The 141,257-nt window shown below is 35.9% G+C and overlaps 5 protein-coding genes across 10 annotated transcripts; 2 read left to right on the top strand and 3 right to left on the bottom strand.

Moving 5' to 3' along the window:
- Window positions 1-5,386: 5,386 nt before the first annotated feature.
- On the bottom strand, window positions 5,387-78,100 carry LOC101901673 (cartilage oligomeric matrix protein). Of its 3 annotated transcripts, none has more exons than XM_005177372.4 (16): window positions 77,963-78,100; window positions 76,618-76,816; window positions 47,491-47,809; window positions 47,066-47,132; window positions 46,491-46,806; window positions 43,912-44,041; window positions 43,592-43,729; window positions 39,880-40,065; window positions 35,191-35,308; window positions 17,475-17,599; window positions 8,429-8,635; window positions 8,246-8,361; window positions 7,414-8,186; window positions 6,694-6,791; window positions 5,890-6,627; window positions 5,387-5,820 (listed from the first exon to the last, which is right to left on the bottom strand). In XM_005177372.4, the coding sequence occupies exons 3-16, from the start codon at window positions 47,564-47,566 to the stop codon at window positions 5,750-5,752; spliced, it is 3,159 nt and encodes a 1,052-aa protein (XP_005177429.1). In that variant the 5' UTR covers window positions 47,567-47,809; window positions 76,618-76,816; window positions 77,963-78,100; the 3' UTR covers window positions 5,387-5,749. The 3 variants fall into 3 exon arrangements, with proteins under 3 accessions (XP_005177429.1, XP_011296506.1, XP_005177430.1); XM_011298204.3 differs by having other exon boundaries at window positions 77,944-78,084; XM_005177373.4 differs by lacking the exons at window positions 5,387-5,820; window positions 5,890-6,627; window positions 6,694-6,791; ... (1 more) ...; window positions 8,246-8,361; window positions 8,429-8,635 and adding an exon at window positions 13,682-14,042 and having other exon boundaries at window positions 77,963-78,098.
- A 21,087-nt stretch (window positions 78,101-99,187) lies between these two features.
- Window positions 99,188-114,922, bottom strand: LOC101901292 (gonadotropin-releasing hormone receptor). Of its 2 annotated transcripts, none has more exons than XM_005177370.4 (8): window positions 114,532-114,922; window positions 109,993-110,384; window positions 105,796-106,068; window positions 105,535-105,634; window positions 105,232-105,445; window positions 104,783-105,048; window positions 102,733-102,977; window positions 99,188-99,959 (listed from the first exon to the last, which is right to left on the bottom strand). In XM_005177370.4, exons 2-8 carry the CDS (start codon window positions 110,139-110,141, stop codon window positions 99,917-99,919), a joined length of 1,290 nt encoding a protein of 429 aa, XP_005177427.1. In that variant the 5' UTR covers window positions 110,142-110,384; window positions 114,532-114,922; the 3' UTR covers window positions 99,188-99,916. The 2 variants fall into 2 exon arrangements, with proteins under 2 accessions (XP_005177427.1, XP_005177426.1); XM_005177369.4 differs by having other exon boundaries at window positions 114,516-114,922.
- A 6,792-nt stretch (window positions 114,923-121,714) lies between these two features.
- On the top strand, window positions 121,715-123,392 carry LOC101901127 (protein Aatf). Its single transcript, XM_005177368.4, has 2 exons — window positions 121,715-123,137; window positions 123,208-123,392. The coding sequence occupies exons 1-2, from the start codon at window positions 121,813-121,815 to the stop codon at window positions 123,308-123,310; spliced, it is 1,428 nt and encodes a 475-aa protein (XP_005177425.1). The 5' UTR covers window positions 121,715-121,812; the 3' UTR covers window positions 123,311-123,392.
- A 1,146-nt stretch (window positions 123,393-124,538) lies between these two features.
- Window positions 124,539-129,196, bottom strand: LOC101900948 (homer protein homolog 2). Of its 2 annotated transcripts, none has more exons than XM_005177367.4 (8): window positions 129,015-129,196; window positions 128,219-128,507; window positions 128,096-128,156; window positions 127,670-128,039; window positions 127,531-127,609; window positions 127,188-127,466; window positions 126,978-127,118; window positions 124,539-126,811 (listed from the first exon to the last, which is right to left on the bottom strand). In XM_005177367.4, the coding sequence occupies exons 1-7, from the start codon at window positions 129,017-129,019 to the stop codon at window positions 127,011-127,013; spliced, it is 1,191 nt and encodes a 396-aa protein (XP_005177424.1). In that variant the 5' UTR covers window positions 129,020-129,196; the 3' UTR covers window positions 124,539-126,811; window positions 126,978-127,010. The 2 variants fall into 2 exon arrangements, with proteins under 2 accessions (XP_005177424.1, XP_058981146.1); XM_059125163.1 differs by lacking the exon at window positions 129,015-129,196 and adding an exon at window positions 128,676-128,846.
- A 1,082-nt stretch (window positions 129,197-130,278) lies between these two features.
- LOC101900772 (liprin-alpha-1) lies at window positions 130,279-137,276 on the top strand. Of its 2 annotated transcripts, none has more exons than XM_011298199.3 (17): window positions 130,279-130,445; window positions 130,986-131,262; window positions 131,317-131,418; window positions 131,478-131,717; window positions 131,782-131,844; window positions 132,086-132,187; window positions 132,254-132,421; window positions 132,501-132,620; window positions 132,705-132,845; window positions 133,290-134,026; window positions 134,086-134,266; window positions 134,335-134,954; window positions 135,017-135,219; window positions 135,291-135,398; window positions 135,465-135,784; window positions 135,851-135,967; window positions 136,032-137,276. In XM_011298199.3, exons 2-17 carry the CDS (start codon window positions 131,014-131,016, stop codon window positions 136,119-136,121), a joined length of 3,561 nt encoding a protein of 1,186 aa, XP_011296501.1. In that variant the 5' UTR covers window positions 130,279-130,445; window positions 130,986-131,013; the 3' UTR covers window positions 136,122-137,276. The 2 variants fall into 2 exon arrangements, with proteins under 2 accessions (XP_011296501.1, XP_011296503.1); XM_011298201.3 differs by having other exon boundaries at window positions 132,705-132,833.
- Window positions 137,277-141,257: the final 3,981 nt, after the last annotated feature.

A 141,257-nucleotide genomic window follows, 5' to 3' on the forward strand; every position in this document is an offset into this window, starting at 1 on the left:
GATTTCTGTTAATTTTTGAACCAGATAGTTACCTACTACTTTATTCTGGGCGCCTAGTACTTTTGTGAGTTCGGCAACTCACACCCAAGCCATCAAAAATAACAGATTCCGTTATTTTTTGAAATTTCACTTATTTTTGAAATAAAACGGATTTCTGTTAATTTTTGAACCAGATAGTTACCTACTACTTTATTCTGGGCGCCTAGTACTTTTGTGAGTTCGGCAATTCACACCCAAGCCAATCAAAAAACAGATTTCCGTTATTTTTTGAAATTTCACTTATTTTTGAAATAAAACGGATTTCTGTTAATTTTTGAACCAGATAGTTACCTACTACTTTATTCTGGGCGCCTAGTACTTTTGTGAGTTCGGCAACTCACACCCAAGCCATCAAAAATAACAGATTCCGTTATTTTTTGAAATTTCACTTATTTTTGAAATAAAACGGATTTCTGTTAATTTTTGAACCAGATAGTTACCTACTACTTTATTCTGGGCGTCTAGTACTTTTGTGAGTTCGGCAACTCACACCCAAGCCAATCAAAAAACAGATTTCCGTTATTTTTTGAAATTTCACTTATTTTTGAAATAAAACGGATTTCTGTTAATTTTTGAACCAGATAGTTACCTACTACTTTCTTCTGGGCGCCTGGTACTTTTGTGAGTTCAGCAACTCACATCCAAGCCATCAAAAATAACAGATTTCCGTTATTTTTTGAAATTTCACTTATTTTTGAAATAAAACGGATTTCTGTTAATTTTTGAACCAGATAGTTACCTACTACTTTATTCTGGGCGCCTGGTACTTTTGTGAGTTCAGCAACTCACATCCAAGCCATCAAAAATAACAGATTTCCGTTATTTTTTGAAATTTCACTTATTTTTGAAATAAAACGGATTTCTGTTAATTTTTGAACCAGATAGTTACCTACTACTTTATTCTGGGCGCCTGGTACTTTTGTGAGTTCAGCAACTCACATCCAAGCCATCAAAAATAACAGATTTCCGTTATTTTTTGAAATTTCACTTATTTTTGAAATAAAACGGATTTCTGTTAATTTTTGAACCAGATAGTTACCTACTACTTTATTCTGGGCGCCTGGTACTTTTGTGAGTTCAGCAACTCACATCCAAGCCATCAAAAATAACAGATTTCCGTTATTTTTTGAAATTTCACTTATTTTTGAAATAAAACGGATTTCTGTTAATTTTTGAACCAGATAGTTACCTACTACTTTATTCTGGGCGCCTGGTACTTTTGTGAGTTCAGCAACTCACATCCAAGCCATCAAAAATAACAGATTTCCGTTATTTTTTGAAATTTCTGTTATTTTTGAAATAAAACGGATTTCTGTTAATTTTTGAACCAGATAGTTACCTACTACTTTATTCTGGGCGCCTGGTACTTTTGTGAGTTCAGTAACTCACATCCAAGCCATCAAAAATAACAGATTTACGTTATGTTTTGAAATTTCACTTATTTTTGAAATAAAACGGATTTCTGTTAATTTTTGAACCAGATAGTTACCTACTTTATTCTGGGCGCCTGGTACTTTTGTGAGTTCAGCAACACACATCCAAGCCATCAAAAATAACAGATTTCCGTTATTTTTTGAAATTTCACTTATTTTTGAAATAAAACAGATTTCTGTTAATTTTTGAACCAGATAGTTACCTACTACTTTATTCTGGGCGCCTGGTACTTTTGTGAGTTCAGCAACAAAAATAACAGATTTCCGTTATTTTTTGAAATTTCACTTATATTTGAAATAAAACGGATTTCTGTTAATTTTTGAACCAGATAGTTACCTACTACTTTATTCTGGGCGCCTGGTACTTTTGTGAGTTCGGCAACTCACACCCAAGCCGTCAAAAATTTCCGTTATTTTTAAAAATTTCTCTTATTTTTGAAATAACGGATTTCTGTTGAATTTTGCACCAGATAGTTACCTACTACTTCATTCTGGGCGCCTGGTATTTTTATGAGTTCAGCAATTCACATCCAAAGCATCAAAAATAACAGATTTCCGTTATTGGGCGCCTAGTACTTTTGTGAGTTCAGCAACTCGCATCCAAGCCATCAAAAATAACAGATTTCCGTTATTTTTTGAAATTTCACTTATTTTTGAAGTAAAACGGATTTCTGTTAATTTTTGAACCAGATAGTTACCTACTACTTTATTCTGGGCGCCTAGTACTTTTGTGAGTTCGGCAATTCACACCCAAGCCAATCAAAAAACAGATTTCCGTTATTTTTTGAAATTTCACTTATTTTTGAAATAAAACGGATTTCTGTTAATTTTTGAACCAGATAGTTACCTACTACTTTATTCTGGGCGCCTAGTACTTTTGTGAGTTCGGCAACTCACACCCAAGCCATCAAAAATAACAGATTCCGTTATTTTTTGAAATTTCACTTATTTTTGAAATAAAACGGATTTCTGTTAATTTTTGAACCAGATAGTTACCTACTACTTTATTCTGGGCGCCTAGTACTTTTGTGAGTTCGGCAACTCACACCCAAGCCAATCAAAAAACAGATTTCCGTTATTTTTTGAAATTTCACTTATTTTTGAAATAAAACGGATTTCTGTTAATTTTTGAACCAGATAGTTACCTACTACTTTATTCTGGGCGCCTGGTACTTTTGTGAGTTCAGCAACTCACATCCAAGCCATCAAAAATAACAGATTTCCGTTATTTTTTGAAATTTCACTTATTTTTGAAATAAAACGGATTTCTGTTAATTTTTGAACCAGATAGTTACCTACTACTTTATTCTGGGCGCCTAGTACTTTTGTGAGTTCGGCAACTCACACCCAAGCCATCAAAAATAACAGATTCCGTTATTTTTTGAAATTTCACTTATTTTTGAAATAAAACGGATTTCTGTTAATTTTTGAACCAGATAGTTACCTACTACTTTATTCTGGGCGCCTAGTACTTTTGTGAGTTCGGCAACTCACACCCAAGCCAATCAAAAAACAGATTTCCGTTATTTTTGAAATTTCACTTATTTTTGAAATAAAACGGATTTCTGTTAATTTTTGAACCAGATAGTTACCTACTACTTTATTCTGGGCGCCTGGTACTTTTGTGAGTTCAGCAACTCACATCCAAGCCATCAAAAATAACAGATTTCCGTTATTTTTTGAAATTTCACTTATTTTTGAAATAAAACGGATTTCTGTTAATTTTTGAACCAGATAGTTACCTACTACTTCATTCTGGGTGCCTGGTACTTTTTGTGAGTTCAGCAACTCATCAAAAATAACAGATTTCCTTTTGAAATTTCTCTTATTATTGAAATAAAACTGATTTCTGTTAATTTTTGAACCAGATAGTTACCTACTACTTAATTCTGGGCGCCTGGTACTTTTGTGAGTTCAGCAACTCATATCCAAGCCGTCAAAAGTAACAGATTTCCGTTATTTTTAAAAATTTCTCTTATTTTTGAAATAAAACGGATTTCTGTTAATTTTTGAACCAGATAGTTACCTACTACTTCATTCTGGGCGCCTAGTACTTTTGTGAGTTCAGCACCTCACATCCAAGCCATCAAAAATAACAGATTTCCGTTATTTTTTGAATTTTCTGTTATTTTTGAAATAAAACGGATTTCTGTTAATTTTTGAACCAGATAGTTACCTACTACTTCATTCTGGGCGCCTGGTACTTTTGTGAGTTCGGCAACTCACACCCAAGCCATCAAAAAACAGATTTCCGTTATTTTTTGAAATTTCTCTTATTTTTGAAATAAAACGGATTTCTGTTAATTTTTGAACCAGATAGTTACCTACTACTTTATTCTGGGCGCCTGGTACTTTTGTGAGTTCAGCAATTCACGTCCAAGCCATCAAAAATAACAACAGATTTCCGTTATTTTTTTTTTTAAATTTCCCTTATTTTTGAAATAACGGATTTCTGTTAATTTTTGAACCAGATAGTTACCTACTACTTCATTCTGGGCGCCTGGTACTTTTGTGAGTGACTTCCGTTATTTTTTGAAATTTCTCTTATTTTTGAAATAAAACGGAATTCTGTTAATTTTTGAACCAGATAGTTACCTACTACTTTATTCTGGGCGCCTGGTAAAAAATAACAGATTTCTCTTATTTTTGAAATAACGAATTTCTGTTAATTTTGGAACCAGATAGTTACCTACTACTTCATTCTGGGCGCCTGGTACTTTCGTGAGTTCAGCAACTCACATCCAAGCCATCAAAAATAACAGATTTCCGATATTTTTTGAAATTTCTGTTATTTTTGAAATAACTGAGTTCTGTTAATTTTTGAACCAGATAGTTACCTACTACTTTATTCTGGGCGCCTGGTACTTTTGTGAGTTCGGCAACTCTCATCCAAGCCATCAAAAATAACAGATTTCCGTTATTTTTTGAATTTTCTGTTATATTAGGAATAAGGGATTTCTATTGATTTTTGAACCAGATAAGTTACTTTTTACTTAATTCTGGGCGCCTGGTACGTATGTGAGTTCGGCAACTCCATATAATTATAAGGCGATTTAAGTCCGTATCTGTCTGTGGAAATTACGATATCTTTTGAACGAATTGAGATGGAAGGCTAAAAGGCATCCGTATGTATTTTGCCATTTAAGTTCGTGAATTGGCTATTTAGGTCTTTGTATATAACGATACCTTCCGATGTTCTGTATTTTGACGATTTTAGCTACATTATTAACCTGAATAGTTTAAAATTTCTCATTTGAAGTTCATAATGAGCACTACAGCATACGATAACAATTTTTCGTATGCAGTTCCACATCTTCGTAAAGCCCCTCTGTAACGATACCTTCCAATATTCGGTATTTTGATGATTTAGCGACATTATTTACCGGAATAGTGTCAAATTTCTTACTTGAAGTTCGGAATTAGATTTTCCTGTGAATTTAGAAATTTCTTTTAATTTTTTAAGTTTTTAAATGATTTTTCTTTTAGCCGCATAGCCTCTTTGTATAACAGTTTAGAAAAAAATGTCTCTATTATTAGTTAGTTTAGGCAATAACCACACATTTTATATAAATATCAGTTGATCGTAACTGTTATAAAATAAATGTCTACTAAAAACGAATATTGAAATGTGTTCGAATACGTGACATTTCTAAACTGTTATATTAGGGTATGTTTTGTCATACTGGTATCGTAATAATTAGTAATGGTTTGTGTCAATGCTTAAGGTTTCTCTGTTTTTTGGCTCTGGTGTTGTACACCAGATGGCATTATTAATTTTGAGTGAGTATATTGTGATCAATTTCCTTAAATATTCTTCTTAATTCATTTCAAATATTTACAAACAAAACTTTTACAAATTGCATACAAACCCAGGTTCTTTCACATCAAAGCAATTATTATACATTTCATTGTTGTTACAAAAATCTCGTTAATATCGATCAATTTTATTGGATTCGTATTTGTTCGTTTTATAAAATCTATTAATTACTTACAACAATTAATTATGGCAATATGTGCTTTGCTTAATTAGTTTCATTAATCTAGTTGCTTATTTAAATAACAGTGACAAGGAGTTGCAGCACCACTCTAACCTAAAAAAAATCTCAAAATACAAAATCTATAAAAAATAATTGCTTGCGAGAGTTCGTCGCAATATAACAGTTGAAACCGTCGCCTCCAGCAGAATAAAGGATTTATTTAAACTTGAATTTCCCATTGAACTGTTATATCGGGAACATGAAGCATTTATTCGTTGTTTCCCTTAAGAGATATCAAAATTATCTATCGATTTCCACTTTTTGTTTTAAATGGCCGGGTAATTCATTGTAAACTAAGGCTGGAACTCGAGCTGAAAGTAATCAAATTAATTGATTTAAATATAAATCCCTCAAAATATTGAAAAATATTTTTAACTTACTGTTACACTTGTATATAAGATCCGACCATATGATCATTTGCTGTGAGAAACAGAATGCACCCAGGCGGCCACCCTTCAGAGTGGAATCATAAACATTGCCCGAATCCAAGACCATGCGATCTCCCTCAAACATTCGCAAACGTATGAGGCCAATGGCTGGACGATGTAGCAATGACCAACGATACGATGTCTTTTCCTTCCAACCCATATTTTTAGGATCTTTCCACAGCAGACGCACTTGGTCCTTGGTATCTCCGGTATGCCATAAACTATTACGTAGCATTGATCCAGGTCCTGTTATACTATCGACCAGTTTAATTTGTATACCCGGTTCGCCGGAGGCACGGAATGGTGTTGAGTGCCAATAGGTTTGGGTATTCTTCTTCCACATGACAATATAGAATTTACGATTACTTTGATAACTGAATATGAAACCGACATAATCATCATCGGTGTCATCGTTAACATAGAAGGTTCCCTCGAAATCCACACCACCAAAGGCATCATGACCCACAACCAAACCGGGATCACTGTTAAGGGTTTGTATAATTTCCGAACCATTGGCATGTACCTCCCAATTGGGATCCAGCTGAGCTTCACCTTCGGGATCCAAAATGACCGAGCGAATAGCTCTGAAATCAGTGGAGTATATCATGGAATTATTTGGACAATTATCGATTATGTTCGGGGTGCCATCATCATCCTCATCATATTCACAAAGGTCACCCTTGCCATTGTCTGTAAGGAAAAGAAGATTAAATTGGAGATTTTGAAAAAGTAGCGGAATGTGTCGTAGGTACTTACTATTCAAATCCAATTGATTAGGATTTTTGGCCAATGGACAGTTGTCCCGATAATTGGGTATGCCATCACCATCCATATCGTCGTCGCAAGCATCACCCCTAAAAAAAGAAAATATATTAAAAATTAAATTTTGAAGGATGTAAAGCAAAAATCAATGGTTTATTAAAAGAGTGGCAGGCGGAATCCTATTTATTTGGAAGATTTTCAACGGAATTGTCTGAAATTCTACAGAAGAAGTTCCTTGCGAGTACTTTATTCCCTGAAAGAGAATGGTCTATATAGGTCCACTATGTCGTATAGCCCCCATTTTCTAACGGAGTTGTCTGAAATTCAGCATAAGGAGTTCTTTGTGAGTACTTTGCCCCCAGAAATAGATTTGTCTTTTTAGGTCCACAATATCGTATATCCCCCATATATCGGCTCCTTCCGATATTCGGTATTTTTAAGATTTTAACAAAATTTGCCATGGATTTTATTATTTTTTTTTTTTCGAAAATTTTCTAATTCCTTGTAAATGGTGGAGGGTATTCAAAGTTTGGCTCGGCCGAACTTACTTCTTTTGTACTTGTTTGATATCATAAAGGTATAATCCGTTATCGTAGCAAAAAAAAATTAATATCCTTGCAGTTCCGGAACTGACTAAGTTTGCTATGTAAATTCGGCATAACATTTCTATGAACACCTTTTTCAAAATGTCCTCCTCAGGATCTTTGTACTTACTTTCCATCACTATCCGTATCCAGTTGATCGGCATTGCTAACCATTGGACAATTATCCTCACTGTCCTGTACACCATCATTGTCCCCATCAATTTCACTATCACAGGCATCTCCCAGCAAATCATTATCACGATCTTCTTGCGATGGGTTCGAAATACTGGGACAATTATCACAGACATCACCAATACCATCACCATCAAAGTCCAATTGATTTGTGTTCGCAACCAAAATACAATTATCATAGGTATTGATCACGGTGTCATTGTCAATATCCTCATCACAGTCATTGCCCAGGCCATCATTGTCCGTATCCAATTGCTTGCGATTCGGCACAAATGGACAATTGTCACAGGCATCTCCCACTCCATCATGATCCGAGTCCAGCTGATCGGCGTTGTAGACGAAAGGACAATTATCCTTATCGTTGGTCAACAAATCTCCGTCAGCATCATCGTCACAACCATCACCAATGCCATCATGATCGGAATCTTCTTGCCCCGAATTGGGCAAATGGGGGCAGTTGTCTTGATTGCAGTGTAAATCCGAGCAAGGCAATTGATTATCAGGCCAGCTATCCAGATCTTGATCTCGACCACAAATAAAGCCATTGCCGGCCCAGCCAACATTACATCTGCAGCGATATTTAAAGTTGTCGGAAAGCAAACACATGGCATTGCTATCGCAAATGGTGCCATCGGGGCACAAGCCAGCCACAGGAGTACAGTGGGTGCCATTGTGTTTATAACCCTCGCGGCAGTGGCACTGATACGAACCCTGGAAACATAAAACACTTTTAAGAAAATAGCCTTATAGGTTTTCAAATTAAAACTCACAATGGTATTAACGCACACCGAGTTCTCCTCACATCGGGCCATACCTGTTTGACATTCATTGATGTCCACACAGGTTTGTCGCTGATAGGAATTGGTCCAATATTCGGCATAGTAACCTAGAAGACAAAAAAAATTTAAAAATTAATTTTTTTTCTTGTAAAACTTTCAAGGTTTCACACTCACCATAAGAATGCATTCCTTCATAGCCCAAGGGGCATGGCTCACAACGGAAGCCCGGACTTTGATTAACACAAGTTGACAATATGTCACATGGCCGATATTGCTCACATTCATTGACATCTACACATGTTGTGCCATTCAGCTGTTCTCCACGACCACATGAAACACAACGATAGTAGGGAGCAATCACCGATTCGGTACATTTGGTGCCTGGAAGAGAGAAATTCAAGTGTTTAAATTGTTATCCTGCAAAAATATTTCCTAATGGAACTACAAATACCAATTTTTAAACAAATCCGTGGAAAAATGTATCAAAAATAATCAAAATACCGAATATCGGGATGTACCGTTGTATGGGGGCCTATACATACAATGTTTCGGCACCGGAGCTAGAACCCATTATAACCTAAAAATACCAATTTTTTTTTTTTTAAATCCGGGGAAAAATGTGGCAAATATCATCAAAATACCCAATATCGGGAAGTACCATTATATGGAGACTATACCAAAACGTGGACCTATATATACTATGTTCCGTCACCGGAGCTAGAACCTATTGCGAACTACAAATACCAATTTTTATACAAATCCGTGGAAAAATGTGGCTAAAATTATCAAAATGTCGAATATCGAGAGGTATTGTTTTGCACCCGAACCCCTCCGAAATATTTACTAATTTTGACTCGTTTGTATTTTTTCCATGGAAGATTTAATTTTTTCCTATTAAAGGTTCTCCGAAATGGTTTCGAATAGCAATTCTGCTTACGTCCCAGCATGTGGACCTATGGCAGACGAGTGGACAAACATCTTCTAATATATAGATTTAAGCTTTTCTTAATAAGCAGAAGGCACCAGATACAACCCAAAATTACGTTTTTCAAATTCTGTCGCAATCGGTTTTAATTTAGGTATAGCTATCATATATAATTTCCTCTCATTTGATTTTTGACTAATTTGTTTGAATAATAAAATCAAGTTCCGTCAAGAATAAGGTCTGAAAAGCTCTCAAATACATGTTTTATCCGATTTTATGTTAAAGACTTCTGAAAGTCATAAACGCACTCTAATATTTTGTACGATACGTCACATGAAGCAGAAAAATATATTCGTCAAATTTAGTAGAACTCGATACGAAATTTATGAACCGGCTCTAAAGCAGTACTGATCATTATTGGTATTTTTACTTTACAAAAATTCCTTATAGGAACGTACACTTCCTATAGAGACGTATATTTCCTACGTGTAGCTCTGCTATATATATATATATATATATATATATATATATATATATATATATATATATATATATATATATATATATATATATATATATATATATATATATATATATATAGATATATATATAGTGGTCTAGTATATCATAAAGTCGATCCCGCCAGACTATTTTCTATCCTTATCGGGTTATTAATGATCTCTTTAAAAAATATTATTATATGTTCACGTTTTCTTTTCTGAATTTTGAACTTCTTTAAACAATTTTGAGAAATTTGAATTGTTTGAAATTCACCTTCAGTTTTTCCTTGATTTTAATATTAAATATTTATTTAATATTAAACATAAAAAAACATGCACCTATAGTTATGAGTAAACATTCGGAACAACAAACCCACATAACGGTATCGCGTTCCACTCAATAAACTAATTGTAAACAAATATTTGTATATTTTTTTGTACAAAAACATAACCAATCATTGTCAAAATAATCTCAAGCGTGCTGGAAAAAAATTACAAAATTACAAATTTACAAACATATTTACACAAGTGTTTAACAAAACATGAAGATTTGTTACAAAAAACTGACTAAACAAATCGTTAGTAGAGTTAATGAAGCTGTAAACGTTACGGCATGTAACGTTACAAGTTATGTTATTTATTTAACATGTTTCAGAAGAATTAGTAAAAGACGAAGTTATGACTTGTGGCACAAGGTCGAAAAGTTGGTTAAAATTTAGTTTAGCTCTTTGCACTGTTATACTACAATATATTGGTGAAATGCTAGACAATATCATTGTCCAAGTTTAAAAAAATTATTGACATAAATTTTATATAGTGGAAGGACATATCGTTAGTTTTCCCTTTCGTTTGCCCTTTATTATTACTTTTACTTTAAGCTCCTAAGTCAGTCAAATTTTGAGGGAGTTCTAGCAGCAAATTCCTTCTAAACATAACATTTTTTATGTATATCAAATATCAAATTAATTATTATTATAACACTTCAAAACATTTTTCGGAATCCCGAAAAGTCTAGATCTTCATGATCAACATAAATTTCCATCGGCTAAAATCGTGATAAACTTGTACTATTAAGAAGGGAAATAGTATAAGTCGGTTTTGCTGACATATGTATACCCCCGACCAATAGTTATGATCATTCTAACTGTTGACCATTTATGGGGGAGGTTCCGAAGCAGTTGGCCAATATTGACCAATTCGTATCTGACCTAAAACTGATAAAAATATTACAACGTGCCATATATGGACTATATCGACTACTTCCTATACTTTATATGAGATATGTGCAAATTTTTGGAAAATGTGGAAATATGTGTGAGGTAAAATATATATACGTCATCTAATGCAGATAAAAATAATGGTATGAGCAACATTTGAAGGAAATCGAACATTTATATCAAATTTTATGCGAAACTAAAAATTTCGATAAATTACATATTCATATTAGATTTCTGGTTAAGAGAAATATTTAGATATAGCAAGTTGTAAAGAATCGCTTACTTGTTTCGCAAGCTATGATAGATATAAGTATTGGAAATTGTGATCCTTTGTGGGAGAGGTACCAGAAGGAATTGGCAGATGTATATCATCTTCACAACAGATCTTGCGTTAGCAAAAATATTTGTATGAGTGAAATTTTAAGAAAATTGAATGCTTATTTCGCTTTCTTTGAGCGTTTTGTTTTTCAAATTCTTGAATCCTATGTAAGGCAGGTATCTCCTTATGCTCGTTATTTTGATAACTTGTGTGAGATTTTTACCGGTTTTTTTGAAGGCCCCAGTTACATTTACTCAATTACAATTTGGTATTTTGGTAGGAACTATTCGGCCGGGCCGAACTTTTAAAACCCTCCACCTTTGGGTAAAGAAAACATTTTTATATAAAATTATCTGAATTCAAACGTGTTCCTTCAAACTTAAAATACCAGTGAGGCCGTTTGGATAATACTGTTAAACTCAAGAAACCATAAAGTTGGTGAAGCCGTTGTATGGGAGTCATACAAAAAACGGGACAATCCATAGACAAATTAAATATCAACTATTTGATTTTTAGATATTTAATTCGACTTTTATTATATATTGTTACAAATGTAAATTTAATAAAAAACGAGCTCGAGGCTGTCACTGACAAAACAGATGGCAACAACACAAGGTCGGCGTCGAAGCTTGGCGATATTTTGTAAAATTTTGTTATATGTTTAAACAGTATTGTTCCTGATGATGTGTGACTAGGATTATAAAAATACCGAGTATCGGTGGGTATCGTTATATGTGAACTGGACCTAGAACCCACAATACTCACAAATACCAATTTTTATACAAATCCGTGGAAAAATGTGGCAAACATCATCAAAACGCCGACTATAGGAAGGTATTTTTATATTGGGGCCCGTACCAAAACGTGGACCTATATATACAATGTCCCGCAACCGCAATTAGAACCCATTACGAACTACAATTCCCAATTTTTAGACATATCCACGGAAAAATGTGGCAAAAAATCATTTAAAAAAAAACCGAATATCGGGTGGTTCCGTTAAATGGGGGCTATACGAAAACGTGGATCTATACATACAATATTTCGGCACCGGAGCTAGAAACCATTATAACCTACAAATTCAATTTTTTAGACAAATCCGCGAAAAAAAATGTGGAAACAATTATCAAAACATCCGATATCGGGAGGTACCGTTATACGGCGGCTATTCCTAATCGTGGACCGATATATCTCATTTTCAATACCAATCATTCTAGACACAATACAAATTGTTTAGCCAAATTTTGAATCTCTACGTTAAATAATGTGGGCTGGATCGTGATTTTAATAGGCGGACAACGTTAAATCGACTTAGAATTTTATGCTGATTATGAAAATATACTTCATGGGGTCTACCACGAATATTTAGGGATTTTACAAAACGGAATGACAAAGTTAATATACCCTCCTTTTCAAGGTATAGGGTATAAAAATATTCAGTATTTACAGGTTTAAACTCATCCCCTTACTTCTATAAATTTTGAGGATAATCGATTTGGTCCTAAGATCTCAGGGTTATTAACTAAGAAGAACACTTACATATATCCACATTACTTGGTCCATTCATTTCCACCACATACAAATATTAATATCTACATCTACATATGTGTTAGTATTACAATTATGACGTTATTATGAGAAATTGTTAATATCATGCACTTATTTTGAGTTAGTTACAATTACATATTCTTTGCATTAGTGTTATTTACCAGAAAATGGAAACATATATATTTTTATTTGTAAAAATAAACACAGACACACATACAGAGACATAACACCAAAATATGATGATTTTTTAAGTCAGATGAAATGAGAAGTATTTGAAAATGAAATGGGTAAATATTTACCATTTCTTCTATTGGCCAACAATGGAACCGGTAGTGGCGTTGGTGTTGACTTCCTCTCGAAATAAAAAAAAAGAATAGATTTTTTTGTTGTTTGACCAATATATATTTTTTGTTCGCTTTTTATTGTTAATTTCTAAAACATATTTTTTTACATGACAATATAAAAATTAATTACAAAATATTTTTTTTCGACTTAGTTTTTATTTTGTTTTTAAGAAATATATAATCTCCACTTTCTGGTGTGGCTTAACGTTAAGAAAAAATAATAATTAAATAATTAAGCATTATTTGTTACAAAATTAAATATAATTTTTTGTGTTTTTGTTTTTTCTTTATTATTATTAATATTCGTTATGATTCGTTTTGCTCCTTCATCGTTTATTTTGGGATAAAATAATACTTTCTTTGTATAACGTTAAATAAGTGAGTTTGTGTGTGTGTGTGGGGAAGTGAACGAATTGTTTGGATATTGCAAATTAAAATTAAATAAGTTGTTCAATTGAAAATCAGATAAATAAACTTGAACAGAGAATTAAAAGTAGAGAAAAAATATAAAATACCTTAGATATATATTTTTTTATAAAAATATCCGATTTGAAGAAAATGCGATTTTTCTGTGAAAATTGTTTAAAAAGTTGGCAACTCTATTCAAGTTTATTTGCTGTTAACAATCGAACCCCAAGTACTATTTAAAAATTATTTTTTTTGTTCATTAAGCTTAATTTACAAAGGGTGGAAAAAACTATTTAAAATTCATATAGACCAGATGTAGAAGTAGAAAAAGAATATCATTGGAGGAAATATGTAAGTTTAGCCGAATTCCATTTAAGCTGCTCAGAGTGCAAAAGGGCAATTCGATTTTCAAGGGTTTCAAACCGATGAGTATTCTTCGCCTTATGATGTCACTACGGAATATTTACGCGACGAACTATAGTGCCTCTGATAATGTTGGACATTTTGGCTTGGCACTACAATGCTTCCTATAAAAATTCACAAAATTGCGTATTAGTAAATTATTAAGCCATTTGTAGTTGTAGCAGTTGTTGTTGTGGTTATGGTTAGTGTGAAGATAAATAAAATCCCAAATTATAGGGTCACGAGTGTTTTGTGTTTCCTTCACAAATCACTTTATAATAACTTTAAAAAGCCGACAAAAAAATTGCCAAAATTTATCATTTTGGCGAAACCCTTTTTTCTCTTTTTTGGACACTAATTGGTGGTTTTGAAAATCAATTTAACACCTCAGATTGTTAACACAGAAAAAGATAAGATTAAAAAAAAACTAAGCGCTCCTGGTTGAGTTGATAGAATTCGTGGTGGGGGGTATTTGTGAAATATTTAAAATGAAAAAAAAAAAAAAACGGTAGACGCTTTTTAACGAAACAAACTCAAAATTTTCATTGTAAGGATTTTTGGAATTTTGAAGACAAAATTTGTGGTATGTGTTCTATAATATTCTATGCACTATTGACAAACATTTAAATAGTCTCGATAAAAATGATAAATTTTATAACCAAATCTTATTAAATGCCAAAATTGAAAAAATTTCGTGGGTAAATGTGACTACATAAGATTATAAAAATACTGCATTTCGGTGGGTATCGTTTTGTGTGAGCTATAAAAAGAACGTTTACCTAAATATTCAATGTTCTGCCACCGGATCTAGAACCCATTATCAAATACCAATTTTTAGACAAATTCGTGGAAGATGTGGTAAAAATCAACAAAATACCGAATATCGGGAGGGGCTATACAAAAGCGTGAACCTGAATATACTATGTTCCGGTCTCGGAGCTAGAACCCGTTATGACCTACAAATACAAATTTTTAGACAAATCCATGGAACAATATTGCAAAAATCATCAAAATAACGAATGTCGGGTGGTACCGTTATATATATCGACTTAGAATTTTATGTAGAATATGAATATATATACTTTATGGGGTCTACGACGGATGTAACGTCTGTAACATCCCTATTACAGACGCAATGACAAAGTTAATATACCCTCCTTTTCAAGGTGTAGGTTATTAAAATGTACATTCGACGGTGTCTGAGAAGTTTAACCTTTAACTGAGTCCCAGCTTTGAAACTGTCAACTTATTTTAAACTATTTTAAAACAATTACAATAAGCCTGACGAGCTTTCTACGAGAATATCCTTCACTAGGTGGACGAACCTCAACATGAAGCGGAAGTTTGAAAAGAACAACTCCAGTAACATGATGGAAAGAGGGCTATCACTGTCTCACCAGCGACGGAATCAAGCGCTTTCCCCATAGAGTCAAAGGCCCCTGTTTTTTAACAGAAGTCGAAAGGCGATATAGTGTGTTTGGTGTTATGTCTCTTCTGTGGCTTTTGGTTATAAATGTCGTACTAGAAAATCTGGAAAGAGCCGCAACAAAAATCCTGACATACGCTGACGACGGAGGTCCGCTGATTTCAATAAAAATACCTGCAAACTATATTAGATCTAATGCAACTAGCTCTTGTTAAACTATCAAGGTTTACAACGTCACGGAAAATATCTTACAAGATAAACAGTGATAAAATTCGAAGAGCAGCATCTCTATTGATTAAAGGTGCATTTCGGAGCTGCACTAGACACCCTACATAACTTAAATTCCTTAAATCTATTTGTGGAAGAACAGGCTGCTAGGTGCGCACTGAGAACTTGAACAATAGCGCCTTTAGTAATGTGCACATTCTGTTATTTTAAGACATGTGGAGAAAATAGGAGGTGGGGTTAAAGGCGATGACAACATATCACCTCGGCTTAACTACGAATGACTAGACAACCTGCTGGTGACTTCTGGACCCGTAACCGCCCATATTTTGATTGGTATAGCCGTCTATACCGATGTTTCAAAGATGGAGTGTGGAAAGGGTGCGGGGCGTGAATATCAGAAACTCCTTCAAACTTAACAAGAACTGCAACGCATTCCAGGCAGAAATCTTTGCTATCAAAAATACCATAGAACTGCTGGCAAACAGAAACCGGTTCGGTGTTTATATATATCAATAGTCAAGCCGGCCTGAAAGCTCCAAATTCATTTACCATTAAATATATGGCAGTTTTGGAGTGCCCAGTTTTGGAGTGCCCATTAAGTTCATTAAGCTTTGTTGGGTTCCAGGACATTGAAACATCTCTGACAATAATCCAGCAGATGAATACGAAGACGTGGATCCACGTCAATCGATTTGGAGAACTCGTTGAAGCTACCCTTGTGGCATTTTTTCAGGTGATACATAAACATTACCCCGGGAGATTTTAACACAACTGGCTAAATGAAAGAGGATACAATGTCTCTCTAATCAGACCTAAATCTTGTGGTGGGAATTATCACGGGTCACTGTAACATAAAGACCATGACTTTTAAGTGGGTGACGACGGCTCCGATTACTGCTGGTTATGTCAAGGTGAGGAGGAAACTGAAACGGTAGAGCACTTATTCTGCCACTGTCCAACTCTTTTCGGTGTTGGACATAGGTTTGTGGGGAAGCAAATTTTGCACGATTTGTTATTGCATTCACCGAAACTATGCCAGTAGTCAATTTTTAGCGAGCCAGAAGACTAAAGTGACTAAAGACGATATGTTAAGCTCTTCGTGGATCACACACGAATAGAAAACCTTTTTGCGGATAGATAGCATTATAAATTATCTTCTTTTTTGAGAATTATCTTTAAGAAGTTCTGTGATATTCTTCAACACAATAATTGGCCAACTTGATCTCTTCGCGATCATTTTCACAATGGGAGATTTATCTGACCTGAGCCCAACATGAAATATTTGAAGGGGCGGCAATAAATATGAACATGATTGCACAAACATGTCAAAGGGTAAGTCCAGGTTCCATGATGGGCTTTCTTTACAAGGGTCCATACTGATTATTATTTATCATACTCCTTGACCTTTTGGGTGTTTTGCCTATTTCGATGAGGATAATTGTCAGAGACTTAACAGTTTCAAGCGATTTGGATCCCTCAATGCGTTATATATCGTGTTGGCTCAAAACGTATTTTTTTAGCATTATATTCACTCATTAATTATTATAATTGGGTTGACTAATTTTTGTTTTTTTTTTTTTAATTTGGAAAAAAGAAAATATTGGAAAATTCTACACTAGGAGACTGTGATTTGGACGATTCTCCTTTATTTTAACTTGCATAGCTCTGGTACCGTTCTTATCTTCAAATAACTATGGGCGACTAGTTTGTATACTATTGGAACTACATTAGAAAATTAATGGAAAGGAACTACATCTGAATGTCCTCTAACTCACTACAACTATAAATCATTTTTACAAAATTACATTGCGAATCTAAAATATGTATACACACATACTATATTTGCAATATGCACATAATACAAAAAATAATTGTATATAATTGTTTTTCATTCAAAACTCACCAGTTGGACAGGGTCCATCTAAGCAGGGACTACGCTGTTTGGTGCAAGAACGACCGTCTCCCTCAAAGCCCAGGGGGCATGGATCACATTGGGCGCCATTTACTGTGTCATGGCATTGAACGCCTCTGTGGAAGAGAAATAAAATAAATAAATTGAATTATTAATATGCAACTGTCGAAAATGGTTGCTGTTGTGATTGCAGTCAATTAAACAACAATAAATAAGAAAATAAAAAAAATCTGAGAATGAGCAAAAATCATTTACGAGAACGCCATATGATGGCGTCATGCGAATGACAAAAACAAAGTAATGAATTATATGCAACAAATGAATGATGAATGGTGTATTTTGAATAAATTAATGTCAAGGCTTGATCGGAACATTTGTAATGTAGAGTTTTTTCAACTTTATATTTACACGCATTGTCATTAGGTAGGTTACACTTCGTCCTTGAATAATGGATCTATTGTGTTTAATATATTAGACAATGTAGAACACATATATAATAGAGATGTTTTTTTTGAAACATAGAACATCTCAAAGGTCTTCAAATATAAACCAATTTCTATAACCCGTCATCATAAGAAGGAAGGTGTACCATTCGGAACCATTATATATTATGTTAAATTAATATTTTTATAGAGGTATTTTATGTAAACCTTTAACAATTTCACCAGAATTGAAATTTTCTCTCCCAAGATTGGTAATGAAATTGATTGTATTGGCCTCCATGTTTATTTATAGGCCACGCGTGCAGATATTTTCCTAATATTTAGTTTTATTTTTTAAATTTCAGCCAAATTAATTAATTTAAAAAAAATTCCTTTCTTGGAGTTCCCATAGAAATCTGTGTGTAGAACCTCCCCACTGAAAAGGCCTCGTATCTACTCCCAGATGTATAGCTTGAGATTCATTTGTCTAAAAATAACGTTCGGAATCCATATTCTACATAATTAACTCTCCACTTTGGTTAAGATATTATACAAGACTTTTTAAGTAAAGGAAGACATTAAAGATTTTTTGTTTTTCTAAGAATCGCCTTCTCTAGACAAAAACCCCCTGTAGAGGACATCTAGAAATGTAATTCTTCTTATAAGTAATTTACAGATGTTTAAATATGAATGGGTCAGAAACGTTCCATAGTCCGATAAAATGTATTCTTAATATACCTTGACGAAAGACCAATAGCTCATCTCAGAGAGGTAGCCTAAATAAAATATATATTCATAATCAGCATAAAATTCTAAGGCGATTTAAAGATGTCCGTATGTCTGTCAATCAAATCACGATACAGCCCACATTATTTGACGTAGAGCTTCAAAATTTGGCAAAGCAATTTGTATTGTGTCCATGATGATTGGCTTTGAGATTCACGGGTCCACGTTTTAATACACAGCCGCCATACAACGGTACCTCTCGATATTCGGTATTTTGATGAATCCCGCCACATTTTTTCACCGATTTGTCTAAAAATTGGATTTTTAGGTCATAGTGGGCTATAGCTCTGGTTGCGAAACATTGTATGTATAGGTCCACGTTTTTGTATAACTCCCATATAACGGTATCTCCCGATATTCAGCATTTTGATTATTTTTCCCATTTAAAATTGGTATTTGTAGTTCACAATGGGTTGTAGCTCCGGTGGCGCAACAAAGTATATAGAGGTTCACACTTTGGTATAGCTCCCATATAACGATACCTCTCGATATTCGGTAATTTGATGATTTTCGGCACATTTTTTTGCTGATTTGTCTAAAAATTGGTATTTGTAGGTGATAGAGGGTTATAGCTTCGGTGGCGGAACATTGTATGTAAAGGTACACTTTTTTGTATAGCTTCCATATAACGGTACATTTTGATAATTTTTGCCACATTTTTCCACGGATTTGTCCAAAAATTGAAATTTGAGGGTCATAATGGGCCCTACAAATAAGTCCACGTTTTTCTACAGCTCCCATATAACGGTATATCCCGATATTCGGTATTTTCATGATTTCCCACCACGTTTTTTTTACCGATTTGTCTAAAAATTGGCATTTGTAGGGTTCTAACTTGTGTGGCGAAACATTGTATGTATAGGTCCACATTTTTGTATAGCTCCCATGCAACGGTACCTCCCGATATTCGGTATTTTGACGAGTTTTGCCACAATTTTTTCCGAATTTGTCTAAAAATTGTTATTTGTAGGTCATAGTGGCTTACAGCTCTGGTAACGAAACATTGTATGTAGAGGTCCATATATTTGTATAGCTCCCTAATATTCAATATTTTGACGATTTTTGCAACATTATTTCACGAATTTGTCCAAAATTTGGTATTTGTAGGCCGTAATGGATTATAGTGTACATAGTGTACATGGTACTTCCAGGTATTCAGTATTTTGGTGATTTTCGCCACATTTTTCCAGAAATTTGCAAAAAAATTGGCATTTGTAGCTCATGATGGTTCTAGCTACGGTGGCAGAACATTGAATATGTAGGTCCACGTTTTCAAATAGCGCACATACATCGATACCCACCATGATATATAAAATTGTCTTTTTTATCCAAAGTGGAGGGTATAAAAAATTCGCCCCGCCCGAACTTATTTTTTTACTTGTTTTTATTTTTTTTTTCTTGATTTGGAATTTTTTTCCCTGCAATTCTGAACTTTTCTGTATTCTAAAAAAAAGAATTGTAATCTTTCTAACTTAGCTTTATTCCACTGTGACTTATCTTCAAAAGAACAAAGGAAATTCAAAGGTTTGTCAAATCGGCATACCTCTCTTTCTCTCTGAACTGCATTTGTATGCACATCGGCTTAAGCCGTTCTTTGAATAGGGCGAGAGAAAGAAAAATTTGTTTACAATAACATGTCACTGTCATTAAAGTTCCTTTGTTGTTGTTGTTGTTGCCATTCAATGTTTAACATGGTCACAGCAAACAACAATTACAAGAAAATCTTATTAAAAGGCCAATTTTCTTACAAGGCAAGACATGAATTCTTTTATTATCGGTAAATCCCCAGATCTGAGTGAGGATAGGTGTATGTGTGTGTAAGTGAGTGAGGATTGTGTAGGCAGAGGACAGCCACAAAAAATTCGGTTACACGAAGAGAAAAAAAAAACAGAATTAAAAGGAAGAAGAAGATAAATGCCTTTGAGCCCACCAAAACACACGCACTCACTCTCACACTCACAAAAGCCCACAATGACAGATCCCTGGCTAAAAGCATCTCAACAAAGATTAAAGGCTTTAAAACCGAATCACACGGAATGCCGCCAACAAACATCGGCATCAGCTTTACCCACAACAACTAAATTTGTCAATAATCTTAAATCAAATACACCACCCCAACAAACTTCCCAAAAGCAAACAAATCCAATATCGCCGCTATCTCGCCATAGATCAAAATCTCTCACAGAATCGGATATTGGAAATACATTGGGGCAAAGGAACGGATTTTCTTGTGAAAAATGTTACGCTTCAATAGGCATGCGCTCGCTCATGGTTATTAGCCAGAGATGACGGCGTTTATCAAGCGTGTCCACATTTCGTAGATGCCTTTGGATCGATCCAACACTACCCTGGCTTGATGGCTGCTGCTGTAGCTGCTGATGTGTGGCAGAGTGTGATGTGGTGTGGTTATCACATCAGAGATCGTTAACAGTTCGCCTGACTTTGTTGTTCACAACTTTCCCACACTTTAGCCAAATCGCCGCCACATGGACATGTTTCTTTTTTGAGAGCCCCAAGCCAATGCATCCACCACCACCACCAACACTAATCAAAATATCCCAAAGATGTTATGATCAATTGATCACAAAATCAAAAAAAAACGAAAAAGAAGTGATCCTAGCTCAGGCGCATGCATACATAAATAACTACTCCATGTAATCTGCATTGCTACATATGTATTTTCCTGGTAAGCAAAATCGACAGACTCACATGCAATTGCTCCGGCTGTGTGCTCCGCTGTTGATCGTGTTATTACATCTGTAACTTTTCTCCTCTCATTTTCCCCACACACACACACACACGCACAGCATATCAAGCGGCCAAAACTAACAGCCCACAGTCAGTCAGTCGTCGGTAAGACTTCCTAACCAGATATCTATCTATCTATTGTATCTGACTGTCTTTTAGCTAAGGTAACTGTCTCGAACGAGTTCGCCTACGCATTTTATGAATAGCCAAACAACTGACTGACAAACAACACAACACAACAGCGCTCAACCTGGTCGTAGTTGTTTTACTCCCATGTTGCAAGGCTCGCTGCAGCAGTACAATTTAAAAGCGGTTTCCCCATGTGCCATCAAACACACATCAGAGTGTGGTTTGACTGCTTGAATTTAAATTAATATCTAAGACGTTGACGGAGAGCGGAGACTGCGCGTGCTTATAACGCTAAAATACCTTGGGCGTATTCCAAGACAACAACAACAATTACAATAACAATCACCACCAGCACTATTCTCACTTGCCACCTTTTTTATGGATGCTTTACTCATACGTACTGCAGACTTGGATGCTGACTGACTGACTGCATATATTCCCAAATGCAAAAAGCCAAAGTGAAGAACTTTTAGAATTGAGGAACGTCTTTTTTTTTGCGAAGAGGTATTGTTTTATTATTACTTCAAATTATATAGATGGGAATTCAATAGGAGGGTTGGTATGATAATTAGGGGGAGGCTTTGTTTTATATTTAAAATTATTGGTTTTGAGATATTTTCACGCGATCTGAGTGACGAAGTTTTTCGGCAATTTTTGGCAAAACATTATACACTTACATTCTCCTCTGTTCTTATTTTGGTCGACTTGCTCTGGAGCACCCAAGTATGTCCAGTTTCGCGTTGGGCGTCAAATAAATTTTTCGACTTCTCATTTTAGTGATTCAGTGGCCTAGGCCTGCTAACGTAAGTACAGCGCAGTAGACAAATATTTAAACTTTCCAAAGGAATTGTGGCTTTAAAGCTGTCTGAGTAACAGTATCCGAACACATGGAAAATCTCTAGAAAAGCTGTGGATGAAGTATGTGGCGGCAGATTTTCATAGTAGAATTGTTTTTTGAAGTCCTCATTCAACTGGTGCCCAAACCGACTCTCTCGTATTCTTTTAAAATATTATATGAAGGACATATTCATTTGACCATTCTGAGATTTTTGAGGACTTTTTTCATTGCCCCGAAATGTTAACTCGAATTCGAGTAAAGAATAAAACTCGCTCGAATTCAAGTCGCTCAAAATTAAATCTTGAACTATATGATCCATATTCGAGCTTTTTTCAGAATTATTTCAGTTCAAAATCGTGGGGCCTTGTGTCATACTCTCATCTATGCCACTCAAATAAGAACGAGTAAGTTTTGCTTGTTTTCGAGTGAAATCCTCTCAAAATCGAGCAGATTCTACTCTTGTCGAGAACTTTTTCAGTTTTTGCCATACCCTTGTTATACCTTCAGTCATATGGCTAGAGAGGGTAATATCATTTGAAACCGCCAAAATGTGCCTCATCGAAATAACGGTTTTAGACCCTAGGTCTCTTTAGTTTTTAGACCCTAGGTATTTTTCAGGACATTTGAAATCGATCTATCGATGGCCGTCCCTCCGACCGTCCGTCCGTCTGTCTGGTTGGTTCGCACGATAATCCTCGAAGAAAATATCGTATTTGGTCCAAACTTGGTAAATCGTAATATTATTATCAAACTTAGATCGAGGTCGGAGATGGTCAATATCGGTCCAATCCTTCTGGTCGAAAGTATAATCCGATTTCATTTTGGGATTTGGGATAATCCGATTAACACATTTTGGGATTCCAGCCTTATTCCTTCGCCCAATACCTAATTTAGCATCATTTAGTAGTTTTCGAACAAATATAGGACACATTTCCAACACCACCTCCATATCTTAACCATAGACACCAAATACACCTAAATAAGAGATTTCCGGATTCCAGCCTCATTACTTCACACAATACCAAATTTAATATCATTTAGTATTTTTTGTACAAATATAGGACACATTTCCAAAACCACCTTTATATCTCAACCGGTGACACCAACAGAGACCTAAATAACAGATTTCCGGGAACTGGCCTTGTTACTTCACCCAATACCTCATTTAGTATTTTTTGTAAAAATATAGGACGCATCTCCAAAAACACCTTTATATCTCAGCCCGTGACACCAACAGAGACCTAAGTAACAAGTTTCGGGATTTTAGCCTTATTACTTCACCCAATACCTAGTTTAGCATCATTTAGTAGTTTTCGTACAAGTATAGGACGTATTTTCAAAACCACCTTCATATCACAACCCCAGACACCAACAGAGACCTAAATAACATATTTTGGGATTCCAGCCTTATTCCTTCACCCAATACCAAAATTGGTATCATTTAGTATTTTTTGTACAAATATAGGACGAATTTCCAAAACCACCTTCATATCTCAACCGCAGAAACCAACAGAGACCTAAGTAACAAGTTCCGGTATTTCAGGATAGTGTCATTTAGTATAATCACGCCAGAAAGTATAATCACGCCAGGTGCGAAAATGTACAATATTGGTCCACTTCATAAAGTACCTCACCCACAAAGGGTAAATATTTTAAATCTTCAAATCACACACATCACAATATTTGTATTAACCCTAGGTCTGGTTAGGTCGATCCACTCCTTCTGATATCTCCCTCACAAAAGGGTCTAAATGTTGAATATCCAAAACGATAATATAATCCGAAATAAGCATTCGGTTCTCTTCATATGTAGCATATCCCATTATTTCTACTAACAAAAAATCTGCTGTGAAGCTGGCACATATCGTCCATTCCCTTTGGTATCTCTCCCGCGAAGGGTCAACATTTTTAATACCGATTCCGTTCAGACTTGTTACATCTTAATACTTCCATCAACACAAGATCTGTAATAAAGTTGGTAGAGATAGCACCATTCCTTCTGGAATTTCCCTACAAGCGAACTTCTATGTCCAAAAAAGTTTTCAAATAGCAATATTTTAAAATCGAAATTCCGGCCAATCATTATATTTCTACTAAAAAATTTGGGAAATGGCCGGAGTAGTAGATTTTAGCCCCGTCTGAAACGGACCCTGTTTCGTAAGAAAACAACAAAATTAGTACCCCCTCTATGCTATGGTATATTTCTACTAAAAAATTTGGGAAATGGCTGAAGTACTAGATTTTAGCCCGTTCTGAAACGGACCACGTTTCGTAAGGAAACGACAAAATTAGTACCCCCTCTATACTTTGGTAGCAGGTATAGCAAATCTCTTATCCATTTCCCTTGATTTTTATGAGTGAAATTTCCCATAAATTGTTACACCACCACATTTTTGGTACGAACCCTCAGTCTCAGCACCAAAGTTCTAAATGAATTTCGTTTTTATTTTTTTTCGTACGCATTTAGATTTTGTTCACACATTATTTAGCCAAGCTTGAAGCGTAAAGAAAAATAGAAAAAAAAATTAAATCTTTCCAAGTGTAGGCACAACTTAGGCTGCAACCAAAAGACAAGCCAAGTTGGTTGCATCTTCTGGCCTAAAGCATTAGGTTGGAAAGCCTGGAACTGAGTCATTGGCAAACTCCAACACACTCTCACACACAGCACTTAAATAACCAAAAAGGCCCAACCCAAAAAACAAAACGACAAAACGACGGCTGGAAAAAATGGCATTGGCAAATTGGTATTATGAAATATGGATGTGTAAGGACAATAAAAGCAACAAAAAAGAACAAGGAATATGGAAGACTAAGTGACTTCGTATTTTCCTCCCCCCCAACCGTCACTTTATCATGGATTGGTTTGCGAAATTGCATGGCCAAATGCAAATGTTGAACGCCATTTAAGTACCACCAAACGTATTGCATGGGAACCACCAAACCCAGGTCTCTGACAATAATGTATGACCAAAGACAACGAGGACAACGACGGCGACGACGATCAAGGAAAGAAAAGGTTCTCCATTTGGTTAAGTTTATAAAATATTTGCACTCAACCAAAGAAAAGTAAACAATTAATACCCAGTTCCCAAGGCAATTGCCAAACGGAGCCGACTTCTAAGGTATATTTTTCTCCGCCGAAATGTTGGCAGACAAAAATGTTCCAACACCAGGAGTTTTTGTATTAGTGCCATTATTAGGCTCAATGGTTTCAAAGAAAAGAACTGGGTGCAAAATTTGCTCTCCATGAAGAGAGAAAAAAAAAATACAGAAGTCCCTTACACTATTTGTTAAGCTTTTAGCCTCATTGACTTTTAACAAGTGTTTTCTTGTATTTCTGAAGTAGTTATTCTGGCTTTTGACTGCTCCTCGAACCAAATGACAATGTCTGTCCAACCTTCCAAAAACATAAAAATAAAAACTCTTTGTCAAAGTCAATACAACAGATGTCTATGCGAGTAGTTCCCATCAATTAATTGCCATCTTGTCGGAATCAACAACCAAAAATCGAAGCATATTTCCCCACTTAATGGCTGGCTGGGATGACAATCAAATCCACCCCCATATTTGTTGTCTTTTTGTCAGGCATGTCAAGCAAATCTTTGGATTTGAATTGCCAGACCACCGCTTGAGTTGGATGATTATGAAATCATTTGAAATTCAATTTAGAAGGCTTTTTCCTATGATATTTATTGCCATGGCCTGAGGCACACAAAACTTTGGTGGGGTAATCACAGCTTTTTGACAGAAAAGAATAATACTCTGCAAAGAAAACGTATTATGACAATGTTCGCAAATCGTTTTTAATAGTGTCTTCGTTCATATCACTCATAACAATATCAGTATTATCTTGGTTATAATGTAAAACCCTCAAGCGAAACACCAAAGAGGTCCTTTTAGTCCTTTTTTTCAAAATATGGTCAAAAACTCCCTTTTAGACGGGATCGTAGCTTGTCAAAATATACCACAAAATTGTTGGTCATCAAATTCCATATACATGCCATAACACCTTACCGAACCTTACGGAAACGTAAGTAATTCATGAATATCAAAAACACATTTTAGGGTTAAAGCTGTACTCCGTGCGAGTTTATGCAAAATTCTCCTACAAAGAATCATTTTCGAGAAATGTCCTCATCAAATTTCAGTAGAAGTCTTCAAAGAAGGAAGAAGTCTTCCATTGTTATCCAGAAATTATATACATCAATTTTTCCAAAAACAAGTTAAAAAATATGTACAGGGTGAGATGAAAAAACTGCAACCAACTTCAGACTGCTGTCATTTCTAAGCCACTCATCCGACAGCTGTTAAAATTATTCCAGTGATAGGTCATTATATTGTTTACAAGCGTACAAAAGCATTTTGGTCAGAATTTTCCAGAAAAAAAGTTATTCACGACGGAATTCAAGCGTGATGGTGTGATTTCTTTATATTTGGCTGGAAAACCACAAGTGGCTATCCATAGAGCACTCCAGCATTTAAATGTGAATAAATCTTTTGTGTCTCATACCATCGCTCGTTACCGTGATACTGGTAGCGTAGCCCGACGTCAAGCAAGTGGACGGAAGAAAACAGCAACATCAGTAGAAATGGTTCGAAAAATAACCAGTGGCCGAAAAATGGTTCGTGAGCTGAACATATCGCAATATTCCACGCAGCAAATGTTCAAAAATGAGCTCGGGGTAAAGCCATTGAAATTCCAAAAAGTGCAAGAACTTACACCGAAACAGAAAGAAAATAGACTCAAAAGAGCTAAAGAGTGGCTTCACTTGGCCGAAAGTGGTGAACTGCCGAATTTGGTTTTCCCCGGTGAGAAAACATTCGTTGTCCAGCAGTTTATAAACAAACAAAATTATTGAAAGAGGTCAGTTGAAAATGTGCACCTTCGGTTGGCCATCAGAACTCAAGCGCCGGCCACGGTGATGGTATGGGCCTCCATAACAGCCGATGGTCGCCCTCCGCTCATATTAATCGACCGTGACATCAGAATAAATGCCGAATATTATTGCGAAAATATTCTGGAGGGTGTATTAAAGCCTTGGGCACGGAAAAATTTTGGCCGCAGACCTTGGATATTTCAGCAGGACTCAACACCATCGCACTCAGCACGCGCCACCCAAGAATGGTTACAAAATGAGGTTCCTCGCTTCATTTCCAGCGCACAATGGCCACCAAAATCTCCGGATACCAATCCGTTGGAGTATTTTGAAATGCAAGGTTGGCACTAAAAAGTACCAAAGTGTCGATCACCTCAAACAAGGACTTCGCCGGGAATGGGCCAAAATACCGCAGAACAACATTCGGGCAGCGTGTGACGGTTTCATTGCCCCCTTGAAGGCCATAATTCGAGCCAAAGGTGACCAATTCGAACAAATCTAAACTTATTCTAAAATTTGATGTTATTTCCGACATTTTTAGCTTTCATTCAATAAAATTAAAAACAATGTACAAATCTCACCCTGTAATGGGAAAAACGGGATAAATGTTAATTTCGCGTTTTATGAGCTTATTGAAATTTTGACCCTTTTGTGGAGGAAGTACCAAAAGGAGTGGACTAAAATATTCCATTTTCACACCACACACCATTTAAGACAATCGGACTCTTACATCACATTTTATAAGAGTTATCACACTGTTGTCCCTTTGTGGGAGAGGTACGGGATGGAGTGGACCGATATTGTTCATTTTTGCAGCTGATGCAAATATTAGGATTTTGAACAGAATCGGATTTTCCTATCTCTTTCTGTGCAGTAAATTATTACAGACGGACGAACATCGCTAGATGGACCCCAAATGTCCTGAAACGGATTTGGTCCAAGGAGACCTGGGGTCTAACACTGTTATTTCGATGAGGCACGTTTTGGCCGAATAAAATGATATATACCCTCTCTAGCCCCTCTATGACTGAGATTAAAAAAAAAACGAGAATATTTTTCCGATTTTATTTATCAATTTTTTGCGTTTGATGCATGAAAGTAGCATAAAATTTCGTGTTAGGTACAATGTGTTAAAGGAAGAAATATTCTATATTCTATATATAAATATTCAAAATGTCACTATAAACCTTAGGATAAACCATAAATAAATAGTTTTTAAAAAAATTCCACTGGAAATTTATATATTTCAAGTACATTTTTGCTGCTATTTTAACACTTTCCCATTCTAAGTCAAAATCTCCCTTATTACTCTATTTTTGGGCAAAGTGTCAAAGGAAGAAATACTCTACATGGAATTTCATTATAAGTCTCTGAACAAAAAAAAATTTGTATACCTTACGTGTTCCGTAAAAAATATAGTAGGAAAAAAGTAAATTCAATTTTGTTTACAAAATCCGCACTTTACAAACTCAGCACTTTTTCCAAATTCGCTGTAAATATTCTTATAATTTCACTGTTCAAGCCTACTTAGAATCTAGGTTTGCTATCCACATTCCAAGTAGGCTTGATAGCACTAGATTTGTAGTTCAAACTTCCAAAACAGTTTTCCGTCCAAACTTTTTAAAGGTCTTTATATAGCCTTAACCATACGTAAAGGGATCCCAATAGTTAGAGAGGCTGGAGATATAGATTACTTCAAGAATCGTTGTTATATTATTAGTCACTTTTTGGTATTGTCCCTATATAAGGATAAATCCCGATTTTAAGCTTATTTTACATTTCAATCATAATGTGCCTTTAATTTCGTAAAATGTTGGTATTCTAAGTTCGCTTTTGTGAAGGAAAGCTACTGGCAAAATCAATTATCAATATAGCGCCAGTTCAGTTTGGTACAGCTCTTTAATAAAGATACCCCTTGATTTTAGATATTTCAAAGGTTTTGCCCATATTTTGCCAATCGGAAAAATATGTGAGAAGGTATTTTCTAGATGCATCTTAAATCTACACAACCCTTCTTTAGAATCTTCTATTTATAGAAGACTTCATACCATGCTCAATTTAAGAAAATAAATTTCCCGTTTTTGTGCAACTTTCTTTTGATTTATAAATTCCCAAATTGTGTACAAACTTGCGCATGCGTAGCAATACCAAAAATTGGCGGCACTGATGTTTCAAAGCCAATAAATTAAATTGCTATTCATGCATTGAGAGAGAGAAAAAATAAATTAATTTTGTAACGGCATCAACTGCCCACAGATAAAACATAAATATTTCTTTTCTTTCCGTGAATTTCTCACCAAAGAAGAAATTCAAAATTTAATGAAACGAAAAAAACAGCCACACAACCCAAAATCAAAAACTCCCACACTCGGCTGGCTCACAGCATTTGCATCGCTTCGAAGAGAACAGAATGGGAAAATATTAAAACAAAAGAGCTTTCAAGCATTTTAGCATAAATTACAATTTGTCATACAAAAGAGGAAGAAGAAGAAGAAAACAGATTTTTAAACAAAATCAATGACAATGATATCGGAAAGATATGCCAAGGTAAATATTACGGCAATGATTTCGTAAAAACTAACCCCAAAGAGTTAAGGAGGCAACCATGCTTGGATTGCAATAAATAAAAAAAAACAACAAAATGCAGAAAGGTGTCTGTCTCGGGAATGGGGACATAAATCGTCCATAAAGATAATGCAAACTCATAAAAATGGCCATAACAATGGCTTGATGGTACATAAATGTCAAAAAGATGGTTCACACAAGAAAAAGCCCTACACACATCACTCTCTCCCATCACCCTTCTTCCAACTCAGTCCGGAACTTTATGTTGCCAGCTAATGGAATATAATAGCCAAATGTGGAATTCCAAAATAGCTTTTAGAGCCCATTCAATGCTGAAGGCCTAGCGTGTGCCTCTAGTTTGAATATCAAGTGCATTTCATTTCATTTTCTTTTGAAAATAAATAAAAAATCGATTTAAATTAACACTTTACTCGTATATCACTTCTTCTTTTCCTTTTTTCAATTTCCATTTCATCTCCATCTTTTGTTCACAATCATGTCCATTCACTTAGTTGGCCCGGATTGCCGGCCATTGAGCAAGCTCTTCAAATATTTACGCATAATAAAAATGTGAATGAAATTGATATGACATGGGCTTGGGCATGGGATTCGGCTTCGGCTTGGTGGAATCGAAGCATCTACCAAAACACCAGAGTTGGCTTGCACCACTTTAAGTAAGCGCTTGAGATGGCGTTGATAGTTGTAGGTGTTCTTTCTTGGCTGGCCCCATCATCAACGTTATGGCCTTTATTTTGGTGCCGGGAATGTTATGGATATCTCCCGTTTTTATTATGGCATGACACCAAGCCGATACAAGATATTGCTGGAGCATTATCAGCAGCGGCACTCCAATCCGACAGACAGACGTTGTCGAAGACAATGGGAACAGAATGTTTCACAAAATACTGCAACAAGGTGCGTTTTGTTGGCACTTGTTGTTTTCTACACCCTACAGTAGGGTTCATATTTATTTCAAATGTTTGGTACAGAATTATTGACAGGGTATAAAAACGAGATCGCTTGTAGGATTTCTGCAAATAATTATCCTGTTATAGACCTTAAGTATATATAAGACACATATTTATTGATATCACGTTTGTAGCAGAGCTATATTCTACAATACAAATAGTCTATCCATAGCAGATCCGTAGAGGCTTTTATTTCCACAGGAGGCCTTTTCTCCATAGAAGACCTATCTTCTTCTTATATATATATATATATATATATATATATATATATATATATATATATATATATATATATATATATATATATATATATATATATATAATACTAAAAAATTGACTGACTGACATATTCATCAAAGCCTAAGCTAGAATCTTGAAATTTTGCATTTGGTGGGGCTGGGCTAAGGCTGGATTTGGAAATTCGGACTAGAAGTGTACTAAAAGTACTAAAAAGCACAAAATTTCGTACCTTTTGTAAACAGATACAGCTAATATATTGACATTTGGTATAAAAATGTGGTTTTATACAGTTAGGTGCTTTTGTAAATGGGTATTAGGTGCTTTTGTAAATGGGTATTAGGTACAATTTGGTTTTGGTTGAACGGATTGATTTGGGAATTAAAAATTTTGGTACTTGGTCTTCTGCTGGTGGTTAGGGTTAAGATAAAGAGTTTGGTTAGGAAATGCGCTCAGCAATCATACGAAAGGTACTAAATGGTACTAAATTTGGTGTTGGGTGATCCAAATTTAAATATAGAGGTCTCTTTTTGTATCTGGATTTGAGCTATCAAGGTGGTTTTGGAAATGTGTACCATAATTGTAGAAAAAGTACTAAATGGTACTAAATTTGTTATTGAGTGAAGGAATAGAGTTCGAATTCTCAAATTTGATAATGAGGTCTCTGTTGGTATTTGGAATTGAGATATGAAGATGGTTTTGGAAATGTGTGTTATATTTGTAGGAAAAGTACAAAATAGTACTGAATTTGCTATTGGGTTAAGGGGTAGAGTGTACTACAATTTTACGACAATTGGTATCTGAGGTATCTGAGGTTGTGATTTGGCGGTGGTTTTGAAAATGTGTTCCATATCTGTACAAAAAGTACTAAATGGTACTAAATTTGGTATTGAATGAAGGGATAGGGCTGGAATTCTCAAATTTAATATTAAGGGGCCTGTTGGTATCAGGAACTGAGATATGAAGGTTTTTTTGGAAATAGTACGAAAAGTACCAAATAGTACTAAATTTTGCTATTGGGTTAAGGGGTATAGTGTACTACAATTGTACGACAATTGGTATCTGAGGTTGTGATTTGGCGGTGGTTTTGAAAATGTGTTCCATATTTGTACAAAAAGTACTAAATGGTACTAAATTTGGTATTGAATGAAGGGATAGGGCTGGAATTCTCAAATTTAATATTAAGGGGCCTGTTGGTATCAGGAACTGAGATATGAAGGTTGTTTTGGAAATAGTACGAAAAGTACCAAATAGTACTAAATTTTGCTATTGGGTGAATATAATAAATAAATTTTGGTATCTAAGGTTGAGAATTAGCGGCGGTTTTGAAAATGCGTCCTATATATTTTTACGAAAAGTACTAAATGGTACTAAATTTGATATTGAGTGAAGGGATAGGACTGGAATCCTCATATTTGGTCAAGAGGTCTCTGTTTGTATCTGGAATAGAGATTTGGCGGTGGTTTTGAAAATGTGTTCTATATCTGTTGGTATCTGGAGTCGAGATATAGAGGTGGTTTTGGAAATTGTACGAAAAGTACCAAATAGTACTAAATATGTAATTGGGTGAAGGGGTAGAGATAAAATCCTGAAATTTGATATTTAGATACATTTTGGTATCTGATGTTGAGATTTGGTGGTGGTTTTGGAAATGTGTCTGATATTTATACGAAAAGTACTAAGTGGTACTAAATTTGGTATTGGGTAAGGGGCAAGACTGGAATCCTTCAATTTTACATAGAGGTCTCTGTTGGTATCTGGAGTTGAAATACGAAGTGGTTTTGGAAATGTTTAATATAATTGTACGAAAAGTACTAAGTTTGGTATCGGGTGAAGAGATAGAATTGGAATCCTCAAATGTAATATATACGAAAATACTAAATGGTACTAAATTTGGTATTGGGTGAAAGGAAAGGGATAGAATTCACAAATTTGATTTTGAAGTCTCTATGAAATTGAGATATGGAAGTGGTTTCAGAATTCTGTACAATAATTATACGAAAAGTACTAAGTGCTATTAAATTGGGTATTGGAAAAAGGTATAGAGCTGGAACATCCAGAATTTTATATTGAGGTCACTGTTGATTTCTATGGTTTACATACGGAACGTTGAAACTGTTTTAGACAGACTAATTCGATGTGGGACCAGTGTGCCTCGGTAAAATTCAAATTGGAAGATTTTGTTGTAAAGGGTAAACATTTCCCGAATATATTTCCAAAAAAATGGAAAAATTGAATAATTTATAAAATTTTGAAAAACTGAAAATTTATGAAGTTTTGATTAAGAAATTTTTTCGAACTGAACAAATTGTGCATTTTCAGTATTTAAAAGGCCTAACACGAACTGTACTAAAACGTAAACTGTACACGAGCGTATCTAAAATTTTAAGGCCGACCTTCTCGTTGACATAGTTGCGGACACTTGCTAGTTGCATATAAGAAGAATTCCGATAAATGATGTTGTCTATGTGGTAGATCTGTGGAAGGTCTTCAATCTAAATAAGACTTTTATAAATTTTCCTCGTCAAGCGAGGCCTATTGAAGCTCTCCAATAAGAAGAAGTCTCTTGAAGGTCTTTGGAAGATCTGTAGAAATCTATTCCCATATATTCCCATAAAAGATGTTTTAACTGTAAAATGCCCGTAAGAAACTTATTTTCCTCAGCTAGACCCCTGAAATGCCTGCCATCAAGAGAATACCATGCAAATTCTTCATAAATATGAAGCTAGCCTATTTTAGGCTTGTAGGGAACATCCTACAACCTCTTATGCCCACATCCAACCAGCCCTTTCGTAGGCTTTGTTTGCAGTCTTCCACTGATCAGCTAAATGGTTGGGCATCTTTTTGTTTGTCGAGGTTTTTAGCTCTTAACATTGAATTGATTTGCATAAAATGTGAAATGAATGCTGTTAAGGCGGACAGACAGATGGACGGGTGAACCAACCGAACGATGTGAAGAGTTCTTTTGTTTATTCTGCTGCTCGACCCCAAGTTGTCAACATAATCGCTGGGCATGTTAAGGTATGGGAAGAGACTCCATGGTGTGTGTCGCTGTTCATTTGATTTTCTTTAGCCGGCCAACTGACTCTCTCATGGCCTGATTGCCCTATTCTGGTATGTTATTATTGTATCACCGGCATGTCGTTAATGTCATCTTTCATTATCGCATCAAAAATATTTAAAGACCTGCATAACACGAATTCTTTGCCCCCCACCCCCAATCACAACTGCAACATATTTAGTTTTCCTCCTCCTCCTGCACCACCTACTCCCATCGGGAAATAAAATAGATATTTATGTGTGCCACACCGCTGGGGGAAGCCCTTTGGAGAGAAATAATTTATATTTTTGGAAACAAAAACAACAACTGAAACCTGAACTGTGTCAAGAACTTGTGTTAAATATGTTTTAAGTGGACCATGACTGCTGCCAAGTGCCCAGCCATACAATTTACATAAAATAGAACACAAAAAAAAAACAAAGGTTCCGCTCCACAGGTCAGACGATGTTCCCTGGCTGCTTATCAAAATTTTTGAAATTGATTTAAGATTTGTAAAGGCGTCTTGAAAGACATTTTATTAGCCTCAATGACCATTAAATTATCAAAACACTTAAGAAAACAACAATGGGACATGATTTCCCATAAAAACAAACGCACACACGCACACACGCACGATCGCACACCCTTTTCACTAAAGAGGCCCAAATGTCATGTCAGGCAAACAATCGCCGCGCATCACCTGTTGGTCCTTTCATTATCTAAAACAACATTGTGGGGGCAACTCTTCAAGATTCGATTTCTTTTTATGGCCGCCAGCCGCCAGTTTCTTTCTTTTTGTTAATATTTTGACTTTTAAAGAATTTATGGGCCATTTAGAATTGGCCAAAACAATGGTTATTCATTAAAAGGTTCTTCCATTCAAAGGAAACCCCCGCAAAGACATTAAATCAACTCCTAACCACAAATACAAAGGCTGAGATCCTAGGCGGCTTCTTTTGGCCTTAGGGGCACTCAAACATTCTTTTGTTCATAAATTTTTAATTCAAAAATTTTTGAAAGAATCCTATGATTCTTTTAAAATCTGATAATCAAAATAAAACTAAAATGTGGGAATGAAAAAAAAAGCATGTACTTACATGTAACAGGGACGATCGGCACAGGTAACGCCGGGCTTGCAGATTTTACCATCTCCCACCATACCCAAGGGGCAACGACCGCATCTAGGCCCTGACAGATTGTCATAGCATTCAACACCTGAAAAAAAGAACAAATAAACAGAATTTAATTTAATCAAAAATATGCAGCAAAAATTAATTGTCTCAGAACTGAGTTTTTCGACCCTTTTTATATTAATGGGCTTTTTAGGTCTGAGTTTTTTTTATTAAAAAAAATTATTTCGAGCTAATCTTACTTCCACTCGGAAACAAGTAAGACATCTCTCGCTCTTATTTGTGTGGCATAGAAAAATAATTCGGGTATCCTATTGGGCCTCTTTTGTTGAAAACTTGAGCTGCAACCTAAAATGCCTAAAAATTGAAAACTCTTAAAAGAACTAAGCGCCCTTAAATGTTCCGTTAAAAATTCTGTTTAAATCTTAAAAATACCGAATATAGCCGTTATATTGGGGTATATACAAAGACGTGGACCTGCTTGTTATAAGCCATTACAATATTCAAATACGAAGCTTAAAAAAATCCGGTGAATAATGCTACATCTGGGCTATACGAAGACCAGCAACTGCATAAACAATTTTCTGTCACAGGCTGTAGTACCTTTTAGGAACTTCAATACGAAATTTCAAACAACTCCGGTGAATAGTGTAGAGAAAGTCATCAAAATACTGGGAGGTAGCGTTATATGGAGGCTCTACGAAGACGTGGGTCTGCATACGTAACTTTTTGTCATAGGCTGTAGTACCCTTACGAATTCTAAATGCAATATTTGAAGCAACTCCGGTGAATAATGCCTCTAAAATCGTTAAAATATAGAATATGGGGGAGGGCGGTACCGTTGTATGTGGGTTATACGATATCGTGGACCTATATAGCCAATACACTTCCAGGGGTAAAGTACTCAGAAGGAACTCCTTTTATGGATTTTCAGACAATTTCATTGAACAATTTGGCTACAATCATCAAAATACCGAATATCGAGGGGTACGGTTATATGGGGGCTATACGATATCGTGGACCGATATAGCCCACCTTCGAACTTGATATGTCTGTACACAAAAGACTGATTTGTGCAACATTTTAGCTTCGTATCTTTATTCGTTTTGACTCTAGTGTGATTACAACAGACAGGTCAGAGGGATAGACGGACGGACGGAAAGGGCAAAAACGTCTTAGAACTAAACGCTGATCAAGAATATATATACATACTTTGTCTAAAATTTATATTTCGATGTGTTACAAACGGAATGACGAACTTAGTATAACCTCCATACTATGTATGGTGGAGGGTATACAAAACCAAATTGGAGCTCTTCAGTTGGACGATGTAGCTGAGGCACTCACTTGTTTATCCTATTAAATTTCATCCACCTCGAAAGGAAAATGATAGGTAATGACCTTCAATGAACAAAAATTAGACGGAGTCCAATATGTTAGCTTTATCATATAGTGGATTAAACATGGCCTTTTATATCCTTCGTCATACAATGAAGGGTATATTAAATCTGCCATTCAGTTTGTAACGATTGCCTGTCTGTGTACACGATACGAGAAATTACCGCTCATTTGTTCTCAAATTATAGCTAAGGGGGTTATACCTAAGCGTGGTCTAAGGACGGAAGCTGGACGCCACCATGAACCGGTCCACGGAAATGGTAAGACAAAAATTTTGAAAATCATTTACCTCATAAAATAACATGAATTGGGTTCTGAATTTGGCCCAAGTATTCCACAAAAGTATTCGGTTGTACTTGAAAAAGCGATCATACAACTTTTGAGATTATGAAAGATTATAAACTAATTATAAAGGTTTTGGACTAAGTTGCCGCTTTGTCCCAAAAAAAAAAAAAAAAACATTAACCATGACAATAACAACGAATTTTTGCCATTAATATCTGTCATATTATTGTTCTTTTCATATTTTATTATTTTTTTTTTTTAGAGATACATTTTACAATTTTCTTTAATTACAATTTCTGGTCGAAATTGTTAATCTCTTCACGGAGATTAGTCATATTTTCTTTTTTTCGTTATTTTATTGGAAATACGTTTTTTATAACTGTTCCAAGGAGGGTTTATCTCCCTGTCCTCAAAAAACCGAATTTCAAGATAATCGCCGATAATGATCCATTTTGGGAGTGTAGATCATAAATCTTCTTTTAATTATGCATGATGATCTCCAACCTCACACAGACACACACCGAATGGGCCCCACGAAATTAATCTAAGCATAAATCATCACCTTGTGCAGTCGCGGTGACCAACGAACAATACCACAACAACATCTATGCTGGTGTAGACCGGCAATAAAATTTGGAAATTTTAAAAATTAAAAAGAACTAAAACTATTTCCAAATAAAAAAGCCAAATGTCACTAGCAATTTATTAATAAATATCTTGTTGTTTTGGCCAATTTCGATTTTTGGATATCTTACAAGAAAATGGAAAAGACATAAATAAATTATGCCGAAATTGGAACGGTATTGAGTAAGAACTGAAATTTGGCTGTGATTTTGAAATTGAAAAGAAAATAAATAAATTATTGTAATTTTATGTTTTTGCTTCAAATAAGGGACAATTGTTAACCCTTGGATAGCCGAAGTGTTTATATATCTTAAATCTTAAATGAGACGCCTTTTTAGAGGTAGGAAATGAGTAGAATCGAGAGGGATTTTCTTTCTATAAAGATATGTATTTTTTATCAGAGCTCAGGTTTGCTTGACTTTACTCTCGAGTGAAAAATACTCGCGAGCTGGAGTACTGAAATGGCATGACTTTTACGAGAGGTGTACTCTCCCCTTTGTATACCCTCCACCATACATAGTATGGAGGGAATATTAAGTTAATCATTTGTTTGCAACTCATCGAAATAATAATTTTAAACCCAACGATATATTCTTGATCAGCGTAAAATTCTGAGACGATTTAGCCCTGTCCGTCCCTTTATTGTAATCACGTTAGAGTGAAAACGAATAAAGATAGGAAGCTAAAATTTTGCACCGATCTGTCTTTTGTCTACAGGCAGGTCAAGTTCGAAGATGGAATATATCGGTCCACGATATCCTATATCACCCATGTAACTATACCTCCGGGCATAGGGTATTTTGATGATTTAAGTCACATTTTTCAATGGGATTGTCTGAAATTCTACACAAGACGTTCTCTGTGAGCACTTTACTTCCTGAAAGAGATTTTTTTTTTTATCCACGATATCGTATAGCCCCCATACAATGATGCCGCCGATATGCGGTATTTTGAAGATTTTAGCCACATTTTTCAATGGAATAATCGGAAAATCCACACAAGGAATTCCTTCTGAGTACTTTACCCTATGTGCCTCCCGACATTCGGTATTTCGATGATTTTAGACGCATTTTTCAATGGAATTGTCTGAAATTCTACACAAGAAGTTTTTTATGAATATTTTACCCCTGAAAGATAATTAGGTCCACGATACCGTATATCCCCCATTTAACTGCACTTCCCGAAAATCGGTGTTTTGATGATTTTAGTCACATTTTTCAATGGCATCGTCTGAAATTCTACAAAAAGAGTTCTCTGTGAATATTTTCACCCTGAAAGAGAATTTTATATATAGGTCCACGGTATTGTACAGCCCCCATATAATGGTGCCCCCCGAATTTTCGGTATTTTGATGATTTTAACCACATCTTTTAGTGTAGCACCCATAAAACGCTACCCCGTGGTATTAGGTATTTCCAGAATTTTCGTGACATTATTCAACGGAATTGCGTCAAATTTCGTATTTGAAGTTCGCAGTGGGTACTACAACCTATGACGGAAAATTGTCTATGCAGGTCCACGTCTTAGTATAGCCCCCCATACAACGGTACCTTCCTATATTCGGTATTTTGATGAGAGTAGCTACATTATTCACTGGAATTGTGTCAAATTTCGTATTTGAAATTCAGAATCGTTACTACAGCTTATCACAAAAAATTACTTATCCAGCACCGCGTCTTCGAATCCCATATAAAGGTTTTCATTTGAGCGGTATTTTTGACGGATTTTCTTTTTTTGAAAATTTTCAAGTTCTTTCCGAATGGTGGAGGATATAAGAAGTTCGGCCCGGTGGAACTTAGCTGCTTTTTTACTTGTTTTTTTCTTCTTTTCTTTTTTTGGTCAAACTTAGCTTTTTTTTTGATGGTAGCTGTCATGTGGTCTGTTCCAGAACTGCCGGAATGTTAAAGTTTTTACTACGATAACAGATTTTTCCTCTATGATATCGGAGAAAATTTCAAACTCAAATTTCTACAGTATAAATGTGAATTACTTCTGTTTGAAAAATAAATGTGGGAGTCGAAGTACACGAAATAGAATAATAGTTTTCTCTAAGAGCAAAATCAAGCGGAAAATGATTTTTCCACTCTTAGGATTGCCGCCGTTCGAATTGGAGAAGAGTGAAACTCGCTAGGAGGTATGACTTATTTTTTTTAATTCTCGCATAAAATTTAATTAGAGAATTGCTCTACCAAAACTCTTTAGAAATTATTACCCTCAATTCCCTCCATTTCTGGTCCACAATAAATTTCAACAAATTTCCCTATATCTTATATCTCAATTCTTTTCCAATAAATTTCATAGAAACGTCACCATTCATTTAAAGGGGTTACATTTTTATTATTTACTCACCTGGATAGCAAGGATTTGAGGTACGACATGTTGGCTGTATATCATTGTCACCTTTGGTTTCCTTGCAGCCGGCACAATTCTCCAACAGCATGCGCAGATAGGCAATTTCTTGGCGCTGGTGGGCGATATCTTCACGTAGCAGTTTTACCAAAGCCATTAAATCGCTTAGGGATTTTGCGAGGGCGTCTGTACCAAAAAGAAAAGCAAAATAAAAAAAAATAATATTTTTTTAAAAAAAGGAAAACATGCGCATATACACACATATGTACATGAGAACATACTACTTAGATGTGTGTTGCCACTAGGAATAGTAAAGGCAAGTTAAATCTGCTTGAATATCCAACCAAATGGCTGAGTTTTGAATTGGCTGGGATTATGTGTGGTAAAATAAAACTCGCCATTATGTTGTATTCAATCCCTCGCTGACATTTGACAAAGTATCAGCAGCAGCAGCAACAACAAGAACAACGTCAACACCAACGACATATGAAAAATGGTTCCCTCAGAGCAGTAGTTTGAGTTGCATTCTAAGCGAGGAATAACAACTGCAAATCAACAAATACTGTCACCAATAGTAAATAGCCTTGTTTATTATTGTTGGTAGCAAGTAGCAAGCTACCTACCTGTCTATCTACCCACAAATGGAGACATGTATGAACACTGTGTAACATTATTTAAACAACCCCAGACTAGGAGAACAAATTTCCTTGCAAACAATTGAAAGAGATAAGCGACTTGAGATGTTCTCAGTCATAGATAAAAGAGAGTATGCATTTCAAGTAGGAATGAGAGTAAAAGTGTAAGAAATAATCTGTTAAGATTAGGGTCATGTATTACATAGTTTTGTAGTCTTGTATATTAAGGTGGATCCCCGAATATAAATCAAACAATCACAAGTGTTGTAGAGAAAATTCCATACCCTTCGCCATGGGAAAACATATATTGCAGACAATTTGGTTGAATTTAAAATCCCAAAAACTATTTCTCCGTTTATAATGAAACAAAAAAATAGCAAATTGCTGGTCATCACTTGGACGATGTGCTTTGGACCTTCACGTGTTCTTCCTATCAAATTACAGCCACCTCGAGTGGAAAATGTTAGGTTAGGACATTTTATTTAAAAGTTTCCAACGAGAATCAAACTACCGCCAACGTGATTGAAAACTGTCTATGAAACCTTTAAAATATGGAAATTCTATGTTTAGGGACTTTATCAAATATGCTAAAGATCGCAATTTTTAAATCCTATGTCATACCATGAAGGATATACTAAACTTTTCATTTTCTTTGTAATTTCTTAAAATTTGCATTTTAGACCCCACAGGAAAACAGACCTACGAAATTCTCGAACGAGAGAGCTGGAGCACTCCTGTCTGTAGAAGAAAAAAAATGGAGTATAATCTATTTTTCGATTACGCTCAAATAAGAGGGAGCTTCATTTGCAAGTTTTAGAATGGTGGTCCAATTCGCTCCAAAACGAGCAGATTCTCTTGCCAAATAATCTTTTAATTTTCTCATACCGTTGTTGTATTTGCATGTCCTCAGCCCACATTTTCACCAGAATTCTTTCAAATTTGGTATTTAAAGTTCGTAATGGAAACTACCTCCTTTGATAGAAAATTTTCACGACTTAGAATAGCCCCCATATAACGGTAGCTCCTAATATTCGTTAATTTGATGAATTCTGCTATTCTATTTTCCACAGAATTATCTCAATTTTTGGCACCACCTTCCCATTTAATTGGGTGTAGAGTTTCACCTTTTCGTATAGCCTCATACAACTGTAACACCAGGTATTCGGACGGATTTTTTTTTTAATTTTAGCCGAATTTGCAAGGGATTTTTTTTTTTAATTTAACAAGTTTCTTCTAAATGTTAGAGGGTTTTGCTGCTTTTTACTGGTTTCTTTGAAAATGGGCCATGTCGATCCACGATTTTGTATATTATTGGTCCATGGTTTCGTACAAACAAGGGTTCGACAGAGCCTCCGGATATTTCATATTTGGACAATTTAAGCCACATTTGTTAATGGTTTTTTTCAATTTGATTTTCCAAAGATGATTTTCCATTATTAACTCCGAATCATAATGGAAAATCATTTACTGTCCTCTGACTAAGAGGAACTGATAGCTGGGAACATATTTTTTTGGCTTCGAACTCGCTATACCCAACAGAAGCTTCGTGCTCGCTGTCTCAACCGAAATCAAGAGTAGTAACATAGAGGTAGTCGTAAACAATAGCATATCCTGACTAACTAACCATCGAGCACCGATACGAGTTAGCTATCATCTACTCCTCGTACACGACCTGAACACCTTTGAGCCGAAGGCTTTTCGCCCGATTATAACCCCTTGCACCATCTTCAACCCGAGCATCATCATCGTGGAACATCTGTGAGCGGAATGCCATTTATCAGAGTTCCGGATTACAACACGAACAACAAAATCTTCTATAACCCGAATAGCGGCATCTATAACTCGAACAGAGACCATTTCATCACGTCTACATCCAAAGATCATCATCGTCATCCCCGGACATCGGAAACTATTTATCATAGTTCTCGATTATCTTCAAATCGTCTACAACCCGAATGTCATCATTGTGGTCCCCGACAACTTTTCACCCGAATCTCCGATTATCCAGGGATCATCCGTAACTCGAGGACGTGATCCTCGACGGATGTTCACCAGAATTTCCGATTATCGTCCAATCGCTATAGCCCGAAGATTATTATCTTAATTCCCGGACCCCCGGCATCTATTTATCAAAGTTCCTGATTATCTGCAAATCGTCTACAACTCCCCGGATCATCTGTAACCCCATCATATGATCTTCGACGAAGGTTCACCAGAATTCCCCATTATCTCCCAATCGTTACAACCCGAAGAATATTATCGTATTTCTCGGACACCCGACATCTATTTATCAAAGTTTATGATAATCTGCAAATCGTCTACAAGCGGAACGTCATCATCGTGGTCCCTGACGACCATTCACCAGAATTCCCGATTATCATTCTTAACCGAAAATACTTTTCTACGACCCCCGCTAATGTTTACAATAATCTTCAACAAATAACGCGTTTTCTACACTCCTGAAACAAAATATTTACCACGCCACACTACGATTTGGTGTTTTTTTTTTTTTTTTTTTTTTTTTGCTGGGGATTGGTTTTGCAGCACTCGTTATTGCTGATTATTGTTTAGTGGCTGTTATGGATATGGTTATTGCCGTGTGGTCGTGGATATGGCTGCGCCACAGATGACGGCGCTCAAAGCTCAACGGTGATGATGATGATAATGTTGATGTGATGCTGATGTTTGTTGTCGTTTGTGGTGTTGTTGTTGTTTTTGTTGCTGCTGCTGCTGATTGCAAAGCTAATCTTTAAGTACATTTTAAGCTGATTCATTTCCATTTAAGCCATACATCACACGCACGCACGAACAAACTCACTCCGGCCGACACACCACTTGGCTTCATCGTCGTTTGGTGACATTGCCATTTGGTGTCTGTCCTTTTTCTGTGCACCTCACTTATTTCTTTTTTTTCTCAGATGGCCATATATTCGTGCGTTTTATGAGGTATTTTGAGAACGACGACGAAGAAAAAAATATGTCACCACGGGTTTTTGAATCGCCTTGATTAGGTTTTATTTTTGTGTAAAAATGGGAAGGGTTGATGTGCTTTTTTTTAATGGCTACAAGTTACATACCTTCACAATCACCGCTCATTATGGGAATATCACCGCGACGATCCATGTCCAAGGGAATCTCCTGCTGGCGATAATGGTCTACACTGGTGCCCGGCTCTTGATTGTACCAATTGCGAACATCACGTTTCTTGTTCTTCTCTGGAAAAAGGGAAGAAAAAGAGAAAACAATTCAAAGTTTTAATAGTCTTGTCGATAATGGGGTTAATATATTAATTCAATTATGAATTACTTTTTTTAGTTCTTTATTTTCAAACATTTTACTAAAATTCAAAATTATAATCAACCAATTATATAGAAAACGCTACAACTATCGGCCTTACCTCTTTCCGAAATTTTATTCTTCAACATGCGACGATTTCCACGTCGGGTCATACCCTTTTGACAATTTGCACGTTGTAAAGCTCCATCCACATTGCCATCAAAATGCAAAGGATATTTACGTTCGCGGAACTAAAAACAGGGAGAAATAAAAAAACAAAAATTAACAGAAAGGTTCAGAAATGGAGGAGAAGTTATTTAATAGGATTTTTTATATGTCCATAAAAATTATGAACAATTCTAAAATATATTTTTACTCAGAATACATTTTAAGGGGTTCTCTAAAAGAAAATGTTCAATGGTCTTCTTGAAACAGAAGATCTCCAAAGACCATCTAGTCAGACCTCCTGGAAGTATTTTTCGGTTTTGCTCGAAGGACGAGCATGATTTGTTCATTTTGGATTGGGAGCAAAATTAATCCAAAAACGAGCAGATTTTACTATTGCCGGGCACTCTCTTAGATTTTTTTAATGCCGTTGTTGTATTTCTATGCATGCGTATTTTTTTGTACACGATCACACCCCCCGCCCCCTTCCCCACTCGAACATTTCAAACAGGATTGACTCGCGAGCTCTGCCACACAAAACAAAAAGGTAGACTCCGTAAAAATACTCCCACTCTTGGAACAATCCTGCTCGCATGAAAGTTTCACTCCCAAGTGAAATCTGAGAATGCCTCAAAAGATGTTCTATAGACAAAACTCCTTTACAAGGATTTCTACCGATAGGAGACCCTCTAAAGAAAATGACCCACGAAATGATTTCTACAAATACCCCTACTTATATTTTTTTAATAGAATCTTTTGAAAGGTCCAAAGGCAGATGTTCTCTAAACTGACAGTTCTGAATGCATTTACAGGGCGGAATGACTTTTTAAGGGGTTCTTAAACGAGATTTGAGAGAAATTTGATACGATTCCGGTGAATAATGTTTTGAAATCATCAAAATACAGAATATCGGAAGGTATCGTCATATGGGGGCTATAGGAAGAGGTGGACCCGCATACAAAAACTCCTGTCATAGGCTGTAGTACCCTATGACAGAAGGTATCGTCATATGGGGGCTATACGAAGAGGTGGACCTGCATACAAAAACTCCTGTCATAGGCTGTAGTACCCATTACGAACTTAAAATACGAAATTTGAAATAATTCCGGTAAATAATGTCGCTACAGTCATGAAAATACTGAATATCAGGAGGTACAGTTATATGGGGGCTATACGAAAACGGGGACCGACATTTACGAACTTAACCTGCCTACTGATAAACTATGCATGTATGCAAAATGTTTGCCTTCTATCTCAATTCTTTCGAAAGGTTGCGTGATTACGACAGACGGACAGATAGACAGACGGACATCACTAAATCGTCCTGATACAGAATATATATACCTTGAAGGGTCTATCAGCAAGATTTCGAGAAGTTAGAAACGGAATGATAAAGCTAATATACCCTCCAAATAGAAGATCCTTATAAGCTAGAAGATCCTTAAACAGACAGAATACCTTCTTCGAAGTATTATCTAGCCTTCAAAGTATTCTCTAGCCACAAAGCCTTTTACAGACAGAAGGCCCTTTAAACTCAAGATCTCCGAAAGGTCTTCCCTGAGAGTCCAAAAATAGAAAATTTTCGTTGAGAGTCCTAAAAAAGGGAATATTCCTAAAAGGTCTTTAAGGTACCGGAAATGGTCTTCTACAGGCCGACAATCCTTGAGATTCTTAAACAGTCATTTATAAACAGAATAACGTCCGAAGGCCTCTACAAATTATTCTATAGCCACAAAACTTTTTGCAGATAGAAGGCCTTTAAAGGTCTACTTTAAACTCAAGACCTCCAAAAGGTCTTCCCTGAGAGTCCTAAAATAGGAAATTTTCCTTGAGGGCCCTAAAAAAGGGAATATTCTTAAAAAACCTTTAAGGTACCGGAAATGGTCTTCTACAGGCCAACAACTTTTTGAGATTCTTAAACAGTCATTTATAAACAGAATAACGTCTGAAGGCCTCTTCAAATTATTCTATAGCCACAATACCATTAAAAACTTTTTTTAGATGGCATTCTCCTAAGAGGTCTCCTAAAGACAATACACCCTTTAAAGGAGAAGAAGGGGTTAAATAAGCAAAGTATCTTTAAAAGCGGTCCATATACTGGAACATTTTTAAAAGAAGATTTCCGAAAAACGGAAGGTCTTTCAAAAGGTCTTCTTGAACAAAAGTCCTTTCGAAGAATCCCTATAGATATAAGATAGTCGTTAATTTACAGAAAATCTTCAGAGAACCTTTTAAATAATATTCTAAACACAGGAAGATTATTAAACTTCTTTTATAGAGCGAAGGCTTTTCAAAAGTCCTCTACCTATAAAGGACCAGTTAAATGTACTTTCTTAGCCAATATATCTTGAAGGTCCTCAAATAATAGGAAATGAGTAATATTGACAGAAAAAGTAATAGTTTTAAAATGACCTCTCAGACATTATCTAGGAGAATGTCTCATAAGTAGTCCTCAAATCACCTCTCTTAAATAAGAGGGAGGGTTCTATAGAGTGTATACCCTTAATGAAAAACAAAATATTAACACCAACTTACCAATTTCACCATCGGGTCATCCATTTGAGTATATAACTTCGTGAGATTCATTTCGATATCGTGAGCCGAAGTCTCTTTGCAATCGACCAGCAGTGCGATACGATTCTTATGAAAATGCAGGGCCAACGAACGAATGGTGCTGGTCTCATTTATCTGAGGGATTTCGAAATGCAATGAATCCATGGAACCGCCAGCGCTAATGTCTAGAGTTACACGTTGCTGTTTTCGATCCAAGAAAAATGACATTTTATGTTTGAGCGTGGGAAAATCGATCATGAACAGGGCCTCAATGGGGATATGTAGTTTGCGTCGTGGCCTATGGGGAGAAAGGGAAATAATAAATTTATGGAATACCGTCGAAATACTCAGGGAAAAGTTTTATTTTATTCCACTTATGGAATTCTGGTCATATTTTCACAAACCAATTCGAAAAGCTCATAATTGAGTGTTAAGTGGCGAAAACTCCACCCATTTAATGTGACCTCTAGAACCTGTCCCTTGAGTCTTGTTTGGCAAATAAATTGCGAATAAATGCTGTTATTTTGAAAAACAAAAAAAAAAAAAGGATTACAAACCTTATGTGACGCATGGATATAACACAGTCACCCTTTTTGATGTGCTGCTCCAGTTCGGCTGAGGCCACTAAAATAAAAAAAACAAAAAAATGTTAAAAAGGGAGAGGTTAAATTTGTTGATCTTTCAACAACAACGCCGAAACCTTAAAACAAAGGAAATAAATATTTAAATGGCACTGTTATCTTTCATGTAATCGAATTGTACTCCAATAATAAGTTAAGCAATATTTTTCACACAAACACACACACGGACGCACTCCATCCAGTCGTCAGACAGATGTGGGACTTTTGGTGCCAGAATGAGTTCGAAGTGTTGTTTTCACTTTTTTTTGCGGTGCGCCGTGTTGATATTCTCAAGTACCCTGGCTTACATGGAGCTCGTGTCGTGCTGGGTTTCTTCATTTGTTTCGCGGTCTTTGACTTACCTGGATCCAAAGACAGTGACGCCACTTGGCTGAGGCATAGCAGAGCCGTTAATATGCCAAAACATAACCAATTCATAATGATTATTCGTATGGAATTGTTGTTATTTTTTCTTGCTCTTTTTTTCTTCTTGATGGTGTCTCCGAGGGCACTCGATTTTACCGGCTGTTTTGGGCCAAAAGACAGAATTCCGCACTAAACGTCGTTCGTCGTCTGTCAATGGCAAATAAATCGTAACTGCTTATAATTTTGTTGTTGTTGTTATTGTTATTGTTGTGGTTTTTGTTATTGGCCGCCACCACATAATCCACTCGTCGAAAACTGCAAAGAAACCCATTGAAGAAGAAGAAGGAAATATAAATAAATAAATAAAACATTGTTTGTGTTTATGGAACATTTCAATTATATTTATTTAACAATTATAGATGGATTGATTTGAGATGGGAAATGGAGGGGGTGGAATTGTTTTGTAGTAAGAAATATGCTCTCAAGAGGCTTTAACCGCAAACTTTTTTTCTCAACTGGAGAGAATCCCTTTATTTGCCATTCTCGGCTTGAATTTACGAAATAATTTAAACCTAAATTACCCATGGATGGATATTATTTTATAAAATGGGTATTACAAATTCTCTGTCAATTTTTACTCTATATTCAAATTTTAGCGGGAGTACATCTGGGAGTAGAAAAAAAAGACATTAACCACATTCTATTTCTCTGTCACTTGTATGAGAGCGAGTATTCTTTGTTCGGTTTTCGAATGGGAGTAAAATTCACTCAAAACCGAGTATGTCCACTACTACACTCAAATGAACACACCAATTAGCAAAAATTATATTGTTCATTCGAATAAGAGTAAACTCTTACTCAACTTCGAGCTTCCACTCTTATTTGCCAAAGAGGAGTACTTGCGAGTGCTCCACAACAACAACAAAGGAGTGTAAACTTCTTGTCGAACTGCTTCAGCTGTTTGTTGAGATACTGCACGTACTTACAAACAAACTAACGGTATGACAAATACTAAAAGAGTGCTCATCAAGAGTGTAATCCGTTCGATTTCGAGCCAATTTTACTCTACCTCGAATATGAGGGCGTAGAGAAACAGAGTATACCACGTTTTAACCTAGCTCGAATCTTAACATTTTGAACGAGGATAAGTCTTGGTGCGTAAGCGTTGGGTAAAACTGGGCTTTTGGAAATTCGTACTAAAAGGGTACGAAAAGTACTCAAATGTACTTAAAATGCTGGAATTCTGAAATGAGAGTTACTGATGGAGTGCAGGATATAGTTTAAGCATTGCGAAATAGAGTATTCTCGATTTTTTTCCCCTGCTCGAATCTTAAAATTGCACGAGGATAAGTCTTGGTGCGTAGGCGTGGGATAAAACTGGGTTTTTTGAAGTACGTACTAAAAGGGTACGAAAAGTACTAAAATGCACTAAACATTTAATAATTTGTATTCGACAAACAGAATGAGCTAGAATTCCAAAATGAGAGTCACTGATGGACTGAAGGGAAGGGTTTTTGGAAATTCGAACCAAATTCCGAATCGAGAGTCACAGATGAAGTGCAGAATAGAGTTTTTGGAAATTCGAACTTTAAGGTTACAAAAAAATTCTAAAATTGTACTAAACTTCTGAAATGGTACCATTTGGTATTATGTGAACGGATAGAGTTAAAAACTTCAAATTTGGTATGAGACTCAAGGTTTAAAAGGAAGTTTGATATATGAAGGTGGTCTGGGAAATATGTGCTAAGTGTGCAAACTGTACTAAATAGTACTACATTTGGAACAATTTGGTTTAGGGTAAATGAATGAAGCTGAAATTTTGAAATGTTGTATTGGGGTCCCTGTTGGTTGAAGGTTTGTGATATACAGGTGGTTTCGGAAAAATGTACTACAAATGTACGAAAAGTACTAAATTGTACTATATTTGGTACAATTTGGTATTGGGTGAAAAGATAGTGCTTGCATTTCGAAATCATGTATTAGGGTCGCTGTTCATGTCTAGCCTTGACATTATGAGGTGGTTTTGGAAGTGTGTTGAAAAGTACTACATAGTACTAAATTTTCTATGAAAAGTACTAAATGGTACTAAATTTGGTAATGGGTTAAGGATACAGCTGAAACCGTGAAATGTTATTATGCGAGAACTGTTGGTGTTTAGTATTGAGATAGGAAACATTTTGATTGAGATTGGGAATGAAGGAGTACTAAAATTATACGAAAAGTACTATGGATGAATCCCGGAATTTTATATTGAGGTCTCTGTTGGTATCTGGTGATGATTTTGCAAATGCATACTATAATTGTTCAAAAAGTACTAAAGGTTAAAAAAAATTGGTATTGGGCGAGGGATAGATCTGAAATTTCAAATTAAGGTGATTGTTGAAATTAGGAACTAAGATATAGAAATGGATTTGGAAATACGTACTATAATTACATGAAAAGTTCTAAATGGTACTAAATTTGGTTTTGGATAAAGGGGTAGAGATAAAATTCTGAAATTATAAATTCAGATAAATGTTGGTATCTGAGGTTGAGATTCGGCGGTGGTTTCGGAAATCAGTCCTATATTTATACAAAAACTACTAAATTTGGTATTTGGTGAGGGGTAAGGCTGGAATTCTAAAATTTGATATTGAGGTCTCTGTTGATAACTGGAATTGAAATATGGAGATGGTTTTGAAAATGTGTCTATAATTGTTCGAAAAGTACTTAGTGGTACTAAATTGAGTATAGGGGGAATGGATAGAGTTGGAATCCCGAAATTTAATATTGCGATCTCTGTTGATATCTGGTTGCAAATACGTACTATAATTGTTCGAAAACTACTAAGTAATACTAGTTTTCGATCAATGTTTGCGTCTGGGATATATGAAGATTGCTTTGAATATGCGTTCTGAATGTTACTAAAATTGGTGTTGGGTAAAGGGATAGAGCTAAAATTCTGAAATTTTATATTATGGTCACTGTTGGTTTTTAGCATTTACATATGAAGACGTTGAAATAGTTTTGGAAAAAATGGATGTGGATCCATTGTGAAATTGTTTTACTAATATCCTCATCGGTAAACCTCAAAATTAAATATTTTGAAGATTTTATGGTGTTAAAGTTAAACATTTTTCTATTAATCTTTCCGAATAATGAACAACCTGAATGATAAGTAAAACCTAGAAAGTCTGAAAATTTAATACGATATATGAAGTTTTGATTAAATTTTTTTGTCAAACTGAAAAAATCTGAATTTTGAGTACTCAAAAGACCTAATACGATATTTTAACTGTTAAAACGTGTCTGGACTTTTCGTGGACGCATTTTATATTATCCCTTGGTCAAAAGTGTAAATACTTCGGTTCGCTCGAACTCAACGCCGTTTTTCTTTGTTATTAAGTCGAACATGATTTTTTAACATAAACATATGTAGCATTTTCATGCTCAAAACAACATAATTATTGATTAACACATAAACACACACACACACACACAAAAAAACAATATTCTGTTTATTTTTAATTTAAAATCATCGACCGACCGACCGACCACCAAAGTAAATATTTATTGTTAACACCTTCTTTTCGAGAAATTCAAAGAAAAAATAAACAAGAGATGGAAAAATTGTGGCAAATTTCCCAGTGATAAATCACACCTCGAATGCGGTACGGCAGGCAGCCAATGGATGTTTCTTCCAATTGATACGAAAAACACATAGACCCACAATGCAATAGATCGATATCTAAATGCCGGCGACATTGTACTGACGACTCTATGGCACATAGATACAAATGTTTCTCTCTGTGTCTCTAAACAATGAGTTGAGAATTGTTTGTTTTGTTGTTGTTGTTTCCTTTATTGTTATTTCGACAATTGTTGTTTTATTGAGCCGGTATTGCCTGTTGACTCTTCTAAGTGGTTGGACAATGTGGTTAATGCCAAAATTAGCTTAGACCATATAAATCCAGGCAACATACTTAAGAACACGATAATCATGATGTGGAGACGCACATACACACATCCATACATATGTGTGCACACATGCAGTCTGATAAAAGAAAAGCGATTACAACGATATATCAATAGACGAAGGCAAATAGAAAAAAATATGACAAAATGGAGGACAGTGGTTGTGTGGGGGGAAAATAAAGGAATTTCTCTCTAAAGAAGGGATTTACAAGGTATTTTTTATTTAAGATCCTTAAACGGCATTTCGTCTGTAAAAGAAGAACTTCTGTCCACAGTAAATGGGTTTCTGTCTATGGTGAACCTTAGAAGTCCTGCTGTCTATAGATGATATTTCAAAGGTCTTCTGCCTTTTATTGGCTTTAAAGAGGTTTTTGGCTCTAGTAGTCTCTTTAACAGTTTTTTCCACAGAAGACCTATTTAAAAACTTCTGTGTTTGAAATGTTACCTCAAAAGCATACTCTCTAAGAAGACCCTTAATTGGATTTATGTCAATTTTCTCTCCTTGGAAGGCTTTTAAAAATTATTTTGTCAAAAGGGTCGTATGTGTATACAGCCCCCGTAAAAGACCTGCTGTCTATAAAAGATTATTAAAAGGATTTCTGTGTATAAAATATCTTTTAATAGTTCTAACCTTAGAAGTTAATCAAAAAACTTCTGACAATAAAAGGTTTTCGAAAAGGTTGTCATGTAGAACACAGCTAAAAGGCATCTTTGAAGAACCCTTAATTCTTAGTAAACCTCTCAAATGTATTCTGTTTTTGGAGGGCCTTGAAAAGCTTTTCTCTCCATAGAAGTACTACGAAAAGTATTTTCTCCATAGATAACCTGGAAGAGATATCTCCCAACGGTAGACCTTGAAATGATTATCTCTATATACAAGACATTATAAAGGTGTTGCATAAAAGTATCTTAAAGAATCTTCTTATCTTGAAATGTATGTTCTTAAAAAGAACACTTATTTAATGAAATTCTTTAAAGGCTATTTCCCCTATGGAAGACCTTAAAAGGTACTCTCTTCATAGAAAACTTCGAAAAGGTATTATCTTGTTTTTCTTTTATAAAAGTTCTTCTCTCTATACAGATGATTTAGAAGGTTTTTGTAAGGAAGGTCTTTTAAAGCCCTACTCTTGACATAAGGTCTTCTACCTATAGAAAATCTTGAAGAAAGTTTGTTTTTGGGAAATCTTAAAAAGTCCACTCTTTATAGAGAAAGGTATTCTTCCTTAAAGTCTTTTCTTCTTAGAAAATCTTTAAAACGTCTTCTCACCAAATAATACCTTGAAAATCCTATAGAGAGAATACCTCTCCTTGGAAAAGTATTTTTATGCCCTCCACCATAGTATGGAGGGTATATTAAGTTTTTCATTCCGAAATATACATTTTAGACCCCATAAAGTATATATATTCTTGATCGGCATAACATTTTATGTCGATTTATCAATGTCCGTCCGTCTGTGCGTCTGTCCGTCTGTGGAAATCGCTCTAGCTTCCGAACGAAATGAAGTAGGTTGATAAAATTCTACTCAAATGTGTATTATGTCTGCAAGATTTTTTGTATTGAAAATGGGCAATGTAGGTCCACGTCTTCGTATTGCCCCCATTTAACGGTACCTCCCGATAATCGGTATTTTGATGATTTTAGAGAGATTTTTTTCCGGAATTATTTAAAATTTGGCATTTTAGGTTCGTAATGAATACTACAGACTATGACAGAAAATTTTCTGTGAAGGTCCACGTCTTCGTATAGCCCCCATATAACGGTACCCCCAGATATTCGGTATTTTTAAGATTTTAACAGAATTATTAACGGATTTTATTTTTTTGAAAATTGTTAAATTTGTACCATATGGTGGAGGGTATTCAAAATTCGGCCAGGCCGAACTTACAGCTTTTTTACTGGTTTGCTATTGAATTTGGAAGATAATGAAAAGGGAACAGAAAAGGTATTTCCTTTACAGAAGACCTTGAAAGCCCTTCTGCCTTCTTCTGTGAGTAGAATACCCTACGAAGGTGTTCCCTTTATTAAAAAGATCCACCTTAGAAACTCTGGAAACTTCGTTTTCCATGGAATATCGTGAAAACGTCTTCTGTATGCACAAGTTCTTCTCTCTGCAGAAATCCGTTTTTTTGTTCTAGAAGACCTTGCCAAGGCCTTTCATTTATAGATGACATACGATATGTCCCCTAACCATAGAAGACATTCAGATGGGATATGTCTATAGAATCTTGGTTTCTATTCGGAAGGCCTTTTTAGATATTAGAAATTGAAAAGTGTTCTGTTCAATGTCTCCCGAGAGCAATGCTGTTCTATAAGAGACCTAGAAAAAATGTTCCGTTCATACAAGACATTTTCTTAATAGAAAAGGTCTTCTCTCTTTAGAATATCCTATTAAACCTATATAGAAGTCATCGGAAATGGGCTCCCTTTATAGAAGGCCGTGCAAAATCTTCTATCGTTGAAGTTCATGAGAGAGTTTTTCTCTTTAAAAAATAAACTCCTTTTGTGGCCTTGAAAAAAATATTTTCTCCGTAGAATACATTGAAAAAGTACTATCTGTAGGAGATATTGAAAGTACTTCTCTATTTAATATATTGCAAACGTCTTCCCTTTATGGAAGAACTTCTCTCCGCGGAACGCATTAAAATCCTTTACAAATTCTCCTACTTATATGTTACATTTAAAAGGACTTTCTTCTTCGATATTCCTTCTATAAAAAACTTTTACATTTGAAACATATCCCCTCCATTTAAGAAATTTAATAGAACTTTTCTCAATGGAGCTCTTTAAAAGTTCTCTCAGTGGGGGATATTTAAAAGATCTTCTCTCTACGAAAGGGTTTATCTTTAAAAAAGGCATATTTGTATATACTAAAAAACACTTGAAAGAAGGCGGTAGAGAAAAGATCTTTTAAAGGTCTCCTAGGAGAACTCTCTTAGGAGAACTTTTGAAGACCTCCCATTGAGAAGAGTTATAGGAGAGTATATGTTTCAAATGTCTCTTTATTGACGAAATTTAATCATTTTTATTAATTTTCTCCACAATAAAAGCTTTTCTCTTCATAAAAGAGCTCTGAAACGAACTTCTCCCGATAGAAACTTAAAAAAAGCATTTCTTCCAAGAAGATTTTTAAAAGACTTTCTCTCATTCAATATTTTTCCATCCATAGAATACCGTTAAAAGCCTTGTCTATAGGGAAAAAATAAAAACTTAAAAAAAAAATTTTACTCAAACTTGCCACAGAGATTTGTCAACAAAATTAAATATTTGTTTACAAATCTCCGGGCTCATCCAGTGAACAACAATTTGATTTTTTTGACATTTAATACTACTGTAAAAACAAAACGATGACAAGTACGACGACGACAACTTCGTTGACAGCCCACCATCTAAAGTAGCAATAAGCCAGGCCTAAAATGTTTTGCCACAACGACAACATCATCTCTGGCGTTCACCATATTGGGCGATACAACTGTTCATCATGAAAAGCCAAAACACAATAAAAAAACAACAACAACAACGAAAAATGCAAGAATCTAATATCAAGTTTAGCTTTAAAAAAAGCCAGTAGAGTATAGCTGAAGATGATGCCACAATCAACTCGACTCGAAAACCACTGACTTGGAAATGTGACCGGCATTCCTGAGAGCGGTGTTGTTGGCGTTCTCGTTATTGCCGCCTGCCTTCCTGCATTTCTACGCCCATAAGTTACACACGCACACAAAAAATGTCAAATTTATTGAATTTCTAATTTCCAAAGACCACAATCTTTTTGAATTTAATAGTTTTAATCAGCTTTAGAAGATCACCATCATCAGCAGCATCATCATCATGATGGTCAGTGTCATGGCTAAGGTGACACCTCTGTATCCAAATGGAAATCCGTGTCATTTAGATGACACTTGGTAAAATATTGAAATTAATACAATATTCTTGTCATCATCATCATCATCATGGCCATCGTAGTAGAATTTAAAAAAAAAGGTCCCCAGAACATTCATCGATGATCCCTTTTAGGTTGACTTTAAGTTAAAACACTAATCTGACAAGGTGTCAATGGATATGCCTCAGTGACACCCCGACACACGCACACACACACACACATCAAGGTTACATTAAAATCTCATAAATTTTCATCGAGTTCTACGAATCCCAACACAGATTATGGTTTTCAGTTATTGAGTTTCGTTCTTGGCTTTTGGGTTACCCGTTCTTGTGGCTGTTCTTCTATTTCATGACCACTATGAAGATAATATCTAATCTAATTAAGCTCTGAGTTGGAGACCTTAAATGGCTTAAAGCTGGACTTTTTTACGATGCCATTTGATTGGTGTTTATGGGAGTATTTTGATTTTTGTAATTCTCAACGGCACTCATAATGGCTGCGGAACGCATTCATAAATTGGGATTTGGTTTTCTTGATGTGTGTGTGTGTGTCTTGATTTTCTTGGAAATATAATCCCACCACAAGAAAAATCAAATAGGAAGTTAATGCAGGATTAAATGAGTAGATAAGACAATATCTGATGATATGTAAAAGGCTTTATGAACAATCAATCAATGGCCAGATGAGAGGCGGAAGATTTTTTTTTTTTTGTAATCAGGCGGTAAACATTAAACGAGAGAGTCACTGATAGATCTCAAGCGGAAATGGATTAGTATTGGATAATTTTTTGAGAGGGATTTAAAGTTATTTGGAGGTCGTGTTTAATTTATTTGAAGTTCATATATTTAATTAAAAATATTTAGGTACTATGAACCCAACTAATGAGTACCAATTTAATCCCGAAATTCTCAAGGATATAACTTGGTTTAGGAGACCTAGTTCTCCATTTCGTTCATATTGACTTAGTAGAAAATCTATATTAATACAAGAGTGACTTAAGAATTCACGCCCAGACGAAACGGCTGAAGCTAGAATCTTGAAATTTTTGGTGAGGATCACTTTTGGTCCGAAGGGGTCAGATAAGGCTGAGTTTTTATAAATTCGTACTAGAACGGTGCGAAAAGTATAAAATGGTACGGTACTCGAGGAAGTAGTAGAGCTAGAACTCTTAAATTTGGAATGAGGGTCACTGATGGAGTGTATGACGCATAGATGTACCAAAGGGTTTTTGGAAAATCGCACTATAAGTATACGAAAAGTACTAAAATGTATTTCGTACTTGGTACTATTCTAATCATGTGAACGGTTAGAACCAAAAACTTGAAATTTAGAATGAAAATCAAGGAAATCAAGAGTCGATGTACAGAGGTAATTTTGGAATTGTGTACTCATGTATACGAAAAGTACGGAATGGTACGAAATTTAGGACAATTAAAATTTGAAGGAACAGATGGAGCTGGAATCCCGAAAATTAAAATTACTGGCCGAGTGTAGGATTGGGATATGGAGGAAGATTTCGGAACTTGTACTTATTTGTATGAAAAGTACTAAATGGTACTAAATTTGGTATCATTGCGATTTGGGTGGACTGATAGAGCTGAAATTCTGAAACTTAGAAATACGATTGATATTGCATTCTAGGACTGAAGAATGTAGGTGGTTTCGAAAATTCGTACTTTTTTGTACTAAATGGCATTAAATTTGGTACAATTTAATTTTGAAGGTTTTTTATTGAACCAATAGAGATGGTATCCTGAAAATTGGACATAAGATTACTGTCGGAGTGTAAGATAGGTAAGGTAAGGGATATCTAGGTAGTTTTGGAAATTTGTACTTTTTGTACGAAAATTAGTAAATGGTACTAAATTTGGTACAATTTCGATTTGGAGGATTGATAGTGGAATTCTTAAATTTTAGAAATAAGATGGTATTAAATTTGGTAATGGATGAAGGCAAAGAGCTGGAATCCTGTCAATTGCAATGGTTGTCACTATTGGTGTCTGTGAAAGCAAAAATGTCGGAAATAGCATCAAATTTTAGAATAAGTTTAGATTTTTTCGAACTTTGACCTTCAAACGGCCAATGAAACCGTCACACGCTGCCCGAATGTTGTTCTGCGGTATTTCGGCCGATTCCCGGAGAGGCGCTTGCTTGGGGTTATCGCCAATTTGGTATTTTTGGTGCCAACCTTTTTTTTTCCAAAATACTCCGAACACAATAGTCCAACGGAACGCTATCTAGAGATTTTGGTGACCATTGTTCGCTGTAAATGAAGCGAGGAACCTTATTTTGTTACTATTCTTGGGTGGCGCGTGCTCGCGTGCCCAAGGCTTTAATACACCCTCCAGAATATTTTCGCCATAACATCCGGCATTTATTCTGATGCCACGTTCGATTAATACGAGCGGAGAACGACCATCGACTGTTATGGCGGCCCACACCATCACTATGGCCGGCGCTTGAGTTTTGGTGTCCAACCGAAGGTGCTCATTTTCAGCTGACCTCTTTGGCAAGTAAACACGATCATTTTGATTGTTTACAAACTGCTGGAAAACGAATGTTTTCTCATCGGAGAAAACCAAATTTGGCAGTTCACCACTTTTGGCCAAGCGAAGCAAATCTTTGGCTCTATTGGGTCTATTTTCTTTCCGTTGCGATGTAAGTTTTTGCACTTTTTGGAATGTCAATGGCTTTACCCCGAGCTCATTTTTCAATATTTGCTGAATGGAAAATTGCGATTTATTCAGCTCACGAGCCATTTTTAGGCCACTGCGATGCGGGTTTTGATCAAGTCGTTTTTTTTTCGAACCATTTCTGCTGATGTTGCTGTTTTCTTCCGTCCACTTCCTTGACGTCGAGCCACGCTACCAGTATCACGGTAACGAGCGATGGTACGAGACACAAAAAGATTTATTCACATTTAAATGCTGGAGTGCTCTAACGATAGCCAATTGGGGTTTTCCAGTCAAATATCAAGAAATCACACTATCACGTTTGAATTCCATCGCGAATAGTTTTTTCTGGAAAATTCTCACCAAAATGCTTTTGTACGCTTGTAAACAATATAATGAGCTGTCACTGGAATAATTTTAACACTAGTCGTACGAGTGGCTTAGAAATGACGGCAGTCTGAAGTTTGTTGCAGTTTTTTTATCTAACCCTGTATGTACTATAATTGTACGAAAAGTACTATTGTTGGTATTAGAGGAAGGGATAGAGATAAAATTCTGAAATTTGATATTTATATTACTAAGGGTTTCTATGTTTGGGATTTGGCGGGGGTTTGGAAATACCTTCTATACTTGTATGAAAACTACTAAATGGTGTTAAATTTGGTATCGGGTGAAGGCAAAGTGGCGGAATCCTGTCAATTGAAATGGTTGCCACTGTTGGTGTCTGTGGTTAAGAGAATGACCTGGTTTTGCATATGCGTACTATAATTGTACTAAATGGTACTAAAATTTAGAAATGGGGGAAATTACAGGATTTCACCTGAAGTTTTAAACTTAATTTTTAGGATTAGAATATTAATAAACAATTCCTTTGGAGGGTACTAAAACCATTGATTTCTGGGTAAAAAATTATCTAATTTATGCTGTGACAGTTAAGCAAATAGTATGCAATCATCGGAATTTAATATGAAATTATGAAAATTATCGGCTATATCACAAAGTCGGGGCTGTCAGATCAAAGAATAAGACTTCTAACAAACCAGTGTTGTATAGCATCATATTGGCATTTCACACCTAATTCTCTTCCAACCATATGTAAATTACCACAACACCTCATACCAACCAGAAAAAAAAACTTACATTTCTATCTTCAAAACTCCATTCCGTTCTCACATCAACATTGAAAATCACCTGTCGCAACCTTAACCTCCACCATACAAGTGGAGTGGGTGAGTTACAAAACCCCATTAGAAATAAGCTCTAAAATAAGATATTTTATTGGACATTGGCATACGGAGCCCAGAAGAAAAAACAAATACCGACATTAGATGTCCAAGTTTATTATTGACTTGTCAAAATACATGGCGGACAAAAGACCTTAAAGCAAAGCATCAATTCTGACATAACGTTTTGTTGTTATGTGGCGAGCCACCACTCCCCCCCCCAAAACAATTTTCCAACAAAATGACATACATATTTACAAACATAATTACATATGTTATGCGATGTTATGTCGATGCCGAACATATACCGGAAGTTTATTGTTGAAAAAAAATAAGTGTTGCGGCCAAGACATTGAAATGGAGCGAAAGATGACCAAACGAACGAAACTTGAGATTCCAAGAAAGCGCCACCCTTTTAGTTTAATAAGTAAAAGCGTTTTTTTTTTTTTGTATTTTCTTTTCTTTATTTATTTTTCTCCCCAAATGTCCAATATGGTAATTATTATTGGTGTTGTTGTTGTGGATTTTGACACCAGACTCATGATTTTCTTTCTTTCTCATTTCATTTACAACAGAAACAATAAATAAGAAATCCATAGAAATTCAAAATATTTGGAAATTTCACAAAGCAATCCAAACCCACACTCCCCAAGACCAATAGCAAGATTAAAAGAAAATCTTGTCAAGAATTCGAAATGGTCGCCCTGGCTGAATGGCTAACGAAAAAAAAAATATTGAAATGCCAGCCAGCGAACGAACGAACGAGCGATTGGCGTGCGTAGGCGCCAAAATCTTTACAACTTGTATTTGGAGTCAAGTTATTTGATTAACAACGGCTCTAAATGAAATCAACTGGCTTCAGCTGACTTCAACTGTGCTGTGAGCACAACAGTTAGTTAGTGAGTGGCTGAAAGTGCTGCAGGCCAAACATGCCTGATACAACATCACTGACATGTGTTTTGCATTTTTTTCGAGGTTTTCTTTCGTGAGAGAGTTACATGTTATGAAGAGTGAGGAAAATGCATATAATTTGGAAGCTGGGATCAATTTTGAGAGGAGATAACTTTATTTGAGGGAAGTGTGAAACTCAAAAGCTGTAATTCGTATTTTGAGGAGACAACTTCAAATCGAGCTCAATGCTTGTTTTCGTAAAAATAAGTTATATTTATACCCTACAACACTATGTGTTGGGGGTATTATAAGTTTGATTGGGCCAAAAATTATGTAACACCTCGAAATATTGATTTCCCACATAGGAAAGTATATATGGATCTTCCTATCTCGCCGAGTTGAGTCGATCTAGCTATGTATGTCCGTCCGTCCGTCTGTCCGTCTGTCCATGTTAATTTGTAATCACTCTACAGGTCGCAATTATGGCCCGATCTTCACAAAATTTAGAATGGAGGTGGGGCTAGGGTCAGAATAGAACCCTATTTCTTTTGGAGATGATCGCATAATATTTAGGGGTCGAAATGGACCAAAAACTGAAAAAAATTCGGATTTTGCAGTAGCTATACAGGTCGCAATTATAGACCAATCGACGCGGAGCTTCGCTTGTAGCTAGAGTTTAGGGCGGGGAAGAAGCCTACCCATTTGGGTGGTAATCGAATAATATTTAGCGGGTAAAATATACCATATCTTTTTTGTTGAAAAAATTCAAAAATTTTCATTAAACCGCGAATATTTTAAATACCGGCGAAATCACGAAGCCATGACAAGGTTACTTCTGATCTTTACATTGATGTTAACATCCAACAAAACGGATATATAGCAAAATATGTGCGATATATATGTTTATCAAAGAAGATATGCTTGAAAAATCTCTTATATGTCGAGAACGGCTGAACTGATTTCGACAGTTCTCATTAATTCGGAATGACCTCTTGGCAGGAAACATAAAACGTCTAAAAAAATTGCATAAAAATATCTCTCTAAAGATGAAAATATTGATTTTGTAAAATTTTCTCATATTTTTTCAATTTTGTCATATTTTTGGCATATTTTCATTTTGAATTAAACATTTGGTAATATTTCTACAGCTAACAAAACTAAGTAGTTATATCAGGATATCATATACAGATCGCATTTATGGCCCGATCCTTACGAAATTTTGCATGGAGATAAGATGAGGGTCAGAATAAAAGCCTATTCTTTTTGGAGATGATTGCCATATATTTAGGGTTGAAATGGACCAAAAAACTGCAAAATTGTCAGCAGGTCGTAATTATGGGAGTTACCAGACATTGCAAAAGCCAAGCAGTTTTGGATGGCCATCCAAAAATATTCAATGTGTGAAGGAGTTTGCCAACTTTTATAGACAAAATACGAAAATGCTCATTCCAGTGACTTTTTGGAGAATTCACAAATACAGGAAAGACGCACTTCTGACTATTTCATTAACGCTGATTTCGTTGAAGAATATAGTCAAATGTCTGTATCTCATATAGATGCGTTTCAGTCAAAAACCAATAATAAATGTTAATCTTTTGCCACTTCTGAGAGATTATAGGTCTTTGGGAAATATTGGTTCCAGATCTAGGAAGACCATTTAAGTGCAACATCTACCAATAAATTGGAAATGAGCAAATTAGTTTAAGTTGCTATTGTTCGAAAATTAGAGAACGAAACCTGATGGGTTTCTTTTATAATTTGTCACAATATCTTGTGGAATACTTTCGAGTATCTCGCCTATATAAACAGTATCGTTTATTATAGTGTTGTAAGGTATTCAACGGTCGGCCCCGCTCGACTGTAGACTTTGCTTACTTGTTTTATTATTGACTTACAACTTTTCTTGCATAGGCTTTAAGGCTATAGGTAAACTTTAAATCGGAGTAGACTTTAATCTAACAGGGGCTTAGTTATAATAGTTTATGTCATGTTATTCTAACGAAATTAGTTTTTTTTTTAACTAAATACATAAATCCAACCCCAGATTTTAGAGAAGGAATCGAAAATAATTTTTTGCCAAAAATTCGACAAATCAGCAGTAAAATTTTGCTCTCGGCAGCTTTCAGCTACATGAAGATGGGAGCCATTTATTCCCTACACCACATAGTAGTGAGGGTATTATGTCTTTGTTCATTTGTTTGTAACATGGAGAAAAAAAATAGACCCATAGTTACTTTTGAAGATCCCATTTGGAGTTTAAAGTCCCTCACACGCGTAATATGCACCCACAAGAATAGTATTTGGTACAAGATCATTTATGGATCTCGAAAATACCCCCGTCAAACTTAATCGAGATCAGATCAAATTAGGATAGACCTCCCACATATATATTTCTCCGATTTGAGGTTTATTGTGCACCGAATGGATAATATCAGCCCAAATGGACTGAATTTTGTCAATTCCAACTGAATTCATCGTAGAAACAAGTACTTCAGACACAGCTCGAAAATACCTCTTCCAAATTTTATCGAGATCGGCTCTTCGATATACATCTTCATCCGATTTTACGGTTATTGTCCATCATATATGATATATCAGCCCATATTTGATCGATTTGTTCATATTCAACCGAATTTTTCCATTTGGTGAAACTCGGTCCGCTATATCTATTACTCCAATAAATATTTTTTAATATAATCCTTATCGAAGTCATATCATCCACTATACAGGGTGAAATGAAAAAACTGCATCCAATTCAGACTGCTATCATTTCTAAGCCACTCGTCCGACAGCTGTTAAAATTATTCCAGTGACAGCTCATTATATTGTTTACAAACGTACAAAAGCCTTCTTTTGAGAATTTTCTAGAAACAAAATTATTCGTAATGGAATTCAAGCGTGATAGGGTGATTTCTTTTTTAAATTTAGCTGGAAAACCCACAAGTGGCTATCGTTAAAGCACTCCAGCATTTAAATGTGAATAAATCGTTTGTGTCTCGTACCATCGCTCGTTACCGTGATACTGGTAGCGTAGCCAGACGTCAAGGAAATGGACGGAAGAAAACAGTAACACCAGCAGAAATGGTTCGAAAAGTAAAGAAGCGACTTTATAGAAACCCGCGTCGCAGTGGCCGACAAATGGCTCGTGAGCTGAACTTAGCGCAATATTCCATTCGGCAAATATTGAAAAATGAGCTCCGGGTAAAGCCATTGAAATTCCAAAAAGTGCAAGAACTTACATCGCAACAAAAAGAAAATAGACGTAAAAGAGCTTGGCCGAAAGTGGTGAACTGCAGAATTTGCTTTTCTCCGATGAGAAAACATTCGTTGTCCAGCAGTTTGTACACAAACAAAATGATCGATCGGGTTTACTTGCCAAAGAGGACAGCCGAAAATGTTCACCTTCGGTTGGCCACCAGAACTCAAGCGCCGTGATGGTGTGGGCCGCCATAACCGCCAATGGTCGCTTTCCGCTCGTATTAATGACCGTGGCTTCAGAATAAGTGCCGAATATTATCGCGAAAATATTCTGGAGGGTGTATTAAAGCCTTGGGCATTCAAACATTTTGGCCGTACACCTTGGACATTCCAACAGGACTCAGCACCGGCACACTCAGCACGCGCCACCCAAGAAGGGTTACAAAATGAGGTTCCTCGCTTCATTTCCAGAGCACAATGGCCACCAAAATCTCAGGATACCAATCCGTTGGACTATTGTGTCTGGAGTATTTTGGAAAGCAAGGTTGGCACTAAAAAATACCAAAGTGTCGATCACCTCAAGTAAGCGCGTCGCCGGGAATGGGTCAAAATACCGCAGGGCAACATTCGAGCAGCGTGTGACAGTTTTATTGGCCGTTTGAAGGCCATAATTCGTGCCAAAGATGACGAATTTGAAAAAATCTAAACTTCTTCTAAAAGTTGATGCTATTTCCGACATTTTTTGCTTTCATTCAATAAAATTTAAAAAAATGTAAAAATTATGGCGTTTGACTTTGTTGCAATTTTTTATATGTGCACTAATATGTCCAGGTTAGAGAAAGCAAAATATGGCGCCCAATTAAACAAGGTAAAGTTTAAAGAAGTTTTTCAATCACTTCAAAAGACATTTTCTGAGACAACCAACAGATAGAAAAACTGAATATAACAACGATATTCGCAGACATAATCAAAATGCTGAGTTCATTTGCACTACAGGTTTGCGAAGCGAAACCATAAAAAAATCATGAGGAAGTATACCAAGACCTCTGAATTGAAGAATATCGATAAATTTATGGCATAGCGAAATATCAGCGAGAGAATCAGAGAGAAAATTTTGAGAGACGGTCATTTATTTGTGGAAGAGGCGAAAGTTGGACCATGGATCAAAGAATCGAAAAATGGGTGTCAGAATATATACCCAAATGGCGCCTGAGACAAAACAACATACGGATCGCCAACAATTTGTATATGCAACGGACGAACATCTCCCAGCTTAATAGCCGCTTTTAAAACGCCCAGAAGAAACCAACTTTCGGTAGAAGATTCCCAAGTCTGCTTAGAAGACAGTTCCGCTAGATGTATTTGGTAATTCCAAAGCTGAATAAGGATTGAAGTGAGGGTATCAGAGTGTTTAGTGAGCGAATGATTTCTGATTCAACGAGACTCAAACTTTTAAGGAGCTCGAGAAAAAAAGTAACTTAGAATTATGGCCACCCTTCTTCAGGGGAACGTTCTTAGACAGAAGATATAGAACCCGCTTATGTGAAGAAATCATAGAGGTCAGAGTTTTTGTCAAAAATCTCTTTACCACACTTCATTTACTTATTTTTATTATTTTTTTTTTTTTTTGCTTTAATGGTAATGCCAATGATATGCTGTTATAATTATTTTTGGTCCTCTGATAATGCCTAAGGTATGAGGATTTTCTTACTCGGGGGATTTTGGCTCATTTTTGGTAGCCACATATTTCTCATGCTGAGAGACCCCACTATAAGGTAGGACAGAGTTAAATCCAAGTTACATGCTTTTTCTCAGTTTCATATTGACTCTTGCGAGAATTTTAAAGTGATTAATCAGGGACGGATTTATTACTACTACTACTTACTACTACTATTTTTTTAATTTTTTATTTTGTGTAATTTCTAGAATTTTTATTGTATTATGGAAATAGATTTAATCTAAAATAAAATCCAATTAGATTTTGATAGAAACTAGAGGAAGAACTAAATCTTGTATATTTTTTAATTTAACTGAAATTCAGTCCATTTTCTAACCCAACCAAATTGCTGGTATATCCTCTTCCATTAAGAAAATAGGCTAATTTTTAGTGTCTATGAAAATTTCGATCAAATTAAAAAAATTATGTGATTTTACTCTGTTTCTCTCCTCACACAAACACACAGACTCTAGCACAACTAACTTGGCTTTTATGCTTTTAGCGTTCAGTTTGGGCGATTTAAAGTGGCGTAAAACAAAGACAAGCTAAGACACACAATCATAAACTGAAATTGTATGGAAAGCCTATAAACAAAACTCGTCTTCCTACACACTTTATTTGTCTCTCTCCAATGGAACTAAATCGTAACGTAATGCCGTGGAATAGCTTAACATTGTTTTTTTTTTTTTTTTTCTATTTTTTTTTGCAAAAACACAACAAATCGTAGAAGATTGAACACCATGAGGTATGGAAAGTAAGAGACAAAGGAGCCACTAACATCGTTGTCGTAGTAGCAGCAGTTGATCATGAATGTCAGTTTGCGTTTTCTATATCGGCGTCAAGTAAAATCCACACAGCCGCCAGCTGCAACACATCGAAACTATTCGAATTGGTTTTGGAGGCCCCCATCAAACAGCGACGAGCAGTCAACATTGACAACGCTCACACATTTCCGATGTGCGCAAAAAAAAATGAGGAGAGTAGCAAAAAAGTGGAATGCATTCCCTACCTTGGCGTTTCGATGTTGGCATTTTACAATGATACCGTGTAATGTCCGAAAAAAGCTTCTGCGTTTTTTTTTTTTTGGGATAAAGGCCTAGGCTCTAGTCTGTCGGGATTATCTCGCCAAGCCACTCAATCATTTTGCCTGACAAACAAATGAAAACATTTAAGAAGCCATTTTCTACTTCAATGATATTTCGGTAATACACCGTGAAAATTATGGGAGGGGAGGGGTAGGTAATATCATACTTGATGTACCTTCGTTTCCACATAAGTATGCCATAAAGAGGATTTTCCAGAAATGCAGGGAGTTTAGAGGAACTCTGAGAACTTAAAATGCCAAGAAATAAAGATTGGAAGATACGTCTGAGGACTATGAGACACAGTCATGACTTGTCATAAGAGGCGAAAAGTTGGACCCTAGATTGAGGAGCAAAAATGGCGCCCAATTCCTTCATACAATGGTGGTAATTCAAAAGACTCGCTGTAAACATTACCTTGTAATGGGTTATGTGACTCGGGAGACTCCAAATTTTTGTTGTGTGTGGGTAGAAAATTTTCGACATATCTTTCCATTTTAGAAATCATTTCCATCCTTCTGATAATACAAAAGATAAATAGTTTACATTACCTTGTATGGGATGATTCGGCGCAAGTGGCTGCCATTTTTTCAGTGTGTAGATCAGACCTCAGAAAAAAACTGGTTCGAATTCGAGTACAGAGTAAAACTAGCTCGAATTCGAGCGAGAACACACAACCAGCTAAACCATATCTTTCGTTTTCGCTCGAATATGTGAGCATGCTTTGTCCATTTCAGAGTGGAAGCCAAATTCGTTCTAAATCGAACAGATTCTACCCTTGCCTAGTACTCTTTTAGTTTCGTCATACTGTTTTTGTATTTTTCCCTACTTCCCACTCTTTCCCTTTTTTCACTCGATTTCACTCTTAGAGCAAACACTGACAACAATTCGAGCGATTAGGCTCTCACTCTAATTTTTCAAAGAGGAGTAACTCCAACCCAAAACAGATAACTCCATATAAAACTCCAAATCGTTTCTGGAAAAAATATTCTTAAAAAATCCATATTCCTTTTTGTCATTAAAAGACTTTTTTCAGATTCCATGAGAAAATATTCTTTAAAAAATCTACGTTACTTGAAAATGTTTCTTTAAAGAGTCCACGTTCCTTTTGTCTTAAAAAAAATATTCTTTAAAAAACCCATGTTCTTTCTTGTCATTGAAAAAAAAAAATCTTTAAGAAATCCACGAAACGTTTGGTCCTTATCCTTCCTAGAAAAAAATATTTTTTAAAAAATCCACGTTCCATTTTGTCCTTGAAAAAATATTTTTTAAAAAATCCACGTTCCATTTTGTCCTTGAAAAAATATTTTTTAAAAAATCCACGTTCCATTTTGTACTTGAAAAAATATTTTTTAAAAAATCCACGTTCCATTTTGTCCTTGAAAAAATATTTTTTAAAAAATCCACGTTCCATTTTGTACTTGAAAAAATATTTTTTAAAAAATCCACGTTCCATTTTGTCCTTGAAAAAATATTTTTTAAAAAATCCACGTTCCATTTTGTCCTTGAAAAAATATTTTTTAAAAAATCCACGTTCCATTTTGTCCTTGAAAAAATATTTTTTAAAAAATCCACGTTCCATTTTGTCCTTGAAAAAATATTTTTTAAAAAATCCACGTTCCATTTTGTCCTTGAAAAAATATTTTTTAAAAAATCCACGTTCCATTTTGTCCTTGAAAAAATATTTTTTAAAAAATCCACGTTCCATTTTGTCCTTGAAAAAATATTTTTTAAAAAATCCACGTTCCATTTTGTCCTTGAAAAAATATTTTTAAAAAATCCACGTTCCATTTTGTCCTTGAAAAAATATTTTTTAAAAAATCCACGTTCCATTTTGTCCTTGAAAAAATATTTTTTAAAAAATCCACGTTCCATTTTGTCCTTGAAAAAATATTTTTTAAAAAATCCACGTTCCATTTTGTCCTTGAAAAAATATTTTTTAAAAAATCCACGTTCCATTTGGTCCTAGAAAAATATTCTTTAAAAAATCCACGTTCCATTTAGTCCTTGAAAAAATATTTTTTTAAAAAATCCACGTTTCTTTGGTCCTAGAAAAATATTTTTTAAAAAAATTTGGTCCTTGAAAAAATATTTTTTTTCAAAATCCACGTTCCTTCGGTCCTAAAAAAATATTATTTAAAAAATCCACGTTCCATTTGGTCCTTTAAAAAATATTTTTTAAAAAATCCACATTCCTTTGGTCCTTGAAAAAAATATTTTTTAAAAATCCACATTCCTTTTGGTGCCAAGCTTTTTTATAGATGGAAAAAATTCGTTAGAGCGTTCCCAATTAAAAACGTCCACATGTCTTCCATCGACAGAATACCTTCCGCAGGTCACTTTTCGTTAGAAGACCTTCGTCGTATTCCCCCTTCTTCTCCCAGTGTCTTCATTATTAATCATTGTTTAAATTTCAAAATAAAACGGTCATTATTGATTTGTCTTTTTTTAACATTTGGATATTTCAATATTCGACAATTTTTTTGGAAGTTGAACTTCGGACTTTCGCCTTACATCACTTACACCACCAAATAGCCCGAGACAACTTTGACACTTCAAACTGCCAAAATATTTAAATTTTTGGAAATGATTGAAGACTCTTTAAAAGAGTAAATGGCAGTGGCCATCCTCGGTTATTGCAGTCGGTTTGATGATGGCGGCGATCATGATATTGTGAAATATTCGCGGCGGGGGTGAGGGATTGAAATCAAAATAAGCGCCAATATAAACACATCATTCTGTAACAGCATCAACAAACAGCGCGATGGACATCCATCATCTTGTTATAACTTGGGGGTGTTGTTGAATTTTATTTATTTTTTGATGAAGTCTTCAATCACCCAAACCCAGAAACGTTGTACTGACCAAAGGTCTCTTTGAGGAGGAGGAGGAGGGGGAGGTTGCTTCTTCTTGTCATCATGCCTGTGCCTGTGTATAAATAAATTATAATTTGGATCAACGTTTTGAAAATCAATTGTCCAGTAAATTGTTCTCGTTCAATTATTGATTGATCGCTCGCTTTCAAACGGCATTGTCTCTGCCATCGATTTTTCTTTTTACCAATGCCGCCACCCAAAGTAACCCAGCTTTTGATCTCGCCTATCATTTGTATGGTCGTTTGTAAGATATGTTTATTTAAATGATCGCCTTACATTTTAAACCAACATCTAATCATTGTTTATACCCCAGAATCTGGACAAGTTTAGAATAGCATTAGCCACCACCTCATACCTGTCTGTCAGTACACTTCAGGCTGTTTGTTACTTGATTTGGATTTGGACAAAAAAATACAGCGGACAGCGCCAGCAGTCAGCCGATTTAAATGTGGGTGTTTGTTGTTGCTGCTGCTGCCATGTTTCTATTTGTCGGTCGGGCTGTCTGTCATTTAAGTTGCTGCTATTAATTGCTTTGCGGTTGTTGAAAGCCATTGCTTTTTATACCCACCACTGATATCTCTTCTTGTCCTCTCTAGAGCTTTATCTTTATCTGTCTCTAAAAAGTTGTGATTTAATTTTGAACAATGATCTCGTATCTTTGTTGTTGTTGTTTTTCTATTTCGTTCTTAACATCGGCAATTGATCAATGCTGTTTCAATTATTGCATGAATATGAGAACAATGTTAATGAAGACCTTAAAACCTCCATAAATGTACGAAGAAAACTTGTTCCACTTGTCCGCCTCTGATCGTGGCTGAGATGTTTTTAAAAGCCATTTGAAAGTTAAGATCAATTGTTTGAAAGTGGTTCCCAATAGAGAATTGAATGTATATTTCAAATTAGGTGATAATTTTTGATGGCTTGTTTGGCGGACTTGATTGTTCCCATTAAGCCGATATGTCGATAATGTGAAGTCTATCAAGCTTGTAATTGACAATAAGATTAAGATTTCAAAAAAATAAAATTAAGATTTCAGCACAAGTATTTTGAACACCAAAAATTAAATATTGTGGAGTTGAAACAATATTGGAAGAATATTTAAAAAAAAAAAAACTTTTAACAACAAGAAAAATAGTATCAGTCGGTTTCGCCGACAAATTTATACCCCCAGCCTTGAGTTATGATTTTTCAAACTGTTGACACTTTATGGTGAAGGTTCCGAAGCAGTTGGCCAGTATTGACCAATTCGTATCTGACCTAAGACAGATAAAAATATTACAACATACCAGATTTGAGATATGTAAAAATTTTTGGAAAATGCGGAAATATGCGGATTACCTCCCGGACCGAAGCATTCCATTTTCATACTTCATCTAATACAGATAAAAATATTGGTATGGGCAAAATTTGAAGGAAATCGAATATTTATATCCAATTTTATACGAAATCATAAATTTCTATAAAACACATATTTATATCAGATTTCTGGTTAAGAAAAATATTTAGATATAGCAAGTTGTAAAGAATCGCCTACTTGTTTCAAAAAGTATGAAAGAAAAAGTATTGCAAATTTTGACTCTTTGAGGGTTATGTACCAGAAGGCGTTCGCAAATATATCATCTTCATAACAGATTCTGGTTTAGTAAAAAAAATTTGGATGTGTGAAATTTGAAGAATTTTGGACTCTTATCTCGCTCTCTTTGAGTGTTTTGTTTCTCCAAAAGCTTGAACCCAATGTGGGACAGATACCAGAAGGCCTTGGGTTAATAAAAATATTGTGACGTGTATAATTTGAAGAGAAACTGATGCTTATTTCGAATTTTATGATCGTTTTGGTTATTCAAAAGCCTTTGTAGGGGAGGTAGCAGAAGGAATGGCCCGATCTCTACCATCTTTATAACAAATCTAATGTTAATATTGAGATGTGCCAAGCCTGAATAGAATCGGATGTTAATTTCGCGTTTTATGAGCTTCATCGATATTTACAATTTTTTTGATCCGATATATTCCATCTTCATATCAGACCAGATGTGTGTAATTTGAAGACAATCGGAATCTTACATCAAATTTTTAAGAGCCATAATTATTCAAAATGTTGACACTTTGTGGGGGGAGCTACTTGATGGAGTGGACCGATATTGTCCATTTTCGCACCTGACCTAGCACTGATGCTAATATTAGGATTCGCAAAGTTGAAGCAAAATCGGATTATCCCTTCTCTTTCTTTGCATTAAGTTCTTTTCTTTGAAAATGTTGACATTTTGTGTAGGAGGTACCAGAAGAAGCGGACCGATATTGCCCATCTCCGAACCCGATCCAATATTACGATGTACCAAATTTGGATCAAATCGGATACTCCCTTCGAAAGTTATAGTGCCCACAAGCCAGACAGGCAGACGCGCGGACATCGCTAGATCAACCCAAATGTCCTGAAACGGATTTGATCCAAAGAGACCTAGGGTCTAAGACCGTTATTTCGATAAGGCAGGTTTTGGTCGTATAAAATGATATATACCCTCTGTAGTCATATGGCTGAGGGTATAAAAAATGTGAAGATTATGGTTGATCAGTATAAAAAGCCTGAGGGTGTTTTATATATATGGAGGAGGTCTTCTATCCGTCTGTTCATCTGTCCGTTTGTGGAAATCACTCTAGCTTCCGAACGAAATAAAGTAGGTTGATAAAATTTTACTTAAATGTGTATTATGCCTGCAGGACTTTTAGTATTGAAAATATAGGTCATATAGGTCCACATTTTGGTATAGCCCCCATGTAATGGTACCTCCCATTTTTCGGTATTTTGATGATTTAAGCGACATTATACACCGGAAATGTTTCAAATTTGGTATTTGAAGTTCTTAATGGACAGTACAGCCTAAGACAGAAAATTGTCTGTGCATGTCCATGTCTTCGTATAGCCCCCATATAACGGTACCTCTCAATATTCGGTATTTTGATGATTTTAGCGACATTATTCACCGGAATTGTTTCAAATTTGGTATTTGAATTTCGTAATGGACAGTACAGCCTACAACAGAAAAGTTGTGTATGTAGGTCCACGTCGTCGTATAGACCCTAATATAACGGCTACATTCGGTATTTTTAAGTTTTAACAGAATTTTTATCGGATTTTATTTTTTTAAAAATTGTCAAATTCGTTCCAAAAGGTGGAGGGTATTCGAAGATCGACCAGGCCGAACTTACAGCTTTTTTACTTGTTTTTGTAGAAGACGTTGTTTCCATAAAGAAGATCTTTAGAGAGTCTTTTATAGATAGTCTTAATAATGTAAAAAATATATCTTTTTGAGATTTTTTTTTCCATAAAGGAAATTAGGTCCATAGCAAACTAAGCCTTCTGTTTATGGAAGATCTTTAAAATGATTCTTGAAAATCCGGTAAAAAGTTTTGTATATATAAAAGACTGAGGTGTGTATGTGCATATATATCTACAATACACACCTGGCAAATGTCGCTATTTTTATTCGAAACTTCTGGATTCATATTTCACTGTAAATTTGCAGCAAAAGTTATTGCCTTTCTTAGCTTTTATGGAAAAAGCTAAGTTTCAAATTCTTACTATCAATTACAATCTCCATGAGTGGGGTGGTATTACTTTCCAATCTCGCACACACATACACACACAAATATCATATAAACATAAACCCACTCAGCATCAATTGCAAATATAGCAAATAATTATATTTAGTTTTAAATTCCAATAAATAATTTTAAATAAACTCCCACACAAATCGTCGATACGCTCACAACAACAATTCCAGTTAGTTGCAATTGAGTGTTTATGGGACTGACGGTTTATTAGCAACAAACAGAACAATTAAATTTAGAAATAAATTTTAATATTCTTTCAAAAGCCATTTAATTGTTAATGAGTTGTTGCTTTTGTGGTTTTTTTGTTTTCGAATACGGCTTAGGTGTAGCAGCGAATACAGCAGCAATCGGTTTGGAATTTCCGTTCGTTCACATCCCGCTAACAAAATCTTTGTTGTTCTCCAACGCGTTATTATCTCATTTGGCCATTAATTAATTTGAATACGGCAGATTTGTTGTGGCAGGCAGGCAGGCTGTTTGCTGCGGCGGATGCTGCCGCTACTAAGAAAAAGTTATATAAACAAGAGGGCGTTATTGATATTGAAATATATCATGTATTTCTAGTTCAGGTATTATTTGTCTTGAATTTGTGGTGGAAGGCAAACAAAAATGGGGAAGTTCCCCTACCCACTTAACTTGGGCTCCGAATAACATTAAAAAGATCAATGTCTAATTATAAAATATTATCAAAAGAATAACGCCTGATATGAGAGATCATTTCAAGATTACATTTATAACTTCATTTCATTTTTTTGGGTAACGAAGGCCAATGTTGAAGTGGCATAGAAGTGATCCAGTTAATTTAATGTGCATAAATTAGTTTCGTTTCGGAATGAAAGCTCAGCCATAGAGAAATCTTTCAAATTAAAAGGCTAATAATTCATATGGTTTGTTAGATAAATGCCATTGTGTTAATGGGAGGCAATAAATTTTAACTTCATTACCAAAAAAATGTTTGGGAGGAGTTGGACACACAAGGCGCTGAGTTATGACCGGCGTTAGAGAGAAAGAGGATGTGAGGGACATTAATTAGAATTTAAGAAAAAAAAATAAAACAATTATTTTCCGAAGGAAATATTTAAAGAAAATGTAGATATAAGAATACAACCTCCAAAAATTTCCATTTTTTTTTTTCTTTTTCCAACGTTTGAATTATTTATAAAGTCGCCTAAATATTTTGAAAATTTCTAAATCTGGTTAAAAAAGTATAAATAATATAAAATATTCTTGGAATATATAATTACTAAAAATTTAAAATCTGGAAGCATTTACCGTGATGGAAAAAATACAAAGAAGAACTTGGTTTCTTAAAGTAAAAACCGTGGCGACGCCCCGATTTTAAAGAGGCTCTGTTAGAATCTGTTATAGGCATGTGGTCTACTAACACGCCAACATTAGAAGCTCCTCGTCATGTACCATAAGATTCTGATTCATTGTCCGTGTCTGGTCATATAAGTAGAAGTATTCTTTAATTGTAGCTTGATTGACCGAGGTTGCTAAGGCGTCAACGCCGGCATCAGTGGGAGTTATATAAATTGGTCTTGTCTTCAGTGCGTCACCAATTTATGAAGGGATTAAGGTCGTTTTGTCTTCCAGATGTCATTAGGGGATTAAGGTCGATCATGAACTTGGTAACATGCCTCGAGGCTCACAGGTGTCAACAAAGCTCCATTAGAAAGCAGTAAGTAACCTGGCTGCAAACATATAGCTCTTATAGGCACGTGGTCTACTAACACGCCGGAATCCGGGATACTTTTTTACGTGGGAACCAGCAGGGAGTTTTGGGTATTTTGGGGGGTACCCATCGCCTCATCAGTCTAAGGATCATTGGCAATCAGATATTATATCCGAGACTCTCACACAAATACGCAAACTCTACGTTACATCGAGCTTCCTACCATTCAGAGCCTGTTGTTGTTGTTGTTGTATCATCAGTACATGTAGATGTTTGAATTCTTCTAATCTGGTTCAAGCTTCAGGTTTAAAAATTTGGCTACCATAAAGAACTGTAACCAGAGATCTTCTGGAGAGTTGGGTAGATTTGGCGCAGCAATTAAAAAGAGCAGCGTAATGTGCGGGTCTATATCACACGCCGGGCGGATTTCACGCACATCTTCGTCAATTCGTGCCCAATACGAATTGGAGACGATTGCGCCAAAACTACCCTGCTTGGTCTAGGCAGCTGACGTTCTTCAGCTGCAATGGATGGGGGGAGGACTCCGAGGACGGCATTCATACTGTAATTGCTTATGGTATCTGGGACTGCATCGGTATGAATGCCACTTAGACCTACCGGATAGGCTTTTTGATCTAGAGGTTCTCTCTTATAGCATCTCTATATCATGTATGTCCTCCCTGACACGCCTGGTTGGGATAACTACCACGGTAACACTCACGCAGGTTCATGGTTCTCTGCAACAAATACATATAGTTATGCTGACGTAAGGGACGGACTTTCGCCTCCTTACGTAGATGGTCCACTGGTGTCATGAGGGGGCACCCTGTCGCAGTTTTCAGGCCAGCATTCTGGCTTGTGCTTTCACTGCGTAGGACTAGCATTCACAGACCACACTGGAGCCGCATAGCTGACCACAGACCGACCTAGCGCGTTATAAGAGGTCAACAAGATTTCCTTGTCCGCACACCAAGTGGTGCCGGCGAGCGCTTTGAGGACCTTGTTCCTACTTTTCATCTTGTCGCAGATAGCTGTGACTTGCGCAGACGACTTGAACATGCTGTCGAATGTAACCCCTCTAAACTTGGGGTAGTTCGTGGTCGGTATTAAATTTCCCTCGACCTGCACATTCAGCTGTGTTCTCATTACCGCATTCCACGTGGTAAGAAGAGTGACCTTTGATTGCGTGCCGGATATTTTGCGTGGAAATTCAGAACCTGTTGCCGGTTGCTATCTCAGATCATAAAGTACTCAAGTAGCTTCCTGGCGCTACTGGAGTCTATAATTGTTCATTAACAAGTTTAAGGCTGAGAATTGCAATTGCCCCTTTTTTGTTTGAGATTTAAAAGAAGATCAGGTTTTTACAGTGATTGAAGATAATCGCAATGTGTTTCCAAGCGCCACCATCGATCCCCCTTTACACACTCTCATAAATACCACACGATCCTGCGGATTTCTTATTAAACCTTCCGCAATAATGGGGCCATTCAGGAAATTGAATCAGGAAATCAGGAATCGCATTCGGAACTGTTTGGGACAAAGGAAATATATTTAGGAACTGGTTCCTTATGCGAAAAGAGCCAAGAAATATCGATCCACTTTGTGAACTAGATTGCCCAACACTATCCTCTTGTTCAAGTGGATTTTATTTGGGTGTAGAACCCACTAAACTAACTCGTATTCTTCAATCGCACCTTGGATAAATCTATCAACGTTGCAAATTTCAGCCGAATTCCTTGGTTTTGTGTACGGTGTTATATTCTACATATAACATTCTTTTGTCGCACACCAAACATTATACTAAGGACTAAGGAATTCGATGTATCTATTGATGCCTCGAACCAGATTTTCCAAAACGATCCAAGAAATGAATGTGGGAATAGAGGACTTTCAGACACATTATACCTTGATATGTCTGAGAAGTATATGGAGTCCTCTATTCCCACATTCATTTCTTGGAGAATTTCGGAAATGCATCAAATTCCTTAGTCCTTAGTATAATGCTTAGCATAACCCATATAATTAAGAGTTTCAACCACATTGTCCGAGAGAAACGGCATTTCGGATCCTCGTGAGGTATTTCAATAAGTCTAGCACCTTTTAGGCTAAGCGAGAAGAAGGAAAATATCGGACCTCACATTATTTGTTATTTTTTTTTTTTTTTTTTTTTTTCTATAATTAATGTTATTTATTTTCATCTACATTTTCAAAAAAATGTTGTTCCCTGCCTTCCTCGTCTCGAAAAAAAAAATCAATAAAAAATCACTCTTAATTTTCTTGGAATTTAATCAAGAAAAAATCATTTAATACAAGTTTTGCATGTCACATGCCTTCAGACTTACCCTTTTTAAATGACAAGTTCGTAAATTGCCGACAACATTTGTTGTTTATTTACTTCTGTGAATGTCCTTCGATGGCAGCGTTCTTTTAATTTCAAAAGTTTGTTTTTTTCACTGTTTTGATTTTTTCCTTAACACTTCTTTTTTTTTGTGAATATCTCTTCTAGACACGCAATACAATTGTCATTAATTTTCAAAAACTCTGTGAAAAAATACAAAACAGAAATGTAAACCGTTAAAAACTTGCACGAGGAGTATATTTTTATATCGTTATTTTATTGCTTTAATTTTTTTCTTTTGCATTCTTCTCAGATTTTATGGTTTTACACAAATGTTTGCCATGGTTTAATCAATTAAATTATTTTGTGATATTTATTATTAATTGGCATTGACATCAGTTTTTGTTTCAATTTTTTCACAATTTCTTGTAATTTCGCAATTTTATTCACCGAACACATAAAATATCTTTGCTAATCGTTTTTGGAAACTGTTCGGAGATATCACACACAGAACACGCGACATTCACTGCCGAGTCAAGAACTTCAAATGATTGAAACGAAGGGGACGACCACGACAAGCCAACAACCAAGCAACCCACTCTTTGTGATTGCCGAAGAGATGCCGATGAGCAATGCTGATGTTAATGCTGATGATCCTATTTAAAGTGCCAAAAGTGATTTGTGAAATCTTTAGCTGCTTGCCCGGCCATCCATCCAAGCAGCCAAGCATTCGTTAAAAGAGCAATAAAAATTAAAATAATATTCCATTAGTCAACAATGGTCAGCGCAACAGCAGCAGCAGCGAACGAGCAACACGCACCTTTTATGTTGTTGTTGCTGTTCTTCTTCCACATTTGACACTTGTGATATGTTGGGGGCCATTAAAAACCAAAAGGCAGGCAGGCAGGCAACCCCACCAAACTCACGCACTTTGAAGAGGCGCACACACAGAACAACAAATGCAACATCACTCATCACATGCAAAAAAAAACAACACACATCAAAACAACAACGGCAGCAACAACAATGGATATAACCCAAATCGTCAGAATGGCATTCGTTAAAATTGTCACAAACCCGAAGAACTATGAAATAGAATTTTGATGATGGCTATCACAACAGAATTGCTGGGATGTCGCCTGTTTGGGTGGTCATTCGCTCTTCCGATGCATTCGTTTGATTGATGACACTTGTTTTTTTTTTTTTTGGTATGCGGCAACAATGTTGCAATTAAACACAATTCATAAATGTCAAACTATTTCTTCTTTTCCTCAAATTGTTAATCACAGTCTTTAAAATCCATAACACACGTAAAAGGGAATTAATTTACTCTAAACACTTTGATTTACTTGATTTAAATCCAAAGAACCGTTTTCTTTTTCACTATTCTTCTACCGCACCACACCAGAACCCGAACTGCTTTGGTCAAGGTGCAAACGTTGACTGATGATTTGCTCAACGGCCAAATAATCAAAACAGAGCACCAACCGCACTCCACAGCAAACGGAAAGAACACAACCACCACACACACATGAACACACTCTCACACGCATTGTAACCGAACACACAAGACCTGGCAAAATAAGGTAGGTGCTCAGCACGAACGGACAAACGAACGACGACGATGATGATATGATGGTAGTTGGCAAACATCAAATGTAACAGCCACAGTTACTACTTTCGTGTGTATGAGAGCGTGGATGTTGACGAGTGGGGACAATAACAACAAACTCCCATTTACACATGAGATCGCAACGACTTGTTGCTGCTGCGGCTGCTGCATTCATTGACAACAATAACAAAGCTCCCCTTTTGTTTATCTCTTGCTCTTTTGGTAGCCACTATTCTCATTGCGATGCTTACTATCTCCGTGTATCGTAAACAGCCTCTTTTTCAATTGATTTTTCTCTCAGAGTAGTTGCAGTTTCTCTGAGAGTACCATATTCAAACGCCCACGTGCTATTTACTGTTGCTGCCAAAACCACCTTAGCTCTGTTGTGTTGTTGATATGATTTTTTATGTTGTTGTGTTTATCACTTAGCAAATAAATATGGCACTGTGCATGGGAAGTGGAAAAATTAAGAAGAACACTTCAAAATAAAATTATATAAAATAGTATCAGTCGGTTTTGCCGACAGATGTATACGCCCAGACTTGAGTTATGATTATTCAAACTGTTGACCCTTTCTGGGGGAGGTTCAGAAGCAATTGTCCAATATTGAAATAAATAAGACTGATATAAATATTACAACGTGCCAGATTTCGACTCTATGGACACCTTCCTATATTTTATATGAGATTTTTCATTTTTGAAAAATGTGGAAAAATGCGTGAGGTAACATATATAGTGGACCGAAGTATTCCATTGTCATACTTCATCTACTACAGATAAAAATATTGGTATGGGCAAAATTTGAAGGAAATCGAAGATTTATATTCAATTTTATGCGAAATCATAAATTTCGATAATATATTCATATCAGATTTCTAGCAAGCAAGTTGTAAAGAATCGCCGACTTGTTTCGCAAGTTATGGTAGATATAAGTATTAAAAATTGTGACCCTTTGTGGCAGAGGTACCAGAAGGTGTTGGCAGATGTATATCATTTTCACAACAGATCTTGCGTTGGTAAAAATATTTGGATGTATGAAATTTGAAGAGAGTTGGATGCTTATAGCGCGTTCTTTGAGCGTTTTGTTTTTCAAAAATATTGAAACCTATGTGTGGGAGGTACCAGAAGGAATGGTCCGATTTCTACGATTTTATAACAGATCTTGAGTTCATAGAAATATTGAGATGTGTCATGTCTGAATGGAATCGGATAGTAATTTCGCGCTTTATGAGCTTCATGGGTATTTAAAATTTTGACCCTTTGTGGGGGAGGTATCAGAAGGAGTGGACCAATATATTCCATTTTTAAACCAGACCTTGAATTAATAAAAATAATGTGATGTATGTAATTTGAAGAGAACCAAGTGCTTATATCGAATTTTATGAGCTTTATGGTAATTCAAACTTCGACCCTTTGTGGGGGAGGTACCAGAAGAAATGGTCAGATCTCTACCATTGTGCCAAGTCTGAATGGAATCGGATGTTAATTTCGCGTTTTATGAGCTTCATGGATATTCAAAATGTTGACCCTTTGTGGGAGAGGTACCAGAAGGAGTGGATCGATATATCCCATTTTCACACCAGACCTTGGGCTAATAAAAATATTATGATGTGTGAAATTTGAAGAGAACTAAGTGCTTATTTCGGATTTTATGAGCTTTAAGGGTATTCAAAACTTCGACCCTTTGTGGGGGAGGTCCTAGAAGGAATGGTCGGATGTCTACCATATTTATAACAGATCTTGAGTTGATAGAAATATTGACTTGTGCCAAGTCTGAATGGAATCGGATATTAATTTCGCGCTTTATGAGCTTCATGGTTATTCCAAATATTTACGCTTTGTGCGGGAGGTACCAAAAGGAGTATTCCGATATATTCCATCTTCACACCAGACATTGGGTTAATAAAAACATTGTTGTGTGTGTAATATGAGTCCCCTATATTTTATAAGAGTTATAATTATTCAAAATGTTGACCCTTTGTGGGGGAGATACTTGATGGAGTGGACCGATTGTGTCCATTTTCGCACCAGACCTAGCACTAATGCAAATATTAGGATTCGCAAAGTTCGAGCAAAATTGGATTATCCTTTCTCTTTCTATGCAATAAATTATTTTCTTTGAAAATTTTGATATTTTGTGTGGGAGGTACCAGAAGGAGTGGACCGAAATTGTCCATCTCCGAACTCGATATAAGCTTGACAATAATATTACAATTTACCAAGTTTTGATGAAATCGAATGCTCCCTTCGAGAGTTATCGCGCGCACCAGCCAGCTTGACAGACAGACGGACGGACATCGCTATATCGACTCCAAATGTCTTGAAACGGATTTGGTCCAAAGAGACCTAGGGTCTAAAACCGTTATTTCGATGAGGCACGTTTTGGCTGTATCAAATGATATATACCCTCTCTGGCCATATTGCTGAGGGTATAATTATTCAGGTTCCTGGCAGCTCAGAATTAAGGATGTTGCTAAAGGCTCGCAATTATTAAAGTTGTTTCGGATGAAGCCTAGTAAGGGAGGTTAGTAAAGCACACAAAGCTGACTATGTGATATGGAGTTTGCAGAATGCAGCTACATTTTGTTATATTCCAAAGTGTCTTGACAGAATTCCTAAAATGTATGTTCGTACCGCAAAGTGTCTTGTCAGAACTCCTAAAATGTATGGTCGCATCGCAAAGTGTCTTGTCAGAATTTCTAAAATGTATGGTAACATCGCAAAGTGTCTTGTCAGAATTTCTAAAATGTATGGTTGTATTGCAAAGTGACATGTTAGAGTTCCTAAAATTTATGGTCGTATCGCAAAATGTCTTGTTGGTATTCAAAATATGTACTTTTATATTTTTTTCCTTTTTTTTGAAATTTCAAGAAATATTGATCATCTGAAGTATGGTCGTATTGCAAGTGTCTTGCAGAAATTCCTTAAACGTATTTTTAAATTTCTTTTGTTTTTGGAATTTCGTGAATTATAGAAAATCTAAAGTATGGTCGTATCGTAAAGTGTCTTGTCAGAATTCAAAAAACCGCAAGGTGTCTTCTAAAATGTATGGTCGTAGCGCAAAGTGTCTTGTCAGAATTTCTAAAATATATTTTACATTTCTTGTGTTTTTTTTTTTTTTTTGAAATTTCAAGAATTATTGATAATCTGAAAGTGTTTTGGTATAATTTTTAAAATGTATTTATAAATCTCTTTCTTTAGAACTGCATGAATTATTGAATTCATAAAATGTTTTTTTTTATTTTTTGGGAATTTCAAGTATTAAACAAAATAAGTATGGTCGTATAGCAAAGTGTCTTGATGAAATTCCATATGTACTTTTATATTTTTTCCTTTTTTTTTTGAAATTTGAAAAACTATTGATCATCTGAGGTATGGTCGTATCGCAAGTGTCTGGGTGGGATTCCTAAAATGTATGGTCGTATCGCAAACTGTTTTATTTCTATTTTTTTTTTTTTTTTTTTGAATGTCAATGAATTATTGAAAGTCTAAAGTATGGTTGTACCCGAAAATGCCTTCTTAGAATTCTTAAAATGTATGGTCGTATCGCAAAGTATCTTGCTGAAATTCCTAATATATATTTTTATAATTTTTTCTTTTTTTTTAATTTCAAGGATTATAGAACATCTGAAGTATGGTCGTATCGCAAAGTGTATTTTTAGAATTCTTAAAAGAATTTCTGAAATATTTTTTCAATTTTTTTTTATATTTCAAGAATTATTGAAAATCTGCATTCCAACACATTTTATTGCGATTCCAAACACTGTGCCCCATAAACGAATCGAACCCGTGACAACAACCAGTTGTAAGTGCTCTGCTCACAGCACACCTATGCAGAGGAGGCTGTAAAATAATTGCTATGCAAAAACGGCACAACAACAACAGCAACAATGCAAAACTAGATCCTCTGACAGGCTGTCGTATGTCATTTTGGCCAAAGCAAAGGCAAAGCACAGAGGCAATGTCAACCAACTTTTAAGTTACGGCGGAAGCTAAATCGCAGAAACATACTCACACACAGACACACCTGTTGCCAGCATGCGTGAGTATGGGTGTGTGTGTGTGTGTGTGTTACGATTTTGGATTACTGCCGGTTTACCTCGACTAATCAAATTTGTTGCGCCAATCAGTGGCATTCAACGTCGTGGCAACAACGCGTCAACGGAGACACACACACATACGCATGCGCACTCACATGATGTTCATTATGTCGGCTGGCAGTTGTTGACGATGATGATGTTAATGAATAGTCCGTGTTGTTGTTGTTGTGGAAAAACAATAATGAAATTTATTTATGAAAATTGTCTGTCAACTCCAAAGGTGTTAAGGTGGAAAGGTTCAGCCTTAAGTTGGAGGTCAGAAAAATCATATAAAGTGGAAGGTGGATAGGTAGGTGTTTTTTCTTGTTGTTGTAACGAATTGTGAGACTAGTCAAAAAATATGTTTGATGTTCTTGCAGGAATATTAAATACAAAACTATAATAAGGCTCAACCTTCAGATTATTATTTGATGAAACCCTCAAACTACACACTCACACAACATAATCACGCAAATCAAAATCATTTGAAAACCAATCGAATCTAGTCTATCCAGAGTGACTTAAAAATCTCTCTGCTAGAATTCTCCTATTTATATCTCCTGATGCTTTATTCTAATATCATATTGGAAGTCTATTTCCTCAACCCACCTAAATATATGAAGTATCGATTGAAGAAAAACACTTCGATAAATTTATAACAACACCAAATTTGCCGTTTACCTTAAGGGAGCCAGCCACAAGTTTGCCGACACGTTCATCATCTCCGTCACCACAAGTGGCGTCTTTCCAACCAGCCAGCCATCCAGCCAGCACACAGGAAATTAACTCTTATCCATATTTGTCAATCTTATCAAAATCGGTCTGGATTTCATCAACTCATCGAAAACGGAAGCAATTCAATATTTATTTAATTTGAATTGGACTGAAGTGGCCGGCCTGTCTACAGTCGATTGAAGTGTTACAAGAATTTGACAGTTTGTTTTGCCTTTGTAATCTTTGGGTTGTGATGTAATCTACATTCATACATACATACATACGTACACATGTCGGTATGTAAGTAAATATTTCAAAGTGACGTTATCTAAAGCCACTGGAGATAATTAAATTAAAAGCAAAGAGACCAAACCAGTTCTCAGGCTGGGAGAGAAGGTGTTGGTCGCAATAAAACATAGCTTAGATCTGTCCGAAAGCGATTTATCAGAACATATATAATTAATTGCTTTGAAACAAATCCATAATTAAAGCGAATAAAATATTCCACTCTTAGTTTTCGTGGAGCTCTGACATGTTTCTATAAATAAGGAAGCTTAAACTCCACGAATTTTTTTACATTCCGTCATAATATATGCAAAGGTATATTAAGTTTGTCATCCATGGAAATTATTAGTTTCCATCCCAAAAAGTATATTTATTCTTGATCAGGATATATTTCCAAAATGATTCGCCGATGTTCGTCCCTCGCCCCGAATTGAGCTATATGTGCCTCATTTGTCCGTAGACAGGTCGAATTTGGGAATGGGCTACATCGATCAATGTTTTCATATAGCCCTCGGTATTTTAATGATTTTAGCCACATTTTCCAACTGCACCGAAAATCAACTTATATATGACACATCTTTCCACAGGCCATATTACTGAATTATATATGAAGTAGAATCTCTATAATGTTAATATCTCACCGGCTACTTGAATCTTTGTAATATTATCCGGTTACGTTTATAATACCCTGATTAAATCAGGTCAATCCATTGCAAAAAAAGCAGCTTTCAATAATAGTTTCAAATTTAGCAACTCACTTTGAGATTTTTTAAATCTGAGTCTTGGGACATGCGTATTTGGTCAGGACTGGCAGCTGCTTCATCTTAAATTAAACAACTATTAGGGTTCTCTTTCTCCTATTCTACCCTCGACATTTTCCCATAACAATAAAAACAAGTAAAAAGCAGCTAAGTTCGGCCGGGTTCTAATACCCTCCACCATTTGGAAGGAACTTGAAAATTTTCAATAAACTTCCGGAAACTACCACTTAAATGAAAACTGTTATATGGAGACTATACGAAGCGTGGACCTACATACGATTTTTTTGTCATAGGCTATAGTACCCATTACGAAATAAGAAATTTGAAACAATTCCGGTGAATAATGTCGCACAAATCATAAAAATAACGAGTATCGGGAGGTACCGTTATATGGGTGCCATACGAAGACGTGGACCTGCATACAAAAATGTTTGTCATAGGCTGTAGTACCCATTACGACCTTCAAATACGAAATTTGAAATGATTCCGGTAAATAATGTCGCTAAAATTATCAAAATACTGAATATCGGGAGGTACCGTTATATGGGGGCTATCCGAAGAAGTGGACCTCCACAGAAAATCTCCTGTCATAGGCTGTAGCACCCGTTATGAACTTCAAATACGAAATTTGAAACAATTCCGGAAAAAACTGTCGCTAAAATCATAAATATACCGAATATCGGGAGGTGCCGTTACATGGGGGCTATACGAAGACGTGGACCTGCATACAAAAATTTTTGTCATAGGCTGAAGTACCCATTACGAATTTTAAATATGAAATTTAAAATAATTGCGGTAAATACTGTCGCTAAAATCGTGAAAATACCGAATATCACATGGGGGCTATACGTAAACTTGGAACGACATGGCCCATTTACGAACTCAACCTGCCTACTGGCATGTATGTAAAATTTTAGCCTTCTATCTCAATTCGTTCGAAAGATAGCGTGATTACAAAAGACAGACGGATGGGCAGATAGACAGGCAAACGGACATCACTAGATCGTCTTAGAATTTTACGCTGATCCAGAATATATATACTTTGTAGGGTCTATCATAAATATTTCGAGGAGTTACAAACGGAATGACAAAGTTAATATATCCTCCATAGAATGGTGGAGGGTATAAAGAGAGTACGCTACGTTTATTGAACCCATCGAAAACCGATTGTCTGATAGCAAGTGCCGTTACATATTTACCTTCAGAAAAAATAAAGCATAATTAGCGCTAAATATTAGATCGTGAATATTTCATTATGAGATTAAAGATCACACCTATTTCCACGCTAATTGGCATAATCGAACCTAAAACGAAATATCGAATATAATCAGCATAGAGGCTAATTTACACCGACACCTAATTAACGGGTTTTACAAAGATACGTCATTTATTTGACATCTAATCAAAACATATTCGGTATAAATAAGTTTGACTAAAAGAAGAATTTCCAAATTATGTTTTATTAAGACATTTGTATTGCTATCATGGGGATAGACTTTGAAGACTTCTGGGGTGTAAAAGGTAAACATGTTCTCTTATACATTCCAAAAACGGAAATTTTTGAAAGTCAGGACCTTTTGTGCGATGTATGAAGTTTTGTTTAGAAAATGTTGTCAAACTAAAGAAATTGTGTATTTTGAGTACTAACAAGTAGAAAAGCTGTAAGTTAGGCCGGGCCGTACTTTAAATACCCTCCACAATTTGTGTCGAATTTGGCAATTTTCAAAAAAAAAAAAAAATAAAACCCTGTTAAAATCTTAAAATTCTGTTAAAATCTTAAAAATACCGAATGTAGCCGTTATAGGGTCTATACGACGATGTGGACCTGAATAGGCAACTTTTTTCAGAAGCCATTAAAATATTCAAATGCGAAACTTTAAAACAAAAACGGTGAATAATGTAGCTAAAATCATCAAAATACCGAATATAGGGAGGTACCGTCATATTGAGACTATATCAAAATGTGGACCTGCACGGATAATTTTCTGTCATAGGCTGTAGTATCCGTAACGAACTTCAAGTACAAAATTTGAAACAATTCCGGTGAATAAAATCCCTAAATTCATAGAAAAACCGAATATCGGGAGGTGAAGTTATATGGGGGCTATACGAAGATGTGCACCTCCACAGTCAAGTTTCTGTCTTAGGCTATAGTATCCGTTACGAATTTCAAGTACCAAATTTGAAACAATTCCGTTGAATAATATCGCAAAAATCATCAAAATTTCGAATATCGGGAGGTACCGTTATATGGGGGCTATACCAAAATGTGGACCAATTTTCAATAACAAGGGTCCTGCAGACATTTGAGTAAAATTTTATCAATCTACAGGGTGGGATGAAAAAACTGCAACCAGCTTCAGGCTGCTGAAATTTCTAAGCCACTCGTCTGACAGCTGTTAAAATTATACCAGTGACAGCTCATTACATTGTTAACAAGCATTTTGGTGAGAATTTTCCAGAAAAAAAGTTATTCGTGATGGAATTCAAGCGTGATAGTGTGATTTCTTTATATTTGGCTGAGAAACCACAAGTGGCTATCGTTAGAACACTCCAGAATTTAAATGTGAATAAATCTTTTGTGTCTTATACCATTGCTCCTTACCGTGATACTGGTAGCGTAGCCCGACGTCAAGGAAGTGGACGGACGGAAAAAACAGCAACATCAGCAGAAATGATTCGAAAAGTAAAGAGCGACTTGATCGAAACCCGCGCCGCAGTGGTCGAAAAAATGGTTCGTGAGCTGAACATATCGCAATATTCCATTCGGCAAATATTGAAAAATGAGCTCGGAATAAAGCCATTGAAATTCCAAAAAGTGCCAGAACTTACACCGCATCTGTTGCGGAAAATAGACTCAAAAGAGCTAAAGGGTTGCTTCCCTTGGCCGAAAGTGGTGAACTGTCGTATTTGGTTTTCTACGATGAAAAAACATTCGTTGTCCAGCAGTTTGTAAACAAACAAAATGATCGTGTTTACTTCCCAAGGAATCAGCTGAAAATGTCCACCTTCGGCTGGCCACCAGAACTCAAGCGCCAGCCATGGTGATGGTGTGGGCCGCCGTAACAGCCGATGGTCGCTCTCCACTCGTATTAATTGACCGTGGCATCAGAATAAATGCCGAACATTATCGCGAAAATATTCTGGAGGGTGTATTGAAACCTTGGGCACGCAAACATTTTGGCTGCAGACCTTGGACATTCCAACAGGACTCAGCACCATCGCACTCAGCACGCGCCATCAAAGAATGGTTACAAAATGAGGTTCCTCGCTTCATTTCCAGCGCAAAATCGCCACCAAAATCTCAGGATACCATTCCGTTGGACTATTGTGTCTGGAGTATCTTGGAAAGCAAGGATGGCACTAAAAAATGCCAAAGTGCCGATCACTTAAAACAGGCGCTTCGCCGGGAATGGGCCCAAATACCGCAGAGCAACATTCGGGAAGCATGTGATGGTTTCATTGGCCGTTTGAAGGCCATTATTCGTGCCAAAGGTGACCAATTCGAAGAAATCTAAACTTATTCTAAAATTTGATGCTATTTCCGACATTTTATGTTTTTTTATGTAAAAATTAAGACTTTGTTACAGTATGTACTTTGTGGGGTCTAAAATTATATTCGAGGTGTTACAAATGCTCACAAACTTAATATACCCTCTATACTATGGTGGAGTGTATAAAAAGGGCCAACACCAGCTTTTGGAATGAATTTAAAATTTTATGGTGGACTTCTCGCTGAAGAAGTAGCGGACATTTTCTAGTCTATTATCTACCTATGGAAAATCTTTCTTATCCACAAAAATTGACCCCTTTAAATTTCGTTAAAAAAAAACCTCCAAAAATTTATTTTTATAGCCTCCACCATTCTATGGAGGGTATATTAACTTTGTCATTCCGTTTGTAACTCCTCGAAATATTCATAATATACCCTCATAATATACCAAAGTACATATATTCTGGATCAGCGTAAAATACTAAGACGATCTAGCGATGTCGTCTGTCTGTTGTAATCACGCTATCTTTCGAACAAATTGAGATAGAAGACTAAAATTTTGCCAACATGCATAGTTTACCAGTAGGCAGGTTAAGTTCGTAAATGGGCCATGTCGGTCCACGTTTTCGTATAACCCCCATATTACGGTACCTCGCGATATTCGGTATGTTCATGATTTTAGCGACATTATTTACCGGAATTATTTATAATTTCGTATTTGAAGTTCGTAATGTTTACTACAGCCTTTGACAAAAATTGTTGTATGCAGGTCAACGTCTAAGTATAGTCCCCATGCAGGGTTTTCAATTAAGTGGCAGTTTTCGAAATTTTTTTTTTGAAAACTTTAAAGTTCCGCTCAAATGGTGGAGGGTATTAAAAGTTCGACCCGCCCGAACTTATCTGCTTCTTTACTTATTTTTTTTTCAATTTCCAAATAAAATGGAATATTATTGATTTTCTTTTCTATTGAAAAAAAAACACAAAACCTTCTTCTATTTTTATATCCTTTCGTGGGTGCCCAACGTTTACGTTTCGTTTTTCGTAAACCGTTTCATCATCAATGTCACATTGGCATTTTGATGGCTATGTGACAACAAGTGGGCGACCCCTGACTGATCTATTTAATGACAGTATTTCACCTATATTTCACCCCAGGTGGTGGAGGTGGTTGGCTGTGAGTTTCTTTTGTTATTGTCACCAATTGAATATGAAATTTTCTAACTGGCGAGGTAGAGCGAGGGAGCGGGTTAATTAAATGAAATCACATTTCTATCTCTTTAAGTCAAAAGTGAAAATTATTCAAATGATCTCCCTCATCTTTCTTTCTTTTTTTCTTTTTTTTTTTTTTTGGTTTGGTTGTCCAAATTTGGCGGCCATGCATTCATTCATTAAATGTCAACCTCTTTTCGGGCTGACTCTAACTCCACACCAATAAAAGCCAATAACGAAAATAACTTAATAATCCAATCAAATAAAATCATATCACATCAAATGTGGAATGGCATTCCATAAACAAATTAAATCACGATCTTATTTTTTGAGGAGGAAAATAACAACAACAACATCAACCACTAAAACAAAAGACAACAACCCGTGTCACCTTAGAGTCACTGCTTCTCGGTAGGCTATGCCGTGACTTGTTGCAGCAATGAATGAATGGGAAAATATTACCGGGCGATTGTTGGCCATGGTGGTGGTGGCTGAGGTTGAGGTGCTGGTACGGCGGATGATGAATAATGACAGGCTGTGATGAGTGAGCGTATAATGCAATGAAGTTCCGTCACACAATGGCATAGAGTGTGGCATTTTGTGGGCGGCAGCCTGCCTGGCTGTTATAAATCGTGCCATATTGTGTTTTACATACAATGGAGCATTGGGGGGAATTTGGGGGGTGGGGGTGTAAGGGTAACAAGTGGTTTGTGTTTTTTTTTTCCTCTGCTGTTCACTGTAACGATGTTGTTGCTGATGATGATAGAGACATCAAACAAAACGTTGCCAATGTTTCACCTCTCCCGATAAGTATGATTGACAAACCTCGTGTCACATTATTTTCGGAGGCTGTTTCATTCCCTCATTCTCTTTTTGTAAATTGGATATTTTTCATTATTTATGTGTTTGTGTTCCCCTTCTTCGGCATGCATGCGTTTCGTTGACAATGGGCCAGTTTAGCAAATCACAAATGTTAATTAAACGCTAAAACGATTTCCTACCACACCACGCCACACACACACACACACATGCAAGCACATCTTCAAGCCCACATCACACATCGTTACAAGAGGACATAATTTATCATTGTTTATGATAAGGAAAAGAGAATGATGGAGAGAATGAATGAAAGAAAGAAAATAACCTAAACTTGTTCATTTGACTTGTGCTGCAACCTATGCTGTCGTTATGATAATTTTTCATCATCAGCAATGGACAAGATTACAGGAGAAGGAGAAGATGGAAAAACACTGAGAGAAATCTTAGGAGAAAGAATTCAGGATCATTTGTTATTGCCTGAACATTTTAAGAGTAGAAGTAATTTTTTCTTCTAAGAAGACATTAAGACTGAATATTTGCAAAGAATTTCCTGAAAATGAACTGCAAATATGGAGGACCTTCCGTTGAAATGTTAATAAGATTTTTATCCATAGAAGAACCTGGAACGTCTTCACGAAAAGTTACAACACCTTTAGAAGGATTTATAGCTGGAAAGATGATCAGAAGGTCTTAAATTCAATAAGCGAACAGAACTTATTTTCTATTTTTCAGGCGATTATTACGACTTATTTTTTCTCTGAAATGATCTGTAGACGATCTGTAGACGATCTGTTATTTATAGAAAATAGCTGCTCCACCTACAAATTACCTATAAAATAGGTAAGGAAGTATCACTCGATTTTCCACAGATATATTCCCACATCACATAACATTATGCCATGTTCACGTTCGAACTTTTTGCAGGATTAAACTACTTATTTGAAGTATAAGTAATGGGTATGAAAATTTTAATCCAAATCCAGTGGGATAACCCCTTTATATGTAAACATAGTGTTACAAAACTATTTATACACATTTACTAACAAATGTCCGCTACTTCCACCACAACATTTTAGATTCGTTCCAACAGTTCGTGTTAGACCTTTTTATACTCTATAGTATGGAGGGTATATTATGTTTGTCATTCCGTTTGTAACACCTCGAAATATACATTTAAGACACCAGAAAGTGCATATATTCTTGATCAGCATAAAATCTATGTCGATGGAGCGATGTACGTCCTTCTGGGGAAATCAGTCTAGCTTCCGAACGAAATTAAATTGGTTGATGAAATTTCTCTCAAATGTGTATTATGTCTGCAGGACTTTCAGTATTGAAAATGGATCCACGTTTTGGTATAGCCCCCATATAACGGTACCTCCCAATATTCGGCATTTTGATTATTTTAGCGACATTATTCACCGGAATTGTTTGAAATTCGGTATTTAAAGTTCGTAATGGATGCTACAGCCTAAGACAGAAAATTGTCTGTGCAGGTTCACGTCTTTGTATAGCCCCCATATAATGGTACCTCCTAATATCCGGTATTTTTATGATTTTTAGCGACATTATTGACCGGAATTTTTTCAATTTTGGTATTTCAAGTTCGTAATGGATGCTAAAGCCTAAGACAGAAAATTGTTCGTCCAGGACCACGTCGTCGTATAGCCCCCATATAACGCTACCTCCCAATATTCGGTATTTTGATGATTTTAACGACATTATTCACCAGAAATGTTTCAAATTTGATATTTGGAGTTCGTAATGGATACTACAGCCTAAGACAGAAAATTGCCTGTGCAGGTGCACGTCTTCGTATAGCCCCCATATAACGGTACCTCCGGATATTCAGTACTTTTTCGATTTTAGCCACATTATTCGCCGGAATTGTTTCAAATTTGTTATTTGAAGTTCGCAATGGATAATATAGCCTATGACAGGTTCACGCCTTTGTATAGCTCCCATATAATGGTACCTCCATATTTTCGGTAGTTTGATAATGTTAGCTACATTATTCACCGGAATTGTTTTAAATTCGGTATTTGAAGTTCGCAATGCATACTACAACCTAAGACAGAAAATTGTCTGTGCAAGTCCACGTCTTCGTATAGCCCCCATGTAAATCTCGATATTCGGTATTTTGATGATTTTTGCGACATTATTCACTGAAATTGTTTCAAATTTGGTATTTGAAGTTCGAAATGGATACTACAACCTAAGACATAAAATTGTCTCTGCAGGACCACGTTTTGGTATAGCCTCCATATAATGGTACCTCCCTATATTCGGTATTTTCATGATTTTAGCGACTTTATAACGGTACCTCCCGATATCCGGTATTTTGATGATTTTAGCTACATCATTCACAGATTTTTTTTAAGTTTCGCATTTGAATATTGTAATGGCTTAGGACATAAATTACCCTTGCAGGTCCATATCGTCGTATAGACTCTAATATAACAGCTACATTCGGTATTTTTAAGATTTGAACAGAAATTTTAACGGATTTAAATGTTTTTGAGAATTGGCAAAATCGTTCCAAATGGTGGAGGGTACTCAAGGTTCGGCCCGGCCGAATTTACAGCTTTTTTACTTGCTTTTTTAAATTTTATTGAATGAATGCAAAAAAATGTCGGAAATAGCATAAAATTTTGGAATAAGTTTAGATTTATTCGAATTGGTCACCTTTGGCACGGATTATGGCCTTGAACGGCCAATGAAATGTTCACACGCTGCCCGAATGTTGCTATGCGGTATTTTGGTACATTCCCGGCGAAGCGCTTGCTTGAGGTGATCGATATTTTGGTATTTTTTAATGCCAACCTTGCTTTCTAAAATACTCCAGACACAATTGTCCAACGTATTGGTATCCGAAGATTTTGGTGGTCATTGTGCGCTGGAAATAAAGCGAGGAACCTCATTTTGTAGCCATTCTTGGGTGGCGCGTGCTGAGTGCGATGGTGCTGAGTCCTGTTGGAATGCCCAAGGTCTGCGGCCAAAATGTTTGCATGTCCAAGGCTTTAATACACCCTCCAGAATATTTTTGCGATAATATTCGGCATTTAGAGCGACCATCGGCTGTTATGGCGGCCCACACCATCACCAACCACGAACTACCAACAAAACCTAAGATCTCTGGCTACATCCTATTAAAGTAGCCGAATTTCTAAACCTGGAGCTGGAACCAGACTAGCAGAACGCAAACACTTGCATGTACTACAACTACAACAACAAAAACAATGGCCGGCGCTTGAGTTCTGGTGCCCAACCGAAGGTGCACATTTTCAGCTGTCCTCTTTGGCAAGTAAACACGATCATTTTGTTTGTTTACAAACTGCTGGACAACGAATGTTTTCTCATCGGATAGAGAGAAAACCAAATTCGGCAGTTCAATACTTTCGGCCAAGCGAAGCAACTCTTTAGTTCTTTTGAGTTTATTTTCTTTCTGTTGCGGTGTAAGTTCTTGCACTTGTTGGAATTTTAATGGCTCTACCCCGAGCTCATTTTTCAATATTTGCCGAATGGAGTATGGCGTTTCGTTCAGCTCACGAGCTATTTTTCGGCCACTGCGACGCGGGTTTCGATCAAGTCGCTTCTTTACTTTTCGAACCATTTCTGCTGATGTTGCTGTTTTCTTCCGTCCACTTCCTTGACGTCGGGCTACGCTACCAGAGTATCACGGTAACGGGTGATGGTACGAAACACAAAAGATTTATTCACATTTGAATGCTGGAGTGCTCTATGGATAGCCACTTGTGGTTTTCCAGTCAAATATAAAGAAATCACACTATCACGCTCGCATTCCATTTCGAATAACTTTTTTTCTGGAAAATTCTCACCAAAACGCGTTTGTACACTTTTAAAAAATATAATGACCTGTCACTGGAATAATTTTAACAGCTATCGAACGTGAGGCTTGGAAATGACAGCAGTCTGAAGTTGGTTGCTGTTTTTTCATCTCTCCCTATATATTCTCTCTTGAGTTTTATTTGCCATTGTTTTGGCAGGGAAAGAGAGAGAGAGAGTCTCTTACCATTACTATTGCATATATTTGGAGCAAGGCTGATCATCGTTTTAATACAGGATTGCTCACAATATATGCATTAGTAGTGGTGAGAGACTTCCTTGCCCTGCCAAATCAATGGCACATGAAAATCGAGAGAGAAAACGTGTGCTTTGTTTATACTTTTTCGTTCGAGGCTGCTCAAAGCTGTTTTAATTGTTTGTTTTGAGTGCTGACAGTGAGACTATCGAACTCACAACCATTGGTCTTGTGCTCGGTCACGCGCTCTAGGTGTCATGGCTACACCTTACTTGGTAATGTGTAAAATAAGTGTTTGTATGCTTTACTCATTATTATGTAATGAGAAAAAAAAAGGTAATTTTCCCATTACCATCAAAAAAGTAATTGGAAATAATTTGGTTCAAATTACCGAGTATTGAGTTATTCGGTTTTTGGAGCTCTCAAAATTTTGCTGGGCTGTTAATGGAAGGTCTTCCATAGCCAATATACATTCGAATATTCCATATAAACTTCTCTATATTGCAATGTATTCACCTCCCTAATTTCTCTAGGTGTAATTTAAATGCTTTATGTTTCCTCCACTCAATTTAATGCCAGAGCAAGTACTGACATTCTAGCCGACCAATGCTAAGCATTTACGTTATTCTTCCCCAAAACACAACAACAAGACAAACAACAACACATAGAAAATGTTGACTAGCTGTTGATTAGTTGCAAAACGCTTTGTGACACAATGCGACATAATGATGAAAAATCTTCCTCTTTAGGTGGAGCGAGTGAGTGAGAATGTGCGTGGAAAATCGGCATTGCTGTGCATACCAAAAAAAAAAATGTGCACGAGATATGGCTGGCAAGTGGCTGCGTGTGGTTGTATGTCGCCCCAATGCAATGCAAATCTCAACTTGTTGTTGAATTAACTCCTGAAGCAAAGCAATAAAGCAGCAACAGGTGTGGCTATGGCAATAGCAGTCGAGTGGCAGACGAACAATTAATTAAATTATTTTCTTAAAAGCAAATGGATTGCTGATATTGGAGTAGTTCCATGAAATAAAAAAGTAATAAATTTCTTCGTATTTTTTTGGCTCCTATTCACCATGACGTTTGCGGTTAATGGCTGAGTGGCGTTTATGTTTAAATTATTGGCTCTTTAGCTATTAATTATATTTATGTTTTTCGCAAAAAAATTAACACACTTTTCCATAGTGGTGGTCGGTCTTGGGTTTGATTGCATGACTCATATTATGTTATTGGCCAAATGGACTAAGGTTTTGGCCCGGATTATGGAGATTAAAAGAAAAATTAATAAACATACAGATGTTGAGCAAATCGTTTAGTTTGCTACCTCGCCCATTTGACAGAACAATGTTGCCATTTGTCAAATTCAAGAAATACGGACTGTCAACAGCTTTCCTCGTTGCCGTCGTCATCGCCATCAAATGGTGAGCTGACAGCTAAGGTCAAATTGAAACCCAAAATGAAATAAACAAAATTTCCCTTGGCTAAAAATTGGAAAGAGATCAATGTTGGCAATGTTTTGAAATTTATTACATTTTATAAATAAACAGTCAGTCAGTTGTGTTTGAAAGAAAATACATGATGTATTGTGTCATGACACTACTCGGTGATTTAGTGGCGCGCTAAGCCTTTAATAAATAGATTTTGTGTTGTTAAGGTGGCAGGTCACACATCAAACTGGATTGCTCAAACATCTTCAAAATTTCTAGCGCTCATTCCTTGTTCTATGAAAACGAAACGAAAAATGTTACGAAGAAAATATTTTCAATAAATATTCAATATATACCCGTTTTTTATATAGCACCCATAACATCGGTATTTTGAAGGTTTTGTCCCTAAATTTCGAAACAAATTAGTAAAATCAAAAAAGTCTAACATTTCCAGTTTTTTTGAAGTTCTTCGCATAAAATATAAAAGCAAGCCCAATTTGTAGGATAGCAATCTTACAAAGGTACCTCCTAATTTTTGGTATTTAAAAAATTCTGTCTAATTCAGCTGAAATTTGATATTTTGGATTCTCAGTTGGTTGTTGTGGTTTTAATGGCTTCAGATTCAAAATTTCGGCTATTTTCGCAGACTGTAACCAAAGATCTTCTGGAGTGAGTGAAGTAGGTTTGGCAGGACAATTAAGAGGTACAGAGTAATGTGAGGGCCTGCATCACACAACGGGCTGACGTTTCGCACATCTACGTCAATTCGCGACCAATACGGATTGAGGAGACTGCACCATCGTCAACTAAATTACGCCAAATATACCCTGGTCTATCTAGGCAGCCAACGTTCTCCAGCTGCAATGGATGGGAGTGGACTCCGAGAAAGGCATTCATACTGTAACGGGTGACGGCATCTGTGATTGCATTGTTATGAATGCCACTCAGACCTGCCTGATTGGTTTTTTTTGATCGAGAAGATCTATCTTATAGTACTGGACCTCCCTAGGACCTAAATCATCCAAACGACTGCCACGATAAATTCCAACCAGGTACTGCAACGAAATCACATAGTTATGCTGTCGTACAGGAAGGGCCTTCGCCTGCTCATGTATATGATCCACAGGTGTCATGAGAGGGCACCCTGTCGCAGTTCTCTGGATAGCATTCTGGCAGGTGTGGATTTTCTTCAACTGCATAACACTCGTATTCTAAGACCACACTGGGACCGCATAGCTGTCCACAACATGGTCTCCCTCCACACCCCAAGGGCTGCCAGCACGCGCCTTGAGAAACTTGTTCCTACTTTTCATTTTGTCGCAGACAACTGTGGCTTGGGCGGCCACGGCTTGAAAATGCTGTAAAATTGTATCCCTAGAATCTTGGGGTAGTCCGAGGTTGGAATTATATTACCTCCATCTCTGTTCTCATCTCTGCAAGTCATGTGGTAAAGAGTATGGCCGTTGATTTAGTGGCGGACATTTTCATATTCCTCGTGTGGAAGTATGCGGCAAGGTCTACGAAATGGGTATTCAACCTTAGGCATATGTCAGCACCAGGACACGACGCCATGATCGTTCAATTATCCGCATACATAACGCTGTCTAAGCTGTCTGGAGGGCTGGGAATTCCAGAATGTTTCGAAGATATCACTTCACCTTGGGGACTTGCTTCCGCATATATAGTTGATTATTCAACGCTTCAACCTTGGCCTTGATAGGTAGGAGCTACCAACACCATTCTATAATATGGATTGTTCCGATTAAATCCCTGACTGATATGTGTGGATATTGTGGTATGGAGATTGTGGTGCTCTGATGCTGGAGAGGGAGGTGATCTGGTACGACATAGTGCCCTCCGCTTCACCCTATCGTTCTCGAGGTGCACGACAAATTGCCGCTTAAAATATTCAGTGTAACTCTTCGTATCAGCCGTGGTTACGTTGTTAATGGTGACTGAGGTCCTATGATATGACCGACAGTGATTTATCCGTTACCCACCGTTCCAGAATCGTTTCTTCTAGCCGAACATGGGCATTTCTCTGAAGCGAAGACTGGTGAACTCTCAGAATTCTGGCCACTATGCTTTCACGTGGTTAAGGGAAGTGAGGCGTTTAGAGGTTATGAAGTCGGACGATCTGCTTATGCAGACGATTATTGGGAGATGGTTTGATCCCGAGAGAAATGACGGGTTGTTAAGTCATAGCATCAGACCGGGTTAAGATAGGAAATTGTGACACTCTCCTCTCAGTGCGTAGTTCAATTTCTCGACATCAATTAACGTCGACTTTTTCATATAGCCGCCATATAACGGTACCTTTTGATTTTCCAACCAAATCAGCTGTAATTTGACCTTTCGGGTTTTCAATGGGTTATTAATCTCCTCTCAACAAATATTTAATATAGGTTTGGTTTTTTGATATTTTGAAAGTTCTTGTCTCAATTTCCAAATCGTTTTAGGTTTCGGGTTCTTTGTGACTAGATTACCCCTCTCAAAAAATATAAGTACAACCACCATGTAACGAAACCTGGAGGCATTCAAATGGCTTATTTTGTCTAGATACCCATCCATTCTTAAATGCTTTTGTAATGATTTTCATAGAGTCTCTTACATCTCCTCCATTCGAATTCGGTTATTTGGGGTCCTAGATTATTTTTTGAGCTAAAATCTTATTTTGAAATCTTAATAGAAGAATATGTTCAACAAAACAAAAAAAGTAGATCCATGTTCTGGAATAGTAGTTTGGATACCCTACATTCATTTTTGAACTAAATGGGCTGCCATTTCCGTATTTTTCGGAACATTAGAACTCTCACATGTGTGAAATTTGTAGATAATTTTCTTCAAACTTCATGAATCTCAATACTTTTGCTCATATATCTAGAGCGAAAATGATCAATATTGGTTCAGTCCTTTTGGCCACAAGTAACATATATTCTGAGCAGAATCTCTCATTTAGACAAGACTTTGCTCATTTCAAACCATATATCTGATAGCAACCGACCAATAATTTCTAAGTAGTAAAAGAGAGAAATGTTAAATTCGCTCTTAGAGAACTATTTTGCCCAGAAAGTGCGGGAAGAAAATTTCAAAAATAAATATATCAGCCAATAAGAAAATCAACATGTCAATCAGGTATGTCAAGTATCAGCGTTTTATATAGAGCGAGATTGGCTGACATTTTTTGCTTATCTTCACTTCAATTTGCCTGCACTCTGGTAGTTTTTCAGGTATAGGGACATGCTTCTGTTAAAAAATTGCTAAAATCGTTAAAGGAGTCGAGTTTTACACATTCTAGAACGGAGCTACCATATAACATAAGTGTCAATAAAATACCTAAATATAATGAAGACATTCTGTAAAAATAATATAGCAGTAACAGCTCTTTCATCCATAAAGTATAACACTAATCCAAAAGTGTTATACTTTATGGATGAAAGATCTGTGACATGCTGTGTTTTTCTCATATAATGTCTTCTTTATAAAAGTCTGTCAATCTTTGATAGAAACATAATGTGTATAATTCCCCAACTCTGCACCACATCACCTCCCCTTTTAATTACTTTATTTTTTGCTAATTAAGAATTCAACTTCCAAAGATGTAAAATTCAAAATGACTTGATATTTTCAACAAAACGCCCCCTCCCCCCTCAAGATACTTCCTTCTTCTTTCTTCGAACAACAAACATCAATGCCTTCAATTAAAATTTTAAAATATATGACAGTTTCGTTTCAGCATCTGTGTGGCCCAGGGGCGGTCAGTCAATGGATATCGTTTTTAAAATATCATTGACACCATACAATAAACATTAATTAAATAACGATTTGTATTCATGAAAATCACGCACTGCCACTGCCACCACCGTCGTCGCCAATCATACATTATGCATTTTTGCCAAAAAAACAAATGAGACTGGAATCTTCTGATAAGATCGAACGGCCTAAAACTAATTTGAAAATTATAATGTCTTGTATTGTTCCAAACGAAACATAAAAAGAAACAACGATTGACTGACTATCTATAAACAAATTAAAAATCGATTATATTAAACCAAAAAAAAAAAAACTACTTAATTAATGTGATTTCCATGGTGATGATGATGATGATGATCTCCATGTAGGGAAAGAATTAGTCTGTTTGTTGTTATTTTATTGACATAAATAAATAGTAGTGTTGTTGTTTTTTTGCTGTACGCTTATAAATCTAAAAATATATAAATTTAACTATTTAAACTAAAAAAAAAAAAACTACAACTACATACACAGTAGGAATTCAAAACTAAAGAGAATCGTGTGCCTCCAACACCAGACCACACCATTAAACTGGAAATAAGCAAACATAATAACAACAACAATACGATACGATTATTGGCATTAGCACTCTAATCTGTATCTGATCCACCATGAAGAGCAGGAGGGAGGGAGCCATCGAGAAGGTGAAATAGTAGCACAAGATAATCTAATACAACTAAATTATGTTAATAACATATTATTTACATTTAATAGCAATGTTTATATGTATATGAGTGAATGCCTCAATAAAGCCCCTTCTCTCCTATAATGCCAGTATTATTGTTGTTATTTTGCTTCTTAATTCCATACTTAATCCAAGATCAAACTGAAAGTTTTTCAAAACAAAAAATATCATTTTTTTCTCTGGCCAGAGAAATTACATGAAATGTTAATCATGTAAAGTAAAAGACTCTTATTTGACAGCCGCATTCTCTCTGCCTCTCTCTCTCTCCCATCATCTTTTCTCAAATCCAGACTTAATATTGAGCTATAGTTTTACTAATGAGCATTCCTCGGTTGCCGTTATGGTTGTTGTTGCTGCCATTGCCGTTGCCGTTGATGTTGTCTAATTACGATTTCTGCCGATTAGAGAGTTCAATTGAGTCAACACAACTGAAAATAGATGAAAACAGAAAGAAAACAAAAACAAACAAGATTATTAAAATGAAAAGTGTTGAACACACAGACATTTGCATAGCCATCCGACCATCTACCGATCGCAATACACATTCATCATCAATTTAATTGAATGTTAGCCGCAACAGGCCAATGTAAGTCACGATTTTGAACATTTGTTTGCCATCATCTGAACAATGTAATCAATAATCATCTGTTATCAAATCAATAACTCAATTAGGTAAATTAAATAAAGACAGTGGTTAGAAGAAATGGAATTGGCATTTAGTCAATTATTACAAATATAATATTAACAGGTAAAAACCATTAAGGAAAAGTCAAAAGTCGGGCGGGACCGACTATATGATACCCTACAGCACTATGCATATTTAGTAGAGCTCCCGTTACAAAAGAATTTATTTGAAGTAGATCAAACCACCTATCAACATTTGGCTTTAGAGTAGTTTGTTTTCAGAGGGAACTAATATTTGGAAGGCATATCCAATTCTGAATCGATTTTCACTATATTCATCCCGAAATTCATTCAATCCGGGCTGATGTTAGCCAGCATTTGTACAATAAAACTGAAATCGAATTGAGAATATTTAGGAGCTATAACCAAATCTTAGCTGATCTTGATGGCAAAGATTTTTCCGAGCTCTATAAGATATCTGATACCGAATATCATTGTTGTCGAATGGATATTACGAATTTGAGGTACTTAAACACAAAATCGGATGAAATATATATATGGGAGCTATAGCTACATCTGACCCGATTTCCTGATGTACCTACTTCTAGACTGAATTCGGTCATATGTACAAACTTCAGGACTTTTGGACAGATATTGGTCATTTGGTGCACAATTAACTCGAAATCGGTTGAAGATATATCTGAACCGATTGATAAAATTTGGCAGAAGTATTTTCGATCTCTATTAGATATGTGGTACCAAATATCATTGTTGTCGAATGGATATTACGAATGAGAGGGACTTAAACATTTCACCAAATTTGGTGTACTTGCTTCTAGACTGAATTCGGTTGGATGTACCACAATTCAGGATTTTTGACATATGGGAGCTATATCCAAATCTGATCCGATCTCAATAAAATTTGACAGAGGTATTTTTGAGCTGTATATGATATCCGGTATCAAATGTCATTGTTGTGGAGTGCATACTCCGCATGTGAGGGACTTTAACATCAAATCGGATGAAACATATATATGGGAGCTAAAGCTATAGCTGAACCGATTCTACCAATCTTTGAAGTACTTGCTTCTGGGCTGAATTCCTTCGGAAGTGCCAAAATTCAGTTCATTTGGGATGATCTTAGCCATTTGGTGCAAAATAATCCTGAAATCGATTAAAGATACAGGGTGAGATAATAAAAACTTCAACACAGTCAAACACCATATTTTTTACATTTTTTTAATTTGATTGAATGAAAGCAAAAAATGTCGGAAATAGCATCAAATTTTAGATTAAGTTTAGATTTGTTCGAATTGGTCACCTTTGACACGAATTATGGCCTCCAAACGACCAATGAAACCGTAACCCACTGCCCGAATGTTGCTCTGCGGTATTTTGGTCCATTCCCGGCGAAGCGATTGCTTGAGGTGATCGACACTTTTGTATTTTTCAGTGCGTACCTTGCTTTTCAAAATACTCCAGAAATAATAGTCGAATGGATTGGTATCCGGAGGTTTTGGTGGCCATTGTGCGCTGGAAATGAAGCGAGGAACCTCATTTTGGAACCATTCTAGGGTGGCGCTCGCTGATTGCGATGATGCTGAGTCCTGTTGGAATGTCCAAGGTCTGCGGCCAAAATGTTTGCCTGCCTTGAGTTCTGGTGGCCAACGGAAAGTGCACATTTTCAGCTGACCTCTTTGGCAAGTAAACACGATCATTTTGTTTATTTACAAACTGCTGGACAACGAATGTTTTCTCATCGGAGAAAACCAAATTCGGCAGTTCACCACTTTCGGCCCATCGAAGCAACACTTTAGCTCTTTGATTCTATTTTCCGCAATAGGTGAGGTGTAAGTTCTTTTAATTTTTGGAATTTCAATTTACAAATCGCTGTTCGAACCATTTCTGCTGATGTTGCTGTTTTCTTCTGTCCACTTCCTTAACGGACTACACTACCAGTATCACGGTAACAAGCGATGGTACGCGACACAAAAAATTTATTCACATTTAAATGAAGGAGTGCTCCAACGATAGCCACTTGTGGTTTTCCAGCCAAATATAGAGAAATCACACTGTCACGTTTAAATTCCATCACGAATAATTTTATTTATTTATTTTTTTTTTTTTTTTTTTTTGGAAAATTCTCACGCTTGCGCTTGTAAATAATATAATAAGCTGTCACTGAAATAATTTTAACAGCTGTCGGACGAATGGTTTTGAAATGATAGCAGTCTGAAGTTGGTTGCAGTTTTTTCATCTCACCCTGTATAGTAGTAAATTTCCATATCTTCTACAAACCACTGTTTGTTGATTCGTTCCATTTTCTCTTCTCTCAAATGGATCGGAATTAATATTTTAATATAACACATTGTGCTCTCAACTAATATTTCACAAAGAAGGAGGGATGGCATGCAATTTGATAAATATTTGTGATAATACTGCCGCCTCGGCCATTCATTAAAATTGTATTGACGCACGATTGGATAAATTAATTAATAGTTCATCATTTTAATTATTTCATAAACCTCCGATCTCTATGACCTGTTGCGGCATTAACAATTGTTGAATAATACTCACTTTATACATATAACTGGTGATCCGGAGACCTCATCGACTTTATTACTGATTTCTGTACAACCGTTCGCTGTTGTTGTAGTCTCATTGATTTTGTGATTGATCGATATATCTGTTGTGTCCGTCTGGTTGATGTGAGTACTGCCCGTTTTTGCACTGCCCTCACTGAGATTGAGCAAATGTTTGGGCAATTGATTCGATGAATCTCCACGATTGTACAGGGAGGTATGGCGATTACTTATTGTTGACTGAAATGAATTGCGTTTTGTTAAAGTAAAGAAATTAATCTTCGAATATATGTCAAAGTATTCAGCAGATCTGTTATACGGAAGTTGATATCTATTTCTCTCTGAGATGTGTTTTGTAACGGTAATATATCGTATTTCTCATTAAGCCATGGTCACACTTGTCAACACATTCATTTAACAGCTCAAAGAGAAAAAGAGAGATGTAAACATACAGTGAGGGACAAAATTAAGTTATCAAATTGGCATAAATAAACGACCAATTTTTTTGAAAAATTGTATTAATGGCCTGTTCTTGTATCACGAGTCGAAAGTGAATTCGGAAAAAACACACATATTCCTAAATTTTGATTTTTATTTAATTTAAAAAATACTCATTATATGGATGTTTATACCCTCCACCATATTATAGAGGATAAATTAAGTTTGTCATTCCGTTTGTAATACCTCGATATATATATTTTAGACCCCACAAAGTATATATATTCTTGATCAGTGCAAAATTCTATGTCGATTTAGCGATGTCCGTCCGTCCATCTGTGGAAATCACTCTAGCTTCAGAACGAGATTAAGTAGGTTGATAAAATTTTACTCAAATGTATATTATGTCTGCAGGACTCTTGGTGTTGAAAATGGACCATGTAAGTCCACGTTTTGGTATAGCTCCCATATAAAGGTACCTGACTATTTTGGTAATATAAGCGACAAATTTGGTATTTGAAGTTCATTTAAGTTCGTGCAGGTCCACCTCTTCGTATAGCCTCAATATAACGGCACCTCCCGATATTCGGTATTCGGATGATTTTAGCGACATTGTGGACCGGAATTGTTTCAAATTTGATGTTTGAAGTTGGTAATGGATACTACAGCCTAAGACAGAAAGTTGTCTGTGCAGGTCCATGTCTTCGTATAGTCCCTAAATATCGGTACCTCCCGATATTCGGTATTTTGATGATTTTAGCGACATTATTCGCCGGAATTGTTTCAAATTACGTATTTAGAGTTCGTAATGGGAACTACAGTCTGGGACAGAAAATTGTCTATGCAGGTCCACGTCTTCGTATAGTCCCTAAATATCGGTACCTCCCGATATTCGGTATTTTGATGTTTTTTGCGACATTTTTCACCGGAATTGTTTCAAATTTCGTTATGTTAGTTCGTGATGGGAACTACAGTTCGTGACAGAAAACTGGCTACGCAGGTCCATATAAAGGCACCTCCCGATATTCGGTATTTTGATGATTTTAGCGACATTATTCGCCGGAATTGTTTCAAATTACGTATTTAGAGTTCGTAATGGGAACTACAGTCTGGGACAGAAAATTGTCTATGCAGGTCCAGATCTTCGTATAGGCCCCATATACCAGTACCTCCCGATATTTGGTATTTTGACGAGTTGAGGTACAATACACACCGAAATTGTTTGAGATGTCTTATTTGAAGTTCGTAATGGATGCTACAGCCTGTGAAAGAAAATTGTCTGTACTGGTCCAGGTCTTCGCACAGCTTCGATATAACGGTACCTCCCTATATACGATATTTTGAGGATTTTAGCTACATTATTCACCGTTTATTTCAAGTTTCGAATTTTAACATGGGATTTACTTATGACAAACAATGCCTATGTAGGTCCACGTTTTTTTCACTTGTTTCTTTTACGTTCACTTTGATATGACAGAAACAGGCCCTAATATCAGGTAAAATAAGAATATTAGTTTTTTGTTACCCCTCACTGTATTTTCCATGATTGACTGACATTTCATTCCCACCAACTTTCCCTTAACCCTTTGAAAATTCGAATAACTTACCGCATTATTTCCAATGCGTCCACGTATATTGAATGCTCCATAAACTATGGGATTCATGCATGAATTCGTGCAGGCAAATATAAATAGGGACTTGCTGACAAGGGCGCTGACCTTATCCACCGATGTCTTGTCGAACCAATACCACATGGCTATAATGTAATAGGGCGTCCAGCAGATGAGGAAAACAATCACAATGGTTATGGTCATCTTCAGAGTGCGCTTTTTGGCACGACTCAAAACATCATCGTTGGAACGGCGAAAGCGTTCTGCAAAAGAGATAAGAGAAAAATAAAAGCAAACGCACACACCGAACACACAAGGCCTTCTGGCGGAACACAGCAGCCAATGTTGGTGTTCGTTCCTAAATTTCACGTAAATCACTTGTCACCTTACACGCATATTCTGTTCGTTGCGGCAGTTGTACGCCCATGCTGCCCTCCCATACTTACCAATGCCTTTGACTATGCGCTGGCTCTTGCGATAGATTTCCAAATATATGGAACCGTAGCAATAGATAAAGGTGATCAACGGACAGGCATACATGGCACACATGGTGGCAATTTGGTACATAATGTGATGGAATTCGCTGGGAAATGAGTGAAACGTCACACACTGGAAGTAGCCGCTCACTTTGGGATGCTCCTCCAAGTGGAAGAAATAGGCCTGCAAAAACACAAACACACACACACGCAGATAGAGCAACATCAAAGCATGAAGATGGACGTCTTGAAGACATGCAAATTGTTACTAACCTGAGGTAGGCTACACACCACAGAACTGCACCAGGCAATGGTCAACATAATCCGGCCACGATTAGTGGATAGCTTCAGAGGCTTCAATATGGCATAATATCTAACAGAACAAGACAACAAAACGACATCACAAATCTCTTTAAAAGACTTGCAACAACATTATCTGCTTCTACATCGCCCCAAGGATGAAGAGTAGTTACCTCCATCCATTGCTCCCTTTTGCCAACCTCCCCTGCCCTCCCCTCCCCCACCACTACTTACCTATCAATTGATATGCATACCAAAACGAAACCAGATAGATACAGGCCAAACACTCGAAAGAAACTCATGAGGCGACACATGAAGTCTGTCGATTTCCATTGCACCGTGTATGCCCACGCGATCTCCAATGGCATCAGCAGAAACGTCACCATCAGATCGGCTATTGCCAAATGCATTAGCATGATGTCAATACGCGATGGACCACGCAAACGTCGCTTGGTCAGCAGATACAACACCGTTGAATTGCCAATCGTTGAGATAACAAAAAGAATGCTGCGGTAACGGTAAAGAAAGAAAGAAATGAGAGTAAGAGATCGAATTTCATTTCCCTCGGACTTTGGGATGGGTTGTGTGTGGCGGGTGAGTTTGAGAGGGAGAGTACAAAGTAAGATGTCAAATCGTAAACAAAGTAATCGCTTGATGTTTACTTATTTATTCATTTATATAGACCGTGAAAGTTGATAATAATTTTGTTATTTTTAAAATAGTATTACAAATGCATTTAACCCTTCCTTTGAGATGAAATAAATACATGCAGTTTGTTGTTATTAATAGAAATTGATTCTATAGCAACAACAACAACATGATTTAATTGCTATGTTTTCAAAAACAATTTAATATTCTCACAAACATCTTCGATGGTCAGGAGAAACTTTTCTTATGTCAACGATTTTTTTCCAAAACTGCTTGAAATGGCGTCCAACGCAAAGTATTGAAGTTTTAAGGATTTTTAAAATTCAAACGATTTATAATTTGTACTAGTAATAAATGACCTTTCGACATTTAGAAAGTAGTATCAACCTGCAAGAAACCACGAGTTTTGCATATCATAAAGGGAAAAGCGGTTATCTTAGTGAAAATTTCCACATTCTTGCAGTTCTGGAAAGGACACTTGCTTACATGTAACCTTCATTAGAAAATTTAGCAAGTAAAACAACATTAAGAAAAAAAAAAACCATAGGCTAAAAAAAAATATTTATGAAAAAGTAACTGAGTTCAAACATGTTTCACCTTAACCTACAAATACCAGTAAGACCTTTGGATACTGCTGTTGAACTTTTCAAAAAACCAAAAAGTTAATAAGGCCGTTATGTGGAGGCTATACCAAAACGGGAACCTACATAGACAATTTTATACTACAAGGATTGTCATCTATCAAATCTTCTTAAATATCAAATTTGAAACAATTTCATGGGTAAATGTGACTAGGATTATCAAATACCTAATATTAGAGGGTATTGTGCGCTATAAGAAAATATGGACCTAAATACTCAATGTTCTGCCACCGAAGCTAGAACCCATTATGAACCACAAATACCACTTTATAGACAAATCCGTGGAAAAATGTGGGAAAAATCATCAAAATACAGAATTTCCGGAGGTATCGTTATATGGGGGCTATACCAAAGCGTGTTCCGCCACGCAAATTTTTAGACAAATCCGTGGAAAAATGTGGCAAAAATTATCAAAATACCGAATATCGGAAGGTATATGGTGGTTATACAACAATGTCGACCTACACATACAATATTTCGCCACCGGAGTTAAAACCCTTTATGACTTACAAATACTAATTTTTAGACAAATCCGTGAAAAAAAGCAGCGAATATCATAAAAAACCGCTAGAAGATGGCTATACCAAAACCAAAAACGTGTAGGGTATAAAAAGTCTTCAAAATCTTTAATTTTACAGTTTACCAAGGAGGCTATTCGTAAAAAAATTGCACAATTAAGCCTCATCCAATTGCTCCAAAAACGTATTCAATGTCTCCATATGTAAATCCTAGAAACCAACAGTGACCTCAATATCATCTTTCTAGCCTAGACACCAAAAGTGATCCAAAATTAGTGTGATTTAGTAGTTTTTGAACAATTATAGTACGCATTTGGAAAACCACAACGATATCTCAGTCCCAGATACCAACTTAATATCAAATTTTGGGGTTCCAGCTCCATCCCTTTACCCAATACCCAACTTAGTACCACTCAGTACTTTTGGAACAATTAAAGTACACATTTCCAGCACCACCTCTATATCTTAGCCACAGCGACATCTATATCAAATTTCAGGATTTCAGCTCTATTCCTTCACCCAATACTAAATCTAGTACTAACGTACAATTATAGTATATATTTCTTACGCCACCTCCACACTTCAATTCCAGATACCAACAGAGATCTCAATTTCAAATTTACGGATTTCTGTCCTATTCCTTCACTCAATACCAAATTTAGCACCATTTAGTTCTTTTATGTTCAAATTTGGGATGCATCTAGAAACCACCTTGAAATCTCAACAGATTGCCCTTAGTAATCTAAATATCAAATTTCAGAATTTTATCTCTATCCCTTCACCCAATGGAAAATATAGTACCATTTGGTACTTTTCATACAATTATAGTACAGATTTACAAGGCTACACAAGAGACATCTACCCCAATAAAAAATTTCAAGTTTCTAGCACTAACTGTTCATTCAGTACCAAATTGTACCAAATACAGTAGTATTTTGTACTTTTCCTGAGCTAGTAAATGTGTCAAAATCACCACTTTATCGCAAACCTACCACCAACAAGGACTCCAATACAAAATTGCAAAGTTTCAACTTCCTACGTTCAACCTAAACCAAACTGTAAAAAATTTAGTACAGTTCACACACTTAGTACACATTTGAAAAAGCACCTTCATATATCAAACTTACTTCCCAACCTTGATATTCATAACAAATTTCAAGTTTCTAGCTCTATCCGTTCAAATGACACATTTTTAGAAGTCCGGTACCATTTTAAAACTTTTCGTAACCTTTAAGTTCGGATTTCCAAAAACCCTTTAATACATCTATTCTGCACTCCATCTGTGACCCTTAATCCAAATTTCAGTTTTCTAGTACAGTCCGTTTGTCAAATATTCAATTCTTAGTACATGTTATACCCTCCACCATACATAGTAAGGAGAGTATATTAAGTTCATCATTCCATTTGTAACTCATCGAAATCCTACGTGAGGAGTTCTTCGTGACTATTCTACCCCCTGGAAGGGAATTGTTTATATAGATCCACGATATCGTATAGCCCCCATGCAACGATACTCCCAGATATTCGGTATTTTGATTATTGTATTATTATTTTTGAATGAAATTGTCTAAAAATCTGAAAAAGGAGTTCCTCCTGAGTACTTTACACCCTGGAAGAGTATTGTCTATATAGGTCTACGATATCGTATATCTACCATGTAAGGATACCTACCGATATACGGTATTTTGATGATTTTAGCTACATTTTTTAATGGAATTATCTAAAAATCCACACTAGAAGTTCTTTCTAAGCACTTTACATCCTGGAAGAGAAATATCTATATAGGTCCACAATATCGTATAGCCCACATACAAAAGTTCCCCCCGATATTCGATATTTTGACGAATTTAGGGACATTATTCACCGGAAATGTTTCAAATTTGGTATTTGAATTTCAAAATGGATAATACAGCCTAAGACAGAAAATTGTCTGTGCAGGTCCAGGTCTTCGTATAGCCCTCATATAACGATACCTCTCGAAATTCGGTATTTTGATGATTTTAGCGACATTATTCACCGGAATTGTTTCAAATTTGGTATTTGAAGTTCGTAATGGATACTACAGCCTAAGAGAGAAAATTGTCTGTGCAGGCCCACGTCTTCGAATAGCCCCCGTATAACAGAATTTTCAAAGTTTTTTTTATTTATTTATTTTATTTATTATTATTATTTGTTTTTTTTTTTTTTTTTTGAAAATTGCCAAATTCGTTCCCAATTGTGGAGGGTATTCAAAATTCGTCCCGACCGAACTTAGAGCTTTTTTACATGTTTTTTATTCTATGGCCATTAAGTATAAATATAATGTAATAAATACCCTGACACATTGATATAAATTAATGGCAATAAATAATATAATATTGAACCCTCAAACAAACTCACCCCCAGATGCCTTGATTTTTCGGCTTTCGACCATTTTCAATAAATTTTCCCGTTTTAGTAAGCTCCCCATTCATTTTTCTCGTTCCTACAGAACCCATAGTCCTGTCGATTTATTTCTAAAAATTATGTATTTAATTCCTTCAATTGAGCACACAAACACGATTACATTTTCTTTACTTTTGACACGACTCTTTTAGTTATACTCTCACCTCCAATTAAATATCTTTACCCACCACTGTACATACCTGTAGACTGTTATCGACAAACGATGGCCATCGTTGAAAATCATATCCTTCGAGTAGTGCATGGTGCCGTTGGTGTTGTTGTTGACATTCGACCAGTCGGTGAGGACACGATGGTCGTAGATTTTCTCATTTACCTCTTGTTCTGACATCGTGGCGTTTTGTCAAATAAATCCACAATTGTTTATTTGTTTTGATAAGACAATGTTGTTGGCGTTGTTGTGATTATTTAGATTTAAGCGATAGTATGAAGACGGTGGTGTTGTTGTTTTTTGTTATTGTTGTTGATGATTGATGTTTTGAGTTGGTATTGTTTGAAATAAAAAAACCCGGGAACAAAAACCAATTGTTTTTTTTTTGTTTTGTTTCAAATCAGACAGACAATTGACTGATTACTGTTAGAAAATAAGAAGAAAAAGGAATTACTCACTCACACAGGTACACAGACATGTTGGAGATGTTTTTTTCGGAGAGAATCGTTTACATATTTGTCAGAGAAAGCTCAAAGTACACGACCACACACACACAGGCCGACGAATGGCATTTCATAAAAATCGACACTCTTTAATTTTCTTTAATTGTTACGTTGTTGTAGCTGTTGTTATTGTTGTTGCTGCTGTTATGAACTGCTCTGTCTGTTATTTGTTTTTCCTGAGTTAATTGATAGTAGTTGAGGCGGCCCGCTAACCATTTATTAGCTAATATTTACGCGCAATGATCTTTTATTGAAAATAAATTTGCAATTTTGTTTACTGATTTGTTTCGGAATTTATGTTTTGTTTCGTTTCGGCTAGTTTTTCTCAGTTTGCGGGGTTTTTGCAAAGTAGACAATTTAAATTTCCACAAGTTTTTAGTTTATTTAAATTCAATATTTTTCTTTGGAATGTTTTCACTTGGAGGAATGTGTTGTGTTGTGAGTGCGGAGGGTGTAGGCCGCCACCAGAAGGCACTTCTTTCGATCGGCTGCCACTCGGAATGGTTCAACAAATATCATGTGGTCTTATTAATTATTCTGGATATGTACGCTTGTGTGTGTGTGTGGGTTTCACTTCCCTTTTAAGTTTTAAACTTGTTGTTGGTGTTTTGGAAAATCTTTTTTGGGGAAAAATGTAAATAAAAATACTGGAATTTATTTTTAAGGAAACATAAAAATAAATATTTTGATATCATGTGTGCGCGCGTGTGTGTGTGTTTTTTTGCAAATATGGCCAATAAATAATAATATTTGTTTTAAAATTGGTTTGTCTTGCACGTAATAACGAAATTTATAAATAAACAAAAAGTTGTTGCTTGTGACTATTATTTGGTTGGTTTGGTTCTTTTTTAGATGTGAGTATGAGCGTTAGAGAGGTGGGGAATAATATTTGCTTTCAATTTTAGATGAGGAGAATGTTTTAGCAATATATGTGCAGAATAAAAAATAGTCGTTGAGACAAAAACAAAAGCCTAAAATCGTAATAAGGCACTGTACCTGAAATATTTAGGCTGAAGATCTTGAAATGTCCTCCACGATTTCCTTAAAAAATACACGGTTTCCTAAAAAAAATTATTCATAAAAAACACTATTTCCGGCATGAAATTCTTAAAAAAAAAATCTTAAAGATAAAATTTTTGGAACAAGAAGTTCCTAAAGAAAATCTCTTACAACTTCCAGAAATGAAGTCCTTGAAAAAACCTTATTTACATTTTTTGGACGTGAATATTTGCAGATGTATGTCTTGATAATAAATACTAAAACCCCGATTTTCAAGAACGAAGTCATCGAAAAAATCTTAAAAATCCATGACACTTTGAAAGAATGTATAAAAATATCCGCAATTATCCGCAAACGTCATAACTAAACGTTTTTGAAAAAAAACTCCGATTTTGAAGAATGAGATCTTTAGTTTACAACCCGATATTAGAACAGCAAAAAAAAATATTATCCACAACATTTTCGTGGCTGAAGGCTCCCTCGAAGTAACTATTGATCTACTGCCACAAGTGAAAGCAAACTTTTAAGCATGAAAAGCAAGATTATGGAATGATGATGTTGAACATCGGTGTTTCAATTCAAAAGAATTTATTTTCAGCGAATTAACGTTGAAGGCAGCAGGTTCGCTGAGATATACAGGGTGAGATAAAAAAACCGCAACAAATTCAAACTCATAATTTTTGAATTTATTTTTTTTTTAATTTTATTGAATGAAAGCAAAAACTGTCGGAAATAGCATCAAATTTTAGAATAAGTTTAGATTTGTTCGAATTGGCCAATGAAACCGTCACACGCTGCCCGAATGTTGCTCTGCGGTATTTTGGCCCATTCCCGGCGAAGCGAGGTGATCAACACTTTGGTATTTTTTAGTGCCAACCTTGCTTTTTAAAATACTCCAGACACAATAGTCCAACGGATTGGTATCCGGAGATTTTGTTGACCATTGTGCGCTGGAAATGAAGCGAGGAACTTCATTTTGTAACCATTCTTGAATGGCGAGTGCTGAGTGCGATGGTGCTGAGTCCAGTTAGAATGTCCAATGTCAGCGGCCAAAATGTTTCTGTGCCCAAGGCCCTCTTGATCCCTCCAAAATATTTTCTCGATAGTATTCGGCATTTATTCTGAGGCCACAGTCGATTAATACGAGCGAAGAGCGACCATCGGCTGTTATGGCGGCCCACCCCATCACCATGTCCGGCGCTTGAGTTCTGGTGGCCAACCGAAGTTGCACATTTTCATCTGACCTCTTTGGCAAGTAAACACGCTCATTTTGTTTGTTAACAAACTGCTGGACAACGAATATTTTCTCACCGGAGAGAGAGAAAACCTAATTCGGCATTTCACCACTTTCGGCCAAGCGAAGCAACTCTTTAGCTCTTTTTAGTCTATTTTCTTTCAGTTGCGTTGTAAGTTCTTGCACTTTTTGGAATTTCAATGGCTTTATCTTCAGCTCATTTTTCAATATTTGCCGAATGGAATATTGCGATATGTTTAGCTCACGAGCCATTTTTCGGCCACTGCGATGAGGGTTTCGAGCAAGTCGCTTCTTTACTTTTCGAACCATTTCTGCTGATGTTGCTGTTTTCTTCCGTCCACTTCCTTGACGTCGGGCTGCGCTACCAGTATCACGGTAACGAGCTATGGTACGAGACACAAAAGATGTATTCACATTTAAATGTTGCAGTTCTCTAACGATAGCCACTTGTGGTTTTCTAGCGAAATATAAAGAAATCACATAATCACGCTTGAATTCCATCACAAATAACTTTTTTTCTGGAAAATTCCCATCAAAATTCTTTTGTAGGCTTGTAAACAATATAATGAGCAGTCACTGGAATAATTTTAACAGTTGCCGGACGAGTGGCTTAGAAATGAAACCAGTCTTAAGTTGTTTGCAGTTTTACATCTCACCCTGTATATTCTGGATCAGCGTAAAATTATAAAACGATTTTGCGATGTCCGTCTGTCTGTTGTAATCACGCTATCTTTCGAACGAATTGAGATGGAAGGCTAAAATTACATGCATACATGCATATTTTTCCAGTAGGCAGGTTAAGCTTGTAAATGGGTCATGTCGGTCCACTTTTTCGTATTGCCTCCATTTACTGTACCTCCCGATATTCGGTATTTTCATGATCTTAGCGACATTATTTATCGGAATTGTTTTAAATTTCATATTTGAAGTTCGAAATGGGTACTACAGTCTATGACAAAAAAAATTCGTATGCAGGTCCACATCTTCGTATAACGGTTTTCATTTGAGTTGTAGTTTTAGGTTTTTGTTTTTGAAAATTTTCAAGTTCTGTCCAAATGATAGGGGGTAATAATAGTTCGGCCCGGCCGAACTTAGCTGCTTTTTTACTTATTAATTCCTTCTTCCCTTTTTCACGAATGAGATATTCGAAATTTTAATTGTATCTACACACCCTCCAACCAAATCATACCATACGGCTGAGGGTTTAAAAATTCGGTTTGATTTAAATTACTAGCTGGCGTATGATTGTTTTTAAATAATTACTGGGTATAGTATCAGTAATGTCAGTAATTACACACGATTTTTTTATAAAATATCGGTTCGTTAATTTTATAATTGCTCTGGTTCAGAATCTGAAATAAGCTACTAGTTTTGCAATTTTTTCGACATCATAAAGGAAAAATCTGTTATTGTCATAAAAACGTTTACATTCTGGCAGTTCTGGAACAGAGCAAACCTGTATATACAAGGTGGCGCAAAAGTAAGCCACCCATCAAGAAATGCTATACATTTTACGATTGGTTCCTAATGTCTTAATTACAGGCAAAAAACATCGAAAGTTTACTTTTGCGCCGCCTTGTATGTACTTGACAGACATTCCGATGTTTTTTTTTTTTTTTGTTTTTTGGATGTAATTATGAAATTAGGGGCCAATTGTAAAATGTATAGCATTTTCTGATGGGAGGACTACTTTTGCCCCACCTTGTATATTTTATACGATTTTTCCTTTCTCCAAATTTTACAAAATTGTGTTTTTTTATGTTTGGCTATTCTTTGATATTTTCAATTTCATCACACCTTAATGTACACATACACATTATTTGTTCTGCACTATTTTTCGTTTAATCGCAAATTTGCAAATTCTTGCTTTTTTCGTGCGCCACAAATTTTTCAAATTCTTGTGGCATTTAGGATCCGGTTGTTATTAGTTTATAATTTTATTTCCTTTCGATTAGATTCACGCTGGCGCTTTTTCTTCTTTTCAACGCCATAATTTCAATTCATGTATTTCATTGAATTCGCACACCGTAATCACCGCCGACATTATAATTTAATCACTTTCTTTTTAGATAATTGGCGTTTCATTTTTTTGTTTGTTCTATTTTTTCAGAATCGGGAGGATTCAATTGTTGTCTACTACACTTCGTAATGGAAATTCCACGTCTTTTAGTTTTCAGCGTATTCTCTAGACTAAGGAGATAATTTTGAATATTCCATCTAGGAACCTTAATTTTATTTCATTTCATGTTATACAGTAGCCGCATCTCCGTCTGTCTGTCAGTGGGTCTGTCTGTCTGTGCATTTGTAGAATAATGATATTGATAATGATTTTATGGGGCGAATTTGTTCAAAATGTTACTGATAAGCCTAGGCTGTTATTATATGTATTGTTGTAGTTGTTGTTGCTACTTTATTCGACCACCTCCACCATTGGCTGGGAAGGAGGATGAACACCCAATGTGTGAGTGGGCATGTGTGTTGGTGTTTTCAATCTGAATTTTTTGCGCCGGGTTTTAAAAGATAAGATTTCGCCCGCATATTGAGATCAAGCACTGTGAGTTCAAGTCGAATGGAAATTTGTTTAAAAAAAAAACACAAAATGTATGAAAAAGTCCAATGCGAATGTGAAAGGACTAGTAGCTAAGATAATAAAATAATAACCTATAAAACTTAAATTATTTGAGAAAACTATAATTATCTTCTGCGAAAGCTGTTGTATAATTGGTGTACAATGAGTATACGCTCCATACGGAACATCAATTAATCATACGCAACCTATGACGCACATGTCATATAGCTCCATGAAAACACACATCCTTGAAAGTCACTTATTATGGCCAGAGCACAGATTTGCTCATTTTCACTTGGGAGCAAAATTTGCTCGCGAGCAGGTTTTTTGGAAGAGCGGCATTTCTTAAGAAGTCTACTCTTCACTCATTTATCTTGTGTAGGAGACCCGAGACACTCCTTTTTCAAAAAATTAGAGTGGGAGCAGAATCGCTCAAAATAGAGCAAAGTGTAAATGTGTGGAAAAAAAATATTTTGATTTCTGATTTGTGTGCGTAGTAACAAAAAGGTTTTGATTTTGAACGAATTTTACTCCCACCTAAAAACGTGGAACATAGGCTCTCTCATATTCGAGCGACATCGTAAAATTTTTTAAATTTTGGTTTGCTAAACCGAGTTTTTCGAAGGTCTAATTATGGCTGAGCTGAACTAGAGAAAAAAACTCAATTGCCTCAGATTGGAAAATTCAAACTTCTCCCCATTTTTTTTCCTCTGACAATCCTTGAAAAAAAAAATCTATAAAATATTGGCTTTTATGGCTATATTGTTAAAAAGTGCTCATTCAAAGTTTTCGTAGCCGAAGGATAATTCTTAAAAAAGTCCTTAAAACCACATTTATACTTTATCCTTGCAAATTAAAAAAAAACACAACTAGAATCCTTATAAAAATTTTAAAAGAAAGTCAGGTGCCAAAAAAAACCTACCATTTATTCTGGATGTGATCCAAAGATCTCCATAAAATTTCAAGGCTCTATCCTAAATATTGCGAAATTCATCAAAAACTATAGGGGTCCCTTTGTATGTGGTCATACCTATATGTATATGATTTAACAGCATTTGGCCTATGAATTCAAAACTAATTTGCCGTTTTGATCTAAATACGAGTATTTTCAATACCACTTGGCATTTTCCACACCCGACACTGGCTATTATGCTGTGGAATTATAAGAAAACTTGCAGCAAATTGGAAAAAGATGATAAATTTATCAGAAATAAACATACAGTCAAAATGTGCCAAGTCGAAATAACGGTTTTAAACCCTTGGTTTCTTTGGAGCAAATCCGTTTCAGGGCATTTCGAGTCGATCTAGCGTCCGTGTGTCTGTCTTGCTGGTGCGCACGATAACTCTCGAAGGAAGTATCCGATTTGGTCCAAACTTGGTACATCATAATATTTTTGTCAAACTTAGATTGAGTTCGGAGATGGGCAATATTGGTTCACTCGTTCTGGTACCTCCCCCACAAAAAGTCGAAATTTTCCAAAAATATATTTTTTGCACAGAAAGAGAAAGAATAATCCGATTTTGCTCCAACTTAGCAAATCCTAATATTTGCGTCAGTGCTAAGTCAGGTACGAAAATGGACAATATCAGTCCAGTCTATCAAGGACCTCCCCCACAAAAGGGTCAGCATTTTGAATAATTACAACTCTTCTAAAATGTGATATATGAGTCCGATTGTCTTCAAATTTTACACATCCCAATAATTTTATTAACCCAAGGTCTGGTGTTAAGATGGAATGTATCGGTCCACTCCTTTTTGTGCCTCCCCCAGAAAAGGTCAAAATTTTGAATATCCATGAAGCTCATAAAACGTAAAATAAACGTCGGATTCCATTTAGACTTGGCTTATCTGAATATTTCTATCAACACAGGATCTGTTATAAAGGCAGTAGAGATCGGAGCATTCCTTCTGGTACCTCCCGCACAAAGGTTCAATGTTTTGAATAACCAAAAAAGTTTTTAAAATCCTAAATAAGTATCAGGTTCTCTTTATATTTCACACAATCCATTATTTCTACTGACACAAGATCTGTTGTGAAGATGGGATATATCGATCCTCTCCTTCTGGTACCTCCTCACAAAGGGGCAACATTTTGAATATCCAAAGAGCTCATAAAACGCGAAATTAACATCCGATTCCATTCAGACTTGGCACATCTCAATATTTCAATCAACACAAGATCTGCTATAAAGATGGTAGAGATCGGACCATTTCCTCTGGTACCTCCCACCATAGGGTTCAAGATTTTAAGAAACTAAAAGCTCAAAGTGAACCAAACCATTATGCAACGCTCTTCAAATCTCGCCATTAAAAAAAATCGAAACCCTTCTTGCATTTCACCCACAAAAGGCCTCTGACAGAGAATTGTCTGAGCAAATCCACGCCTTCGTATAACCCCATATAACGGCACCTCCCAATATTCGGTATTTTGATGATTTTAGCAACATTATTAAAAGTTCGTAATTGCCTAAAACAGAAAATTGTCCGTGCAGGTCCTCGCCTTCGTATAGCCCCCATATAACGTTACCTCCCGATATTTGGTATTTTAATGGTTTTAGATATAGACCGGAGATGTTTCAAATTTGGTATTTGAAGTTCGTAATCGACACTACAGCCTCTGAGAGAAAATTGTCTGTGCAGGTTCACGTCTCCGTATAGCCCCCATATAACATTACCTCCCGATATTTGGTATTTTGATGATTTCAGCAACATTATTGACCGGAATTGTTTCAAATTTGGTATTTTAAGTTCGTAATGAATACTACAGCCTTTGACAGAAAATTGAGTGTGCAGGTTCACGTCTCCGTATAGCCCCCATATAACGGTACCTCCCGATATTCGGTATTTTGATGATTTGAGCGACATTATTCATCGGAATTGTTTCAAATTTTGTATTTGAAGTTCGTAATGGATACTACAGCCTTTAGCAGAAAATTGTCTGTGCAAGTTCACGTATTTTTAAAGCCCCCATATAACGTTACCTCCCCATATCCGGTATTTTAATGATTTAAGCGATATTATTCACCGGAATTGTTTCAAATTTGGCATTTGAAGTTCGTAATCGATTCTACATCCTCTGACAGGAAATTGTCTGTGCAGGTTCACGTCTCCGTATAGCCCCCATATAACGGTACCTCCGGATATTCGGTATTTTGATGATTTTAGCGACATTATTCACCGGAATTGTTTCAAATTTGGTATTTCAAGTTCGTAATGAATACTACAGCCTTTGACAGAAAATTGTCTGTGCAGGTCCACGTCTTCGTATAGCCACCATATAACGTTACCTCCCGATATTCGATATTTTGATGATTTTAGGTACATTATTCACCAAATTTTTTCATGTTTCGCATTTGAATATTGTAATGGCCTATGATAAGAGTTGCCTATGCAGTCCACGGTGGTATATTTTATTTTTTTTTTTTTTTTTTGAAAATTGCCAAAATCGTCACAAATGGGGGTATTCAAAGTTCGGATTGGCCGAATTTTCTATTTTCACAGTCATGAGCTCCAATTAAATTTCAGTATTTTGAAACATTTGGAATGCCTTCCTCATAGCCCTTGAAAACATCCTTAAAAAAATTTAATTTTAAAAAAATCCAAATATTTTGCAAACATAAAAAAATATTTAAAATGCGCGATAATAGCAGCCTTAGTTCTTGGAAAATTTTGTTATTCAGTTGCGATGATTTTTCATTTTTTTTTTTTTCAAATTATTGTTATACACTGTGTCGATGATGATTTTTTGCTTTTTTTTTTTTTTTTTTGATTTTGCATTTCATTTCTAAACCAGACTAAATCAAAGTTCAATTCTTGCGATTTTTTATAAATAATCTTACAATACAGGGAAAGCCAAGCGTTATGCCAGAGACATAATTCATCGCTCGACACATAACAGCAAGCTCGGGAGGCAAAGGAATGGTATGGCTTAGGTAATAAACCATAACAGGCTAGATATTTATGTTTGCTTCTGCTCGTCTCTGTTTTTATTTGGTTCTTAGAACAACAGCCAATGAATTAAAAGTTGCTTTTGAAAAACGCTATTCCTTCTTATCTGCCAAAGTGCCAAAACCGGAGTCAACTCAGACATAAAATATTTAAAAACAATTTTTTTCTTTTTGATTCTTAGGGTCTCACTGATTGATTCACCGAATATCTTGGTATAAGTGCACTCCACTCACTCACTTAACGCCGATGGCCAGCCCAGTTGTTGTTTCAGAATTAATGTTTACTTTGCAAAAACACTTTGGCTACTGAACTTGAAAATTATTCCAATCTATGAGGCACATTGGCTGTAGACCATGAAAGCACATTTACTTGCAATCATCAAAATCCGCCATCCTGTTGGCATGGTGTTACAATTTTCCAACACCTACAACAACAACGCAAAAACAAAATAATAATTGTCACAAATAAAGATAGAAGTCTCATTTTGTGTTGTGAAGAATAAGAAGAAGCAAAAACCAGGAGGTTAGGCCCTGGGGGCCTGCCACAAACAGTTGGCTTTGATATTTCCCATGCCAACCTCCCTTGTTCAAATTAAATGAGCAACAACAACAACAAATCATATCAACAATTGTTATATTGTCTACCGCTGACTTTGTTGCTTGAATGAATGGATAGAACGATAGATAGATAGATGATGGCTGAGTGGCGTGTTGTTTTCTGCCTTCCGCCAGCTTTTGTTGTCCTCTAATTATTGACATTTGTTGAACATTAATGAGCGTTCAAAACATTTATTAAATGCTGCCGTGTCATTGCCAAGGCAAAAAATATGATTTCGGCTCAAAATCATTATCACCTAACGAGGTAGTCACATGAAATATCCAGACAATAGCCAGGGCATCTCCTAGAAGGCCTCAAATCGTAATTGTTGCTTTACAATGTATTGTCCTCGAACAATGGATGTGTATTTGTTTTTGGAGGAGTTGTTTGTTTAATTACAAATCAATAATGAGAGTACAATCACAACAAATGAGAGGAAAATCAAAACAACATGTCAACATTTGCATTTGTGTGAAAAGGCGCATTTCTATTAAACAGCGTCATTTTGAATTGTCGAAATTTAAAGCATACTCTAAGGCGAAAAAATATTATCTTATCGCAAAAAGAAAGGATCATCTTAGTTTGTGCAAACATTTTGCAAATCCTAAATTAATGCTAGGTCAGGTGTGAAAATGGAAATTATGGGCCTGCTGCAAGTATTTCCCCCACAAAGCGTTAACATTTTGAATAATTATAGCATATAATTATAATATTGTTACTAACACAAGATCTAGGTGCAAACCGAGAAGCTCATAAAATGCGAAAGACGTATCCGATTAATTCCATCACATCCCAATATTTCTAGCAACACAAGATGTGCTGTGAAGATAATACATATCGGAATTTTATGGACATTTATTATCTAAACTGAGTCTTGCTTGCGTAATTTTCTGCCACACTAGCTATTTATAAGAATTCTGTTAAAATCTTAAAAATAACGAATGTAGTCATTATATTAGATTCTATACGGCGACGAGGACCTGCATAGGCAACTTCTGTCATAAGCCATTACAATATTCAAATGCGATACTTGAAAAAAATCGGTGAAAATCATCAAAATACCGAATATTGGTATTTGCCGTTATATGGCTGCTAAAATCATCAAAATACCAAATATCGGGAGGGGACGATATATGGGGGCTATACGAAGACGTGGACCTGCACAGACAATTTTCTGTCTTAGGTTGTAGTATCCATTGCGTGCTTTAAATACAAATTTTGAAATATTTCCTGTGAATAATGGCGCTTAAATCACCAAAATACCGAAAAATTGGAGGTAACATTGTATGAGACCTATACCAAAACATGGACCTTCATGGCCCATTTTCAATACCAAAAGTTCTGCAGACATAATATACATTTGAGTGAAATTTTATCAATCTACTTCATTTCGTTCGGAAGCTAGAGTGATCTCCACAGACGAACGGACTTCGCTAAATCGATATAAAATTTTATGCTGATCAAGAATATACATATATACTTTGTGGGGTCTATAATGTATATTTCGAGGTGTTACAAACGGAATGACAAACTTAATATACCCTCTATGCTCAGGTGGAGGGTATAAAAAGATACATTTTCTTGATTGTACCGGTTGCAAACACGAGTAAATCAATAAAAACTGCACCATCTGGCAATGCTATCCCCACGTTTGTCATCTTCACACTCATCTGTTTTTACTTCACTCTTAATTCGCTAGTCTCTCGGCTCATTTAATGAATGCCTCCAGCTGATTACGTTATCCTCATTCCTCATTCGTAAACAACAGTGGTTCTCGATATAATGCATTACCCTTATTCGTAAACATCAAGGGGGTTTTGCTTTCCCTTTATTTTTTATCGAGTATTCTTTTTTGCCCTTATGTTTGTTTCGTTGGGGACGTTTTTCATTTTGGTTTCATTACTCTCATCACCTCGCACGTGTGTACGTTGCACTTAAATACAAATTAATTAATCAAAAATATTAAAAAAAGAGTAATAATGTTAAAGAAAAGTAAACAAAAATCCGTGGCAGAAAAGGTTGCCGAAATCATTGCCCATCCCAATCAAAGCGACAGTGAATCAGAGAATGAGGCACTGTCAAGGGTGCGTGTGGTCGACTTCGATGAAGATGAGTATCAAATGCCCGATGTGGGGACCACGGAATTTAGGAAACGCAACGTGAAATTGCTGTCGGAGCAAAGTGCCAAGTACAAGGGAAAAATTGCATCAAGAAAGGATTTTGAGGAAGAAGATGACGCAGAGCTACAATATGAAGAAAGTGATGATGAAGAGGGCGATGGAAACGAAAGCTATGAGGAAAGCGATGATGATGACGAGGAAGCATTAAAGAAATTTGGTGATGCCCTAAAACAGGGTTATGGCGCCTATGAGGATAGTGAGGAAGACCAAGAAGATCAGGAGGAAGAATCTGAAGAAGAAGAACAGGAGGAAGACGATGAAGAAAATGACGATGAGGAGGAGGAAGATGAAGATGACGAAAATGAAGAAACCCAAGTTATTAGCAAAGTGAACCGCGATGCCGAAATCCAAAAAGGCATTTGTGTACAAAATCAATTAAAGCTGTGGGAACGTCTTCTAGAGATGCGTATCAACTTCCAAAAAATCCTGGCCAAAACCAATCAATTGCCCTCACCAACAGAAATAAAAGAACTTGAAGAGAAGGATGATAAAAACAAATCCACCACACAAGAGGTGACAAGACAAACTGAAAATCTGCTGCAAAATTTACTTACTTTGCAAGATACCCTCTATGGACAGAATTCGGAACTGAGCAAAAGCGTAAAACCCTCGTCCATTAAACGTCCATGGCCATTCAAACAAAAAAGTAGTCGAAATGATGAGCCACCCATGAAGCAAATGAACAATTATCTGCAAGAACGTTTCGACAACTTCAGTTCATATCGCAACAGTGTTCTCCTAAAATGGGATGATCGTACAAAGCTTTTGCAACCGGGCGCTGGGGCCAAAAAGAAATCCATGAATGAAGAATTTGATATCATCAAAAAGATTAACAATGCCCTTATGAATAAGTCATTGCTAATAGAAAAATCACAGCAGGTAAAAAATAATGCACAAAAACAAAATTCAGAGGATGTAGAAAATCAAGGGGATCTGGCAATGAATTCAAACATCTACGATGACAGTGATTTCTATCACCAACAACTGAGAGAACTTATTGAATATAAAGCTAATACGACAAGTAATATGAGCGAAGTGACCAAACAATATCTGGAATTGCAGAAATTGCGACAGAAAATGAAAAAGAAAGTCGATACAAGGGCCAGCAAGGGTAGAAAGTTACGGTAAGTAGTAGATTCGATTCGACACCACTGAGTGAAATGGTAATCAAATGATGTTTTGTATTTATTTCAGTTATGTGGTCCACAATAAACTAATCAATTTTATGGCTCCCCATGATAATTGCAGTTGGAATGATGAATCCAAAGACGAGTTGTGTAAATCGTTGTTTGTATGATCGCCGAGAAACTTGTGGATAGTTTATAAGTGAATTTTGTTTTATGTAAAGACATGGGAAAATATAAGTTTGAAAACAAAAATGTAAGGCATTACAACTCATTTAAACTCTTTCGCATCCACGGAATGTAGATTTTCGAATTTTGCGCACGACCTGAGTATTTGAACCAAAAAAAACTACAACCAACTTCAGACTGCTTCCATTTCTGAGCCACTCTTCCGACAGCTGTTAAAATAATTTCAGTGACAGCTCATTTTATTGCTTACAAGGGTACAAAAGCCTTTTTGTTAACATTTTCAAGAAAAAAGTTATTTGTGAAAAAATTATTCGTATTTTGCTTTCTCCGATGAGAAAACATTCGTTGTCCGGCAGTTTGTAAACAAACAAAATGATAGTGTTTACTTGCCAAAGAGGTCAGCTGAAAATGTGTACCTTCGGTTGTCCACCAGAACTCAAGCACAGGCCATGGTGATGGTGTGGGCCGCCATAACAACCGATTGTTACCGAATATTATCGCGAAAATATTCTGGAGGGTGTATTAAAGCCTTGGGCACGCAAACCCTTTGGCCGCAGACCTTGGACATTCCAACAGGACTCAGCACACACCACTCAAGAATGGTTACAAAATGGGGTTGTTCTCTTCATTTCCAGCGCACAATGGCCACTAAAATCTGCGGATACCAATTCTTTGGACTATTGTGTCTGGAGTATTTTGGAAAGCAAGGTTGGCACTCAAAAATACCAAAGTGTCGATCACCTCAAGCAAGCGCTTCGCCGGGAATGGGCCAAAGTACCGCAGAGCAACATTCGGGCACCGTGTGAATTATGGTTTGAATTATGACCGTTTGAAGGCCATAATTCGCGCCAAATTTGAACAAATCTAAACTTATTCTAAAATTTTTTGCTATTTCCGACATTTTTTGCTTTCATTCAGTTACATTAAAAAAATGGAACAATTATGGCGTTTGACTTTGTTGCAGTTTTTTATCTCACCCTGTATGTTGTTTTGCCATCGAATAGTCATTTAATCGAAAGAGCATAATTTGTTCGTTTAATACCAAACATCAAAAAGTCTAAATCCGATTTTGAATCTCGCCTGCATATGGCTAACCTCTTTCAATGGCATTAAAAAATTCCATTTCACACAGAGTTGGAAGAATTCATAATACCCACATTTGCGGATGACAAAAGGATGGGGGGAGGGGGCTACAATAACAACACCAATCACTTAATATTGAATAATAATTAGTTTTTATTTTTCAGTTTTATTTCAAATAATAATCATTTAATAAATAAGTTAAATTCTTCATTCATGAGAAGCAACATTCAAATGAATGAATAAATCGTTCCAATCTTTGTTTCACAATATTTTATTTCGGCCTTTTTCATATTTTCTTTTTTTTTTTTTTGTTTTGTATGAAAAATCATTTTAACTGGATTTATAATTTTATAAAATCTATTTCTTAATAAATAATAAACAGGATTGGATTTGCATTTCCCTTTTACCAGAAGAGATTCGAAAAAGAAACATTTTTGTATGGAATTGGTTTTTTGTTTGTTTAAAAGAAAAACGTAAACTTTTTGGGGATTTTGTGTGGTTTTAAAACGGTTTTTTGGGGGGGTTTCATGTTTGTTCTCTCTTTCTTTCGTTTCACTTGTGCCTGGTTTGCCTTTTATTTAGGTATAAATAAAAACTTAACAGTTTTTGTGTTTTGTTTAGGTTACTACAAGTATAAATATTTTATGCAATTATATTTGTTGTGGTTTTTTTTATTGTTGTTATTATTAGGTTTGGGTTATAATATTGTAGTTGGGTTTAAGGTTCCTACATTGTGTTATTTTTTTCTGTTATTTCTTTAAACAAACAATTGTTGATGACGGTTGTTATTGTTGTTATTATGGATTTGTTTTGATGGGTGTGTTGTGTGTGTATGAGAGTTTTTCTTACGCCTTTCTTGTGTTGTATTTTATATAAATATTTTGTTTTTTTTTTATTTTATTTTCTATTTAAATTAATATTACTTTTTTTATTCGTCGTAATGTTCTCAATAATATTATTTAGTTTGTCTTCTTCTAAACGCCACCTGGACACCATTCAGCACTGATCTGCTTGAATGGCTATTGTCCAGGTTTACCTTTTTCGTTTACATTTGTGAATATGATGATGACAATGATGTTGAAAGTTACATTAGGGTGTTTTATATTTTTAATCGTATAAATCACTTAAATATATGACTTTTGAATGATGCATATTTATGATAGTTGACGATGGTATTGTGTTAATTCGGGGGGACCATCAAACAAACACATACCAAGTTTTTTCTTTTGTTGTTGCAGCATTTTTTTTTTTAATTCTAAATCAAATATAAATAATAATATCAATTTTGTTAAATTTCTCTTTTTTTCGTTTTGATTAGTATTTGCTAATTATTTATGCTATAATCGAGCATTAATTTTTTGAAATACACAATAACATACATGATTTTGCTTTAAATTAAATTAAAAATAAACAAAATCAAGCAAAATTCTTGCTTTAAGGAAATAATTTAAAAATATAATTTTTTTAGAGATTCGTAATAAAGCAGTTAAGGGTGGATTCGAATTTGTTTTAACATGTTTTAAAATGAAAAATGTCCTCTGTTAGTTTCCACAGTACAGGAAACTCAACAGCTTTCTTTTGGACACTTGAGATTCTAAAACCGAACCCAGAAACATGTGATGATTATGTAGATATGATATACAAATAAAATTAATTTTCGAGTATATATGCGAATACTTTTGGTAGACAATATAAAAAAATACATATTGCACAAAATTCTAATACAAAAAATATTTTTCAATAAATACACTAAGAGACATAAAAAGTATACATAAAAAGCTAGACATCGCCATTTGCGATGTTAGACAATACCAATGTTTATATTGTAAATATAACTATAGCACAAAGATATTCTAAGGAAAATGTGTCTGATAAACTGGGCAGCGGCAAAATATCGAAATCAGTGATCTTTAGTTTAGTTTGTTTTGTTTTTGTCCGTATCAAGAAGATTTCACATTGCTGTTTACATTTGGTTAAACTCTATCCTAATTGTTAATGGAATTTTTTAATAGCAAAGGTAGACCAGTTTTGGTTTTCGATTTTGAAACCAATATTGTTGCAGTTTTACCTGCAGCACCACCAGCGCCACCAGAAACCACATATGTAGCTGGATTACTGGTTAAATTAGGTTTTTGTTGCAAATCTTGCAAGAGATGTGTATGCTTGTCTAGAGCTTTTTGTAAATTGGAGGTTTTATCACTGGTTGCAGCAGCAGCAGCCACTGTTGCAGGGTTCTGTGGACTCTGATAGATTTTCATGGCATCATGACATGTCTCATATAATGACTGTAGCTGGGATTGTATGGATGTGATATTTGATAGTGTACTTTCTGAGTCTGCCAACGCTAAACCAGATGCGGGCTTTAAATAATTACGTATGGAAGCAGCATTTTCTTCAGAAATCTAAAGTCAAAAATTAAATAATAGTATTATTAGAACAACAAGAGGGGTAAAAAATAAATAAAAATTCACAAATTCCCCCACTGGAATTTTTACTTCAAAATATATAGTTTCTCCCTTAGTCTTTCCCATGTGCAAAATTACTCCCAAACCCCTAAACAAAGCTTACCTTTTTATAATAATTTGGTATTGAATCTGTATCTCAAGTACTTTTTGGAGGATGTATAACATTTTCCATATCTTTTTGCACCGCAAAAAGTTCTGATAGATGTTTAGCAAACAAAACATTCAGTTCACTCATTTTGGTCATCTTAAGAAATGCAAAAAAAAAAATGTAATGTTAATTAATACATTAATCAATAAACATATCTCATCTTACCGCTTGATCATTGCATTTTTCTCTTAAATTCATATTGGCTGTTTTAAGTTCCACCTCTTGACTCATAAGCTCATTTTGTAATGATTCATTCCGTGCTTTTAGAACGGCCAGTTCACGTCGTAATTCCTCGACCAATTCACTGCTGGCAGCTCCAGCCACAACCGAATTTGGTACTGGTGCACCAGAACGTATTAATTCAATTTCTCGTTTTAGCCGTATATTTTCCTCCTTATAGGTATGCAACTGGCGTTTCCATTCATCAACATTGGCAGTCGATTCCTAAACAAACAAAAAACATTCATTAGTCTATAAAATTGTTCCCATTTAGAGCAAAATCGCTAACCTGAAGCGCGCTGGTCAAACGTAGATTATTATTTTTCAAAGTGGCCAATTCGATTTCCCACTTTTTAGCATTAGCACAACTGAAAACCAAAGACATTTAATCATTTTTTGTAACAAGAATATTGCCTTCATCATCATACCTTTGGGCCAGAGCCATTTTCAAGCGTTCGTTTTCATACTTCAATTGTTGTTCACTCGTTGCTGCCCCACCGCCGGTATGCATGCCAACGACACTACCCCCACCCCCGCCACCACCCGCACTTACATTCACCATGGGAGCAGGGGAGGGGGCAGATGTCACATGTTCCGGTTTGGTATCTGCAGCAGTCGTTAGTAGTTTGTGTGATGGACTGTCCGGATTTGCATTTTGAGTATTAGTGTTTGACATATTTGGTGGTTCCACCGAATGAGGATCAACCATGGCGGCATTGTCGTTTTGCTGCATTGCTGCAGTGCGTGAACTAATGGGCGATGTATTTGCCGATGTTGTCGGGGTTACAGCTGTAGATCCTGTATATACATAAAATATAAATATAATTATATTAAGATGCTCTTCTATTACTCACCGTTAGCCGACTTTAAGGCATTCTTTGTAGCTTCCTTAACTTCCTGGAATTTTTCCACAAACTACGAGGAAAGAATATTAATTTAAAATAGAATAGACAACATAAAACAGGTGCTTGAAGTACCTTTGTCAGTTCCGCTTCGGAAGCAAATCCCAAGCCATACACCGTATTGGCTCTTACATCACTCCATTGCCCAAATTTCTGTGATGTTTGTGTAAATGTCATGTTGGGTGTTATGGTTGAGTTAATAACCGCCTTTGTGCCCTCAACGCTTATAATGCGGTAAAGATTGCGTGAAGAATCATAAAAGAAACTTACGTTTACCGCTTTCATGCTGGCCGTTATCCAGGTACGCTTGGTCTTCGGATCAATATGGAAGACATGCGCTTGACATGTAAATATCGGCTGTTCACTGAAAATGTACAACAGAAATATAACACAAATCTAATTAAAAATAGGCATTATTTTTAAAAATTTACACATTGTAATAAAACTCTTGATTTGCCACACACATGCAGACACTTCCCTACAATCCATGAAACTCATTAAAATTGTAGTGTTATTTACATATTCACCTTACCCGGGGGACACGTAAAAATCGTTGCCAACATGAATAGGCTTTCGTCGTTGTAAAAATGTAATTACAACTTGCAGCAGCAACAACAACAAAAAAGAACATTGCCCCTACAAGGAGGACGACACTTTGACAGTGGCAATTCAGATTGTGTACGTTCATGTCTTAATTTGAGGATGAACTGCTGCTATTTTTGTTGGCGTTGTTTCTCTTATTTTTTTAATTTCTTGACATCAAACACTCCCCTGCCCCGACATGAGAAATTTTTTCTTTTAAAGGTTCTTGTGTTTACACTTTATTTTTAAATCGGCCAAAAGTGAATGGTTGCAAAAATAATTTACTTACCCCATTTTCGACAATTCAATTGTACAAATTTTAAGCAATTTTTCTGTCTCAAAAGTGGTGGTTCTGTGGTTCTGAAGTTTTGCAAGAATAAATTCTACCCAATTCGATTTTTCGCTGTCGACGAATGCTACTCTGCCACTGCTCTGCTTGGTATTTCTCTTCTTCTTACTGAGGTATATCGAGTTGAGTGTGCAAGTAAAGTGATAGCTTCTTCTTCTTATGCCTGTACAGTTCATGGCAGGCAAAGTGATTTGATATCTCTTTCTTCTTATTTTCTCATAACAGGATGGCAAGCGAGGTGAGTTAATAGCCCTTTACAGGTAGTTTTATAATCCGATTTTAAAGCCTTTAAGTAAACGATGTTTACTCCCGTAAAGCCAATATGTTACAGAGGCCTGGTCTAAAGAGAGAAATTTAATCCCATCATTTTATGCAAAGGTTTAAAGTTGGTTATGTACCCACACCTTAAATGTCTATAATCCCGATTCGAACGTTAGTTTAAATAGTCTGGTTCAGGATGAAACTGTCAAATATGTATATGTTTTATTCTGTTATCAGACAATAAGTGCTTTTTATGTTGTCACTTTTATTATCCATGTGCATTTCCGCATGTATGTCAAAATTGTCATTATACATATGACTTATAATTCTTGCAATCACACACTTACATATGTTTTTGTATTTACTTTGGTTATATTGGGATTATATTTTATATTCCAACAAAAAAAAATATGTATGGATAACTTTTTACCTCAAATTTAATTTTAAACATTTTCACACAACAAACATACAACACTTTTGATTAAATTATATCTTTCCGATGAAAATAGGGCTCGTTGTGATCGGAAATGTACATATAAACTATACTCATGTATTTTACAATAGAAATGTCGTCCATGTCTCACACGATGGGTACAACTTCTAAATATGGAAAATTTTACACTACGTATGTAAAAAACGTATCGTCTGATAGAGCCCTTAGGAGAAAAGGATAAGTTTCTACAGGTTATAATTCCTATTGTGACCCACCATTGGCTTTGAAAGTTGTTTCTTTGTAGTTACATACAAAGATTTCGGGTTCACTCATAAAAAACTTGTAATCAGCTGGCTCTACCAATACTTATTAATATACCATGGTATTTCATATAAATATAACACAGATAATTTCTAGACCAATTTCTCTGTCTGAACTGAATTCTCTATTTTGTTGCTCTCTGACTTTTATATACCATACCGAATACAAGTAATCAAATAGTCTGTATTTTCCCATCACTATCTAATAATAATCCACACAAAAAGAGAGTTTTGATGAAATAACCGGAAAATATTCGTTTTTACAATGTTTCTTCAAATAAAATTATAAAATATTAATAATAGTTTCGCAAACGCATCATACAAATGTGAATGATTCGCCCAGAAGACAGAAGCTAAGTAAGTGTGCCAAAAGTAAATTGGATATTGGATTTGGTTGTAGTGTAGAGACATTTGAGACGACGAATGTATGTGAAGAGCGAAAAAAACGAATGAGTGCATATGTCAAATTTGCGATAGACGATTTTTGGCTATTTGGCTGAATGATTAACTGAACCGACTACACTAAATCTAAAATCCAATAGAAATGATGGATTGAAAACCCGAAATATCAACAGAAATGGAACAACAAATAGCGGATGCATGCTCCAATGAAATATGCTTATTTCCTTCGAATTGTGCTAATAGTTTTTTATGAGTGTTGGAGAAGTTTGTGTTGTATGGGAAGTTCTGCTTGCCATACAAAAAAAAGGTGGTGGTTCTCTTACCCGAGACATGTAAATGTAGGTTGGCGTTGGCGTTAAACAAAAAATTCCTTTCTATAACTACGCCCATGTGTGAAAACTAACTAACGCACAAATATGTTTTTTTGCTTCTCAAAACAAATGATGAATTGTTTTATAACGGAAATATGTTGATTGATTCTTCTCCTGGTTAAAGATTTCTATTTGAATGCGGTATACATAAAATGTGGAATATGATGTGTGACGTGATGCCAACTATATCGGAGGATAGCATCTCCCAGCGATCCTCACAGTTTAGCGGCGAAGATGCCAACTTTGAGCAGTTGATGGTGTCCATGTTGGATGAGCGGGACAAGTTAATGGATAGTTTGAGGGAGGCTCAAGAACGTTTGAGTGAAACTGAACAGAAGTTGCATGACACCGAAAAGGAGAGGGACAGTCTTCAACGCCAAATAAATGCAAATTTGCCACAGGTAAAACGTGCATCCAGAATTGGAATTTATTTTTTAATATTCTTTTTTTTGCAGGAGTTTGCCACACTGACCAAAGAACTTACACAGGCCCGTGAAACTCTGCTGGAACGCGATGAAGAAATTGGCGAACTTAAGGCAGAACGCAATAATACAAGGGTATTATTACTTATTTCCAATTCTTGTGGATCCCTTTGAATACATTTGAATATTTCTAGCTTTTGCTGGAACATTTGGAGTGTTTGGTTTCACGTCATGAACGTTCTTTGCGTATGACTGTTGTAAAACGTCAAGCTGCTGCTCAAAGTGGAGTCTCAAGTGAAGTAGAAGTTCTCAAGGCCCTTAAAAGTCTTTTTGAACATCATAAAGCTCTTGACGAGAAAGTGCGTGAACGTCTACGTGTGTCGTTGGAGCGTAACAATGCTTTGGAAACCGAGCTAAACACCATCAAAGAAGAGGTAAGTTATTGGCATTGTAAATATTTTATACATACCTAATTAAATTTGTTTCTCATTCTTTTAGCTTCAACAGTATAAATCTGGAGCAATACAAGCCAATAACGAGAATGGGGTGAATGGAGAAAAGGTATAAGAAGCCAATATTAGGGGAATTACAAAAATATATTCTTTATGGTTTTGCAATACAAATTTGGTTCAAAATCATTAGCTTTGTATATCTGGTATTAGCTTTGTATACCTTTGGTATATCTGGTATAGAAGGGTTTTGGCAGTTTTCTATCAATTAGAATTTTTCCAATAATAATTATTTATTCATGTTATTCTCATCAATTTGGAACTTCTTTAATATTTTATAAACATATTTATAGAATTCCACTGCGGTCAATGGTGAAAGCAACGAATCTGCCATCGCCGCTGCCAATGAGTATGCTGCCAAAACGCATGAATTGCAACAAATCATTGAAAAACAGGTGAGTCCTCTAAATCGCTAACGTCCACATCATTCTTATTTTCCTTTTATTCTCCCTACGCATAAGACCTCTGAATTGTCTGAATGGCAGCGCCGTGTATCCGCTCTAAAGAACAAATGCGACGAACTTGACGACAGTCTGGCAAAGGTTCAAAAGGATTACATGAAATCACAAGAACAATGTTCGAAATTGCAAAGAGATTTAAGAGAAAACGTAGCACAAAAGGAAGATCAGGTACTTAATCAGGAAGTATAAAATACCTCACTTATCACTCACACATTTGCTTAATCCCGCCCCAAAACCAAAAATATAGGAGGAACGCATAGCTACCTTAGAGAAGAGGTATCTAAATGCACAACGTGAATCAACATCATTGCATGATTTGAACGAAAAGTTGGAACAAGAATTGCGGCACAAAGAGGCCCAATTGAAGGTATTTATTTGCATCAAGTTGCTTCAGCCACCGCAAATTCCTATTAATGTTATCCCTTCCCTACAATCCCACTAAAAAACACAGTTACACGAGGAAAAAATTAGTGCCATCGAAGAGAAGTTGGAACTGGCTGAACAAAAGTTGGCCCAACAAGCCAAACTGCAGCCAGACATGGAGGAACAGCTTAAAGCACGTATGGAAGCTTTAACAAAGGTAGGAAACAAGGTATGAATACGATCTCACATGCGTCAAAGAGGAATTAAAAAATGAGTAATATTCTTAACAATTTCTTAATTGTCTTAATTTCCTTTACAAAATAGAACTTAAGCAAAAAACAAAACCAAAAAACAATTCAAACCCGAAACTTCTTGGTTGCGAAAATTGAATTCAGTCCTCTGTATACAACATAGTTTGTTTTCCAATTTAAATTTATTTCTTCCTCTGAACGCACAAACCCTCAGTAATACTCTCAACCATAAAAACCAACAAGTATAACATTATTGCACCAAACAAGAAACAAACAATCGACCACCATGCACAACCATCAAAAATTCATTTCGCTAACATATTTCATTTAATTTTGACAATGATTATTTGTTGATGCTGGCCGAACCGTATTTTGATCCTTGTTTTTCTTTTCATTTTCATTGTTTTTCATACAAAAAATAGGCCCAAGAGAGACATGGTTCTGCCGAAGATCGTATACAGCGTTTGGAGGCCAACTTGGAGGAGAAGAATGCCGAAGTTGTGAGACTAAACCAAAGACTTAAAATGAACGAAGAGCATAATCTACGTTTGTCTTCAACTGTGGACAAACTGTTGTCGGAGTCCAATGAGCGCTTACAGGTTCATCTCAAGGAGCGTATGCATTCCCTGGATGAGAAGAATGCCTTGACCCAAGAACTGGAGAAGGCGCGAAAGGTAGCCGAGGAATTGCATCATGAAAAGAGCGACATAATGAAGGAATTATCAAAAACACGTTTGGAAATTGAAAACTTCAAGCGGCAGTTGTTGCAACAGGAAATTGCATACAATATTCAGCAGACAGAGGCATTAACACGTAGTCTTTCACCTAGTAGCGTGGTGGACGGAGGTCAAGCATTTTCACGTAGTGCTTCCCATGCTAGTTTTGATACACATTCACTGAGGCGTAACAAATCAAGGCTACAGGAGGAGAGTGAGAATTTTGCACGTTCCATGGCCGAGCAGGAATGGGAGAGCATACAACAGGCCCATGCCCAGCAGGCAGCCTACGAAATATCAGCTGCAGTAGCAGCTGCAGAGTGCGAAGAGGCTCAGGTGCTGTTTGGTGATGCAGATATAATGTCGCCCACTGGACATACGGATGCGCAAACGTTGGCAATGATGCTTCAGGAGCAACTAGATGCCATAAATAATGAAATAAGGTGGGAATTGAAATTGAAAAGTTTAAGAATTGTTGAATACTAATCCCGATTTTTTTCAGATTAATACAAGAAGAAAAACAATCAACTGAAGCCAGAGCTGAAGAACTCGAATCGCGTGTGGGCAGCTTAGAACATGTGAATCTATTGGCCCGTGGTCGATCTATGGATCGAAGCCCACCAATGAGTGGTCGCAGCACTCCAAATAGTCCCAATAGAGATTTTATGCAGAAATACCATACAGTAAGCACAACTGGTTCTTTTAATGGAACGATTTTGGGCTTAAATTATTGGGATTTCTTTCCTTTCAGCTTAACCTACCCGTCTTATCCAGTGATGTATCACGAGACGATATTCATGGCATGACAACCACCACTGGTGATTCTAGTTCTGGCGGAGCCGCTTCTCCGCTAACAGCCCGTTCAATGCGCTTAGAACGCGTTGCTCAAGCATTGGCTCACAGTCAAGAGGAGCTGCGAAGACGCTCTATGGGTCTGTCACCTAACCAACAAATGGCAAATAACTCAGGACACATGACCATACCCCATTCGGGCTACGGTCTTTCGCCGTTAAGTTCGCGTTACGGCAGTCAGGAATCATTGAGCCGACATTTCAATACAATGGGTTCAATGTCTATGCTTCCACCTGCAGCGTCTGGAGTACGAGTGGATGGCTCATCGTCGGTGCAAAAGAAAAAAGGCATTAAATCAAGTTTGGGCCGGTTCTTTAGTAAAAAGGAAAAAGTCAAGGGAGTTAAAGATACTCTTCCCGATGGCTCGCCTAGCATGATGTCCATTGGAAATTTATCAATGGGCCTAAGTGAAACGGAATCCAATTATGATGCCATGAGCATGACAGGTGGCATGATGCCTCGTATAGCCAGTGTACCGGGATCGAAGATATCCTCCGTGGATTATGGAAGACAAAAGAAGTATGGACGTTTCCAAACTGCCAAACTGCAACAATGGTTAATGGATTCATTTGTATTTGCAGGGAACATGATTATCGTAACGATTTACTGGGCGAGGCTATGAAGGCGGGCACACCGTTTGCTCTTTGGAATGGGCCCACTATAGTTGCTTGGTTAGAATTGTGGGTGGGTATGCCCGCCTGGTATGTGGCCGCATGTAGAGCTAATGTCAAAAGTGGAGCCATTATGAGTGCTCTTAGTGACACTGAAATCCAAAGGGAAATTGGTAATTAGAATTGATTTCATTGAAACATATGTGAAAGTCAATAATAATATTATTATTTTGTATTTAAATAGGTATTAGCAATCCTTTACACAGGCTTAAATTACGTCTTGCAATACAAGAAATGGTTTCACTAACTTCACCCTCTGCGCCACAGACATCACGAACAACATTGGCATTTGGTAAGTGTCTAATTCAGAAATTATATTAATTTCATTGCACTCATGTTCGGTCGTTTCCAATTTCAGGTGATATGAATCACGAATGGATTGGCAATTATTGGCTACCCGGCCTTGGTTTGCCACAATATCGCACAACATTTATGGAATGTCTAGTGGATGCTCGCATGCTGGACCATTTAACGAAAAAAGACCTAAGAGGACAGTTAAAAATGGTTGATAGCTTTCATCGTACAAGTCTACAATATGGCATTTCATGTCTGAAACGTTTGAATTACGATCGCAATGAGCTGGAACATCGGAGAAAAATGTGTGAAAATGGTCTATGTGATGTTATAGTGTGGAGTAATGAACGTGTAATACGTTGGGTTTCCAGTATTGGTTTGAAGGTAACCATACAATAAGAGATTGTGTTGGCTTGTGACAAGTAATAATTTAATGAAATTCTCTTTAAGGAATATGCCAATAATCTGTTGGAATCTGGAGTCCATGGGGCTTTAATTGCTTTGGATGAAAGCTTTGATGCAAACGCAATGGCTTTGGCCTTACAAATACCTACACAAAATGCTCAGGTATGATCAGAATTTAGTGAATTTGTTTTCTTAATAACTAATTGAAATTCCTCTTCACTTTCAGGCTCGCCAAAGTTTAGATACAGAATTTAATAACCTATTGCAAATTGCTACCGATCGCCGACCAGAAAATGAACATCTCAACAAGTCCTGATCTTGCTCTCCTACAAATAATATTAATACAGCAACAACACATGTGCAGCTATTTAATTCTAGCGAGTCTTAGGTTTTTTACGGCAATATCATTATCATCAACAGTCAACAACATCATTAGCCATCACCGAATGCCTGTGGCAGATGGGTGATGGGCGAATACAAAAGAGTGGTTGTGGTTGAGATGAAACACTTTTTGCACAGTGTAATAGCCTGTGATGAAACCTTAAGGCCTTGAAGCAATGAAAAAAAAAAAACAAACGAGCAACAGTTAAGGAAGAAGTGTGGCCATTGTCAACGTGTTCATGTTTAAACCAAATTTATAATATAAAAAACAAACAAAACAAACAAACTAATAACGTGAAAATTATTACGATACTACTACGGAACAAACAAACAAAACAAGTTGTTATACAAAAAGAACATACTTAATTATTTTAAGTATGACGTTAAGCGGATAATAACCCAGTAACAATTTATACAATATACCTAAGAAACCCAATAACAAACAACAAACATGAAAATCATACTCGAAATGCTAAATACATATATAAATACAATAATCCAAACACTCCCCCCATGCCTGTAAACACATATACATACAACCACTCACCTAAGCAAGTAAACAAACATTGTGTATACAATGCAGATTTAGTCTAACAAAGTCAGTATTTTCCTATACTCCTTAAAATCGTTTTTATTTAAAAAAAGAAAAAAACAAAAACAAACGTATAATAGCTTTTGAATACTACAATACATATTCCCATTAAACTTTTCCATATCTGCTGCCATGCTCTAGCCCTCTTCAATTTTTGAGTACGATGAACATTTTCCGGGTAATGATTGTTTTCAAATTCATATTTTATTTTTCAGAAAAACGTTAGATATTTATCTTTTTTGACTCTTGAATACATACATATATAGGAAAATGAAACCAATGCAAAACCATTAACAGTTATACATAACACATACAAAACTTATAGCTAAAATCTAAAAATACCCTACATCTCCCGGTAAGGAGACTTAGCTGATGTTAAAGAAACAACAAGTATTAATCACAACAAATAACTCTTAACTAAAAACAAAAAAAACTAATTAACAGCTTTAGGGCCAACATCTGTCACTACAAAAACAGAAAACAATAATTACGAAAAACTACCTTGAATTTATAAAGAATTAACAAAAAAATCGGAATTCGTAAAGCAAAAGAAACAAAAAAAAAATCCACTAACGTATAATACTTGTAGTTTCATATATTAAAATTATACATATTAAACTAACACAAAATTCATTATGCTTAAGTTAAATTTGAAATATTAAGCTAAACTTTGGACAAACAATTAAATTTTGCATGACTACTCCTTCTCTCTATCTCTTTGATTTTGTGTTGAATGAAATCGTCGATTTTTATACATTTGTTTATAGTTTAATTGAGTGATGCAAAAAAGAAAATTGTCATTATATTTTCATTTGAATCTAGTTAAAATGTATGAACAAACTCAATTTATACAAAAAGCGAAAAGAAACATTTCAATTGTGAAAAGAAAAGCGAAACGAAAAGTGTATTCATTGTGACCACTACCAATCCCCATTATTTTTATTGTTTTGTTATAATTTTTTTTTATATACAATTAAACAATATTTACATTAAAAAAAATACAAAGAAATCTAATTTATTTGTTTCAAACAAGTCTTATTGACCCTGCCTATTTTGCCCGTTCTATGGTTTCAATTGTTTGTAATATAATTTCTCTCCCTCTCTCTCTCTTGTCCTTCCTCTCATGTAAGTTCTAATTGTTATGGTAAGCATAATTTTGTTGATAGTTTCTTTTGTTGAAGTTTTTTTTTTTTTAAGTGAACTAAGCAAGTCCTTTAATAAGTAGTTATATACTCCCATCCCCTACCCCACCCAATCCCACTTAGACCTACTTACTATTAATGCTAAACTAATACTAAACCAAGAAAAAATTAAAAAAAAAAAACAATGCACTCCCAGATTAGCCTTTAAATTCTTCATAACCAATAAAAAAAAAAACAACAACAAAACAAATAGTATAAACTTACTAAAAACAACAAAATTAACTCATATTATATTATATAACTATTATGATTATTACATACATACATATAAATATACATAAAAAGCAAACAAACAACCATATATAGTGAAGACATTTGTATGTACATACATTATAAATTACTTATAGTGTGAATTAAACAAAAAAAAAAGAAACAAACCTTTTTAGGTTTATTTATGTAAAAAAAAAACAAAGCAAAAAATATACATAAAAAATAAAAAAAACTCAATAAAATTCGGTTAAAACTGAGTTAAACAAATAATAAAAATAACCCAAACAATCCCGGTGTACTTAAGAAATGTTTGGATTTTTTCTTAAGTTGGTAATAGCCGCTCTAAAAAAAACATTTAATACGACAACAAGATGAACAAATATATGAATATTAATACAAACAAAAAACCCTTTTAATTATTACTTTAACTTTCAGGTCAAAGGTAACATTCAAATAAAACATTTTTTGTAAACAGGATCAAAGAACCTCCTATTGGATTGGGCATGGCTTGAAAATTGACTACGTTATGATTGGAAGGTGATTTCTTCACAGCGCCATTTAACGAATTTAAAATATCAAGGCGTCCTGAAACTTGGCAATTTGATGATCTCCTCAAATGCAGTAAAAGTTATAACAACTCAAATCAAGATCCGTCAACTGAAAAGTCATAAAATTGTATCTGGAGCTTCAGTTCCTGGAATCAATGTTGCACAACAAGAAAAGAAACGAACTAATTAAAATGAAAGCATATACAGGGTGAGATAAAAAACTGCAATGAAGTCAAACGCCAAAATTTTTACATTTTTTTAAGTTTATGAAAGCAAAAAATGGCGGAAATAGCATCAAATTTTAGAATAAGTTTAGATTTGTTCGAATTGGTCACTTTTGGCACGAATTATGGCCTTCAAACGGCCAATTAAATCGTCACTCGCTGTCCCAATGATACTCTGCGTCATTTTGGTCCATTCCCGGCGAAGCGCTTGCTTGAGATGATCGACACTTTGGTATTTTTTAGTGTCAACCTTGCTTTTCAAAATACTTCAGACTCAATTGTCCAACGGATTGGTATCCGGAGATTTTGGTGACAATTGGGCGCTGGAAATGATGCGAGGAACCTCATTTTGTAACTATTCTTGGGTGGCGTGTGCTGAGTGCGATGGTGCTGGGTTTAAGTGGGAATGTTCAAGGTCTGCGTCCCCAAGGCCCTCCGGAACCCTCCAAAATATTTCCGCGATAATATTCGGTATTTATTCTGATACGAGCGGAGAGCGACTATCGGCTGTTATGGCGTCCCACACCATCACCATGGCCAGCGCTTGAGTTCTGGTGGCCAACTGAAGGTGCACATTTTCAGCTGACCTCTTTGACAAGTAAACACGATCATTTTGTTTGTTTGCAAACTGCTGGACTACGAATGTTTTCCCATCGGAGAAAACCAAATTCAGCAGTTCACCACTTTCGGCCGAAGCAACTCTTTAGCTCTTTTGAGTCTATTTTCTTTCTGTTGCTGTGTAAGTTGTTGAACTTTTTGGCTTTACCCCGAGCTCATTTTTCAATATTTGCCGAATGGAATATTGTGATATGTTTAGCTCACGAGCCACTGCGACGCGGGTTTCGATCAAGTCGCTTCTTTAATTTTCGAACCATTTCAGCTGATGTTGCTGTTTTCTTCCGTCCACTTCCTTGACATCGGGCTACGGTACCAGTATCACGGTAACGAGCGATGGTACCAGTCGCAAAAGATTTATTCACATTTAAATGCTGGAGTGCTCTAACGATAGCCACTTGTGGTTTTCCAGCCAAATATAAAGAAATCACAATGTCACGCTTGAATTCCATCACGAATAACTTTTTTTCTGGAAAAATTTCACCACAATGCTTTTGTACGCTTGTAAACAATATAATGAGCTATCACTAGGATAATTTTAACAGCTGTCGGACGAGTGGCTTAGAAATGACAGGAGTCTGAAGTTGGTTGCAGTCTTTTCATCTCACCCTGTATATTTTTTTGAAAAATATGTATTCGGTCCTATCCAATGGGCAATTATCTCCCCATATACCTACATACAATATTGATGGCAAATGACAAAAAAAAAAAACAATCAACATCATCGGATATTGCGTGACCAACCATACGAAGTAAACATTGTTAATCATTCATAAATATTAGTCAGTATGTTAACGTATTGTTTTTGTGTTACAAACGATACGTGATGAGCGGTACAAACAAACAAATCAGAATGTAACACCGTTTGCCAGACAAATAGTCAGACAACATTCGAACCTATCCTACAAAAGTTTGCATTCATGTTTAATGCTTTTCATTCAATAAAACTTGAATACGCGCACAGATACAAACGAACATAGACAGTCATGCATGCGATGGATGTATCATATCATTTTCAGTCATAAATACGTTGGGGTGTGGGGAAAGAACTAAGATTTAAATTTGGATTCCATATTTATGCACATACGTATGTATAAATCGGTTACTGTAAATTGAGGAGATTTTTATAAATGCCTCCAAACAAAATAAATTTATTATTTTAGATTCTCCATTACATTGTTGCAATTCTATATCCATTTCGTAAATTTACTCATCAAAGTCTCCACTGTTCCATCTCTACATTCCAAAGAGTAATTGTTGTAAGAAGAGGGAGATTTTTTTATATTGTTCTCCTACTCCTCATAACTTATAGACAATGTTTGTTGTGTGATTTGCTCTAAGAACAATTAGGCAGTACAGACATCCATTTAGGGGCTCGCTTCCAAGCTGACTGGCTGGCAGACGTTGTATTTTTTCCCTCCCCCATTCCAATACTTTTGGTGTGGGCAAACAAAAGAATACAACTGTTTTTGGCACATGCTGAATGTATATATATATATGTAGTAAAGAGAGGCTGCAGATGAATGTACGTACGTACGTACATAAAACAAATGTGAAAAAATAAATGAAACGCAAATGAGAAAATACCATCTACATGTGTTTGAATGAACGGAAAATGTGTAATTTCTGTGTTGCAAGATCATGACGGTGATTCACTGCTTTTTATACCCTCCACTATAG

Source organism: Musca domestica, unplaced genomic scaffold (genome assembly GCF_030504385.1).
Source record: "Musca domestica strain aabys unplaced genomic scaffold, Musca_domestica.polishedcontigs.V.1.1 32, whole genome shotgun sequence".
NCBI classification, from domain to species: domain Eukaryota; kingdom Metazoa; phylum Arthropoda; class Insecta; order Diptera; family Muscidae; genus Musca; species Musca domestica.

Bases quoted from the DNA above. Each gene is read 5' to 3' on its own strand.
- LOC101901127 (XM_005177368.4), top strand. From the start codon at position 121,813: ATGTTAAAGAAAAGTAAACAAAAATCCGTGGCAGAAAAGGTTGCCGAA. The intron at 123,138-123,207 runs GTAAGTAGTAGA...TATTTATTTCAG, and splicing joins AGCAAGGGTAGAAAGTTACG to TTATGTGGTCCACAATAAAC.
- LOC101900948 (XM_005177367.4), bottom strand. The intron at 128,040-128,095 runs GTGAGTAATAGA...ATGTATATACAG, and splicing joins TGCCTTAAAGTCGGCTAACG to GATCTACAGCTGTAACCCCG. The intron at 127,467-127,530 runs GTTAGCGATTTT...TTGTTTGTTTAG, and splicing joins GTTTGACCAGCGCGCTTCAG to GAATCGACTGCCAATGTTGA.
- LOC101901673 (XM_005177372.4), bottom strand. From the start codon at position 47,566: ATGAATTGGTTATGTTTTGGCATATTAACGGCTCTGCTATGCCTCAGC. The intron at 35,309-39,879 runs GTGAGTAAATAA...TCTTTTTTTCAG, and splicing joins CTCAAATCCTTGCTATCCAG to GTGTTGAATGCTATGACAAT. The intron at 8,362-8,428 runs GTGAGTGTGAAA...TTTGTCTTCTAG, and splicing joins TGAAGGAATGCATTCTTATG to GTTACTATGCCGAATATTGG.
- LOC101900772 (XM_011298199.3), top strand. From the start codon at position 131,014: ATGTGGAATATGATGTGTGACGTGATGCCAACTATATCGGAGGATAGC. The intron at 134,027-134,085 runs GTGGGAATTGAA...GATTTTTTTCAG, and splicing joins GCCATAAATAATGAAATAAG to ATTAATACAAGAAGAAAAAC. The intron at 135,785-135,850 runs GTAACCATACAA...ATTCTCTTTAAG, and splicing joins TTTCCAGTATTGGTTTGAAG to GAATATGCCAATAATCTGTT.
- LOC101901292 (XM_005177370.4), bottom strand. From the start codon at position 110,141: ATGTCAGAACAAGAGGTAAATGAGAAAATCTACGACCATCGTGTCCTC. The intron at 105,635-105,795 runs GTAAGTAGTGGT...TTGTTCTGTTAG, and splicing joins GTATGCATATCAATTGATAG to ATATTATGCCATATTGAAGC. The intron at 99,960-102,732 runs GTGAGTATTATT...ATCTATTTTCAG, and splicing joins TCACCAGTTATATGTATAAA to TTGTGTTGACTCAATTGAAC.